This window comes from Dendrobium catenatum, unplaced genomic scaffold (genome assembly GCF_001605985.2).
Source record: "Dendrobium catenatum unplaced genomic scaffold, ASM160598v2 fragScaff_scaffold_565, whole genome shotgun sequence".
NCBI lineage: Eukaryota > Viridiplantae > Streptophyta > Magnoliopsida > Asparagales > Orchidaceae > Dendrobium > Dendrobium catenatum.
Genome location: NW_021319027.1, coordinates 90,132 through 215,132, shown reverse-complemented (window position 1 = coordinate 215,132; position 125,001 = coordinate 90,132). Strand labels below are relative to the sequence as shown.

The following is a 125,001-nucleotide window of genomic DNA, read 5'->3' as shown; positions in this document are numbered from 1 at the left end:
AAACCAGACCTACATCCACTCCCCAGAGGCACCCTCTGAGTATTGCACTAATACAAATAGTGACTCTCCTTTTGCACCCACAGCAAGGCGGAGAAGCCTTTACAAAATACTCTTTTCACCACTACCCGGTGCGGCAGAGAACCATCGTCCTTTTACATAATCCCCAGTGTTGGCAGAGAACCGTCGTCCTTTCACACTTTCTTAGTGTGGGCAGAGAACCCTTCGGCTGTTCACACTCTCCAAGTGTAGGCAGCGAACCCTTCGGCTATTCACACTCTCCAAGTGTAGGCAGCAAACCCTTCATCTGTTCACACTCTCCAATGTCGGCAGAGAACCGGATTTCCTTGACAGATCTTCTCACAAGAATCTATAAGGAAGAAAGAAAAGAGTGAAGTACTCACAATTCACAAGTAGAGATTCTTACCTTTGAACTCCAAGTGAAGCCTTCACACTCCAGTGGTAGGAATCCTCCTTTGAATGCACTCTCACACTCTCTCCTTGGCTATTCTCTCAAGAGGCACGAAGATCAAATGACAAAAAGATTGGGTGGCAGTCTAATTTGGACTATTTATACAAAAGATAAGAAAAACAGCCCAAAAATTGCAAGTTTTTAATTCTGTACGCAATGGATAGTCCCGTACGATCGTGGATCGTCCTGGATGATTTTACTTAAAAAGCTTTGAAATGAACCTATTTGTATATGTGTATGAAATATTTTCGTACAAGCTTGTTGTCCCGTACGAACTAAGTTCGTCCGGTACGAACAGTTATTACTAGGTCGGTTCCAAAAACTGCAGAATACCGTTCTAAGTCTGTTAATCGTCTGGACGAAAATCTTATTCGTCTGGACAAAATTTTTATAGAGAACCCATCGTCCTGAATGATATTTAATTTCGTCTGGACGAAAATTTTACAGAGAACAGATCGTCATGTACGATAATTTAATTTCTTCTGGACAAAAATCTTACAGAGACCAGATCCTCCTGTATGATATTTAATTTCGTCTGGACGAAAATTTTACAGAGAGCAAATCGTCATGTACGATAATTTAATTTCGTTTGAAAAAAAATTTTATAGAGAACAAATCGTCTTGGATAATATTTAATTTCGTCCTGGACGAATAGGACTTATAAATATTTTTCAAGCCAGTTCCTATTCGTTCCATGTGCTCAATAGGAGATAACTGTCTGATCGTCCCGTACGAACTAATATCGTCCCGTACGATCAATATAAATTTTATATGATCTCCTTATGTGTGTGTGTATGTTTTTATTCACTCAAATTACAATCACTCCCTTTCAATTTTATTTCAAAGAAAAGTATAAGCTTCAAAATTCACAAAGTATTTCATGTTGAATTTAATTTGAAGTCTTCGTAGTCTGGAGTTCGATTTTCCTGAAATGTTAGTACACACAAGAGCAAATACAAATCTTTTAAAATTGTTAGGAGATAACTACACATTTGAACAATAATGTTTGGAATCATCAAAACTATACAAGTTGTAAAAACGTAAAGCATGCAAATAGCAACTATCTTAACAGCAGTAATAGAAGAGCACTCCTTCACTAGAAAATCTAATGAATACCAAAAACCTACTTCAAATCCATCATAAATCTACTACAAATCCATCATAATTTATGACAAAATTTACAACATTTTGCAAAAATGAAGACGTCTTTTTTTTAATTTAATTATGGTGTAAATTCATCATAAATCCGCCCAAAATATGTGCGACTGATTACTTCCATATCAAATATATTTTTCATACAACTTTTACCATTAGAATGTAATTCGCCGCAAATCAAAATTCTTGATAGATTTGGCTTGTTTTACAGTGAAATTTTATGTTGCAAAAAGCTGAATTCCCAGTATAATATTATCACCTTGAATTTGAGAGAGTTTTCGGGGGAAGATAGGATCCATAAGTGAAAATTACTAGTTAATGATAATCACATTCATATGTTAGGTCGTTGGGAGACCAAAGTGAGCTTGGATCATGCTACGTGCCTTCTCTTAGTCAATATGATTCAAATTTTACCAAATGAGGAGGGTTATTAGAATTTTTAGTCTCACCCAATTGTGAGAGTCTAGATTAAAGGTAATTCTTCTCATCTCAAGTTTTTTTTTTCTCGGGTCATCCTCTACTTATTGTGCCCTTGTTAATTTTTCTTAACTTCATCAAATTATGTTTACTATTGCGTATGCTATTAATGGAGTGTCTAAGAGAAATGTCCTTTGGGAGGCTATAGCTAATCTTGGAAGTACTATTGTGTTTGCATGGATTATTTAGTGAATTTTAATTGTGTTACATATACTAATAAGAAAGCTAGTGGGAATACCCCTTCCTCTTTCATACAATTAATTGACTTTAATAATTACTTTTTCACTATGATCTTTAGGAAGTCGCTATTTTTATCCCTATCAAAAAATGCCCTCAAGAAGTCCCTCTTAAATAATGTTAATACATTGGTTAGATCCACCTCTTCATTTAGCAAGGAACAATATAATATTTTCACCCATCTTGTGGATAACCCACTTAATTTTTTTCTCTTTAAGTGGTTAGAATGATTCACGGTAGAAAATGACTTGGGTTTATTCCAAATATTTTAGGCATTTTTCATAATTTTTGAGATTTATGTTAATATTATTCTAATTTTCTTTCATTGAAATAATGTCAAACAAATTAAAAATTCAATATAATTCACAATCTTGATGGAATATTCTTTGAGTCATCTTAAATGTCAAAAAATCATTTCATGAATTTTAAAGTTCACGCAGACCTAAAATAATAAAAAAATTAAACAAATTCAAAGGTAAATAGAATAATAATAATAATTAACAAGTAACCTTGACACTAGAAAAATAATTTAAAATCTAAGAAAAATTATCAAACCAAATTCTATAGGTGAAAAAAATCATAAAGAATAATAAAGTGAATAATTAGGTCAATAAACATCTCAACTTTGCCTTTAGGTTAAGTAAATCTCTTAATCAACCTATAAGTTAGAAAATTCATTAAAAATTCTAAGAAGCATAAGAAATGTGTTAGACAAGTTTTTATGAACTCATAAAACTATCATGAATAATAAATTGAATTGAGTAACGTGATTTATAATCAATAATAAAATTTTCTTCTACAAACTCTTAAAAGCAAAATAGAAGCACTTAAATATTGAGATTTGAAATAAAACCTCCTATGGGTAAAAATTAAACAAATTTAAAATTAGAAATGAACAAACAAATCAATAATAGATTGACACACATACAACCTAGCACATACTAGACATCAGATAGGTCACCAATCTTAGATTTTTTTTGTTAGGATATTTACTTTATGTGCACTTTATTTCTTGTGTTTTACATGTTACTTTACTTTTCACTATTTGGCAAATATTAAATCACTAACTATAAACTTAAGGAAAACAAATAAATAATAAAAGACTTTTGATTAACTTTGACTAGAACTAAAAAACTAAAACCCTTAGTAAGGGGAAAGATGTTTGTTAACTAACTAACACCAAAAATTGATTAATACTTCAAACCCTCTGATTTCTACACACACAAATCTTTCTAATTTATAAGTTAAACCTCACTAGTGTTTCCGATATTTCAATGCTTGATTATATAATAACATGATTTTCTTTCTAAGTTCAAATACCAACTATAAAACAAAAATAATCAAATCAATTATGAATGACATTTAAGAATCAAAGAACTAACAAAAATAAAAATGCCCCCTAAGGATTAAGCCATAATAAATTGCATTATCTAGGAGCATAATGCATGTTCTCAAACCTGGGCCAACTAGCTTTTCATAGTTAGATTGTAACCTCTAACTCCTTACATAAAAAATAGCCTTCCCTACAGTGTTTTTTAGAGTGACATTGATTCCATGTGTTTATGATTAGGTGGGTTTATCTTGAAGTCCTCTCAAGGAAGATTTGTGAGTCTAGAAAATTCAAGTTTTCTCAAGCTCTTTATAACGTTGTTTTGTTAGGCCTACGTTATAGTCACAACTTTATAGTTCTCACTTTAGTTTTAAAGGTTCGGGGTATTTTTCATATCTAAAGTGATGGTGGTGGGTAGCTTTTAGGTGAGATTAAGGAATATAAATGACAATGGATCTTTAGTTTGATATTTAGAGAAGTGTTCTTTAATGTATGGTGGAATTGTGAGGGGTTCAAGGGGGTTATATTTGTAGAATTGCTAAGACTAGTTTAGTTTGGGATGATTTAAAATATCACTTTAGAGAGTAACTTTTATGTTAGATAATTGGCTGTAAATGATGGTGTGTATGGTTCGCTTAGGCTGTGAACTTATGATTTGGAGTTACTGGTAGTGTTTGGTTAAGTTTAAGAGGATATTGAAGTATATGGAATAATGTAAGGTCCAAGTGTTCCCTATTTGACCTGATGACTATATGGAAGTATTTAGAAGAACTTTATGTTTTTGATTATTAGTTTATTGGTCCTAGAGGATGATTTTCAAGTTAAATGAAAGTTGTGAATAGTTTAGAATAAGTGTTAAAGAAGATTTATAAATAACATAGAAGAAATAAATATAACTACCTAATCTAACCAAAGAAAAGGCACACACATAAAGCCACCAAGAAAATGAAGAGAACTTCTCCATAAAATTATTTCATTCAAAATCTAAAAAATTATAATTCATATCAACCCATATTTATAGGTATTAAAAGATAACTATTGAAAAAAAAAAAAACTAGGGGGGAAATAGAGGGGTTTGGTGGATATTAAAGAGGAGCTCTGCTTACCCATTACACATACAATTTCGACTAATTGCCTCATCCCTACGTAATAATTTTATGGCAGATCATGCAAGCTTCTAGATAGTAAATAAAATATAAACTACATTTAAAATATTTAAAATTTTGGGCTCAATATTAGGCTCCTATAATTGAACCTTTTATTTAATCCTTTTGTTGAGCTTTGATTATAGCTCTTATAATTGAACTTTTAGTTTGATTATTTTTATCCACATGATATGCTGTATTAGTAAACCCTCGCCCCTAAGTAATTTCTCAATCAAGATATTGATGAAATATGAGCTCCAAATTTTTAGTAAAATGCTCAACTCCAATGAAAAATTCTAATTTCAGTATTTTAAAGCCTAATATATGATAGTTTTGAGTACTTTTAAGTTTCTCATAATTTAGTACTCCCTACTTTCTTTGGCCTCTAAAAATGCAAGTGTGCTTGCTATTTTAAAAAGCTTTTTTTACATGGAGCATTAGTAAATAAAATAAAAATAAAAATAAAAATGTACAGTTTAAAATGACTCTTATGATTTATAGTTTGGACTAGAATTGATTAGACTTAATGATTTGATATCTACTTTTTCAACTCGTCCTCAAGTCTTCTTCATATTCTTGCTTGAGCATCTTAGTCCCAGCTTCACACACTACATTTTAATTTATTCATTGTGTACACCTCACTTATTAATTCTAATTTCCGCGTCATGTGTATTAGTCCAAAAAATAATACATTAATAGTTAAAATAATTTATGTTTGTGATTATCAAAATATGTGATATGAATTTAGGCTTATGTGGGGCCAACATGACATATCTATGATAAATTCAACATAGAAAATTCACAAGCATAATACATTAATTAAAATATAACCATATTGGAATGAATAATAATTAAATCAAACTAGAAGGATGAAAAATTCAATATCTAGCTATGTTTTACACTTAAAAAATGTATTTACAACACAATAGTAGAATAGTAGCCCATCAGAATTAATATGAATAGGTGGGAGATGAAAGAAGAAGAAGGTAAATATGATGATCAAACTTCTTTATTCTTGCTCCCCACTTCTTTCTCTAGTTGTATGCTCTCTTCTATTTTCCCAAGCTCTCCCAAAAATCCTAATTTCATCTTTTTTATAACTCCTCAATAATTTGCACCAATATTCTATCATCCCATAAAAATAATAATTACAAAAGATTACTTCTATGCCATAGTGCTTGTTTAAGGTAGTTACATCATAATGTCGTAACTTTTGTTCTACAACTTACCCTAGCACCACTTAGCCAATATTAACATCACATTTCCACACATTTATTAACATGTTTGGTTCATTTAGAGACTAGCATTATGGATCTAGTTATTGCATTGTAGTGCTATGCCTAGTATAAAATATTTATGGGGAGAACGAGTACTTGATGAATTGTGGCTCTAGCTTTGGGGAATGAGGGCAATTCTTGAATTCTCTTTCAAGACGTTCTTAAATCCTTTTATACTTCTAATTTAATCTAGCAATTTTTTTTAAGTTTTCATTTATATCTTGTGGTCTCTTTAGATTTTTTATGTGGACAAGATATCATATCCAAGAAAATTATTTAAGGTCCCACGGTAACAAGCAAAAAGAAAACTCTTATGTAGAATTTTAATTTTATGTGTGCACCTTAAGTAGCATTTCTATTTTATGTGTGCATGTTAATTGGTGTAAACCACTATGTACGTCTTAATTTGTAATTAGTGATTGTAATTGTGGTATGAAAGTGAAAATATCATATTTTTGAAATTTCAAAATTTTTAAAATTCAAAAGTTTGAAAATTAATTTTTTTTGAAAAATTGACATTTTGAAATTTGAAATCTTAGAGGGATAACAAGCAGTGTATGTTAAGTTGAAATTAAATAAACTTGATGGTTGAAACATATAAAAAATACAAATTTCTAAGTAGTTATATTCGACCTTCTCATTGAAAGAGGTGATACATCCCTCATTTGCATGTGAAATGTATAATTTAACTTTAGTTAAAAATCAAAATACTTAAACAAGAATTCAAATTATGGAATAAGAATCAATTTGAAATTCATTTCAAAACAATACAAATGCTAAAAAAGGTATCATCATCCATGAAGAAAGTTACATAATGACCAATTTAAACATTGCTTGACACCAAAAGTAAACTTCTCATCTTCATAAAATGTAGGAACTTTAATGTAAATATAAATTAAGATCAAAGCATATCTTTGATGGAGATGAGAATACTAAATACTTTTACTCCATGGTTAACAAAAGGAGAGGTATTTTTAACGAATTCTTTTTGAGGAAGATAATTCCTTTTTAATTAAAACACCTTTTGAAGAAGAGATATGATGTAATTATTTTAATATGGATAAGGATACTATTTCTAGGATAGGTGGATTCCTAGCTTATTTATTTCAAAAATGTTAGGACAATCAAACCTGATGTGATAAAAGCCATTCATTATTTTTTTCATGGTAGATCTATTTCTAAATTACTTAATAGCACCTTCATAGCACTTATTCATAAAATCCACAATCTAGAATCTCGGATTGATTTTAGGCCTATCAAATTTATGCAGTATATTCAATGAATTGGGAACAAAAATTCTTTCTACTTGGTTAGCTTCCTGCTTCCTAATATCATTTCTATAAATCAAACCATATTTGTCAACAGTAAAGCTATTATAGATAATATTATGTTGGCTCAAAAGCATGCCCATAATTTTAATTTTAGAACTTTTGGCCATAAAATCATATTTAAACTTTATATTTTCTAAATTTTATGATAGCCTTAATTGGAAATTTTTACATGATATTTTATGTCTTATGGGGATAAACATTTTAGAAATGATATTTTTTATTAGATTTAAATAAAAATTTAACTCTTAATAAAATATAATGGAGAAAAATGATTCATATAGCTGCCCCTACATATATAATGGGAAAAAGGCTTGTTTTCTTTGTTGGGTATGAACACAATATGCTCAAAACTTATAAGAAGAACATAAAAAATATAAGGTTTAAGGCAATGTACACTTATCTCCATAAGCCTTTTTATTATTGCCATTGAATATTTATCTAGAGGTCTAACCATTTTTTTAAAAATCACCATAGATTAAAATATCATAATTAGAGAGGCCTTTATATTTCACATTTATGTTATGCTAATATTATAGTTATATTTACAAATGAATTTTTTTTAATAGTAAATCATCTCAGAAGATTTTTAGCCCTCTATTTGAATAAGAAAGTGGCCTTTATATTAATAACAAAAAAGTTACTTTATTCATGGCAAAGCTTTACCTAACAGAAAAAATCAATACATAGAAAGATATTATGGGCTTTAAAGTTAAAAGTTTGACTTTTACTTACTTGGCACCCTTTGTTTGAAGAGTAAGGCCTTCTATCAATAATGGTGCTTGGGATGCTCTAAATCTAATTGATCAACTCTTACTGCCATTATGAATCTTATTACTACAATTCCTATAGAAAATAATGTGCTAAACTATTTAATATTTAAACTTTCTTAATCTAGGAAATTCAATTTGGAAAATGTGTAAGAGGATATCCAAATGAGATATAATCCCTGTAAAAAAAAATTGTTATGTTCTATCTTGGAAAATTCTTTAAGGCTTTATCCCTATGGATGCTTGTCTTCAAAAGAAGATTTTTCTTATTCCCTCTAAGTGTGTCAATATTGCTTTCAAGTGAAATATATCCCACATGTATTAACTAATGGTGTAGTACCTTCTAAAGTATAGTTTCAACATGATTAGCATTTTAATACTTCATAATAATGCTTCATGCATGTTTTAATATGCTTTGGTCATGATTCTTTACTGGTGGTGGTAAGGCCAAGGCTCCCATTATAATAATCATTAATGTTCTTATTCTAAGATATTTATAGTTCAAAAGAAATGAGACTGAACATAAATGTCTTAATTGAATCATTATATAATCATTATATAAGTTTTAGAGATTTTTAAAATATTGTTTCTGGTTTCTTTGATTTTGTTTGGCACAGCTTTTTTGATGCTTTCTAAAATGACTTTCTAGCACAAAATTTCTAATTCACAAAATTTTTGTACTAAAAAGCTGTTTTAGAAAGAAGCAAAAAACTATCCCAAATGAAGCCTATATCTTTTTCAATTCCAATCACTATTCTAATCAGTCTATTAATGAATTTAAATTTGGGTGTGGTGGTCCCTTGTGGGACTATAGTGGTAATGTTATTTTGGCATTTACTTTCCACCTCAATCAATGCTCAATTATTAATGCTAAATTGATTGCTCTTAACTATGCTTTAAACCTTTATACTACATTGGATATTCCTAAAATTTAGAATGAGGTTGATGCTTAACTCCTTGTTAATCTTTTTAAAAATTCTAATTTTTATTATGCAAACATATTTTATTTGTTGAGGGATATAAAGACTCCTCTTCTAACCATGTAATTTACCATCTCTCATGTTCATAGTGAAGTTAATTCATGTGCTAATTAGTTAGCTAAACATGGCTCAGGCCTAAAAAGCATTTGAGTTCAATTTTAGCTCTATACCTTTAGCTCTATGAGGACGATAAAGCTTGAATATAAAAAATAATAATTATCTATAAATTTATTAAAAAAATGTATTATGAATTTTATGTTTTTATCTCATATAATTACATCTCCACTAGTGTGGATTAATATATTTCTATATTCTTCTTTAATGAGGTCGATAATGGTACATTATTGATGCAGGAGTTTTATTAAGACTCTAAATATTTGATAGATTCTATATCTTTAAGATGTTATTTCATAATACTCCATTTCCTTATATGATTTATATGCTTATGACAAGGATCTTACGAAATTTGTTGAAACAATCATTTATCTAAAGCTTCATTTGGGACGGCTTTCTTATTGATTCTTAAAGCAGCTTTCTAGTATAAAAAATTAAAATTTTTAACTAGAAAGCTGCTTTAAGAAGCAATAAAAAAAATCATCCCAAACGAAGCCTAAAAGATCGTTATATCATCAATAGTTATGATATGGTAGCTTTCTAGATTCAGGTGAAATTTTTTTTCCAACATTTTCATTACAAAATTTTTTTTTTATGATACAATCATTGAGTGTTGGTTTGATATTATACTTGTTTAGCAAAGTTACTATAATGTTATTATAAATTATTATTTTTAATTAGGTAGTTCGTAGTCCTGATTGGATTTTTCTTTATTGTTAGTTGCCCCCTCTCTATATGTTTTTATAGGTGGAAGGCCTGACTGTAACACATCACCAACCTCAAATTGGAAGTCACAGGCTTTATCTACAGTGTTGAAGGCGTATGACGGTTATCATCACTGCAACCAACCCAACATAAATGAATTTGGATCAAAGATGATCTCCATGAACAAATGACGAGCATTCAAGAGAGAGAGAGAGAAAACTTTCTTCGAATCAAAGATTCAATGTTCATAGAAGTCTCCAAATTCCGATCAAATCAAAGATCAACAAATGCAAAGTAAATTTTTAGATCCCAATCAAATAAAAAAGGGAAAATGATCAAAATGATCCTTTAATTCTTTATGAAGGAATAAAATAATTCCCAACTATATTAAAAGATCATTTTGATCATTCAAATATCTAAAAAGAAATCAAAATAATCACCGGTGAAATTATTTTAGTCATCTTTAAAGAGTCAAGAAATCAAATGATCCTTTAATATAATTCAGAATAATTTTAATCCTCCGTAAAGAGTCAATGAAACATTTTTTATCTTTTCTCACCAATTCGTTTCCTCTTTATGAAAAGTTATTATTTCATTTGTTTATATTTAGTTCTTTTACTTATATAGTAGGTGTTAAAGTGGAGAACAATAACATTCAAAATCTATTTGATAAGCTGAGCAACTCTTAAACCAGAAAAAAACAAGAAATCTCTCCCCAAGCTTGGATTAGAATGGAAGTTCTGTTGTGCAATCAATGATAGGGAGATGGTGAGGGGCGAGCAATGAGAGAAAAGCTGAAAATTTAGGTCTACTAATTAAAAAAGAAAAAGTAGAGAAAACTTTTTGATGAAACTATGCATTTGCAATACTATAATTTAGGGGTGTCAATATCTGACACGACCCGACAACCTGACTCGGACCCGACCCGAAAAATCTGGGTTGGACCCGACCCGTTTGATAAACGGGTCGGGTCCGGGTTAACAAATTTGACCCGTTTGATAAAACGGGTCGGGTCGGGTTGACCCGGCGGGTTACCGGGTCAACCCGAAAACCCGTTTAATTTAAGAAAATAAAGAAATGTTTATGTACAAATGAGTTCCCCGATGCTCATTTGATGGATTCCCAGCCACTCCATAACAAGCTCCTTATCCTTATTCCTTACCCCGCCCAATGAGATCATTTTTAGGCAAAGGATCAGGTTTCACGTGATCCGTGCAGCTAAAGCTGCTGCTTTTGAGCTCCTGCATTGCGTGTTTTACAAGATGAAGGAAAGTATAAAACCAGCTGTTGCAACTTTATCAAGTTTTTGCACAGCCGTCTCCAGTCGCTTCTTGTCTTTGGTCTCCAGTCGCTTCTTGTCGTTTGCCAAATTTGACAAGTTTTTTCTTCATGGATTTCATGATGGAACGCACCCTTCTCAGCTTCTTGTCTTTGGTCACCTGCTTTCCAAGCTGAGCAGAACAACTGAAAAGTAAGAAAAAAAAAGATTGGAAGAACGTTGCCAGGTCGCGGGTCGGGTCGGGTCAACCCGGCAACCCGGCCGGGTCGGGTCCGGGTTGAAATGTTCGACCCGTTTGTAAAAACGGGTCGGGTTCGGGTTGACCCGTTTAGATACGGGTCGGGTCGGGTTCGACTCGAACCCGGCAGGTTGACCCGAATTGACACCCAGTATAACTATATATATATAAAAAAGAAAGAGGTACAACTATGAAGGTAAAAGCCATCACCATGTTCCTCCAAAATAGACAAAAAGGAAGAAGAAAGAATGTCACTATGACTATCTGTCCTTACAAAATTACAATTAAGAGCAACCTGCACACAAAAATCTGCAACCTTGTTGCAGGGATGCAAAGTAGAGTGAAAAAAACAACTTGGTGAAATTGGAGCAGAAACTCAATATCAGGAAAAATTATTGTGAGCGGACGCCGAATGCCGTCCGGAGACGAATCAGAATACATCATGTCACCATTTTATTGTACCACAGCTCCGTACTGTTCGGTACTGTGACTCGATACTGCAACTCGGTACTGTGACATTCAAACGTAGAGCTGCATCCGACGTCCGCACAGAATAATTTCTCCAATATTAGGAGCATCATCTAGTTTCAAAATCCAAGCTGAAGAGTGGAAGAAACTTTGAAGGTGACGAATTACATTCAAATTATCACATTCAATAATAATGCCGTTAGCTTCAAACATTGGAGTAAGAATGGATTGGAGGAGCAAAGCCGCCCGATGCTCCAACGTGGTCGCATCATGCTTACCCGCAGAGAAAACTTATTGAGTAAAAGTTTAAATCGGGAATACAGCTTTAATCATCAATCAAGCAAAACCAAATCCAATATTAACATTAGGAGCACTCTGTGAAATCTTCTGAAGAACTAGCAAAAGTTTCTTGTAAAACAAACTAGATTTGTCATATGATAACAAATTAATCAAGCATAAATAGTGAGAGTGCGCACACAGCTAAGCACAAGCTTATTTGTCAATCCAGCCATACAAAGGATAACGAGCACCATAGCTCTTTACAACAAGGATATTTTTCAGAATGAAGTTCCAAGAATCTGTAGGAAAAAAAGAAGAAAACAGCGCACACATTTCTAATAAGTGAACCTTTCTCTATCGTGGGGAGCGGAATAATCTATGTTGGGTCCAATTGGAATAACCCCAAAAGGATTAAGAGAAAGCATTCCATAGTAACCCTTCCTAATGTGTTCCATATTAACAGTGCTACTAATGCCAGAGATTTGGTAAATGTCTTTGGTGTAATTGAAGAGATTCGGATATTCACGGATGAGTTTCTTGCTGCATTTGAAATGAACAGCATAAACCTGTTTGAGAAAAGAATAAATTAGTAATATAATTATCAGCACAATGAAGAAATGATATAAACACGAATTACTTGGTTTTTCCAGTTTTGTAGACATTATAAGGAAAATTTTGTTAAAATCAATGAATTCAGCTTGAGAGTCTTGAAAAATATACAAAAAATGGCAATGAAAGATACTTCCAAAAAATGATAGAGGACATAGACCTGTAAATAACAAGCATCATTGATTGTTGATTTAATAGAAAATAGAAGGAACCTAATAGAGGTGTCCATAATTGACTCAATAAGAATGATGCATATTGGGTCAGATATGAGTTGATCTGAGAAATCTGAAAATAATCGAAAATAACCCTTTTATTTTGTTTGGCCTAGAATGCAATATTTCCTCAACTAGTCAACAACCCTCATTCACCTCAACGTGTCATATTCGGGTTGACACAAAAAAATGTTTGAACCATATACCTTAGTCATGTCCGAGATGTAGGATTTGGGTCAATCGGGTTTGTATCAAGTTGAGTTCAAGTCAGACATCTACATGTATAATAAACAAAAGGGTTAAGTTCAGGTCAATTAATTTTAGGTCATGTCAAATTCAAGTCAAGCCCCTTGGAATCTATTGCAGTTGGAGGTCATTCAGGAGTACAGAAGACTTATAGAAGGCTGACATCTGAGCTTTACTGGAAGGGGATGTATAAAGATGTTGAGGAGATGGTGACGAGATGTGAAGGGTGCCAGAGAAACAAATATATGGTCATGGATCCAGTAGGACTACTACAACCCTTGGAACTTCCAAACAGAGTATGGGAGGAAGTGTCCATGGATTTCATAGACGGCCTACCACGATCAGAGGGATTCACATTCATCATGGTGGTGGCTGACATACTTAGTAAGTATGCACAATTTTTCCTCTTACGACATCCCTACACCGCAGTATCAAGGGCAACAACATTTATTAGGGAGGTTATTAAACTACATGAGATTCCTGAATCGATTGTGTCGGATCAGGACAAAGTATTCCTTAGCCAATTTTGGAGGGAGATATTCAGGTTGCAGGGCACTGTTCTTAAGAGAAGCACTACCTACCATCCACAGACAGACGGGCAAACGGAGGTGGTGAACCAAAATTTGGAGACATATTTAAGATGTTTTGCTTCTTAAACACCATGGATGTGGGCAAAATGGTTATCATGGGCCGAGTATTGGTACAATATTTCGTACCATTCTGTGTCTAAGATGACTCCTTTTAAGGTGTTGTATGGAAGAGATCCCCCACACTTAGTGCATTTTGGGAGAGGAAGCACACCAGTCTCTTCAGTTAAGCAGTACTTAGAGGAGAGGTACAAGGTGTTCGAGGAGTTACAGAAACATCTGTTGAGGGAACAACAAATCATAAAAAAGCATGCAGATACAAATAAGAGAGACATATAATATGAAGTGGGGGAGAAAGTATTCTTGAAACTAAGACCCTACATGTAGAGATCAGTTGTAACAAGAGGAACGAGAAATTGGCCCCGAGGTACTTTAGCCTCGACGAGATTGTGGACAAGATCAGAGCAGTGATATATCGATTAAAATTATCCCCATCTGCCACCATACACCCAGTCTTCCATGTGTTGAGGTTGAGAAGAGATGTAGGGGAGCATGCAATTAGTGCAGAGTTGCCAACTACACTGATAGAGGAGTTGGAAGTGGTCTTATAACCACTAGAGTTAAGAGAGGTTAAATCGGGTAAAAGGGGAAACAAGGAAGTGCTTATCAGATGGAGAGATCTTCCCAATTTCAAGGTCACTTGGGAGCCATATGAGAGTGAGACTCCGATTTTCTTCTTTTCACCTCGAGGACAGGTGAGTCTTTAGAAGGGGAGTAATGTTAGACTGGCCCAAGAGGGGCAGGCTATTCCTATTGAACCGGTCCCTAGTGGACTGATTTTCTACAATAGCCGCCGACCTAGGGAAGGGAGACAGAAGGGGCCGACTGTTCCTATGGGGCCCACACCTTTATTAAAAATTGCTTTGGAGGGAGGGAAATATTTGATTAGAGGCTGTTTAGGTGTGGGCTCCGAAAATTCCAACAATGTGTTCTCGGCCTCTCCGCGCCAGTCTTTTTTTCTTTTAAGTGTAATGATGGCGGAGAGTTTTAACGAGCTTAGGTTTCGAGTTAATTTTCAAAAGGCATATTGGGTTTTAAATAAGACACTACACAGAGATTTCTCCCTCATTTTATGAGGATTTTATGATCTGAGTTCTGGTTTCCTATAGGTTCAAGCCCCTATAGTTAATTACCCCTCCTGATAACAAGAGAACTTTCGATTAAGACTAGTTATTGAAGAGATTTTATAGGTTGTAAACTCATCGTATAATAGCAACAATTTTAGGGTTTGAATTTGAGATATGAATTTTGGAGTTTATCACCATAAACTTAAAACTGGTGGTGGGGGGAATGAAGACGAGACCGATCAAGATCCCATGATTCTGTCATCCCGGGCTGTCATGTTACCTGGCAACTTAGTCAGAGGAGGTGGTCAACCCAACCTGACAGAATGTACCTTATCGGCAACCATGTGTTGCTTCATCCAAGAATACCTTGTAAACTTGGGTTGGTGTTTGTCTAAGAAGATATATCTGAGTCCACCTTAGCCGACAAAGAGCTTTGTGCCTATCGAATATACCATATGATTCATTACTCAAGAGTTTGAAGCCTTTAGGAAACATATGGACTTTGGCCATAATCGTAATATAATGATTCCATTTTGCAGCAAAACCACCCGATCAGAGGGCACATGCCATATCTCTACTGGCAAGATACTATTTGAGAATGAATCTTAGTGATACACCTGATATGTATTCGCTCTTTGTGAGCTAACGTTAATTTCAAATTTATCACCCCTAATAAACGGTTGCGGAAGTTGGATGATTTTTTAGTTTTAAGTTTTAAGGAGATGTATTTCATTTCAAGAATATTGGTTTTTTTTTAGATTTAAGAATTGACCCTTCTGGTTGAGATTTTCTGTCAACACGATCATCATCGGAGTGACATTAAAGATAATTATATTTTCGTAGAAATTTGGGAGGCATTTTGCAATTTGAGTCATGTCGACTCCAGTCTTTTCGAGGAGGAGGATGAGACTTGAATATTAGATCCGCGCAGCATTCTCGAATCGTTGGATTTGGGACTCAGATGTGACGACTGGAGCACATGCGGGTTATATTTATTTTGAAAATAGAATATTACATTAGTAAGAATTTGACCCTGCGCCACATTCTTGGACATTTGTATTTATAACTTAAACATGTTTGTCGGAGCACATCCAAGTTTGTAGCATTTAACCCTACGCAGCATTCTCAGAAATTAGTGTTTGTACTTTTAACACGTTTATCAGAGCATGTGCATGGTATATGCGCTTTAGTTTAAGGGATCATATTTAATATATAAGAGACATTTTAAAATATTTAAATATAATCCACTGTGTTAGCGATTTTATTTAGCAATGCCCAAGATTTCATTTAAGTGCATATGAACACCTTATGTCCTCTTGTACACATGTTACGGAACCGGTGGCGTTTGAGATATGACATTTAGGAGCTTTGGTGCACCACAACATGTTTTTAACATTAAACTTTATATTACAATGATGTCAATTAATATATTGTTTCATCTAATTTTGCATAGAGTTTATATTTTATTTAAGTTATTGTTGGACTACTAGCAAACTACACCCTTTCCTTGTCCTTGTATATTCTTGAGACAAGATATATTTATGAATTAAAATATTGATAAAGCTTCTCAATTAAAGATTATCTCACAACATCCAAAGCTACAGATATTGAAGAAGCCAAAGGAGGAGTGTTATAAGGCCAAGAAAAAAAACATGTGTCAAAAGCCGATGAGTTTTAATTAACACCCTTAATAGAGTTATACCAAGTATAGTTTTATTGCATGGGTAAGTAAATTCTCATTCCGCCATTCATTACTCTTTTCAATTGTCTAGGATTTGATGAGAAGATTATTTTATGAAGTTCTTGAATCTCTATTTTATCATTATATGACATTGATATCATTAAGGTATAATCATTGATAATAGTAACTTTCATAATTGCAATATTATAGTCCATAACCTTCCTCAAAATAGTTTCAAGTTTGCATTTTCATCTTTGCAATATGAATATACCCTTTAACTCATAGCTTCATGTTTCGTTCTAATACTATGTTGTTAAAATCAAGTTCAAATCTGAATCCAGTTCGAGTTTAAGTCCAACATCATTTGTTCAATTTTAATTTAAAATTGATTTTATGTTTGAATTATGTTCAAATCAATTTTCAATTTTCTGTCCAAGTTCCCTGTTGTTCACTGAAAATTTTGGCAAGCTCCTGGCGTCCCCTCCCCAACGCCGGGAGGTAAGGAGGGCAGTTTCCCTTTCAGTCCGCCCAGATGAGATCGTGGGTCGTTTCTGTGGGTGGTTGAGTTGTGGGTTCTTGGGGGTCTATGAGGTGGTCAGCAGTTACGGTCAACATTAGGGATTTTGTATTTCTCCTTCGACTTTGATTAGTTATTAATGTTAGAATTAGAGTTTCATCGAAAATTTGAGAACTTCCTTGTGCTTGGGCTCTAGGCGCTTGGCTAGGAATTTGGTGAGTAGTGTCTTCCTCTCGAATTGAAGAAACTTGTATCATTTCTTGTTTTTCTTTGTTTGCTAGTAAAATCAATCATTTTTCACTCAGATTTCTGAAGTTTTCTCAAGTGGTTGTTGTCCTATTGCGATTTTGCCTTCAAAAAAGGAGGTGACTATTTCTTACCATAATCAAATAATTTCCAACCAGAGAACGTCATCCCAAATATCAACATCAATTCAAAAACTTTTAAATTGGCTATAGTATTTATAAAGATGCCAAAAATATATATTCATAGTGAGGTACATCATTGTCTTCAATATTCAAATGAAAATCCTAATAAGAAATTCTCTCTAAAAGGGGAAGAAATTAAGCAATGGAAAAGCTTATAAAAGAAAAGAATAGGTCAAGAAAAGGAGTTTAAAACAATGTTTAAAATTACGTAATCGGGTATTGAGGCATTTTTTGTTTGTGAGGCGAGGCGTAAGCCTTAAGGCGTTTTGAGGCGTAAACCTCAAAATCAAAAAATTGAGTAAACATAAAATGATAAATTTTGTACATACTAATGAGCAAATAATATAGAAAACATAAAAATGCATAAGATATGAAGTGAAATCAAAATATCTCAATAATAAGACAACATGAAATATAGTTCAACTCAAACTTCATCTTTCCCAAATCATAGTATTCTTTTCATTAACATATAATTCCAAAAATAAATAGCAATGACATATCACATAAGAACTCATAAGTCATCAGCACTGTCATCACTAAGGGGGTCTTCATTTGAATCATCATTATGATGAACTGCTCTCTCCCCTTTCTCCTCTCCTATAGAGTCCAATGTCTCCCAATCAGGTTCTTCCTCAATATCAGTTATCTTACTCTTCCCTAAATATTTTTGAACAATCTAAAATAAATAATATTGTAATACATTAATAAAAATCTAATAAAAATATATTATTTATATTCCTTTTTTTATTTGTTCTTGAATTGTGGTGGATGTAAATGCTTTAAGACCATAAAATAAATCAACATTTATATCTTCATCTTGTAATTCAGAATGCATCACTTCAACTTCATCATCTGCAAACCACTCATTATCAGATGCTACATGCTCACGAAGCAAAGGATCTTCATCATCCATTAATCCTTTTTTCTTCAAATTCCTATCTCTAAGTCTCCTATTGTACATAATGTACACCAATGAATTCATCCTCAATGTGGACAAGCAATTTCTCCTCTTTGTATGTACTTGGTTGTAGGTACTCCAATTTTTTTAATAGCCAGATGAAGAGCATGTCAAGCCCAAAACTTTCACAGCAAAACGCTGCAATTCTGGAGTCCCATCACCAAATTGAATCCACCACTTAACTAATATTTATATAAGAGAGTTTAATTAGTGCAAAAAAATAATAACTTTTAAATAAATGTTTAAAACATTAAATAAAATTACCTGGAGATCGTTTGACAATTGTATGCTTTGCTTGTTGTAATCCAAAGAAGCATTTTTTGTTTCTAAAAGGTACCAATTGTATGTCAGCATTTGATCTTTCAGTTGTATCACTTATTAGCCGATCCATGCAATAATACAATCTCAACTTTATTTAAGGGTTTGTAGACTTGTTCTTTGCATATTGATATTGAGGGTTTAAGTAATAACCAGTTGCATGCAAGTGCCGGTGAAGTTGTAGCTCCCGCCTATCATCAATAATTTTCCAAATTTCCCTAAAGCTACCCTCTTCGCCTCCTAAGTTGAAGGCAATCATTTTTTTGGCTTCATCCATGGGCTTCATCCATGGCATTGTAGATGAAACCCATTGCAGGCTTCTTCTTAACATTCATCATTCTTAAAACTTGAACCAAAGATCTAGTGGTTGTAATGGCATATAAGATACTTTGTCAAAATCTATCATTTAAAACAATCTTTTTAATCTATTTTTCCTTACCCTTCTTCATCCAAGCACAACTCAATCACTGTGTAGACGTGAACATAGCCTCTAAAGGTTGTCTAGCATCTAACATGCTCTCTAAGGTCAAGTAAGCGGTGGCAAATCTTGTTGCTGCTGGCCTTAGAATTTCTTTCTTTGAAAATTTTCTAATAAGAGCTAGAACCCAAGAGAGGTTGTAAATAAACTTGGTTTTTTTTTTTGCTTTAGTAAGTGCATTCTTATATTAAGATAGTTCCCCCAGTTCCTCAAGAATCAGATCTATGCAATGTGCAACACATGGAGTCCAGTACAAATGTTTTCGCTTCTCCATAAGTTTGTTATCTGCAGCCTTGTAAGCACTTACATTATTTGTCACAACTTGTACAACCAAATATTCTCCAACCTCCACAACAATGCTATCTAATAATTCAAATATGAACTCAGCATTTTTGACCTGGTCAGATGTTTCAATTGACCTTAAAAATATAATACCATAAGGATTATTAATAAGAATGATGATCAGACTTCTATGTTTAATATCAGACCACCCATCTGACATAGTTATTACTCATGTTTGGGCCCAAGTCTTTTTAATTTCTTCGATGCTTTTATCAATGCTTTCCAACTCCTACTTCAGAATCCATGTTCTTAAATCATACATGATTGGAGGTTTGAACCCTCTCCCAAATGATCCAGTTGAACAAATCAAGTTGTAATAGGCAGGTGATGTTGCAACATTAAATGGAATTGCATTTTCGTAGAAGAATCTGCCTATATCCTTACACACTCTTCTTCGTGCCTCCCTTGCATTTTTTGGGGCCATCTTCGTGTAATAGGAGGACTATCCTTTGATGTGTCCACCATATAATGATCCCTAGGCCCTCTAGCACCCCTAAATGAAACGGGCTTCATCGAAGAAGATGAATCCCTAATGCTGCGCTTACTCCCGTAGTAAGAGCCAACATCAACTCTGTTCTCAAATTGCTTCAGTCAAAGATGTTTTGATGTGGTAGACTTATTCATGCATGACTTTATCTCCTCCCTTACAGTATCATGAACTTTGAAGCATAGAGCAACATTCTTGTGAGACCTTAAAAGGTGATTCTTCATCCTAATCACACCACCCTTCACAACTTTATCATAATAATTGCATTTTAGATTGATATATATTTTATCACTTCCCCCTACATCCATCTGAGTGCTATGTTTCCATGCCGGATCTTTTCTATGACATGATGCAGCTTTATCCTTCTGACCATCCTTTATGAGAAGAATATATTAGTGCAATATATCGAATCCCTAAACATAATACTTCACTTATTCTACATAAAGAAAATTTATACAAAGCATGCACTTATGAAGAAGCAGACTAACACTAACAACTATTACTAAAGATGATGAATACAACAATATACTGGTCTGCTGGGGGTCCAAGGGACCTGCCCGATAAGGCACGGGGTTAAGAGGCAGCGCCCCTGCGGCGGTTTCCGGGGGCTCTTACAAATTTTTATTGTAAGAGTAATTTTGATGTTTGTATGGAAAAAATTGTTTGTATGGAAAGATATTGAGCGGTACCGAGCATGTACCGCTCAGTACATGCTCGGTATCGAGCATGCGCCTAGCGGACGCCTCACAACTGTGAGGCGAGGCGCGCCTCAGTAAACTTGAAGCGTACGCCTCAAATCCTGAACTCATTACGTGGGCTTTGAGGCTTCTGGAAAACCCAATGGCACAAAATAAGATATTGATGTAGACACACAAGAAGAAATTGACACAATGGATAGAACTTAAAACAAACTTTATTAAAATACAAGCAGACAACTAAGACTTGACAAACACAACAAGAAATATTAGGAGAAATAAAGAAAATTAAAAAGACGCTATCCTCAGACAACCGTCAGAGCGGGTTCCTCACATGCATCGAATTGTAGGTTAAATAAGAAAAGTGCATAAGACTAGCAAACCGATGGTCCACCACTGCAAGATTGTCCAAATGCTCCCAAATCAACCAAAACACGACACCCGAAAGTTGCTTCACTGTTGAGAAGAAGGATACAGGTGGAGTAGCACTTGCGGAGAGACGAAGAGGTTAGAAGCCCGAGAAACAAGGTGGAAAGAGCCCGCAGGATTTCCGGAGGGGAATGAAAGAAGGTGGAAGAGCCACGACGGATTTCCAAACCCGCAGGTTAATAGCAAATATGCTCACAAATATCAACTAAACTCCTTCCACAACATCTCTCTATATATTTAGGCATGGATAGAGAATGCCAAGAGTCACATCAAATGCATTTCTCTTAAAACAAACAGCCCAAAGCCAAAATCGAGAGACATTCACGGAGCCAAGGATTCATGAAACACGGGCCACAAGTTTCGAAAAAAGGCCCAAGCACGGGAAACAATAGCCGGCAGGAATTCAATGAGGCCCAGCACGAAAAAAACAGCAATTTCCACATAATATATACTGCATTGAATTTACACTATTAAAGAGGCAGGTCACGGTTTCTCAAGAGACAAGAAGAAAGGGGGAAGGGGAAGGGACAAGGCCACTCCAAAAGTAATTCTTCTTAATGAGGTACCTTTTTGGATATTAATGAGCTACTAAACTTCAGCTCAAGCAACTTAGAGAACAAGCTCAAAACCGAATGCTCCAAAACAGCCAACCCGAGAACCAACAGCCAACCCGTGAACCATCAGTGGCCAAGGACCAATCGAGCTAGCAAACCAAAGGTCTACCAAGCCTTATGCACAATCTACCATGATCATTGGATGCTTTCCCATCATTGGATAGCTAAAAAAGAAAAGAAAATAAAATAAAAAATAAAATATACTATTGTTTAAATAAAAGAAAAGTACAGAAATTCTTGATAGCATCAATTCTCCCCTGGTGGAAAATTCTCATCTCCTGATGAGAACGTATCAGCAACTTGTTCATAAAGCTCCAAATTTTTCTTTTTTAGATCAGCAATATCAATCCAGGTACAATCTGTCAAAGGTCTATTGCTCCATTTGACCAAAAACTTTTTATGTTTTCCATGCCTTGTTCTAATTTCTTTCATATCAACAACATCTTCGACTTGATCTTCAGACTTTATCAAAGGAGCAGAGAGTGGTAAAGTTTCAACATCTACAAAATCGTCAGAATCTCCTTCATACAAAAATTGGTCAGAAACATTAAAAACAGGATAAGTGCCAATAGTATTTGGTAAATCTAGTAGATAGGCATTAGCACCTAATTTTTTAATCACAGGAAAAGGGCCAAATTTCTTTCTACTTTGCTTTTTAAAAGTGCCGACAGGAAACTTTTAGCGACAAAAGTAAGCCATCACTAAATCACCTTCATTGAAATTTACTTCTTTTCGATGTTTATCAGCAGTAGACTTATATTTAACAGTAACCTTCTTAAGTTTTTCAAAAACCTGTTGTTGGACAGTTTTTATATGGTCAAATGTTTCAAAAGCCTCAGCACTAGTTTTTTTAGGAAGAGATAAAGAATTTCTATCCAAAATATGAGGAATATGTTGCCCATAAATAATTTCAAATGGAGTTTTGCCAATAGAAAGATTAACAAAATTATTGTATGCAAACTCAGCTTGAGGCAACACTAAATCCCATTCAGATGGTTTTTCTCCAGCAAGGCATCTTAACAAATTTTCCAAGCTTCGATTTACTACCTTAGTCTGCCCATCGGTTTGAGGATGATAGACACTGCTAAATTGAAGGGTAGTTCCAAGTTTTGCCCACATAGTTCTCCAAAAATGACTTAAAAACCTAGTGTCACGATCTGAAGTAAAAGTTCGAGAAATACCATGCAAACGAACAATTTCTTTAAAAAATAAATCAGCAATATGAGAAGCATCAGAAGTTTTCTTGCAAGGAATAAAATGTGCCATTTTACTGAATCGATCTACTACCACAAAAACAGAGTCATATTTTCGAAAAGTAACTGGTAAGCCTAAAATAAAGTCCATAGAAATATCCTCCAAGGGTTTATTTGGAATAGGTAAAGGAGTATACAAACCAGAATTTTGTGCAGTTCCTTTAAAAGCCTGGCATATCTTACATTGTTTAACCAGTTTAGCAATGTCTTTTCTCATGTGAGGCCAGAAATATTTTTCTTCAACTAAAGCAATTATTTTTCCTTGTCCAAAATGTCCTCCCAAACCTCCACTATGCAATTCTTTTACAAGTTGTTCTCTCAAAGAACTTTTAGATATGCAAAGTCTAGTTCCCTTAAATAAGAAACCTTGATGTATAACAAATTGAGCAGAAGGATCAGTTCCAGAAGCACAACAAGCATCCCAAATGTTTTTAAAATCAAAATCATTTGCATAAGTGTCTTTCAAAAAATCAAAAGAAGTAACAGTTATCAACAAATGAGATCTTCGGCTTAAAGCATCAGCAACTTTATTCAAAACTCCAGTTTTATGTTTGATATAAAAAGTATACTCTTGTAAAAAAGAAACCCATTTGGCGTGTCTTTTGCTCAGATTTTTTTGTGATCCCAAAAACCGTAAAGCCTCGTGATCAGTATTCAAAATAAATTCTCGTTGAACCAAATAGCATCTCCAGAATTTCAAATCTTAAATAATAGCATAAAACTCTAAATCATAAGTAGAATACTGAGATCGAACATCATTTAGCTTTTCACTAAAATATGCAATAGGCTTTCCTTCTTGACTTAAAACAGCACCAATACCAACATGTGAAGCATCGCAATCAACTTCAAAAACTTTTTCGAAATTTGGTAAGCTAAGAATAGGAGTTTGACTCATTTTTGTTTTGATCAATTGAAAAGTAGTGTCAGCCTCAGGGGGCCATTTAAAAGTTCCTTTTTTCAAACAGTCAGTGATAAGAGAAATAACAGTACTGAAGTTCTTAACGATCCGACGATAAAAAGATGATAACCCATGAAACCCTCTTACCTCTTTGATATTCTTAGGAACATGCCAGCTTCTTATTGTTTCGATTTTTACAGGATCTACTTTGATTCCTTTAGCAGATATAATGTAACCTAAAAATGTCAAACTCGAAGTCATAAAAGAGCATTTTTTTAAATTGATGTACAACTTCTGTTCTCTCAAAGTTTTCAGAATCTCTTTAACATGAAAAAGGTGTTCAGATGGGTGAATGCTATAAATCAGAATATCATCAAAATATACAACCACAAACTTCCCAATAAAAGATCGTAAAACATGATTCATAGTTCGCATGAAAGTACTCGGAGCATTAGACAAACCAAAAGGCATAACAAGCCATTCATATAAGCCCTCTTTGGTTTTAAAAGCAGTTTTTCATTCATCTCCAGGTCTAATTCTTATCTGATGATACCCACTTTTCAAATCAATTTTTGAGAAAATTTTAGCACCACTTAACATATCCAGCATGTCATCCAGTCTAGGAATTGGAAATCGGTATTTTATGGTTATTTTGTTTATAGCTCGGCTATCTACGCACATTCCCCAAGTTCCATCTTTTTTAGGAGTAAGTAAAGCAGGCACAGCACAAGGACTCAGACTTTCCTGGATTAAACCTTTTTCCAACAGTTCCGACACTTGTTTAGAAAGTTCTTGATGTTCATTTGGAATCATTCTATAACGTGAGCGATTAGGCAATGTAGCTCCAGGAATCAAATTAATATGATGTTGAATATCTCTCATTGGAGGTAATCCAGTTGGTAATTCATCAAGTATCAAATCAGAAAATTCATCAAGCAATGGTTGTATTTCTTTAGGAATTTCAAAATCTAAACCACTCTTTTCCAAATAACAGATATATCACATCAGATTTTGTTAACTCGTTTGTATTCAAAAGCAATTCAGAAGTGGAAGACTTGACAGGTTTATTGTTCTTTGTTACTGGATCAGGAATGTTTCTTTGTGGAAAGAGTGTGAATTCTTTGTTATCTTTAATGAAAGAATATGTATTCTTTTCTCCATTGTGGATGGTTTTATGATCATACTGCCAGGGACGACCTAAAAGGATGTGACATACTTCCAAAGGCACAACATCACAAACAATTTGGTCTTTATAAGTTCCTCCAATCGTTAAGTTCACAGTGCATTGTTTATTTATAAGAACCTCACTTCCCTCTTTGAACCAAGATATTTTATACGACTTATCAAGAGGTTTTGTTTTCAGCTTTAGTTTCTTTACCATATGTTGTGATACAAAGTTCCATGAACTTCCACTATCAATCATTAAAGTGCAAAATTTTCCTTCAACAGTACAGGTAGTTCTAAAAATGTTCCTCCTAAGCCATTTATCTTCCTTTTCAGTTTGAGCAGTTAAGACTTGTCGAATTACTAACAATGGTTCTCCTTCATCACCTTCTAAATCAAATTTTTCTAATTCAGCTTCATTTTCAGATTCTGTTTCATTCTCCTCTTCTTCTATCTCATTTTCACATTTTATGAAATTAGTTCGTGGATGATTATTCTTTCTGCAAGTAGCTGACAAGTGACCATATAACCCACATTTGTAACAAGGTCCAATTTGCTTAGATTGTTCAGACGGTTTATTTCCTGCTACTCCTTTTCTTGATTTTGACTTTCAACAATTTTTACTTTTACATTCGAAGTTCCCGCAGAAGTCTGAGTTTTAGTTCCACTCGTTTACCTTCATTTATATGTTTCAGTGATTTTATTGGATCCCCGTAAATGTTGCTTTTCAATTTTCAAAGACATCCGATAAGCTTCATCTAATTTAACGACATGATGTAAGTTGAGTTGATCTTGAATTGTTCATTTTAGTCCATTGAGGTATCTCGTTACAGTTTTCTCTTCAGACTCATCCAAATCATTTCTGGCATGCAATTTGTAAAAATTTTCAGTGTATTCTTCTACAGTTTGATTACCTTGACGCAAATTATTAAACTCCTGAAAAATAGTTCTCGAGTGATCAGAAGGTAAAAATTTTCCTTTCATCTTTTCCTTCATTCTATCCCAGGTTTGAATTTTTTCTTTGCCTCTTCTTAATCTGTTGTTTTGTAAATTTTTCCACCAAGTTAATGCATGCCCCGTTAGTTTAAAACTTGCAAATTCAACTTTTCGATTATCCAGAATTTCTTTCCATTCAAAAAACTGATCCATTTTTTCTACCCATTCTATGAATTGTTCAGGTTGCAATTTTCCTTCAAAATTATGAACGTCGATTTTAATTCCGTGATCCCAATTTCTTTGTCGCCTATTTCGAATTCTAGGTTCTTCCTCTTCACTCCCAGAAGATATTATGCTAGGATTAACGTTAGCTTGATAGACATTTAGATTAACAATGACCTCAGCTACCGTATTAATTTGATGTTGCATATTATTTAATTGTTGCATCACTTGTTGCCAATCCCCTTGTTCATTAGCCATTTTTTATTTTTTGACACGAAAGAGAAAGACTCCTATAAACAAAAAAAAAAGACGAAGTTGCTCTGATACCAAGTTGATGTAGACACACAAGAAGAAATTGACGCAATGGATAGAACTTAAAACAAACTTTATTAAAATAAAAGCAGACAACTAAGACTTGACAAACACAACAAGAAATATTAGGAGAAATAAAGAAAATTAAAAAGACGCTATCCTCATACAACCATCAGAGCGGGTTCCTCACATGCATCGAATTGTAGGTTAAATAAGAAAAGTGCATAAGACTAGCAAACCGATGGTCCACCACTGCAAGATTGTCCAAATTCTCCCAAATCAACCAAAACACGACACCCTAAAGTTGCTTCACTGTTCAGAATAAGGATACAGATGGAGTGGCACTTGCGGAGAGACGAAGAGGTTAGAAGCCCGAGAAGAAGGGTGGAAAGAGCCCGCAGGATTTCCGGAGGGGATGAGAAAGAAGGGTGGAAAGAGCCCGCATGATTTCCAAACAAACCTGCAGGTTTAATAGCAAATATGCTCACAAATATCAACTAACTTCCTTCACAACATCTACTCTTATTTATAGGCATGGTAGGAGAATGCCAAGAGTCACATCATAATTGGTCTCCTAAAACAAACAGCCCAAAGCCAAAACCGAAGAGACATTCACGGGAGCCAAGGAATTCATGGAAACAAGGGGCCACAGTTTCGAAAAAAAGGACCAGGCACGGAAACAATAGCCAGCTGGAATTCAATGAGGCCCGGTACGAAAAAACAGCAATTTCCATATTAATATTCTGCATTGAATTCAACCACTATTAAAGAGCAGGTCACGGTTTTCCAAGAGACAAGAAGCAAGGGGGAAGGGGAAGAGACAAGGCCACTCCAAAAGTAATTCTTCTTAATGAGGTACCTTTTTGGATATTAATGAGCTACTAAACTTCAGATCAAACAACTCAAGAGAATGAATTCAATACCAAGTGCTCCAAAACAGCCAACCTGTGAACCATCAGCAGTCAAGGACCAGTCGAGCCAGCAAACCAAAGGTCTACCAAGCCTTATGCTATCTACCATGATCATTGGATGCTTTCCCATCATTGGATAGCTAAAAAAGAAAAGAAAATAAAATAGAAAACAAAATATACTATTGTTTAAATAAAAGAAAAGTACAGAAATTCTTGATAGCATCAGATACGAAACTTCAATTTTCAACAGCTTTCCACCCCCAGACTAATGGACAAACCGAGGTAGTTAATAGAAGCTTAGGAAACCTTTTAAGGATTTTAGTAGGCGAACACATTAGAGATTGAGATTCTAAGCTGCCTATTGCTGAATTTTCATATAAAAACTCTGTTAACAGAACCACTGGCCTTAGTCGTGCTGAGATCGTATATGAATACCTACCCAAACAACCCATTGATCTGATTCCCATGAGTCCTAGGGTTAGAATATCAGAGTCTGCATATACATTCACATCTCATCTGCAGGAGTTACACAAAGAAATTAAAAAGAAAATTGAACAAAACAACACTAATTGTAAACTTATTATTGATCATAAAAGAAGATTTAAAGAATTCAAAATTGGAGACTTTGTCATGGTGTGAATCCGTCCGGAGCATTTTTCTCGAGGATCTGCAAAGAAGTTGCATGCGAGAAGTGTCGAACCTTTCAAGATAATTTCAAAGATAAAAAGGTAATGCTTATGTGCTAGACCTCCGAAAAGATTTTAATATTAATCCTACATTTAATATAGAAGATCTAATAACCTTCGAGGGACCAGAGCTTAGCCCCAGTAATCCACTTGCAAATGAGCCTTTCGCGACCCCACCTGGTGAGATCCCGAGCCTACCTCCACTCCCCAGTTTGCCTCACTTACCCGATGTGGAGAAGATCGAAGCCATATTAGATGATGAGATCATTTCCACGAAAGAAGGGGGACGTCGAAGATACTTAGTTTACTGGAAAGGGACCCCGTTGACAGAGGATACGTGGGTTGATCGAGAGGAGCTGCAGAGTTTAGATCCATACCTCCTATAGTTGTACGAGAGCTCTAGGGACACTCACTCGATAGGGTTGAGTTTTCTCCCACCTGGGGAGAATGATGAGGACATCGCAGACATTATCAACAAGTTTATCGACAAAGGAATAGCAGATCAACAGCTATGATTTAACGCCTTACTTTTGATATATGGTGCACCGACACTCCTCAAAGAGGCGTGCAGTGTCCGACACCGTATCCGACACGACACTCGTCCGACACTCCTCCGACATTGTCGGACACGCTGAAAATGTGTCTGATTAAAAAATATTAAATACAAATTGGACACGCGTATCCGACACGCATTTCTTAAATATTTTATGAATTTTTTTAAATATAATTTCTTGTATTTTGCAGGATTTAAACTAAATATCTTATTTCCTATCTACAACACCAAATTAACATCTGCACTTAATACCAATCATCGAATATTCTCATTTTCATTTCTGTTTGACAGTGAAGGTATTTTCATCTCCTCTCTCGATGACTGATAAACGGCATCGACGTCTGACTCTCGACATCCTAATACTAATCATTTTAAGCACAAATTTTAGTTAAATGACTTATTATTTTCAAATTATTTTTAAAATTATACTTAACTTTTATACACTATTTTTAAATATAAAAACTGTAATACCGTGTTCAACCAGTATCCGTATCCTATATTTTCAATAATTGACGTGTCCCGTGTCCGTGTCATATCCATGTCGTCGTGTCCATGTCTGTGCATCATAACTTTTGATGCATTTCTTTATGTTATGTTTTATGTAGTTTTGTTGTTTTCCGAATTTACACCTATGGGGAAGTGTCTTGTTATTGTAGCTCGGAGAGTAATTGTGTACTTTTCTTTTTTCATGTTTGAGACCTATATATATTGGTCTTATGTGTTGTAAGAGTATGATGAATGATTGAATAAAATTTGAGTTTGTCTTCTTCTTCTTCTTGTGTGTGTGCTTGAGAGAAGAGAGAGTCCAGAGTGCGAGCAAGTGCAACACCCACTAGTCATTGAAAGAGTCTGTGGCTCGTGGTCTCCATCTTCCCTCCCCCCCCCCTTCTCTCCACACCCGCCTCCTCTCCACACCCGCCAGCCACTACCCACTTATCTACCGATCTCCACCCTTGTATCCATCCCGATTCAAATCCCACCTTTAAGAAGCATCAAAATCCCCCCCTCCAACCGGCGGCTCAAGCCTCCATTCCTCACACCCGACGCCATCTCCCCCTTTCCTATTGTCGTCGGCCTTCTCCTTGGCTCCACCTCAATTATGATGATTTCAATTATCGTAATTCCCTTCCTAAATTAACTCCAAGTGGAAAAGGAAATAAATTAATCTTATTTGAAATTTCAAATAATTTCCTTGTTTGGAAATCCTAATTAGGAAAGTGCATAAAATCAAGCCTATTTGAAATTCAAATTAGATTGGATTACTTATTGCCTTTCCTAATTCCCATGAGTTGTTTTGGAAACTCTTAAATCCCTCCCCACAAACCTCCTCCTCCTCTTAATGCCGCCGGCCCCCTTATTGGGCTCCTCTCTTGTTTTTTTTCCTCTTTGAACCCTCACCCTATTTGATTTTGAAATCAAATTTCAAATTTAATTCCCTCCAAATCCACTTAAATCCGAATTAATTTCCGATTTACTAATACTTTCTCTCCCACCCTCTAACCTAACCTAATTCCCTCTCAACCAAGCCGCCCTCCCCTCTCTTCCCCTTGGCCACCCCTCTTCACTTGCATCCTCTCCATTGGAAAACCTAAAACTCTCATGTTGTTTGAAGCCAAGAGAAGAAGACAAGTTCTTTCCTCCCTTCTACCATTGGTGTATGTCCGACCCTAAGGTCGACCACGGATTTCTCTTCGACGAGAAAGGACGAACGGATATTCTTGGATCCCCGTTCTTTGACATGTACTTTGGCAACGACGAGATTGTCGACAGATACATCGACCGCATCTTATACCAGCTGACACTATCGATCGAAGAGCACCTTCAACCGGGTCGTTGGATAATCGTCAATCACCCACCGCCTCCTCCACCGCCGGCTACCTCTCCATCAACGAAGGTTTTCGACGCCACCTTCCTAGTGGTAATATTCTTCCTCGTATGGTTCGTCTTTCTCCGCTAAAGCTTAAGAGTGATTGAGTGAGAAGGTACTCAAGGTGAACCTCTCGTTATTAAATGGTGGGTTATGTTATGTGCATGTAACATTTACTCTTGTCTTGAATTTTGATTTGATTGTTTGGTTAATCTCAAAAGCATTTCTTTTCCTAAGCAAGTTAAATACTTGGAATTCCTAACTTCTCTTTATTTGCAAGCAATAATTTTTATTAGCAAGTTTTAATCAATTGTCTCTTTTAATTTCTCAAGTAACACCTAGTAGTTTCACATCAGATAGGTTTATTCACCTTAACTCTATTATAATAAAATTATATGAAGCTATAATTTCTAGCTACTAATGGAAGTTAAATGTAGGAATATCTCAATAATATGTATGATAAAAAGAATATTATGGGCATTAAAGCATAAGTTCGTAAAATTGTATTAAAACAAATATGTAAAATAACAAAGTAGTGTGGAATAAATGAGAATGTTAGTATAAATTTATGTGAAATTTAGAGTGAAAAATGATTACACTAGGGACATGGGAGAAGTAGCATCTATAGAATAGGAGTTGGAAAAGATGAACTCAAGTGGATTGATTAAGTGCAATGTATGGTAGAAAATAAACTAATAAATATAAAACTAAGTAATTAAAAGGAATAAGAAGACTTGCATAACAAAAAATTAGTAAACAGCTCTTCTCGCAACTAGCAATTAAGAAATCATGCCACCTAATATGTTTTGAAGATTTTTACCTCATCAAACCTAATCAAAGTTACAAAAAGACGAATATCAGCCTCTGTCAGCTCATTCGCACAAATATAGCGCTGCTTGCTTAGTATCTCCTCACATTTGTCCAAAGCATCTAATAACTTTACTACAGCCTATGTGGAAGCAGAAAACGTCAGAAAGAACAAAATTTTGTTCAAATGGAGAAGAAAATCATTACCTCTTCATAAGGCCCTTGTTTCTGAGCAAAACCACATTTATATACACCATTGTTTATCGATTCATAAACCCATTCATTGACCTCATCAATTACTGCTTGCAGGTGAGAGGGGTACAAGTCCAAATCAGGATTTTCCGCTATTTCGTTGAACTCCCTGTTGAGCATTCGGATTATTTCTGCACTCTCATTATTTACAATTGTTTTAAGCTGGTTATCCCAAAGGACCTGTTGCATAATTTTTAAAATAATTACATGCTGTCTTAGGCTTCGTTTGGAGCTGCTTTCTTATTGCTTTTTAAAATAACTTTTTAGTTAAAAAATTAAAATTTTTATGCTAAAAAACTGATTTAAGAAACAATAAGAAAGCCGTCCCAAACAGAAGAAAGAAAATTCTTGCCGGAAATAGATTCCAAAGTGAAAAATAAAATAAAAAATAAAAATTGTCATATACGCACAGGAACAGTATATTTTCCTGAATAATTTGAATTTGCAAGCTCATAAAGTTCCCTGATACTCCTGGCTCCATTCAAAGGATCGGGATCAGCCCCAGGTTCTTCTGTGGTAGAACGAGGAAAGACCCAGCCCAAATGCTCATCAGTCTCTTTGGTCCTTTCCCATTTGGTTTTTACTGCCTAAATGGAACTACAGATCTTTAAGAACTAAATATGTAATGATATAAAATACAGTATGACAAAGTCTTTCGAAGCAAAAAAAATGTCACCGTGAAACCAATGGCCTTCTCAAGCCCCTTGAGCTTCAAATATGCCAAACATCTAGATGCCCAGGGGCATACATAAGATATGTAAAGATGGTATCTTCCAGATACTGCAGGGAACTGGGATGCTGAATCTTTTGAAATAAAATTGCGAAAGGTTGAAGGTGTGCGGATGAAAGAACCAGTCGGTGACACCTCATCAAGTGAAGAACGAGACATTGAAAGTATTTACTGAAGAATCCACAACTTGAAAAATAACACAACAATGGTTAATTGATTCTTCTAAAATGCAAACACCAATTGCTTGCCCTTCAGCCCTGTCTGCAGTATTCTGGGGATTGACAACATTAGCATTATTTGTCACAAAAGAAGAAAACTGTAACTTTATAAAGGGGCATGAAACTGAAATACTCAAATCAGTAATATCTCTTCAAATTTATGCTTTCTAACTAGATGCACTAGAACATGTCTGTATATCATAAAAGTTAAAATTTTGTGACTTTAGAAGTAAAGACAGTAACAGAAATACCTGCTGAAAACAGCTCACCTCAACCAACTGGAAGGACAGCTCAGCGACAGTTATAACAAACGAGTGCCAGCTCACTTCTTGGAATTCTAGATAGTTCTGTAAAATGTCTATAAATACTAGTCTTGTAATCTCACACGTGAATACAAGAATTATCTGAATATCTCTTCATGGTATCAGAGCTACGCTATTAATGGCACAATCCTCTGTTTCGTCTCAAATTGGCGAACCAACAGAAGCCATGACAGAAGGATCTACAATCCCTGCTTCACTCAAGTTCGTGATCTCCAATATTCGAAATATGGTACCTACTCAACTGACGAGTGAGAATTACACAATCTGGAAATCACAAATCATTAAACTACTCAAGGCAAATGGGTTTCTACAATTTCTTCTTCCAAATGCGTGTCCACCGGCGAAAGATACGCAGACAGATGAAGGCAGAATCGTAGCAAATCCACAATACGCAGAATGGATTTTGATTGATCAAAATCTTGCTGCAGCAATTTGTTCCACGATATCAGCATCAATTCTGCCATATGTGATTAATCTAGAATCCTGTTCAGCGATCTGGAGCATCATAGAAAGAAGACTGCAAACAACAAACAGATCTATGGTAATACAGCTAAAAAATGAGCTGCACAATTTAACAATGAAAACACAGACGATGACCCAGTATCTCACAGAGATCAAGACTATTGTTGATCAGATCACAGCTGCAGGATCCACCATAGAAGATGAAGACATTCTTATGTATACGATCAATGGACTTCCACCAGCATACCAGGCATTTATAACGTCAATCAGAACCACGTTACATCCCATAAGTCTTGATGACTTATATTCACTTCTTCTCAGTGAAGAAATTCACATTCAAACAGAACCATTGAAGAATCTGTCAATGGCAGAAACTGGGACTGCACTGTATTCATACAGAGGAAGAGGCCGTCGGGGCAGAGGAAGATCTATGCAATCCGGTTCAAGAACAGGATCTAACAATCTCTTCCCACATGCCAAATATGTAATAAAAGAGGACATACTGCTACAGAATGCTGGCATAGACTGAATCCTGATTACAGCCCTCAACCTTACGATCAGAAATAGCAATCAACTCAAAAAGCAATGGTAATGACAACTGATCAGAATAATCCAGATTGGTATCTGGATTCAGGAGCATCATCTCACTTGACAAACTCATCGGACAATCTAAATCAACCAAGATTGTATATGAGAACAGACATTGTAACGATTGGTGATGGCAGAAGCATTCCCATAGCTCACGCTGGATCCGGCATCCTACCTACTCCCAACAATAAGCTTCGGTTATCCTAGATACTTCATATTCCTCAAATTTCTTACAATTTACTGTCAATATCTGCCCTCACAAAAGTTAACAACATTTCAATATCATTTGATGCTCATGGTTTTGTAATCAAGGACTTGAAGATACATCAAGTTCTTCTCAAGGGACCAAGCTCTAAAGGCATGTATCCTATATCAGCCCAGAATAAAGCAGCTCTCACTGCAATGCATCAGTCCCACTCTCTGGCATAAAAGCCTTGGACATCCTCATCATCATGTTCTTAAGCTTATCTCAACTCATCACAAGCATCTTCAAATACCCACCTCTCAAGTGTTGTGTCACGACTGTGTTCTGTCTAAAACTCACAAACTGCATTTCTCTAAGTCAGAAACTAGATCTTCTAGACCTCTTGCTTTAATCCACTCTGATGTGTGGGGACCTTCCCCGGTTGTATCAAGTCATGGATTCAAATACTACATTGTTTTCATAGATGATTTTTCTCGGTTCACATGGGTATTTCCAATGACACAAAAATCTGAAGTTACACGGCTCTTTATAAAATTTAAAAATCTGATTGAAAATCAACTTCAACATAAAATACAATGCTTGAGATCTGACGGGGGAACCGAATATTTGAACTCACACATGAATGATTTTCTCATTCGACATGGCATACAACATCAGACCTCATGTCCCTACACACCAGAACAAAATGGTGTGGCCGAGAGGAAACACAGGCACTTGATTGAGACCACCAGAACTCTTGCATTACCTCTCAGTCTTTGGCCTGAAGCAGTTGTCACTGCATCTTTTCTTATTAACAAATTACCATAAAAAATTACAAATAATGTATCTTTGTTGCAATATCTACACAATATTACACCCGATTACTCAACATTAAAAACATTTGGGTGTCTCTATTTCCCATTACAGCCACCAAACAAAAGACACAAACTTGAACCAAAATCCATTTCTTGTGTTTTCATTTGCTATTCATCCATATCAAAAGGGTACAAATGTTATGATCCAATCACTTGCAAAACATATACATCTAGACATGTCATCTTTGATGAAACCAATTTTCCATTCAAAACAATCATACCAAATCAACCCTCAGATACATCACCAATCCAATCCCCACCTGGTCTTCTACTTCCACATCACACATACCCACTGAAAATAATATCATACACCCTACAGTAAAACCATATACCCCTCCTAACTCTTTGGTTCCTATGAATCATACATCAAACTCCCCTCCACAATCATCTCACAGAGCTTCAGAAGACACATCTTCAGTAAATCAACAAAACCGTGCAAGATCTATACATCTAATGATCACAAGGCAAAAGACGGGATCACTCCGCCCAAAACAAATATTTAATCTGCTTCACACTCACACTGATGAAGCAACATCCAGTGAAGTTGATCCTACAAGTTACACAGAAGCAATTAAGCATGCTCACTGGCGTAAGGCTATGGCTGAAGAATTTCTGGCATTGCAGAAACAAGGCACGTGGCATTTAGTTCCATATCCAGCAAATGCATCGGTTTTGGGCTGCAAGTGGACATATAAAACGAAATGGCATTCGGATGGATCAGTGGCAAGATTCAAAGCTAGGCTGGTAGCACAAGGGAACAATAAAGAATATGGGATCAATTATTAAGATACATTTAGCCCTGTGGCTAAATTTCCCACGATTAGAGCATTGATAACAATAGCTCTATCAAAACAATGGCCTATACATCAACTAGATGTAGTCAATGCATTCTTACATGGTGATCTTGATGAAGAAGTCTATATAAAGCAACCAAAGGGATTTGAGGATACCATTAATCCCAACTATGTATGCAAATTACACAAAGCATTATATGGGCTTAGACAAGTCCCGAGGCAATGGTTTAAAACGTTTAGCACCCATCTCAAGTCTATCGGGTTTAAGAATGGCATAGTTGACACCTCTTTATTTGTGTTTCAACAAAATCAAGTGGAGATATACATGATAATCTATGTGGATGACATTTTATTAACTGGTAATGATAGCACCATGATCGCTCAAACAATCAGACAGTTAAATTAGAAATTCGCCATGAAAGACCTGGGGACAATCACAAACTTCCTCAGTATACAGATCAACAAAAATGAAGATACTTACTTCATGTCTCAAACAACATATGCTAAGTCTATAATTCAGAATGCAGGACTAACTCAATGCAAACCAACAGCTACTCCTACCTATACTAAATACACAACAGTAACCAAAATTGACACGATCACGATGGAAGCTCACACATATCACCAAATTACTTGAGCCTTATAGTACCTAACCATCACCAGACCAGATATTACATATGCAGTTAACGTGCTATGTCAAAACATGCACAATCCAGCTCAAGAACATATGCATATGCTCAAGAAACTGCTGAGATATATAAAAGGCACAGTTAACTTTGGCATTCCAGTTTCAACTGGACCACTTGAAGTTCATTCCTACTCAGATGCTGACTGGGCAGGGGACAAACAAACGAGAAGGTCGACAACAGGATATTGTACGTTTTTAGGAAATACTATTCTCTCATGGTGTGAAAAGAAACAACACACAGTGGCCCGGTCTTCCACAGAGGCGGAATACAGGCACTGGCTGAGGCAACAACATAAGTTATTTGGATAAGAAAACTGCTCAAAGATTTTAATATAGAACTCACCACACCAACTGAAATAAGGTGTGATAATACATCAGCAATAGCATTAGCAAATAACCCTATATTCCATGCAAGGACAAAGCATATTGAAATTGACCAACATTTCATCTGGGATCATATTCAGTTTCAACATATCAGTATAGTCCCGATTACAACTCAAGACCAAATAGCAGATATACTAAACAAACCTCTGTCTACAAATCGTTTCAAGCAGCTAAGGAGCAACCTGACATTTCAAGCAGAACCGTCATCTTGAGGAAGGATAAAGACAATACAGAAATACCGGCTGAAAACAGCTCACCTCAACCAGCTGGAAGGACAGCTCAGCGACAGTTATAACAAACGAGTGCCAGCTCACTTCTTGGAATTCTAGATAGTTCTGTAAAATGTTTATAAATACTAGTCTTGTAATCTCACACATGAATACAAGAATTATCTGAATATCTCTTCAAGAAGCCGTGAATTATATAAACAGTAATGTACTTTCTATGCTACTATTTAAGGCCTCGTTTGTCGCAGCTTATTTTCTCCTTCTCCGTTTGAAACGGCATTTGACGCTGTTTAAATATGTTGCTTATGTGGAAATGTTTTTTTACAGAACTTCATTTTTTACTGTTTTAAGAAGTTTCTTGACATATGCTTCTTCGTTTGAGAACTTCATTTGCTCCACCAACATTTTTAAAACTACCTTTTTACAAAAGTTAAGAGAAAACCAAATGAAGCCTAAAAGATACTTAAAACGCCACCATTGAAGAATATCAACCCATTATATAAAAAAGAGAATCATATCCGTTCATTTTTTATTTATAATTTTACATGATATTTTCTTATTTATTGTTGACCTGCACCTAAGACAAAATAAAAAATAAAAAATAAAAAATGCATACCATACCTTCCATGCAATCCAACGATCTCGGCAAGTCGAGCTTCGCATGACCCACGTCGCACGACTCGCTCGCGTCGTTGGCCAAAGAGATGAGGCCTTCGGCCTCCTCTTTCTCGCTCTTTCACTCTCCTAAGCTCTCTAACTCTCTCATCGCCATTCGACTTCGCTCCTTCCACGATCCTCCCTTCTCCTGTCCGACCAGAAGCTACAACGGTTTGATCGGAAACAACATCAGAGCTCGCTCGCTTTGATAGGAAGCTTTCTCCCTTTCGCGCCTCCTTCGTGTCCGGACGACTTCGCTCATTCGACAACTTTCCCTTCCCGTCTATCGGAAGCTACAACAATTTGATCGGAAGAAATCGCGGCAGCTCGCTTGCAGTAAAGGTCACTTTCTCCCTATCGTGCATGTCTTCGGCTTCCTCCCTCGACGACGTTCCCTTCAGTCGGACCAGAAGTCACGACATTTTGATCGGAGCCAATCATGGGAGCCGCTCGTTGTGAAGTTAACGATCTCCCTTTCGTGTGCTATCTCGGCCAAATCCTGTAGCTCCTTCGCCTCCGTGCTGTTTGACTTCGCTCCTCCAACGACATTTCCTTCATGTCTGATCGTAATCAACACAGGAGCTCGCCGCTGTGAAGGTAGCGACCTCCCTTTTGGAGAGCTTCTGCGGCCAAATCCCGTGCCAAACAGCCTTTTTTGGGCATTTTTTATTTTATTATTATAATTATTTATTTTTAAATATAATTAATTAATTTAATTATGAGTTAGTATTAATTAGTTAAATTTAATTCCAATTAATTATATTAATTATAATTAATATTTAATTAATCATAATTAATTAAGGTTAATTATCTTTGATTAGTGTTAATTATAATTACTAATTAACTGTAAATTAGTTTTAATTAATTAAAGTAATTATAAATAATTTTTTTAAATGATAATTAATTATTATTAATCATTACTTAATCATAATTAATTAAATTTAATTATGTTTAATTATTTTAATATAATTAATCGTATATTAATTATAATTAATTAAATCTAATCATAATTCATTATAATTAATTATTATTATTATTAATTAATTGTAATTAATTAAAATAAAATAAAACCCCCTCTCTTACCTCGATGTGCATGTCGAGCCGGCAAACACGCTTTTCTCTAGTGTGGTGGGAAGGGAACCCGGTGCGACAACTACGAAGAGGTAGGTGAACGACTCGGCTCCAAAATCCTTTCCTTGGTGTGTGTGTCGAGCTGATCAACCACTTATACACGCTTTTCTTAGCGTGGGAGGGGATCCGGTGCGACGCATGCGACGAGGCAGGTAAGCCCGGTGCACTCTTTTCTTAGCGTGACTTAGACAATTCTTAAGTACCCGTACACGGCTCTATACCTGAGGGGAAACAACTATTTTTCTTGTAACAGGTACCGAAGACCCATACACGCTTTTCTTAGCGTGATGGGGACAAAGACTTTACGGCTGCGGTGTCCTCGTATGAGGGCACCTATCATACACGTTTTTCTCAACATGGCGGGAGGCCCAGTTTTCCATAGTTTTTTCCTAAACGGGGGAGACGTCGGGAGGCTGCTGAAATTTTAGGTGAATATATGACTGCACTCGGACCTGATTTTGACTCAAATGAACACGAACTAGTGGACTTGACTTGTATTTGAACATAACTCAAATTATTAATCAAGACCTGAACCAAATAAAATAAGTTCGAATTTGAAACGGAATTAAATATCAATACGAACATGTAATTGAAGTTGCAAGGACTTCAGAAGACTTTGAACAAGCACTTCAACATGTACTCTGAACTCAAACTGGAACAAGATGTGGACAACAAGAACCTGTGGACTTAGATGTGACATAGTACATATGCACTAGACTTGCAAGTGAACTTGCATATTAAACTCAAGCTGAATTCAAACTTCAAATGAACATAAAGAACTAAACCCAATTTAAACTTAATCGAACTGCAAGAAGCTTGAATTTCCAATGACATCACAAGACTTGCCTACAAACAAGTGTAGAAGACTTGTAATGAGCATATGTTGTAAACTACGGTACACATACAACTTGCTTATGATTAAAAGAGCAAGAGCAATGAGCATGTCAATAAGAATACAATCAATGAAATATGCATGAGTTGTAGCGAGAATCATGTGGTGATATGTTCACAAGAAAAGCAAGGGAGATGTAGGAGAGCGGATCCTTTGTTATCAATGAAGGCTAATGTGTAAATGAGTACACAAGAGTTTACTTTCAAATGAGAAAAATAGATATGCTACAGGGCCCTTGATTTATGTATATCCAACATGAAATATGTAGTATTCATATCAATCGACCAATGAACTTGTATATTGAAGATTAGAAGCTCTAATGAAGAGAACTATTAGTTGATGCAACGACTGATATGCAACAGATATAAGCACCTGCAAACTCTTATAGCAAGGGTATTCTAGCATCCTCGGAAGTCAACATACAATGAACCATATGACTTACCAACAGTTGTATAAAAGGACTGCAATATAATGGCAAGCAAATACCTCAAATAGAGGAGCTCCAATATATGTAATGATCTATCCATGAGCGGTGCAGTGATATGATCATGAGTCAAGTTTGGAGATCTAAACATCTCTGCAAAGCATGAAGAATGTGCAATGCTTGCAATGCAACATCCTCGTAACCAACATCGAGGTACAAGCAGGCACACTACAAGACCTCAATGCGTACAAACAAAGAATGTAGTGGACACTTACAACCATCTCTATAAGATCAAGTACATCGTATATGTAAGAACAACGAATGGTTGCAGAATGCATATGTGTGTCCTATATGCGCTATTGAAATCTCCAGCACAAGCAACATTGCCTGTAGATTGAGACGACAATACTGGCATTTGATAGTAAAAGACCCGTCCCTACAAACAAGTACGATCATGAGATAGGTGAAAGGTAGATATAATGCAGGAACAATGGCTCTTCCACGAACACTTTTAGGAGGTCGTAGTGAATACGAGTCCCTGTAAATAAATATGAACCGCTTGTGGATAACAACAGAGGGTATATTGTGAGTACAACGAACCCCTGTGGACACAAGTACATATCTCACCTACAGCAGCGGTTATTGAGATGCTGCAAAGTATGTAGGGTATGAAGACAACTCGATGTACGAAAAAGGACACCTCCTGACATAATGGAAGAGATGTTTGAGCAAATTCGAACTAAGTGTCCTGGTGTTCCAAAATTTCTTCTTGGTCCTGTATTTAGGAAGAAAACAGTTCTGACATCCACAAACACCGGAAATAACAAGTCTACTACACTGATAATCTTAAAAGGAGTTATTTTCAAAGCACTGGTCATGAAAGTCCATAAGGACCTCTCGGTGAATGAGAAAAGGAAGTCTGTATCAAAACAATGAAATATCTCATTGCAATCAGGTGACAACGTTATGATTCACCTGTATCTAAAAGCAGGGGATTTGTTAGTGCACTATGATCCGACTGCAAAAAGAGACAAGTAGTGCACGACAGTTTACCTATACAAAACAGCAAACAACTCAATTCAGAAGATGCTACATCATGCCACCGGATCCACAACATCGATGCAAGCGGACAGAAGGCGTTTACAAATATTCCCCGCACATACACCATAATTTGTATACACATAGGTACACAAAAGGGCAAGTGCAATCATACACCCGCATGGGCCCCGGCGAGCATGTTGTAAGAACACACGCGACGTCTAGGGATGCTGCGCAGGTCAATAGATTTGAACCTGATCCTCCTAAGCAGGTAAATAGGAGTCGACAAGGTTCAACAAATAATTATAAAATACCCCCAAACACCCTCATGGGCCCCGGCGAGCGTGTTATTGGTACACACGTGACGTCTAGGGATGTTGCGCGGGTCAATAAATGAACGTAGTACGAGCTCGATCCTTCTATGCTGATAGATAGGAGTTGTTACGATTCGAACTATCAAACATATATACAGTCCTGATATCGACTGGAATATCTATTTTATACGTTCATATAAGACCTTCAACAAAGAAAATTCATTAAATTTCCAAATGACCCCACACCTCGATGATGGTCGTGTTGAATGTTAATATCAACCGGAGGAGTCCATTCCAAATATTTAAAATATCACTCTAAAAACCCGACAATCCAAACTTTCAAAAATCATCAAAATCCAGAAATATTTAAAATTGAAATCCAATCATCAACCACTTAAAGAAAATCTATCCACCATCCGCAACAGTTTGCCAAGGTGGACAAATTTGAAAATAACTTCAGCTCACATAGAGCTAAATACCTGGTCGAAAATATCACTAGGATCTATTCTCAAACAATCTCCTTCCATTAAGGACGTGGTACGTGTCCTCTAACTGGCGGTTTTGCCATCAAATGGCACCGCAAGATAAACAGTTATGACCTGGGGCCCTCTGAACCGAGTGATTTTGCCGCCAAATGGCACCACGAAATACCAGTTATGGCCAGAGCCAATACGCTCTTTAGTGGCATCAAATTCTTGAGATATGAATCAATAATATATAATTGATAGAGCACAAAGCTCTTTGTTAGCTAAGGTGGATTCAAATTTGTCCCCTTAGGCAAATATTACCCCCAAGTATGCAAGGTCCCCTTGGACGAAGAAACCCATGGCTGCCGACAAGGATCATTCTGTCAAGTTGGGTCGACTATCTCCTCTGACTAAGTAAACCAGGGACCACGATGGGCCGGGACGACGGAACTATGGGATCTTGATCGGGTCTATCATCCATTCCCCACTATCAGCTTTAGGTCAAGATGGTGAAATTTCTAATTTTAAATATCAAATCTTCAAATTATCAACCATTTACAAGCTCTTCAAAGCTCAAGTCCATGCTGCAAATATACGCCTGATACTACGTATCTAATCGACGACTAGTCTTAATCGAAAGTTCTCACTCATTATTGGGAGGGGTAATTGACTATAGGGGCTTGCGCCTATAGGAAACTAGAACTCAGATCATAAAGTCCTCGCAAAATGAGGGCGAAATCTCTGGGTAGTGTCTTATCTACAAACCCATATGCCTTCCAAAATTTACCCCGAAACTTAACTCCGTTAAAACTCCCCCGAACAAAAGAAAAGCAATTAGAGGGCGGCAGAGGCCAGGGCCGAATTTTTGGAGCCCACATTTATCAATCTAATTTACATAAATTAATTAGAAAGAGACTTATAGACTTGTATCTAATTGCTAAGTAGTCAAATTTTTTTATACTTTGCATAGCATTTAGTGTCTAATTTAAAAAAAAAAACAAATTAATTCATCTAACCATTTTCTTAAATCTCCAATAAAGATAATGTATGTGTGTGTGTAATTTAGTATTGAATTATTTTCTCATCTCATGTGAAGATCTAAATAATAATTTAAAAAATGCTTAATTTAATTTTAATAAAAACAAAACAATTTTTTATTTAACTTAATGATCTTCTATAATTTTGCAAAATCAAAGCATAAATTATTAAGTATGTGAACATAATGTGCTTAGTGTGCGTACATTCTCACTAGTAAAAGAAACATCCATGAATTACCTTGACCTTTTAAGAAATAACAAAACAAAAATTTTCAAACATTGTAAAAGGAAGTTTGAATTTATAAAATTATACACAAGCAATACCTGTTATTTGAAATTGACCTAACATTTAAAAATAAACACAAAGATTCACAATACTCAATTAAAAGAATCATCAATTGTTCAAGAAAAAAAAATAGCGACTAGGTTTTGATACTGACTTCAACAAAAAAAATGAAGGCCTAAAGTTCAAAACTCAAGAGGAAAAACAGTTATTTTCTCAAAACTCTGGGAAAATGAGAATCTAAACATTTAGAACCGGTAGTGCATTTAAGTTTAAAATGTCAACTTGATCTTTCATGCCAAGCAAAATCTGTTGAGGAAATTAGGAATCATCGAGGAACAAGACTGAAAACGCGATGAGTGGAAGGCGATTACATTATCATTCTTAATTCTTTGTAGTTAATTTTTTCCTTTGGAAAAGCATGGTACTATTGGATAATATTGGCACTAGAGCACACTAAGTTTGGTAGCTAGCATCTAAAAAACATGTCTTTTAAAGTAGTATTTTTGTTTTCATTCATTGTAAGTGTGAAAATTAAATAATCATTTTAGAAGAAGTTTGAGCAAGGTTGTGAAGTTTAAGGCTTTGTTTGAGATGGCTTTCTTACTGGTTCTTAAACCAGCTTTTTAAAACAAATTTTTTAATTTTTGTATTAGAAAGCTGCTTTAAGAAATAGTAAGAACGCCGTCCCAAAGAAAGCCTAAAATCAAAGTTGGTCTCGAACTACATAAGAACAAAAGATGGATTTGCCAAACTTCATGCTTTTTAAAATATGCATTCAAACTTTAAACAACCAAAGAGCAATAAAATCATTCATCATGAAAATAAATAGCAGAGGCACATTGATCAGAGGGGGTGCAACTATTACATCATGTCCTTCATTTTTTACAAAAATAAAAATATAAAAAATTCAAACTCCTATTTATGTGACAATTTCATTCCTTTTTTATTTATAAAGTTATTAAACTTTACATAAGTCCTTGTTACTCTAACTTCGCATTAGCCTGTATAGCATTTTAGTAGTTAGAAACTTTGTTGCTAATGAAACACTAGCATAAGCAGTTAGCTGTTAGCAGTTAACAGCCACCAAAGGAATAATGTAATGGCAACGATGTTGTTCAAAACATTTTCAATTATTTCTACCACAACTGAAAACAAACACTATATCTTACGTTTGAATATTCATAGCAATGAAACTTTAAACAGAAAAGTTGAAGCTCTCTAATTCTCTCTACAAAAACAAAATCATACAGAGAGAATAAAAGCTTATTTGACACTTGCTTTGAAGCATTTCATAAGGATCTACTTTCTATCTACAAGACAGCATTAAAATTTTTGGGATTTTTTTTTTTTTGTACTGATCACTATAAACTTGACCTCAGTAAATAGGAAATAACAATTCTAGTGGAAGTCACCAATCCCAGGTAGCTCAGAACCGTTTTAATGTAAGGAAGGGAAAAGATACCAGTCTCTTATATTGTTAATTAGGTTAGCTAAATTTACATATTTCCTCTATCCATTATTACCAAAGCTAACTGAAATGGCAACTGAATCCTTCATTACAAGCGGCCCCAAACCATCAAAATAAATTTAGTTGAAGGAATCAACAAGCTCAAAAAAACCCAAAACTTGCATCCATCGAAAGCAGATTAAAAAAACCCTAATCATAAGCCAACTATTTCCATAGATTATAGCAAAGTAATCCTTATACCGTTCTCTTCGGATACGAGCAACATATAAAGTAAAATTAAAGCAAAAAAAAGGCAGTAAATTTCAACTAAGGTAGGTAGCCTCCACCTCAAGAAGCTCCGCCTCACCTTGGCAGAAGATGAGCCAACGACGAAAAAAGATATTGAGTGACTGCAGACGACTGAAGAGATCGCAGAAGACGTCGGGGTCGACCCATCGAGAGAGGCCGCTGCACGGGGTTGACATTTGAGCTGCCGCGAAATTTTAGAAGAAAACTACAAATAAAACTAAATACGAGCGACCAAATAAATAAATAGGCCTAATGGAGGTGACAAAATTTTAAAATAGATATAATAAATAATTTAATAATTCAAAATTATATATATTAAAAATAAACAATTAAGAAATATAATAAATTGAAAATATTAATTTTTTTTTTTTTGACATTTAGGCCATTCACGGCAAACTCACACACACAACGCATACACATAGACTCGAACCCTGAACCTCTTAGTTGGAATCCAAAGCTCTCAACCAATAGGCCAAGGAGAGTTGTGTAAATCGTGGCTGACCTTCTGGACATTTTGGTAAAGCAAGTTGGGATGTCAAAATAAATTTTTGATTTGCTTTATTTTACTTTTACTTAAAATAGAAACATATTTAAATGTGTATTTATTCAATATTTTAAAAGTGAAAATTGCAAACAGCCCCTTTTCAATTTTAATTATTTTTTCAAAAAACACTATAATTAATTTATTAATAGCCCAATATCTCTCTCCCTTTGAAATATATTTACCTTTAAAATTTTATTTGAAATATAATAGTAAATATTACATGTCCACAAGATTGAGTATCAATAATAATTGAACATAAGCACCAATGGGAGCCCACTGATATATTGGAATTTGTTATTTTCAAATAAAGTTAAATTGGGCCGAATTAAGTATATTAAATGGTGTTAATAAACTTGTATTTTATAATCGATTATTATTAGGATCACAAAATTTTTATTAGATTAAGGGTTTATTTAGGAAAGTTTTTTCACTATTTTGTTTTGAACATCAATAATAATTTTATTTAGCTATTATTTTTGTTGTTGCTTTCTTACTATTTTTAAAAATTTGTATTAAGAAAAACTATTTTTTGCATCCAAAATAGATATTTTTCTTTCCTCACGAATCACAATAACTTCACAACCAAAGCTATAAAACGTTACAACTGTCTCAAACATACCCTAAATATGATATTTGACGTAAATTACTGATTTCAAAGCACTTAAAAGAGTTGAATCATTATTAAATTATATTTCAACCATTATTGTATGATTAAATATACTTTAATTGGCATTATTCAAAGAAAGAAACATCTATCTTGATGAGATAGTTATAATGACATAAAATAACTTGATCATGAAATTGCAAAGTGATGATATCATTCCAGAATAAAATATACAAAATTAGCATTATAATGAGCTAAAATTTGGTTGATCTAATTAAAGTAAATTCACACACACATTACATACACAAACTTCAAATCCAAAATCTCTTCGTTGATAGCTAAAATTCACAACCAACATATCAAAATGAGTTGCTTTCTAAATCCCTGGAGTCAAATTTGCAAAAAAATTGTCTATTTTAACTTCTTAATTAATCAACTAAAGTTTCAATAAATCATCACAATAATAAATCTGTATATCCAATGAAAAGTAACTATCAATTGTATATCTCAAAATATTTTATTTTATTCATTCTCCCAAAATCAATATATAATAGCTAGGAGATTATTACAATTATTATTCTATCACAAACTCCTAACTACAAAAAAAATAAAAAAAATACAAATAAAATTAAAAGAAAATATGAGGATCTCTATCAATCTCACGCTAACTAATATTGATGCCATCCTTGAACTAAATCATAAAAATTGACAAAATAAGCATTAAAGCCCAGCAAGTAACTAGAATTCTATCACTGCTTTCAATGAAATACAAAAGAATCAATATGTATGTCTAGTTCTAGTCAATATCAATCATCATTTACTATGAGCAATAAAAATCTCAAAATCAATAATAAATCAATATGATCAGCATAGTTAAAAGAGATCTATCAACTATCAAATTACAAAAAATAAAAAAGTAAAGAAGATTATCACTCAATAAGCCATATTAATATGATATGCTATGTTGTATCAATATTAATGTCAGTTTGAATTCAGTTATATCTATCAATTAGTTTAATGTATTATACAGTAAATATCATCATGAGTATAATTATGAAGAATAAGGCAAGACATACAGCTTTAATGTAGTTTTTTTTTCATTACATCTGTTATCTGTCATAACTATCAATATGTCAATCTTTTATATTAATCATTTATTTTCACATGTGATTTTTAATAATTATTTAAGAGTCATCACCCTCTAGATACAAGCTATAACTAAGATTATACTACCAACTTTTTATTTAAAAGAAAGCCCATCAATCCACCTTCCTAACCAAATATTATGTTTTAAGAGCCAACTTGTATTCATTATAGCGTTAACAGATATTCTTCCTTTCTTGCATGAAAATGATACATTTTCTATGCCATGTAAGTCAACATCATATATGAAATGCAATAATAAAAAATATAGAAAAATTTACCAAATTTATCTACCATGTATTTACTTCAAAAAAACCATCAATTCCAATTTAACGAGTAAAAAATTTCAATATGGTATAATCAAAAAGCTCATATTAATCAACTTTCAATCAAATGAAGATGACTGTTAAGCCAAATATTCATAATCAAAACAATGAACTTTTTTAAATATTTCAATAAATTTTTTAGTCATTTGATATTTTCATAATTAACACTAAATTTATAAAAATTATGAAAAATAAGAAACAAATAAAGAAAATTCTCAAAATATGAGGTGCAATACATGTTTACAGGCCCTAATACAAGATAATCAGGCCAATAAATATTGAAATCAAAGGTGATTTTGATTTTCTAATAATCTAAATAAGGTATTTTAATAAATAATTTTGATTTTATTTTACTCATAATTGAACAAATATCTCTGTTATTTAACCTTTTTGAGAAATATAACCAAAAGTTCTTTTCAAATAAAAGCACCACTATTATAAGCATGGATTGCTTATTAAAGTATGATGCCAAAAAAAATTTAAACAAGTTTGAATTTGAGCCATATATTAAGAATTAGTTCGAACCTTTATTTGAATCTTATTCAAACCAGCTCCAAACCTTCTTCTTAAATTGTTTCCATTCTCGTGATGCCTCCCTCAACAATGTCACATATTGGCAACTGAATGAGAACTCCTCTTCTCTTCACATGCCATTGGTATGTGATGCTTTCCCCAACAATGACAAGGTCACGCATAGCTTATATTTCGATGCCTTTCCTCGCAAATGTCAACACCTAAATGCAAATTCCTTTTCTCGTTACACATCATTGGTTCATGATGCCTTATTAAGGAGAGATTATTCTGTACGGACACCAAACACAGCTATACATTCAAATACCGAGCGGTACCGCAAGCGGTACCGTGCCCCGATACTGCGGTACCGAGCCGCAGGCTTAGGTATCCTGACGAGATTCGAGTTCCGCACAGAATAATTTTTCCTTACCAAGTGATCTCAAGATCACACATTGGCAATCCTCACATATCATCAGCTTGCATTGCCTTCCCAAAGATATAACAGGTGCTCCTTTTTTCCTTACAGATCATCAATCCACGATGCTTTCTCCAATAACTTTCAAATCGCATGCAAGCAATCCCGTAATACCTTTACTCAGAAAGCTGAAAGCTCTTGCCTGAACATAAACTATTCTCACACCAAGTTAGTCCCATGAAAGATACTCTCATGATGCTTGCACCAAAACATTCAAACCAAGATTTGAAACTTTTTTGAATCCAAGTTCAAACCAAGTTTGAATTCAAACTAATTTGGATCAATTTCATTTGCAGTGGACTTCAATTTTATTTTTTTAATTTATTAACCATTAATATCCGAGCTACTAAATTATGGTTTATAGCAAGGTTAGATGTTGGCAAACTACATGGGTTTGTAAGGGGAAGGATGACTACTTTAGGTAGTGATTATTAAGCTAACATAATCCTTGTGCTTAGGGTTGCATAATCAACTGGATGGGCTTGATCACCGACTAAATATCTCTTAACCCTAGGTTAATGGATAGTTTAGGCTCTAAGCTCCTAGTTTAAGTCACTCAAGACTGAAAAAGCTAATGGATTTGACTAGCTTAGCCAATTGGGATTGAAAAGAAATTTAGCTTCATAAAATTTAATTATCAATTTGGCTAACTTAGGCCAATTAGTCCAATTAGGCTTGTTCAATGAGTTAATTGAGTTAGTTTACATCTAATTAGCTAATTGGATTGATTAATGGGGTTTTCTTAAGTCATTTGAGCTAATTTGCTTAATTGGCTCCATTGACCCAAACTTGCTAAATGTAGGTTTACCTTGGGTCAATTTGTTTAACTCATCTCAAATATTAAACCCATCCAAGCTACTCAAAAATATATATGGTGGAATCTTATCAATCATGTTCATCATCCCAGCCATAGGAAAGGATATTTTTAGCTCACCTTGTCACAATCAACCAAGCATGGAGCCTACTACCCGATAACTAATTATACTCTCCTTCCACTCTAAAGAAATCCGAGCCTCCAACAAAGGCCACTAATGACTTCATAGCACTCACCAATCACACCCTCTAATCTTAGCCCTCACTAGCTGACTTACCTACTCCTACTTGTCTCTACACCCTTAGTGTAACAAGTAACAACAACAACAACAAAAAAAGTATTTTAAAATAAAAAAATTGATTTTCGATTAGAATTGGAGCACTTCAATGATGAGCTTGATAATATAGCGGCGCTCAGCTTGAGAGCACAACGATGCATGTATATTGTAACAACCCAATATAAAAACATATTTGAAAACATTTTCTATAAAACCTTACAAAATCTAGACGGTTCTCCCGTTCAAACTACCCAAATGATAGGTTCTCTAGAGAGAGAGAGTATTACTAAGACCAGACAGACTGATGTGAAAAACTACGTTGCGCAACCGTGACAACTGGATATTACTGCGAAATATGAACTTATACCCAAAATAAATTTCCTCAAGCCCTGTGTCACTTTAATATGTATTTACTTTTTTTTTTTTTTTTTTTTTTTTTTTTTTTTTTTTACCCCCGGGTTTTTTTTTTTTTTTTTTGTTCTTTTTACACACGCAGCTACGTAAGGAAATCTTCTTAAGCTTACTTGTCAATCCGACCAGTCCATACTCGCTTGATTACAACAGAGAGCAAGACCTTGCTTCTTTACTACAATGATATTTATCACAATGAACTAAGAAATCAGAAGAAAAAAAAGTTACAAGATTAGTTGAACCTTTCTCTATCGTGAGGGGTAGAATAATCTATGCTGGGTCCAATTGGAATAATCCCATATGAATTTAGACTGGGATGGCTTCCATAGTAGCTCTTCCTAATGTGTTCCATATTAACAGTGCTACTTATGCCTGGGATTTGGTAAATATCTTTGGTGTAATTGAAGAGATTCGGATATTCACGGATGAGTTTCTTGTTGCATTTGAAATGAACAGCATAAACCTGTTTGAGCAAAGAATCAATTAGTAATCTCTTTGGTACAGAAAGAAAAGGACCAAGCTGTGCTTATTTTTAATGGACTACAGAGGGCCAATGACAACATCAGTAAGACCTGTGTTTAATATGAAATTTGGGGACTCTCCGAGGAGTTCAACGAGTAATGAGAAACTTGAGGCTAGATGACTTGAGGATGCTTGAAATTGTTCTTGCTGACTTCTTTTGGACTATACAAATGTTGTATGTTGAAAAGGCTCCTTGGATCAATCAAGTAGTCTATTGTTGCCTCAAAAATCTTGTACATAGTAAAAAACTATCAAAAACATATCGAGAGATTAACGGAGATTACTTCAGCGCTCAAGTCAACTTTTGATTTTTTTTTTATTTCTCTCTCTCTCTCTCTCTCTCTCTCAAAATCAAATAGAAGGAATGATAAGAGCGAATAGAAATGAGCAGCCCAAGCTTTACTTGTAAACAAAATTGAGGAGCTAGGGAGCATTTTGGTGATCAGACCAAGCTGGCTCCGAAGGCTCTTTAATGTTACTTTGGACAAACAAATCCCTAGGTCACTTATGATGATATAGATGTTAAGATCCCATCATAAAATGTCTTGGGGCTAGAGAATGATGAAGAGGAGATGAAGATGTTGGTTGGAGTAGAATTTTAATAGGGTATTACCATGATAGAAAACACATAGAAGAGATATTAGTGAGATGGAAAGGGAGGCAGGGAGAGAGAGAGAGGGACAAAGAAGAGATAAAGAAAGAAAGGAGCCAGCATTGCCTAGGGTAAGAAGGGACCAAACAATTGATGTTTTATTCAATATCAATGTGGAAACCCTAAATATCATAGTAACCTTTATTAGTGATCAAAACGCTTGCATAAGGAAAAATCAAATATATGAAAGAGTTATACATTGTGCACAATCTATCCTTTATTAACTAGGCCAAATATGACGAAGAGTGGATTGTACCATAAAATTAATCAACCAAATTATATGATTGATTGAATAAGTATTAAAACTATTGTCATGTGTCCGATCCTTGCATTTTGGTGCCTACGTGTTTGTGACACCGTACTTTTGGCCCTCCACTCTCGCACGAGGTGTATGCTACTCGTGCGCATAATGCGCTTGCATATGCTTTAGATTTGCTCATGCTAGCTTCCGCTTGAGGTTGCAATCCTTTCTTTGACGTAAATGCATCCTAGTGTCGGCATCTCTGGTGCTCTGGTCTCATCGTTTAACTACCGACCTTGCGTCTTCAAGAAGGTGCTTTACCTCTATCACTCGTTAATTTTGGCTCATCAACTTGTTTTCTACAAAGTGTGCTTCAAAGATGACAGGAGAAACTTCAAGATGTAGAAGAAGAACACAGAAACATAAGAGAGAACCATATGACCAGGTGTTATTTGTACAGTCAATTGATATCTTAAGTAGGATTTCTTTTGGATAGTATAAATGTTGCATGTTGAAACTGCTCCTTTTGTCAATTGAGTAGTTGAGGTAAGCCATTGTTACCTTAAAACTTTTGTACAACTACAATAACAACAACAATAACAAGAGCATCAGCCCTCATCCCACTACGTGGGGTTGGCCATATAATTCCTTTTTATCCATTGTATCTGATTCTAATAAAGAAAAATCATTTCTAATATTTTCTAACAAAGTCTTTTAGGTCTATCTCGACCTCTACTACATCTACTCTCCTAACTAGGTCATCGGAAGGCTACCATTTTACGTGACCAAACCATCTAAGATGACTCTCTCTAATCTTATCTTCCACTGGAACTACTCCAACCTATTCACATATATGCTCTTTTTGTATCCTATCTCTAAGAGTAAAGCCACTCATCCACCTGTGCAACCTCAACTGAATAATGACTTAAGGTAGAGAGATATGCGGTTGCAGTGGTTGTAACCAACCATCACAACTAGTTCTCCACGTCCTGTATAGCCAATTGTCATCTATATATGCATATTGTTGTACAAACATTATTAATGAAATGAAGAAACAAGATTTTCCTCTCTACTGCATATCCTCTCTACCTTAAGTTTGTTTCTCTGTTTTCTGCTAGCATTTAGCCAGCAGGTTTATCATGGTAGCAGAGCTATAATGGTTGATCAAGATTCGGCAGCCTCCCCTCCAACCAACTCCAATATCTCAACCTCACTAGCCGAGTTCACGGTTCCCGTCCTCCTCAAATTCCTAATCTCCAATCTCAAAAATCTTGTTATAACTCAACTGAATAATGACAACTATGTTATATGGCGCTTCAGCTCTAGCAAAAATTTTCTACCAATGGATTCGACGGACATCTTGTTGGCACTCAACCTTGTCATATAGATCCATCTACCCTCAATTATGCTCTCTGGTACCTCATTGATTGCAACCTAATTTCTGCTCTTCTCTCCACCATCTCCCCATCCATTTTACCCTATGTCCTCACCCTCTTTACGGCTCAGGATGTTTGGCTAACTCTTGAGAGGCGACTCCAACCTACCAACAGATCTCGCATAATTCAGTTAAAGAACGAGCTTCACCAAATCCAAATGAGAGACCACTCAATGGAAGAATACTTGGCTCAGATCAAATCCCTGGTGGATAATATTGTCGATGCCGGATCCAAAATTGACACTGAAGATATAATCCCATACATTCTAAATGGCCTTCCATCCACTTACAATCCCTTCAAAACTATAATTCGCACCTTTCTCAACCCAATCAGCTTAGATGTACTCTACCCTCTATTATGCAGCGAAGAGATTAATCTCCAGAATGAATATCTCAAAGATACAAACCAACATTCCCACACAACTGCACTTTTCACCAATCGATCAGTTCAATCTCACGGATGCCCACCCGCATCAACTACAAACCGATATCCTCGTGGACGAGGCACATTCTCCCGAACTCCCTCTTCCTCCACTTGTCTGCCTCAGACCACACCTACAACAACTAATCGACAAACGTGTCAAATTTGTGGCAAACTTGGACATTCGGCTTTAAATTGCTGGCATCACCGTAACTTCCAATATGCACCTACAACCTCCTGGTCACCATGAGCTCTTCTCACACAACAGCCATCAAACTCATCATCGGAGTGGGTGCTTGATTCTGATGTCTCTTCCCATCTCATCTCCGATGCAACAAATCTACAACACTCTATTACCTATCACGGTGCTGATATTGTTTCAATTGCTAATGGCACCTCTCTTCCAATACACAACACCGGTCAAGGACTCATGCCGCTACCAGACTCAGCCTGTAAGCTTCATCTTCATAACCTCTTACATGTCCCTTCCCTATCCCATAATCTTATTTCAATCTCAAAGCTAACTTTAGATAATAACGTTTTTATTTGTTTCAACACAAATGAGTTCATTATTAAGGACTTGCATGACAATTACCCTCTTCTACATGGTCATCTACATTATGGTTTCTACCATCTTCGGTTTCATTCATCTTCACCTCCTACGACTCTCTGCGCCACAACTTCATCTATACTTCTCTAGCATATGCGTCTTGGCCACCCTCATCATAGGCTTCTTACAACCTTCGCTAAATCTATTCTAGAACTATTAAATTTTTCTTCTTCTTATATTTTTACTTCTTATAATGTGGCTAAAAGTCACAAATTACCATTTAATTCAAGCAGTTCTTGGTCTAAAAAACCATTTGAACTAGTTCATTATGATGTATGGTCCCGCTCCCCTGCCTTAATTTAGTAGACACAAATATTATGTAATATTTGTCGATGATTTTACAAAATTCAGATGGCTCTATCTCATGCACTCAAAACATGAAACTTTCATTAAATTTCAAAAATTATATAATCTAATTAAAAATAAATTTAAAACCCTTCCAATCAATTTCTGCTCCGACCGTGGAGGTGAATTTACTAGCACACAATTCAAAGAAAATCTCTTACATCTCGGTATCACTCATCATATCAGTTGTCCATACACACCTGAACAAAATGGCCTCACCGAACGCAAGCACCCTCACCTACTTAATCTCACAAGGACACTACTTCATGCCTCTCATCTTCCTATAACATTCTGGGCCAAAGCACCGTCCACAGCTAACTACTTAATCAATCGTATCCCTTCCAAAAAAAATTCTCTTCAAAATCCCTACCATAAGCTTCACGACAAACCTTCCTCCTACAAACACCTTCAAACGTTTGGTTGCCTCTGCTTTCCATGGCTACAACCTCACACAAAACAAACTCTCTCCATGCTCACAATAATGCATCTTCCTAGGTTATTCCTCCACTCACAAAGGATTCAGATGCCTTAACCTCCACACAAATAAACTTTACATTTCCCATCATGTTATCTTTCACAAAACTGCTTTTCCCTATCAGTCATCATGTTCCTCAACTAGTACAACAAATGCCACACCCAATCTCTCCCCACTTCTACTAATTCCCACCTCCACAATTACTCCCACTCACCAAACTAACTCCCCATCCCCAAAATCAACTTCACTGATGCCTACAACAATACCCGATAACACCATAGCCAATCCCATATCTACCGAACCCTCCTCCATTAGTATTGATTATTCAGACCCTACACCATTGCAACCACAACACACCCACCCATCCAATGCTAACCAGGCTGAAATCAGATCTGACACGCCCCAAGAAGATCTTCGATCTCTCAACAGTTTCCTCCTCAAACTCCAACCCAACTTCATACTCTCAAGCCGTCCAACACCCACATTGGCGTACAACTATGTCATCTGAATTCCTGGCTCTTCAAAAGCAAGGTACTTGGTCACTTATCCCAAAACCATCAAATCAACCAATTCTTGGCTGCAAATGGGCATACAAGACAAAATTAAAACCAAACAGTCAAGTTGATCGTTACAAAGCACGCTTCGTAACACAAGGCTATACACAAAGAATTCAGGATCAACTACACTGACACCTTCAACCTAGTAGCCAAGATGCTAACAATACGCATACTTCTCACTTTAGCATTACAACATCGTTGGCCCATTCTTCAAATGGATGTTTCAAATGCTTTCCTTCATGGAGATCTTCAGGAAGAAGTTTACATGAAGCAACCAACCGGCTTCATTGACTATCAGCATCCAGACTACGTTTGCAAGTTGCATAAATCATTCTATAGCCTCAAGCAGGCGCCTCGACAATGGTTTCAAAAGCTCACTATATTTCTTCGACAATTCGGGTTTACCTTCAGGAAAGCAGACCCCTCTCTCCAACTATACCGTCAAGCAACTATTCAATCATACATACTCATTTATGTTAACTACATATTAGTCACTGGAAATGACACAACAACAATTCAGAACCTTCTCAAACAAGTGAGCTCAAAATTCTCATTAAAGCAATAGGGAACCATTTCTCTATTTCTCGGAATTCAGGTACTTCCAACGTCAAATGAGTACTTTCTCCACCAACATCATTATGCCAAGAACTTACTTCATACTGCTGATTTTACTTCCTGCAAACCGTCACCTACATCAATGGCTCTCAAATCAAGTCGCGGCCAAACATCTGATCCGTTATCCTCAGACCCCAAGCTCTACCGCCAATTAGCTGACTCACTTCAATATCTCTCAATCACGAGACCGAATATTGCCTTCGCCACGAACTCTATCTGCCAACATATGCATCAACAAGGGCAAAGCGACTATCAAGCTCTCAAAAGACTGCTGTGATACATCAAATGAACAATACATTTCGGTCTTCCCTTAACCACAGGTGATCTTCAACTATGATCCTATGCCGACGTGGACTGGGCGACTGATACTACAGCAGAAAATCAATTACAGGTTTTTGCACTTTCCTAGGAAGCAATCTAATTTTCTGGTCAGTGAAGAAACAAATCACCATGGCAAAATCATCAACGGAGCATAATATCGCTCCATATCCTCCGCCACCTCAGATGTTCTGTGGCTTCGTCACTTGGTTGCAGAATTTCCAATCCCTCAACTTTCATCGACTGTAATCTACTGTGACAATACCTTCGTCATTGCCCTTGCAAACAATCCGGTGGTCCACGCAAGAACGAAACACATTGAAATTGAATATCACTTTATCGGTGAACATATCAACTCTGGTGCAATCACCATATCTCACATCAATTCCACAAACCAAATAGCTGACGTCCTAACAAAATCACTTCCAACGGCACGTTTCTTAGATCTTTGTCTCAAACTAACCATTCATTCCATGAATAATTAGTTTTGCGGGGGCCTGTTAGCATAGTCATCAAATGAGTGGATCATGAATATGTCTCAGAAATGGTAGCGCCATTACCTATGCAGTTGCAGTGGTTGTACCATCACAACTAGTTCTCCACGTCCTGTATAACCAATTGTCATCTATATATACATATCGCTGTACAAACATTATTAATGAAATGAAGAAACAGGATTTTCCTCTCTACTGCATATCCTCTCTACCTTAAGTTTGTTTCTCTGTTTTCTGCTAACATTTAGCCAGCGGGTCCATCACCAAGGACTCCTTGGAGTCATTGAAAGGCCTAATCTCATTAGACTGGAAGATGAATTAAAACTGATGTAAAACACCGGAATGCATCCTATGAACCACAATTTATAGTAGTGTCCTGTGTGCTCAACCACAAATATCTCCAAAACAAATGAATAAATTATAAATATGTCCTATTTTCGAAAATAATATCAAAGTATTAAATAAATAAGAAGATATCAAAGTGAGCATGATGCATATGCATTTTTACAAATTAGATTACAAGCCTGATGGAGACATCAATATGCTAACCTAGTTATGAAATGTAGGAAAACTCTAGAAAGTATTGGATGTTCACCATCGATTGGAGGATAACGACAACATCATCAGTATGTTGGATATGCCCTCTCCCTTGGAACATTCCCAACTATTCCATTCACAATGAGAGCTTGCTGTTATAAACATGATGGGGACCAATTCATAGAAGTATACATATATCCAAATAAAATCAAAAGTACCTTAGATAATATTAAAGCCAACATTTCATAAATTCCCCACAAATTTTAAAAAATTGTGCCAATGACAACGAATCTAGACTAAAATACAAATTGAGCTTCTTCTCCTCTGGATGACTTTATTAGCTTAATCAATGCCCTAGAAGTCAAAATCAACTCTAAACTTAATTGAGCCTATTCTTTTAAAAGGAGTTGGACAATCCAGAGGTTAGATCAAGAAGTGTACCACAAGCTCCCAAGACAGCTTCATTTGCCTAATTTGATCTAGTAGGGAATTGAAATAGTCCCTCAGATTTAATATAAATTCTAGATGTTCACAAAGTTGAGAAGGATTTTCATAAAGAGAGAAAATGAGACAGAAAATTGGGCAAGAAGCAAATGAGATAGAGAGATCTATTAAAGAGATTTCCTTAAAGAAAGGATGAGGCAATTGAGATAAACAAAGAAGGTTTTGGACACTTGAATTTTCTAGAGGGAACTTCCTATAACAGGCCAAGAGTGAGGAAGGCCAAGAGTGAGGAAGATAAAAAGAGAATAATGAGAAATTGTAGTTTTAATTCTATTGCCAACGCTTAATAATTGAAAACTCCATTATATTTATAGACATTCAATGAAATGTTTAAAAATACTATTTTAATATAAAAGCTAATTTTAAAATTTGAAATAAATTATCATGCATGACGGTGGGTATTCCCTTGTTTGATGAACGATAATAATAACTTTCAACGAACAAACTAATTTTCCTAAATATGATATTCAATTTTAAATCTTCAAATAGTAATATAATAATATTATTTTAATAATTTCTTAAGACTTATTACGCCATCCTTCATAGAGTTAGATTTTTTTTTTGCATGGTCAATGACATGTTAGATGAGAGTCAAATTTAAATCATATTAGAGATTTTGTGGTAATTTATGTAGCTTGATAGGCTCAAATGTAAATAAACATTATAATTTTCTGTCACTTGATTTAGTTACATCTAGGTAGACTAAAACCACCCAAGATTGTATGCATGGTTTATAAACTTGGTTCACTCTTAGATTTTTTGCTTAAGCTTCAAATCTTCATTGTTAATTTAATCTAGGTTAGCTTATTTTGGTGCACCCTCCTGGGTCCACTCAGAGAATTTGCTAGTTGAAATAAATAAGAAGCCCGCTACTGGAGGAGAGCCTCTTAGATAATTTCTCATATAATTTTACAGAACTAGTTTACCAAAAGAAGAAAAAAAAAATCTCAAGTTATTCTAGTTTATGAAAATCAATATAAGTTGCCCAAATCAAATGAAGAAGAAAATTAAAGTGAATCAAAATAAGCAACTTAGGCCCTATTTATAGCTAAGGATGGAGCACTGAAAGAATAACAAAAGTTGGTTAATGGTGAAAGAGGTTGCATCATGCCACACCAAAATTTAGGGGTTGTTTTTTTTTGCCACTGTAATCCTAGGCCGTTTTAGAGTTCTTCGGGAAAGATCTTAAAAAGCTATATACGAGGAATGTCACGTTGACAAAGAGTTGCGTTGAAGGAAAGGAACTTCTAAGAAACCTTGAGTGAGGAAACATATGAAAGTTGTTATGATAGACTCAAGATTCAAATATATGATCAACTTTTGACATTTGTTCCAGTTGATCATCAATCAACACTTAATGAGTCATTTTACGATAATCATGCAATAATAAACTATCCTTGGCCATGGATGGTTGAAAACTTCTGCAGCTTGAACAAATTCAATTCAGGTTAAACCAAGTAAGGCAAGTTTAAACTCATTCTCTCAAATCAAGCCTTCATATAAGCTACATAAGGGTGAATCAAAGCATCCCACACCATGCTTGTGAAGTATAGAAGCAATTTGATAGGAAGTAGATGCACTTTTCACAAAAATCAGCGGATGAAACAAAAATTTGAAAAAAAGAATGCCCAAAATAATTTTTATTGGAAGAACTATAAAGAAAAATGCAAGATACAATTGGATCTTCAATTGAAGAGGAAGATCCAGCTCTCCCAAATCCCTAGCCGTCAGCTAGAGCCAAATAACCTAATAATAAACTAAATCCAGCAAACTTGCAAAACCTCCTCTGAAATCACCCCATAGTTAGCCTTAAATAGGCTCCCACAATTCCCTCGCAAATCAGCCCCCTTTTCCTAAATAAATCTCTCTCAGGTTTGAATTTAAATTTGATTCATTTATCTAATTAATTACCTAACAATTGTAATTAAAACTTTCCTAAGCAATCCTCCTTAATTCGTCCTCATTTTCCCTAAACCCTTTTAGATTTTGAATTCAAATTAGATATCTTACCCTAAATAATTCTCTCCCAATTATAATTAAATTTTTTCCTAAACAAGTCCCCTTTGATTAAGAACCTTCCTAAATAGTTCCCTCTTGATTAAGAAACTACATAATTCCCTCTCAATCAAATCAGCAAGTCCATCAATACTCCTCTCTCAAGGTGTCACCTTGTTCTCAAGGTAGAATGAAGGAAACTATTGTTGAAGCACTGGACTAATAGCAATAGACTGAAAAATGGACTGTCATTAGGTCGAATGATCCCTGCCTCCAACATCTCCCAGATCAATCTCTCCATCTCATCCTCCTGGAGTTAGGGAGAATGTTACGGACGAACACTGATATGTGAGACTCCGTCCTTTCAAATGATAGCATGATCGTGTTCTTGCGAAGGAAGCAACCCATGAATTGGTTGGAACACCTCTCGATATTCCTGTATGAGTGGTTGAACCATGTTGGGTGCTTGTATCTTCTTCCAATTTTCTTTTCCTTCTAAACTCTGCAGCTCCATAAAAAATCTTACACCTTCACCATTTTCCCTCCATGGAAGTGGCTCCAAAGATGGCATCTCCTCTTCTTCCCCCAAAATTTTCACCTCCTGATTCTCTCTCATTATCTCTATATTAGAGTTTCTCCCATTTTCTTATCCAGTCAATGATGCTCTAATCTTCGATGTTGTCGGTTTGATTTGGTCCTCAAGCAACTTCTTTATCATCTCCAAAATGATGAAAAATTTCTTATCGATCTTCTAATGGATGCTGAAAATTATTTTTTGAAACTTGAAATCTTTTCTATAAAATTAGATTTTATTTGTCTGATGTCCTTTTTCAACACTTCTACATTTCTTCCCATCATAGGTACCCAGATCTAGGCTCTGATAACAATTTGATAGGAAGTAGATGCACCTTTCACAAAAATCAGCAGATAAAACAAAAAATTGGGAAAAAGAATGCCCCAAAACAATTTTTATTGAAAGAACTATAAAGAGAAATGCAAGATACAATTGGTTCTTCAATTGGAGAGGAAGATTCAGCTCTCCCAAATCCCTAGCTGTCAGCTAGAGCCCAAATAACCTAATAATAAACTAAATTCAGAAAACTTCCAAAACATCCTCTGAAATCGCCTATAGTTAGCCTTAAATAGGCTCCCATAATTCCGTTCTAAATCAGCCCCCTTTCCCTAAATAAATCCCTCTCATATTTGAATTCAAATTAGATTTATTTCCCTAATTAATTGCTTCCCAATTGTAATTAAAACGTTCCTAAACAATCCCCCCTTAATTCCTCCTCATTTTCCCTAAATAATATCATCTTAGATTTTGAATTCAAATTAGATCTTTTGCCTAAATAATTCCCTCCCAATTATAATTAAAAATTTTCCTAATCAAGTCCCCTTTGATTAAGAACCTTCCTAAATAGTTCCCTTTTGATTAGGAAACTTACTAATTCTCTCCCAATAAAATCGGCCAGTCCATCACAATTATGATTGATATTATTGGCAATTTTAAGCTACAACCAAACCTACAAGGCAACCTTGAGCTAAAGGGAGGAGATGCGATGCCTGCTTGATTGTCTGGGGCTGAGGAAGTAATGGGGCCACCGATTTTTATAGAAAATTATGGATGAAGATCGTCACCCTCTACTTTAATGGATGATCATTGGCCGCCAAAGTGTCTAGCAGTATTGGTGTGGGCAACTAGAAGAATAAAATCCCTATCATACGGTAATTACTATTAGTACAAGAAAATGAAGGGGAAGACATAATAATTAATTGAATTAGTTGATCGAGTTTGAATCGCAACCAATCACTAGAGATTGTGGTGGTTCCGGCTTATGACACTAGCATAGAAGAGTAGATTCCTTAGTCCAAGGTAAGAACGGACCAAACCAAGTTTGCCAAGTTGAGTCAAGCAAGATGGGTCATGATAAAGTTTGATGTGGCTGAAATTGAAGGTGATTTTGCATCCACATGATATTATTGAGTTCGTTGTTACTTTACTTAATGTTCAGGGGTATTTTTTTAGATCCAACATAGCTGTTGGATTTCACATGAGTGCAAATGAAACAACAAATTTCAAAAGATATTGCTAAATTAGATCTAAGAGAGGTTAGAAATATATGAACGCTTGTAAACTGTCGTGATAAAAGCAAATTCATTAAACAAAAAAGAATTACAAATAATTTAAAATAGATATCATATAAAATTTAATAAGTAAAAGAAAGCTAGAAGATTTGGCAAATAGAACACTGAATCCAAAAAATAGATTTTAATTTTCACATAATAGGCTAAATTTAGAGAATAGAGAAAGGATTGTATACAAAATAACTTGTGCAAGAAAAAGGTAACCTAAAAACTTTGATATAACATATAGACATCAGTGGAATCTTATTCAAAGACCAAATTTAATGAAAGATATAAATGTGATTTTAAAAAGTTATTAAATATCTTTAAGAAGAATAACTTTATGAAAGCACAAAATTAACCAATAAAATACTAATTGAGATCAGGAGTAAAGGGACATGCTCCAGACACTGAGACACACGTTTAATGAGAATTTTAGATGAAATTCTAGAGATTAAAGGAATGCTACAAGATTACAGAAGTACTTCAACATGAGTTATTAAGAGTAGTATGCTAAGAACAACAATAACAATTTTAAGCCTTTATCCAGGTCAGTTACATGAATCTCTTTTCTCAATTTTGTCCTATTAGAATTGAAATAAATTTAGGGGATTCAAACTTATAAAGACATAATAAATTGAAAAAGGAGCAAGAACAATCAGAGGCCAAACCTAACCTAAAGGATCTATCTAAACGTTAAAATCATATATGACATGAAAAAAAAAAAAGCTTGTGGACCTATAATAATGGGCCCAAAACATAGATAGCTCCAGGTATTTAATCCTAAGTAGCTTTGGCACTGTTGATTTCTTCTTTATCATTTCAGAAAATCAAAATATCTAGGAGTGAATAATCCAAAGATGTTAACTTCGACATAACCAAGTATAATTAATCATGCAAGCATGATAAGAAGACAATAAGTTTGCTTGATCAATGGTTTATTCTAAACAATGCTTTTTCTCTTGGATTTTGAATGCAAATGTTCTTGTTCTTCCTCTCATCCCTCTTGTGTTGATTTTTTCTTGGATTTGGAGGAGAAATTTCATCTTGAAGGAAAATTAGGGCAAACCCTAATTTGTGAAACCTAAGGCGTATCAGTGTCATAGTGTGGCCAATTAGAAGAATAAAATCCCTATCATACGGTAATCACTATCAGTACAAGAAAATGAGGTGGAAGACACAATAGTTAATTGAATTAGTTAATCGAGTTTGAGTCGCAACCAATCACTAGAGGTTGTGCTGGTTGCAGCTCATACCACTAGCATAGAAGAGTAAATTCCTTAGTCCAAGGTAAGAACGGACCAAACCAAGTTTGCCAAGTTGAGTCAAGCGAGTTGGGTCATGATAAAGTTTGATGTGCCTGAAATTGATGTTGATTTTGCATCCACATGATAATATTGAGTTCTTTGTTACTTTACTAAATGTCCAGGGGTAGTTTTTTAGATCCAACATAGCTGTTGGATTTCACATGAGTTGCAAATGAAACAACAAATTTCAAAAGATATTGCTAAATTAGATCTAAGAGAGGTTAGAAATATATGAACACTTGTAAAGTGTCGCCATAAAAGCAAATTCATTAAACAAAAAAGAATTACAAATAATTTAAAATAGATAGCATATACAATTTAATAAGTAAAAGAAAGCTGGAAGATTTGGCAAATAGAACACTGAATCCAAACAAAAGATTTTAATTTCACATAATAGGGTAAATTTAGAGAATAGAGAAAGGATTGTATAAAAAATAACTAGTGCAAGAAAAAGGAAACCTAAAAACTTTGATATAACAAATAGACATTAGTGGATTCTTATTCAAAGACCAAAATTAATGAAAGATATAAATATGATTTTAAAAAGTTATTAAATATCTTTAAGAAAAATAACTTTATGAAAGCACAAAATTAACCAACAAAATACTAATTGAGATTAGGAGTAAAGGGACATGCTCCAGACACTGAGACACACGTTTAATGAGAATTTCAGATGAAATTCTAGAGATTAAAGGAATGCTACAAGATTACAGAAATACTTCAACATGAGTTATTAAAAGTAGTATGCTAGGAACAACAACAACAATATCAAGCCGTTATCCTACTACGCGAGGTCAGTTACATGAATTTTTTTTCTAATTTTTTTCCTATTAGAATTGAAATAAATTTAGGGGATTTAAACTTATAAAGACATAATAAATTGAAAAAGGAGCAAGAACAATCAGAGGCCAAAACTAACCTAAAGGATCGATCTAAACGTTAAAATCGTCTATGAGATGAAAGAAAAAAACTTTTGGACCTATAATAATGGGCCCAAACATAGATAGCTCCAGGTATTTAATCCTAAGTAGCTTTGGCATTGTTGATTTCTTCTTTATCATTTCAGAAAATCAAAATGTAGGACTAAATAATCCAAAGATGTTAACTTTGACGTAACCAAGTACAATTACTCATGCAAGCATGATAAGAAGACAATTAGTTTTCTTGATAAATGGTTTATTCTAAACAATGCTTAATTCCTGTACCTATTCCTCTGCAACAATCGATAATTCAATATGTCACAGATTTTGACTACATCAAAATTCTAAACATAATGATAAAATTGCTGCAAATTTTTTCAATAAGGGAGTAAATAGCAAAGTGCATCGAATTCTTGCAAATCTTTGAAAGGGTGGTAGAGAAGTTATGCTTATGACCATGTTTTGTAAGAAAAATATTATTAAAGCACATAAGGATAAGGAATGAGTCATATGAAAATTGAAAACTCCTAATTCAGAAGTACATGTAATCACACTGCAATCAGTGGGACTAAAAGTAACAAAAAATATATTAGCAAACTCCTGTTTCAAAGACTTAAGGAAAGATTTAATGTATATTTAAGGATCATACCTCATCAAACCTTATCAAAGTCACAAAAAGACGAATATCAGCATCAGTAAAGTGATTCCCACAAATATAGTGTTGATTGCTTAGTATCTCCTCACATTTGTCCAAGGCTTCATATAACTGCGCCACAGCCTAAATGAAAGGCACGGTATCAGTAAGATGAACATCTTTGATTAAAATGGATACTTTGGCTCAATGATCTGACCCACGAAAGTTATATTACCTCATCATAAGGCTCCTGTTTCCTAGCAAACCCACACTTATATACACCAAGACTTATCCTATCATAAACCCATTCATTGGTCTCATCAATAAGTGCTTGCAAGTGAGAGGGATACAAGTCTAAGTCAGCATTTTTGGCAATTTCATTGAACTCTGTGTTCAACATACGGATTATTTCTGAACTCTCATTGTTAACAATTGTTTTGAGTTTCTTATCCCAAAGAGCCTGTCAAAGATAATGTCAAAAAATTTCTTAAATGAAAGACTCGCTAAAAGGAAAATGGAATTCAACAATGAATAAAACCAAATACTCCACATACAGGTACAGTATATTTTCCGCAATAATTTGAGTTCGCAAGCTCATAAAGTTCTCTAATACTCTTAGCTCCATTCAATGTGTCAGGATCAGCCCCAGATTCTTCTGTGCTAGAAGAAGGAAAGACCCATCCAAAATAGTCATCGGTCGATTTAGTTCTCTCCCATTTTGGTTTAACTGACTAAAAGAAGAAGAAAAAATAGTTAGAACATAAAGATCAAAACAACAAGCATGATAAAGCATGTCAGAGAAACTCATCATATGATGTTATTTATTATAAAAAAATTAAAAAAAAATAAATAAAACATGTCAGAGAAAGATAAAACAGAGTTACTGAGAAACTGATGGCTTTGTCCAGTCCTTTTAGTTTTAAATATGTCAGGCATCTACAAGCAAAGGGGCATGCAAATGATATGTAAAGATGGTATCTTCCAGATTCTGCAGGAAACTGAGAGGTCGGATCTTTTGAAATAAAATTGCGAAAAGTTGAAGCCGAGGGGTTGAAAGCTCCAGGTTCTGACACTTCATCCAGAGCATGCTGAGCCATTGAAAGTGTAATCTGAAGATTCCATAAATTCAAAATCAGCGCAACAGAAGCTAGCTGAAGGTTATACGTTCATTTAACAAGAAAATGTTGCATTTAGATCACTAGGAAATTATTGCAATAAAATATCAGTGTTGTTTGAAATATTTAACAGGCATAAGTTCACTGAAGCTTCACAAAAGACAATGCAATTAGCATCACTTAAACTATTAGATTATGGAAAACATGAAATAGTATAAGATACCAAAATCTTTTTATCCGTCTTCTTTGCACATAATGCATTATCTACTAATCTACTAGAACTTGACTACAGATCATAAATAATCATTTTTAAATGATTTCTTAATTTGCATATCATGTAGAAAATGATTATTAACATAGTAATAACTAATAGCAAATTTAAACTTCCATGGCATAATAGAAAAAAAGGCAAATTTCAAAAACAATGAAAATAGCTTGAAAGTAATAATATGCATGCACCAATTAGATTTTTCCGGGACAGTTCAATAATCATAAACACTTCCTACAAAATCTTACACAAAAAACAAGTTCTCACCCTTAAGAAAAAAAAATATAGTAGTATAAGTATATAAAAAAAATTAGACAATTCCTTGTGATCGTGTAAAACACTATCATTGTCAGGTCCCAAATCCTGGATGAGAAAAAATAGAGGGTTACATTAGGTAGTCGGCAGCTAGCATAAAACTTGTCGAATAATCATGACATGAATCTTTTAATACATTGTGTTACTGTTAAGATGTTCATTGAAAGCAATGCATTATAATGAAATTATTAAATATTATGTTTTATGAAAAATAAATATTCTAAGCATTCAGGAAACTAAATGGATTGGAGAGAATGCTAAAGAGATTGATGGTTTAGGAATATTTGAAAATCATTTATGGTGGCCATGGGTTTGAAGCGACTAATGAAGACGGTTGGATCATATTAAGTTTTGCTCTAGCTTATGATTTTGTAACTTCTAATATATATTTAAGAAAAGAGATGAGCATCTCATCACTTATAAAAATAAATATAATAAAACTCAGATTATTCATTTTCTTATAAGAAATATATATCAATTAGATTGCAAAAATTTTAAAATCATTCATAGTGAAAGTTTACGTACCCAATATCGCTTATTAATTTTGGACTTTAAGATGAAGAGATGGATTATAAAAAATAAAGTAAATTATTAATCGAAGATTAGATGGGAGAACTTAAAGAGCAATAACAAAAGTATTTTTGAGAGTAAATTTTAAGATCTTGTGCTTTTAACTATGCATAAGGAAGCCAATATTATGTGAGAAAACATAATTAGTAATGATGCTACTAATAGTAAAAATAGTTGTCAGTGGAATCAAAATGTACAAGAAAATATTAAAAAAAAAAGAATCTTTGTTATAAAAATTGGTTTAAGTGTAAAAGGTTGGAGTAGCTCCAGGAAAGATAAGATTAGAGAGAGTCGCCTTAGAAGGTTTGGTCACATAAAACATCTATCTTCCAATAACCCAATTAGGAGAGTAGATGTATTAGATTTGACCTATGTTAAGAAAGTTAGAGATAGACCCAAAAAGACTTAGTTAGAAAATATTAGAAATGACATTTTTATTAGATTTAAATGAAGATTTAACTCTACACATAACACAATGCAGAAAATTATTCATGTAGCCGACTGCACATAGTGGGATAAAAGCTTGATGTTGTTGTTGTTGCTGCTTGTGCTCGTGTAAAACAAAAACTTGATATCTCTAAAAATTTTTCTAACCTATGAAAATAGTTTGTGTTCCACTTTCTTAAAATGAAAAGAAAGCAATTGTTATGCCTTGATTTTCTTACATTCTCTCTCCTTTTTTCTACTTGATTTGATCTTTTTTGTTGTGAAGCTTGGGGAATCGTCATCATCATCTTTCACAAATGTTATCCTTAGTATGCTTTGTAAAGCTAGGTGCACTTGTTCAGAAGGACACAAAAGAGATTTCATCAAAACAATGGTCCCCCAGGTGCAAGCATAAGCTGATTTCATTTTTTACCAAATAGAAAAATATATGTCAAGAATTTAAGTCTTTAAATTACCACCACAATAAGAAAATAAAAAAAGAAGTAATAAATAGGAGAACGTTGTCATTTACTTTTAACAGGCACTACAACCTATACACAATAGTTTATGGAAAAAATAGTAATACAGTGTTTGCAATGATAGCCAAGAAGTTTATTTCCACAAAACAACAGCAAACAAAGTAGCAAAATGCCCGGTACTTGCTAGCTCAGCATAGGAGGATATAACCTTCTTCTCTATTAATCATGTTTACAATCAACTAGTAATCTAACAAATTTGGATCTTCCCTTATTCATGTATCCAAGCAAGGCTGCATCGCCAAAAGGAAACAAAATTACAAACCCATTCCACAAAATATTTCACAATAGCTTTGATTACAGGTACCTAGAAGTTCAATAGAACCAAATCATGATCATAAAGAAAGCAAAACTAGCACATTACAAAACCCTAATCAAGGTCAAATAATGCAGCAGAGAAAATCAAACTCCTAGGATGAGATTAGAATACCAAAGCCCACAAACAAAGAAAGAAATATATAGACGATCTTGAATCAACCTTGAGAAATTCGCCTTCGCTTTAGCCAAAAAAAAAAAAAGTTAGCGCCACTAAAAGAGAATGAAAAAGGTTTATAGAATGGAGAAAATAAAAAGCTGATGAGTGTAGTAAGACAAAGAAGGACGGTAGAAGCGTTGACAAAATAAAAATGAAAATTAAAAAATAATAATAATAATAATTAAAAAAAAAATAAAAAAGAAAATTGAAAATGATTATTAAAAAGGAAAGGTGTTATCAGGATCAGGTCGTGGAAGTCAACAGTGGCGCGGTGAGGTAGACGGTAGACTTTTTTTTTATCTTTTTTGTAATGAGAAGCACTATAGTGTAAATTCCGGTCGATCTAACATATAACCCATATCAATTTACATGTGCCAACACTTAAAGCTTTCACTGTTTGTCAAGAAATTCGAACCAGGGACCTGGGCTTTGCCAAGCCGGCTCTTCACCACCAAGACAAACAGTGGTGGGTGCGGTGAGGTAGACCGTTGAACAAAATGTGCCACCGACCGTTGGGGTATCAGGAATTGCAGCTGCGATACACTCCCCTGATGCGCCAACTGGTCCACCACTTCGTGGGATATATGTATGGGACTTTTGAGCCGGTCAATGATAAATTCCCATATATATTATATATATAAATTTTAAACTTATAATTTTTTAATTGATAGTAAAAACTCCCAACAAACAAAATCAAAGTGAATTATCTCTCTGTTATACATACAATAAAATTTCTTTTCAGTAATTATGACATTTTGATTCGAATAATGCTCGACTAAGCCCCACTAGCTAACTAGTTAGCCCACTAGCTAATTAGTTAGCACAAGTTAATTGGACAATTCTACCAAACCTGATTCAACATAGGCTAAGCTCATCGCAATATGTGGAAATCCTAGAATTCAACTAGCTACAGAGGCACAGGAGCGGAGGCAAAATTTTTTTCATTTGGGGCACAAATTATTGAATTAAAAAAAAAAATCTCTCAACCTTTTTCATTTGAACTTGGGACCGTCATAGGCAGTTTTAGTTTTTTTTTTTTTAAATCATCAAACTCAATTTAAAAAGATAGAAAATATGATAATGGGAAAAACTTATAATTGAGAATGTTAAATCTTGAAACTCATCCTACATATTATATATAATTTCTCCCATCGTGTCTTCATTTCTTGAAATCGTTGTATAATCATGTCATGATCAATACTATTAAGTATATCTTTTTCAGTATAAGTTGATAGTTATTTATCCAGTAGTCTTTCATATGATTGCATACGATCGCGTAAATATTTCTTTATAAATACTGGCTCTGCTACTAGTGTCAACTTATTTTGAAGCTTATCAATTTTCTCATAAATTTATACGACTCCAAATTATTGAAGTAAAAAAATTGCGATTATCTGACAATAATTTCAAACATTAACAGAAAAAAGAAAATGTGTAATCTAAATCCTAAAATAGTGCAAAAATTATATTAATAAACATGGTTAGAAAAATTATTACCAATTAAATAAAGAACAACTATTTAATTTATTTTAGTATTAGTAAATCTTGATAATAATCTTAAGCTTTACTTTTCAGCATACATATATTAAGATTGGATCCCATATGAAAATTATCTAAGCCTTTTTTAAACTAATGATTCATTGTATCTAGCAAAAAATAAATATGAGTAAAATTTTACATTTATCTTCACCATCTCTCTCTCTCAATATCTCTAATTTATTCCTTTCCCTTTGGCCTTTTAACGCCATATCGCAATAATGACAACTCCAGTGGTGCCTTTGATGGCACTGCGGTATTGATTTGTCGGACGTTGTGGCGTTAGATGAGACTTAGAGGTTTTTTACTTTTTATTTATTTTTTAACACAATAACACTAAAATAATACATTTTCACTAAAAATATAATGCATAAAATAATACATTATTTACATTTATCATATTGTACGATTCAGATCGTGCAGTACGATATATGCTCTAATTCGACCTCTTGATTTCAAATTCAAAAATAAGTAAATAGTAATAAACAAAATCATGTTTTGTATTAATTGTATGAATAGCTTCATCCAGTATTAAAATTACAAATTTTGAATTTGCCTATTTTTAAAAATATCAAAATTTTAATGGCTGGAATTTGAAATAGCTAATCATACAGTATGATATAGAACGTACTATATGATTAGTTAGAAAAATATTTATTTTTAAAATTTGATTAATTAATGCCATTTGATTTTTTGAAATTATGAATATATATATATATATATATATATATATCATAAAATATGAAGTGAATCATACAATATGATTTAACAAAAAGTCAAGTGTTATATACATTATGCCATTACATGATTCTTCTTTTGCTGTACTCAATAATTCTCTCAATGTGATATGATCCATAGTTTAGATTGATATATAATGGCGATATCTCTAGTATGATATGAAACATTATATTGATACACCTGAACGTGATATACTGATATATTTGAATATGATGATACTACACTTAAATATGATAGTATGCATAGCATTGATATACCTGAACATGATATGTATTTGTAATACATATAATGACTAATTAACATACATGATGATGCAAGTGTGATACCTGTATTAATACATTAATTGATATAATGATACACATAAAATACATGCACTAACATGCTGAAAAAATTGATTATAAGAGATAAAATTAATTACATGTGTGACCTTTTATTAGGCAATAGAGAAATATTATGAGTTACAAATATGTTCAAGAAAACCCATACATTCAACCAAACAATCTTTTTCAATTCTAAAATATCAAAATAACAGTTAAACATATCAAAAAATTTACTAATCAAATTTCATCGTCAAAATGAAAAATAGTTTAAAATGCCACGGGTGAAATTGCATTTCCGTTTTCAAAGAAAAAAATCATTCCTCAACATAAATACTAATTTTGCCACTTGAAATCAAAATGCAAAGAGTTTTTCAAGGGAAATTAGAAAGATGAGATGAAAAGAAAAAATCAAGGTAGAACGGGGGCTAAAATAGCCCCAAATATGTCCCCAATGGGTAGCAACGACTACCCTACATTTTCTATAAAAATAACTCAAAATTGCTTGCCACATAGTATGCAAACTATCTGATAGAAGGTGAATATGTAACAACTAGCCTAAATCAAAATTTTTCTATAAAAATAATTCAAAATCGCTTGCCACGTGGTATGCAAACTACCTAATAGAAGATGACTATCTAACAACTAGCCTTAATCAAAATTGTTTTCTCATCACCAGGGCACATAAATAATTATAGGAGTTTGTGTCTATGAGAAACCTAAACTCTCATCTTAAAATCCTTGTAAAATAAGAAAAAAAAAAATCTCTAGATAATGTCTTGTCTTCAGTCTAATCTACCTTCAAAAAATTAAACACGGAATATATCTGTTAAAACTCTCTCAAAATGCAAAGAAGTAGAGACTCAAAATTTTAGGAGCCCATAGTACATATTTAATAGAATTTATTTAAGTTTTTCATGCCTTTAACAAGGCCAGCCTTCTTTTAAACACATGATCTTCTTAGCAAATACCACATTTAAATGGAACAATTAGGTGAAATACCTATGAAATATTTGTATTCAACAAATTCAACATAAAATCAACCCGCAAAAGACAAAAGATTATATTGATGTTCCCTCCAAATATAAGTTTTTCTATTTGACAAAGAAGTAGGATTTCTTCTTGCCTTTCCAAGATAGATTGCAATTACATATTGATTAATGCTCACATTTCAAAGGAGAGATTTATTTCAAAAAGTACTTTGGGGGATGACAATTATATCGAAACAAGGCCTTCATAGGACCAAATCAAGCTTACAAAATCCTCTTAACACTCCAATAATTTTCCTAATTTATCAACAATTTCAACCACATCAACACTAGCTATACCACAAAACCACATATTTCTACATGTACCCCATTTATTACAAATAGAACCCTCAAGAATCACACAACCTTTCTTAGAAAATAAAAAAAATATAGGAAAAAACTAATATAAGCCCAAAATATATACATCACGATACAATCAATGGCAATTTGTACTGCTCTATCGCCTTCTTGCTGAAGTATGAATAGAATAACAACTGCATCGTCCCCAGAGCTGTCCCAATGCCATTGGGGATCTGAATCCACAAAAAACAAAGTTCAAATATCAACGTAACCTTATAAAATTAATAAAATAAAAGATAAAGTCAGTTCTACTCTTGCTTTTCTCTTACATATATGAAGAAATCATGCAGAAGAACTCCATACGCAAAGAATGAGATGCTCATGAAGAAGGTTGCAAGCGAGAGGTGGAAAGGCATGAACTCCACACTCTTCGTACGAATCACCAAACGCTGGAACAAAAGCAGTAGGAGAAGCAAAGAGAATTAATCATAAATATAATGTTGAAATTGAATGGAAGGATGTTTAGGTTTATTTGAGGGATTTTGGGCTTACAATAATGGAAAGGGGTGATGCAAACATGGAGACTAGAGAAGCTATACTGAGGTATCCAACAAAGTTCTGTCGTGCTTTGCCTTGTAATAACTCAAGGCTCACAGAAGCTATCAAGGCAAAGGCACAGAGTACAGCCACAAGTAAAACAGACACGTTTACCTGCAGCAAAAGGTTAAGAAAAAATTCAGTAAAAAAATATGATTAAGAGATGAATTTGTGATGAAATGAAAATGAAGTAAAGTGACTGTATAGGTCATCAATTCAGTTATTTATTAAAATAAACTGAGGCCTCGTTTGAGACGGCTTAATTTCGTCTTTTCAGTTTCAAAATCTCAGAAATTTTTTTTGATTGTTGTTTGTATGTACCACTTTTACAGAAATACTTTTTAGAGAACTATATCTTTGTAATGTTTTCAAAAGTTTTCTATATTAACTTTTTAGAGAACCATATCTTTGTAATGTTTTCAAAAGTTACAATAGTTTTAATACAACCTTTTAGGAAAGATGCAGAATAACCAAATGAAGATAACCCATAAAAAATGAAGTTATGTGAAAAGGAATTATACAGAAGTTGTTCTTCCAAACATTTAAAATAACTGATTTTGACTTACTGAACTTCAAAACTGAGAAATTAAATCGAATCAAACGAGGCCTGAACCGGACTGTACTTAATCCTTGTTGAACTCAAAAGGCTTGTATAATATCAAATGGCCATATATAAATACACAAAAAAAGGTTCAAAATAGCCAACGATTGTTCATATATGATCAATTTATAATCAGAATATCACACATTTATCCAATTTAATTCGTTGACTATACAGATCCTACATTATCAGAGGCCAAGGCTTCATTTGAGACAGCTTTTGACCATGACTTTTTTACTGTTTTCATGAAATTTTTGTGCTAGAATCCTGTTGTAGAAAATAGTAAGAAAATTTCTCAAATGAAGCCTAAATTGATACAAATTTTGTAAAGCCAATGGATTAAATTAGATAATTATAATATATGAATAAACCAGAGACTATTTTGAATAATTATAGTAGAATAAGCAAACAGCAGAGATGACTGAGCGAAATTATAGAGATCAATGGCTTACTTTCTTTCCTTTCTCAGAATAGATGATGAAGAGAATGCAGTAGAATAGTTGGAAAAGTGCTCCAAATGAATTCACAGTAGCAACGAGTATGGCGCCATGGGTTACCCATGGAAGCCCATACCATCCGCAGATCAAACAGTTGAGGAAGGAGTAAATGTAAGGTAACCCAGAGAATTGCTCTGTCGATTTGTTTTTTATTATTCTCTTAAAAGTTGGTCTGATAAGAAAATCATCATAATATAACTGATCAGATAAAACACTTGTATTATGTGCAGGTATATTAGAAAAGAAGCTTTATATGCTCACATTGGAGAGAGGAAGAGCACAAAAGCGAAGATGTTGCCTGTAACATTTGCATAACGCATAACAGTATCAGAAAAGAAACAATGTGAGAACAGTTGCAATGCTTTCATATCTGATCATATTTTGAATTCTAATGAAAAGATTAAGGACAAACAAATGAAATATTTATTATGACTAAAAGACAAATCAGGACAAGAAAATGTATAGGCATCAAATTTGGAGAAATGTTAATCATTCCGAAGTATTCTCATGGATACATATAAACATCATGAATTGGAGATAACAAATTTTATATTTTTTATTCAACAAATTTATAATTCAGAGATATCCATAAATTATTTTCATATTACAGAAGCGACTTTATTGGCTTCCCTAGTATCATGAAAAAATAAGTAGGTCGAGTGATAGAGCTAAAAAAAATAAAAATAAAAAAACAAACAAACTTTGAGTGATAGAGCTCAATCTGACTATGCAATATGTTTACTTGTATCATATAAATGTAGGGGTGTGTCAAAAATTGACACGACCCGAAAATTCGGCTCGAACCCAATACAAATTTTCAAATTTGAAGTCGTTGCTTCCGAGCTCCCATTATTGCTTCCAAGCTCCCATTGTTGCTTCCGAGTGAACTCTCGTTGGTGCTTCCGATCAAAAGTTAACTTCACGATGGAGAAAGTTTCCTCTATGCCGGTTGGGTTAAGGTTGACCCAAACCAGAAAGTCTGAAAAATTGACCCGTTTGTAAAAATGGGTCGGGTTCAGGTCGGGTTGAATAGTGCCGGGTCAGTTCCGGATTGGACCCGAGTCTGACCCGTGACCTGGCAAAGTCCCGAGTGGTTTCGTGAAGATGTGTGGCTCGAGTTATGCATTAAGTCAGGAAATTTATATAAAGTATATGATGACGGTTAATTTGGGGGAGTTTATTTAATGTTTTTATGTTAAAAGGAAAATAGTTAATAAAAAATAATGTACATTTTGATGATAGTATTTATACTGCTATTTTAAAATTTCATCTTAAAAAATTATTTAAAAAAAAACATTTTTAAGATTATGATAGAAAAAATGAGCTTTTAAAATCATAAATGAAAAAGTATAAACTGCTCCAAATAAAAACAAAGAGAAAACAAAACAATAGAAACACACTTTTAGGTTTTGTTTGGGACAATTTTCTTAATGTTTTTAGTATGAGTTTAATTTTTTTTTCTAAAAAATTATTTTAAGAAGCAGTAAAAAAACAGTAAGTAAGATAAATTTATATATTAAGCTTCCAAAACATAGCTTATGATGCACATCATTCCTATACCCCCATCTTGTTTATGTAGGGGATGGACCGAGAGAGGGTGCATCGACAATAGTTAGTAGAACTAAGCATCTACAAGCTATATACATTCTAATATATAATCATGCATGTATGTTCTTATGTTGTTTTACATGTCACCACTTAGTTTTCTCTGCATACACTCTATTATTTGACTGATCTTGTTTACATGATTTACTTAAAGGAAAGTGCTGTAAAATAAAATCTTTCAAGTTATTAGCTAATTTTTAGCCAATAAATAGATTATTGGGCGAAAATTATTATCAGCGGATTTTTCACCAGAAGTTTCAGCGAGATATCCATCAAAAAGTACTAACAGTCGATTCATCCAACATAAGAGACTTTTCTGAAGAATTTTGGCTTCCTATACACCATTTTTAAGGGGGGTTTTACAGCCAGCGTAGTTCGCCGAGAAAATTTTTCCGGCAGAAAGTCGCCCATTTTCAGCCAAAAATCTGCAGAAAGACCAAAGGCTACTTTTTGTGGTAATATAGTACTGATATAGACAGAGCAAAAAGGAGATTTACCAGCGATTCCTGCTGCAAGGCTGCAGACTTCATAGTAATACAACGATGATCCCGAAGTACTCATCGCATGAAGCGTTGCTCTTAAGATCGATCAAGACTATCGTGACTCGCAAGCAAAACAAATCCCTCTCTCTCTCTCTCTCTCTCTCTCTCTCTCTCTCTCTCTCTCTTCTTTGTGTTTCAGTGGGACTCTGAAACTACTAGCTAGCTTTCAAGAAAGAAACAAGAGTATGAAGCGTAATTTAAAGCTGAGCGGCAGCTAGAGTTGGTTTCTCTTGTCTCTAACTCTTGCTCATAATAATTAAATTAAGTGGTATGTATGTAAATCTCCCAAAACAGAAATAGAAGAATGAATTAATTAAGGAGATGAAGATAGAGGCCACCGGAAAGACACGTTGGCAACTGAGAACTCGTCTCTTTTCCTCCACTTGTTTCTATGATTTGGAGGCTGGTATCGATTTCCCGTGTCCAAATGTCCAACTCCTGGCAAGCTCTTCTCGTTTAGCGTGGACATCCCCTCCACTTGTACTGAAACTTGTCATGAGGAGGGCAAAATGAAGGGGATTGATTACTGTTAACGGCTCTAAATATTTCATTTGTCATCATATTTTATTAATTAAGGCTTTAGGCTTTTTTTTTTAAAGTAATTTTTTAGTATAAAAATTAAAATTTTTGTACTAAAAAGCTGCATCATAAAGCAGAAAAAAAGCTGTTCCAAATGAAACCTAAATTACATTCTAAATAATTAGATGGTGTTAGCAAAAAAGAAATATTATTTGGTTGATTAATGTTAACGACAAATTGATTGGTTGGATGACTAGATGGATTCTTCGTGCGATCTGGATGATGAAGTTGGGGCCTTACAAGGCTCGTATGGTTTGGATATCTCTGGGGCTTTGGGTCCCTCTTTCTCTCTTGGTGGAAAACGACGTCATTGCAAATATATAGGAGATAGGTTTTCTCCTTATTCTTTTGATTTCGGTTGCTGGGCTGTATCTTTATTATTCCTTGCTGCTCTTGGGATTTGTGTTTTGGGCTAGTTTGGAGTTCGTTTGCTTGACTCCCTTGCCTGTTATTGTATGTTTTTGGTATTGGACGATGACGAAACAGTTCTTCTGCATGCCCCGTGGATGGTCGGGATTGGTTGCAACCTTGGTGATCTTTTGGTCTTTGATTTTGGTAATCCTCTTGGCCTTGGATTCTTTGTGTTTGGCTCTTTTTTTCTCCTTGGATGGCCCTAGCCCGACAATCAGGTGGATTTTGATCTAGTTGTTCGGCCAGTCATGAATTGTTCTTTTTTCTATATGTAACTTTCTTATATGTAGCATTTCTTCTTCTTTGGGCTATTGTTGTAATGTTTCTCTTGTTTAATGGAATTTTCTTTGGAAAAAAAAACAAATGAAAATTTTCTTCACTGCAATGGCTAAAGACAAGTCACATTGAAGTTTGAAAATTAATGAGACCAGTATGATTAAGGCTGCATGATAAAAAAAAAATTTTGAACTTTGAAAATTTACCCAAACTTCATTGCATATTAGTTAATCTCTTGCAACAATTTTAACCGTCATAAAAAGATTAGCAGTTGTTCTAAAACTAGAATCGCTGCAAGATCGCTGTGCTCGTTGTTCGTCGCGAAGGGCTTTCAAAGCCATTTACCAACCTTTGCAAAGAAATATTACAGCACTATGTCTAACAAAAATTTAAATAGTGACAAATTGCATCAATTGCAACATTTAAATTGTCGTAATTAATGCAATTTCTTTTAAAGTTAGTGACATAATACTAAAATAGTATGATACTTTCCCCCAAAAAATAAAATAAAATTGTATGATATTTGGTGTTGTAAATTAAAATAAATTTATGAAATGTTTAGATTAATATTTTGAAATTGTCATAAATTTTTTTGGTATATAATGTATTCGAAACAAGTAATTTAAGTGAGAAGTTATACCATAGAGAAAAATAATAATAATAATTACAATGAATTATATTAGAGGACAAATTTTGCACAATACTAAAAAAAAATGTTATAATGTGTTGTTAATAAATTTTAGGGATTTTTACATATATAACACTTCAAGCTAGTGTAAATACATATTCAACACTCAAAGTTCTATATTTACTTATATACCACCTAAAACTTACATTTTCATCTATTCTAACCCCCCCCTTAAAAAATCCTGCTTCTCTTTTGCTAGGTTCGCAAGCTGAGTCTGCTCGACTGCTTCCATGTGCTCTCTCAGATGCAACAATCTCTCGGCTGCGCGAAGTAAGCTTCTGCCTCCACGACCAACCCTGTTTCCTCATCCTCCTCGCCATCGTTCAGGAGATGAACGGTGATGATGAGTCTCTTGATTCACCTTAAATTGTGGGAGAAAGTGGGAATAGTGGAGCTATATGCTTGCCCATATGAGATTATTAGAGCAACGAAAGAATGCCCTAATATACCCTTTTCTCTCTCTCTTATCTGGGAGAGACTCCTCACTTCTTTTCAAGCTTCCCAAGTCTTCCAACCCTCACAACAATTGGACTTGTTATCTCTACTTCAGGATGGACATGCAGATAAACCTTCTTCACTTAGTTTTGGGCCATCTGTGGTCAGATCTTCTTGATGTCCAAGTTCTGAACAACAATGGTCATGCTGGTTTAGAAACTCTGCAAAATACGTTGGATGTTTATGATGCCAACCTCTGAACAACTCGTAGTGATCGTATATTACATTGAGCTCGTCCAGGAGAGAGATCGCACGGCGGGAGAGTCTCGCGTAGTGACCGGAGTTTCCCTCGAGCTCGTCCAGGCGAGAGATCGCAAGGCGGGAGAAGGGATTTTTGACGGGGGTTATACCAGAGTGTTAGAATAGATGAAAATGTGGGTTTTAGTTGGTATATAAGTAAATACAAAACTTTGAGTGTTGAATATGTATTTACACTAGTTTGAAGTGTTATATATGTAAAAATTCCTAAATTTTAATGCTTTATCTATCATGTGATCGATTATATGTATTATTTCTACTCCATAAAATTTTATTTTTTTTCTATCTATTATTTTTCCTCTACAAATTTTAAAAATATACATACTCGAGGAGTGGTGGAACCGGTAGCGCAGGGAATATACTTCCTTCCTAGTCCTTGTTAGCTGCTAATTTTTTTTTTTTTTTTGGGAAAATCTTAGCTGCTAATCTATAATTGCCATTTTTTTAATGATGTGCGGTGGTATTTTTTGCTTGTGGTCTGCCAGAAATTTTGACCCATCTTGTCGTGCTGGTGTGGACGATGATGATTGTTTTTTTTCCAGCGAATTATTAAATTATAAAATGTCACCTTCCAACTAACAGGCTAAAATAAATGAAGTATGAGAGAGTTTTTTTTTTAGTGAGGAAATAAAATGAGGATTCTTCATTTATTAAAATCATATATAATTTCTCTAGCTGATTCTTCATTTTTTAAAATCATTGTATAATATATTCATTGCTAATACTATTAAATATATCATTTTTAACACAATTAAGTAAACAATCATTCATTCAGGAGTCTTTCATAAGATTGCATAAACGATTCTTTATAATGTTCATAGAAGAAAATAATCATTCAACTCTTGTCATAGCTATTGACAATATTAGAACAAGTTTTATAAGTAAGAACATCAAAGAATAAATATATTTCTTCTTAGTATCAACTTTTTATGAGCAAGTTCTTCAATTCCTTTTAAATTCATAATGCATCATTCGATCTCATATCAACAATAAAATTTTAAATTCAATTATTTAGTATAATGAGATACATTTTTGAACAATTTGACGGATAAAATTTTGCTAGGCATAACAATTGTTCTTTATCAAAAAAAAAAAAAAAAATGATTGACATTGATTCAAACATGTCACACACATAAGCAATTCTATATTAATTTTATCAAACCAGTTATTGAGCTCTTGAAGTTGCATATATATATAACAGTATAAAATAATTTGATTTGATAATGATGTCTACTTGATATATACTTTTAGTATGACGCCTTGATCTTCCTCGCTTCACAAATGTATTAGTCATTTTTTGAAATATTTATGCTATTCTTCTTAGAAAGTAATCCAAATTCTTTAAACAAAATGTTTCATCCATCATTTCTCATATTTTAATGTCTTTGTTTAGAAACTTTACCAAAGTCATGATATTTATAATATCTTAATCTTTTCTTTTTAGTATATCTGATAACTCATTATAACTCATAATATGGTATTTCTCATATGCAAATTGAAAAGAAATTCAAATAGGGAATATGCTTCATATTTTTGCTCACTGTTAAATCGCTTATTTATCACTATCTCAAGAACATCTGTTATAAACCTAAATAGAAGAATCAAACTGATGAATGAATTGTAGTGGAATCCCAATGAGTGCCTTCTGGTCTTTGAAGAGCAATTTCTTACTTTAAACCTCAACCTTTTGTAACTCAACTTTTCAATTGCTCAACAATTTTCTCATAATGCTTTCCTCTTAATATATCTCTTCTTATGTATGAACTACCAATAATATTTAACAAATTAGTCACAATATTAAAGAAGGAAGTGACATTGACATAATTTTTTGGGACTGTAGCTAATACTAGTTTGAGTTCTTGTACAAAATAATGTACATAATAAGCTGAATGATTTTCTTTCATGATCAATATTTTTAGTTTATTAAACTCACCCCACATATTGCTTGCTCCATTGTAATCTTGTCCATGTAGCTGTGCCATACTCAATCCATACTTCATAAAATGTGCATCAATAACCATCTTTAATGTTGGAGTTTTTGTGTCTTTTATATAAATAATTCTAAGAAAATGCTCAATAACACATCCTCATGTATCAACATAATGTAAGATAACAATCTATTCTTTAACTAATATATCCCGAGATTCATCAAGTAAAATTGTGAATACATCATTTTTAATTCATTGATTATAATATTGAAATCGCAATTGTAGCAGCTTATGTGATTTCTTTTTGAATTTTTGGAGCTATTAGTTTATTATTTCGAGAAGCATTATAAAAACAACTTTACTTATGCCTTAATTGTGGCTAGCAAGAAAGCGTAGTAGTTTAAATTTTTTTCTTAATTATTAGAATCCTCTAATTCATCATGCTAGTGGAATATTAACCCCTGCTGTAAAAAGAAAACGTACATAATTAACCCTTGCATTTAATCGTGTATGATAATATTTTTTATTTTGATCAGAAGGTTTTTTAAAATCAAATATGATATTTCTTTTTTGATTCATTTAATCTTCATATTTTCATCTAGTAATGTTATGTGCACTATTCATGTTACAAATATAAATATGAAATTTATCTTTTTTTTTTTTAAATTTCTAAAACCCTTTATGTCGAAACTATCACCATTAGCTTATTCTCCAATCTATGATCTGTAAAGATAATAAAATAAACAATGAACTACATCATTCATTATACTATATTCTAATCAAGCTTTATGATAATCAAAACATACATGATTAAATATACAAAATTTATCTGTAACTTATGCACACGTGAATTCATGATCATGTGATTGACACGGTTCTTTCAATAAATAATATATCAGCACACTATCCCTCTCATTTGGATGATACTCCAATTTTTTTTCCTCAATCTGGAATCAACAGAAAGATCAATCAACCCATTTTAAGATGTACATTGTTTTACTATATAAAAAATTTCTTTTAAAATACCTCTCCATATCTAAGTTGAATAAAAATATTTAACAAATTTATACATTAAAAGATATAATAAAGTATAAAAAATAACATGATGTCTTAAGTTACTTGTTTCAAAACTTTTCAATCTTCTAAGAAATTTATATGACTCCAAACAATTAAAAAAAAAAACTGTGATAATCTAACAATATAATTTTTAAATATTAATAGAAAGTAAAAATTGTTTAATCAAAATCTTAAGATATTACAAAAAATATATTATTGTCTCAAAATCTAGTACAAATTAAATAAAGAACCACTATTTAATTTCTTTTAAATATTTACTTTTCATCATAAATATATCAAGATTAGATCTCAGATATGAAAATTATTTAAACTTTTTTAACTAATGATATCACTACAAGAAAAGCAGCTTTTACCGGTGGTCTTAATTTGCCGATAAAGATCAAAATGCACCGGAAAATATAGGTTTCCGGCGGAATTCCGACGAAAATTCATGCGATGGTAAATTACATGTGAGAAACTTTTTTCCATCGTATTTTTTTCGCCGGAATAATTTTCCTACGGAATACAAGCGGAATATTTGCATGGTTCGGTGTCAGTTTCATCCTTATCTTCCGTCGGATTTTGTGGTGGCAAGAATGCGCCGGAAATGCCGGCAGACAATACGACGGAAACAAACTGATGGATCACTACCGTTAGAAGGTACCAGCGAAAGACCCGTCACAAATGTCCTGCGAAATATCCACTGGAAACCTCTTGTATCGTCTTACCTACAGGTTTCCGACGGAATATCCGTCGGAAACTTGTAGCAAAAAGAAAAAAAACCTTCCTCTCTTTGAAAAGTGATTTATACAATTAAACCTACATAAAAGAAAATACAACACAATATGCATTTATACATCAACTTCTGATCAAGAATATCACCAAATATATAATTAAACATGTCCAAATAACAAATAACTAAACAAGTACATAATAAACATAAATAAGATTTTCAAACAACAAATATATAAACATGACAAAAAATAAATAAAAACAGATGTCCACATCAGTAAAATAGATAAAAACATCTACTCTGATTTAGTTTCATCCTCAACGGATGCTCTACTCCTCTCACTACTCATCTGCTCCCTCATCTTTTACATTTCTTCTAAAATTTGAGCTTGCTGCTACTACATATGCATCTGTTGCTGCTGCATTTGCATCTACCAATCAGCTTGTGCTTTCCATACCTGTTCTACTCATCCACACAGAAAACCAAAGTGCATAAATTAAATATGAAAATAATAAAGGAAAGAATACACCAGATTTATAGTGGTTCGGTCAAACCTTGACCTACGTCCACTCCTCGAAGTCACCCTCCGAGTATTGCACTAAGCTCAGTGTCTCTCTTTAGCCCCCATAGCTAGGTAGAGAAGCCCTAATAAAATCACTTCCACTTTCCCCGATGCGGCACAGTTGCTGGGTCCTTTGACACTAAAGAGATCTTCTTCTTCCCAAAACTTCCCTCAAGACGAGCCTTGAATCTGATGGTACTAAGGCGCAAGCTTGCCAGAGCAATCGTGTGAAACCCCCTCTATACTCCCTTGAAACCCCCTCCAAGGATCTTCTCCCTCTCTCAAACTCCACCCTTTCCTCTCTCCCTTCCAAGCTCTCTCTTCAAGTTTTATCTAGAAGAAACGAAGCCTCAATGGCTATCAAAGACACATATCAAGTGCCTTGACAAAACTTAAATAGAGGGCTATAAAAAACTCTAAAAATTAAGTATGTCGACAAAAATCATCTAGAATGATGCAAGATCGTCCTGTAAGATGTGCCTAAAAAGAGCGTTTCTAAAAACCCTAAGAACTCAATTTCGACGCCAAATATCATCCAGGATGATCGAATGATCGTCCTGTACAATGCACTTAAAAAGAGGGCTTCAGAAAACCCTAAAAATTCAATTCAAGTGCCAAAAAGTATCCTGGACGATCGTAGGATAGTCTAGAATGATGTGCAAAATTTGACCTGATAATCCCGGAAGATATTAGGATAGACCAAGACGATCAGTACAAATTTATACATATCGTCCAGGATGATATTGTGGATCGCCAGGGATGATTAGAAGAGAAATTATGGTATTTTGTCCTGAACGATTTAGGAAAATCAAATATGTCGGCAAACATCGTCCTGTACGATATACAGATTGTCCAGGACAATCGGATTGAAAAATTTTACCATAATTAATCCTCTAATCACATGATCAATTTTGGCATGATTTGTATTGATCGTTCAAGAGGATCCAGATCATCCAAGATGATCCAGATCATTCGGGATGATTCAAACAAAAATTGAATCTTAAAATCTTGCCTAAATTATCATTGACGGCTATTTTCCAAGATCATAAAGGATCGTCCTAGATGATTCAAAATCATCCAGTACGATTAGTTCAAAACTTGATCTTCTGGATTTGACTAGATCTCACTCCCTTGAGTGTGTATGTGCATGGTCACCAAGCAAGCATACTTCGTTATAGGACTTGACTCAAGAAATTAAAAATTACATCAATGAATATTATAGACTCTTTATAACATAATTTTATTCAACCAAATCTTGAGCTCTAATTCTTTATTTGATATTGCATAGTATTCCTGAAATGTTATTATTCACACAAATACATATAGAATAAAAATAATATATGATATAAAGATGTTTGTTATCATAAAAAATATAGAACTTGTGAGCTCGAGTCGTAACAATCTCCCCTTTTTTGATGATTGCAAATATTACTGGTGAAGTTGCAGACTAAAAGCATTTTCTCTAAAACTCTCCCTCATTAGAATAAAAATTTAACATTAGGGGAAAAAATTTAATTTTTTGTTTTTATTTTTTTTAAAAAAATAAAAACAAAAATTGCAGTTTTTAGAGGTTGACATTATTCCGGACGCAACGGTGAAGTCCGTTTGTCGATCCGACATTGTTTGATCAACCTCGCGCTTTAATCTCGAGTGTCGTCCATCCTTTTGATCGATCTCATCTGATTCAATTGCGAGGGACCTCGACCCGGCAGAGTTTGATGTCCTGATCGCAACGATGTCGTCCGTTTAGCATTCGGAGGCCATTTGACCCTTTAAGTGACATGTAGCGCTAAGGCGCGTAATATTTTATTCACCAATTGGCGTCCTTTATCGCATGATTTGAGGTATAGGGGTCAACAAAATGCAACAGTATGTTCTCTTCCTTTGACATTATCAAAAAGAGGAGGGCATAAACAATCAGAACAATAAAAAAAATGAACAAAACGTTCCCTGATGTGGTGAAGAAAACAAATCAAATATTCTTGAAATAAGAAAATTACCTCTTAATTTTTTTTTTCCATCACTTAGTAAGGAATATATTGACAACGCATAACCCCAAAAAGTTAGAAATTCAAAAATTATTAATCCAAGCTCAAGTTCTTTTAAATGCTAAAAAACTTTTTTATTCAATATTTAAATCAAGGAACAAATTAGAAAAAAAAATAGTAATATTTTCAAAACTCTTTTCATGAAACAGATCTAATAGAAGATTAATGCAAAAATTGGTGAATCAGGAATCATGATTTTCAAGCTCAAGTATAAAAAATATCAAGGGTTTTCTTAAATTTTAAGAAGTACAAGAAAGGTAAGCTTATTTTTGTGGGCTCATTTTATGCCTCTTGTTAGTTGTTTGACGCACTTTGCGCATCTTTTAATTTTTGATACACTTTGTGTATCTTTTTTAATTTGGCATCATTATGCATTTTTTGATTTGACTTCATTGGCCACTTTTTTTCAATCAAATATGCCGCCTTTCTGAAATTTTAAAATCTAAAGCAAACCCATTCTATTGATAAAATGAATACTTGATTAGGAAAATTATGAGGTGGATTCAACAACTTGCAAGAAATTTCTATGCGATAGATAAAATGCAGGAAGATGAAAAAATTTAATTTCAGAATTTAATTTGTAATATGATGAAGATTTTGAATCAAAAGTAAGATAACCTCTTTAAAAAAAGAGAAAGAGAGACAAAATCATGAGTTTCATTCTTTTGATTATTTTTGGAGAAGTCAACCATAACTTACGTAAAATTTTAAGAAAAATAGAAGGTAAAATTTTTATTTTAAAATAAAATGATCTTTAAAAAAGATTTAATTTTCTAAAGTATATTGGAAATAAAAAAGTGATATGTGTGTGTTGATTAGAAAAAAAACTTTACAAAAAAAGTAAAGATAAATTTAAAATTTTAACATAACAAAAAGGAAAGAAAAAAAATAAACCTAAGGAAAACATAGAAAAAAAAAACAACGAATAAAAATATGCATACACAAATAAATAAGCACATAAATAAGAGTTTAAACATCATCTTGCTCCTGGTCTGATGATTCAGAAGCTAGGTTTTCCTAGGAGATTTTTTGCTTTTTATAATTTGCCCTTTTTGCAATTTGCTTAGATTTACCCTTTTCTTTTGCAGGAAGAGTTCTCAAATTAGGGCATTGATTTTTTAAATGTCCAGCTTTCCTACAACCAAAGCAAATAACGTCACTACAAATCTTAATATTCTTACAATTTTTACCTATGTTCCACTTTTGTTGATATTTTTTCTTGTGCTTTAGTGGGCTTTCTAATTTTCTTGTTAAGTCATCACTTTCCTCACCAACTAAGTCACTTTTCTTTGTGTCATCATCTTTTAGCACTGTCATTTCAGCTCCATCCATAAGTCTTTGATTCAAATTTTGCTCGTAGGCAATGAGTGAGCCAATCAAATTATCAATATAATATTCATTCAAATTTTTTTATTCACAAATAGAAACAACTTTAGCATCAAACTTATCAAGTAGACAATGTAGAATTTTATTAACTTTTTAAAGTTTGAAAACTCTTTACCTAATGCATGTAATGATGTCATAATTTGAATAAACCTAATATACATGTTTAAGATCATCTCATAAGGTTTCATACAAATAGTTCATAATTATGCATTAAAATATTCAATCTGAATTGCTTGATTTCACTAGTACCTTCGTATATACTGTGTAATTTATCCCAATTTTTTTACTAGTAGTGTACGTGGACACTAACATACAATCTTCAGAATTTAAAGCACAGAAAAAATAATTTAATGATTTAGCGTTCAATTAAGCATTTATTTGTTATTCCCTACTCCATCGATTAAAAGGAATATTAGTTTTAATTCCATCTATAACACCTGACAGTACTGAATAACTAGTTAAAATCATATGTCACATTCGATAATCAATTGATTGCAAGAAAGTAGACATGCAAATTTTCCAAAAATCAAATGAAATATTTTCAAATAAAGGTGGTTTGGTGATTGAAAAATCTTTCACAATATTACGATTACAAAAATTAGCCATTGATGGAAATTCAAAAAATTTTTAAACTTAATTTTATGAATCCCGTTCTGATACCACTTAAAAGTTCATTAGATATGTTAAGCCCTTATGAACTAGCCTAAGGCTAACCAAGAGGGGGAGTGATTTGGTATTTTAAAAAATTTCTTAATAAAAAACACGAACTCAAACCAAACCAATATTCACCATAAAGAAATTCAAAGTGCAGAAATTAAATGCAGAAATAATAAAGGAAAGAACACACCAGATTTATAATAGTTCGGTCAAACATTTACTTACGTCTACTCCTTGGAGGAACCCTCCGAGTATTTCACTAAACTCTGTGTCTCTCCTTTAACCCCCACAACTAGGTGGAGAAGCCCTTACAAAGTCACTTCCACCTTCCCTAGTGCGGCAGAATAGCCGGGTCCTTTGACATCAAAGAGATCTTCTTCTTCCCATAACTTTCCTCAAGACGAACCTTAAATCTGATGATACTAAGGCACAAGATTTATGGAGAAACCATGTGAAAACCCCTCCAAACTCCCTTGAAACCCCCTCCAAGGATCTTCTCCCTCTCTCAAACTTCACCCTTTCCTCTCTCACTTTCAAGCTCTCTCTTCAAGTTTTCTTTAGAAGAAACAAGCCTCAATAGCTGTCAAATACACATATCAAGTGCCTTGATAAAGCTTAAATAGATGGCTTTGAAAAACCATAAAAATTAAGTATGTCGACAAAAAATCGTCCAGGATGATCGTAGGATCATCCCGTATGATGTGCCTAAAAGGGCGCTTATAAAAACCCTAAAAAATCAATTTCGGTGCCAAATGTCATCCAGGACGATCGAAGGATCATTCCATACGATGTGCTTAAAAAGAGGGCTTCAGAAAACCCTTAAAACTCAATTCTGGCGCCAAAAATTATCCTAGACGATTGCAGGATCGTCTAGTACGATGTGCAGAATTTGACCCGATAGTCCCGGACGATATTAGGATAGTCTAGGACGATCAGTACAAATTTGTACAGATCATCTAGGATGATATTATGGATCGTCCTGGGTGATTAGAAAAGAAATTATGGTATTTCGTCCTGAATGATTTAGGAAAATCAAGTATGTCGGCAAACATCATCATGTACGATATACAGATCGTCCAGGATGATCATGTTGAAATTTTTTATCATAATTAATCCCCTAATCACATAATCAATTTAGACATGATTTGTATTGATAGTCCAGGACGATCCAGATCATCCGGGACGATTATAACAAAATTTTGAATCTTAAAATCTTGCCTAAATTATCATTGGTGGCTATTTTTTAATATCATAAAGGATCATCTTGGACAATCCAAAATCGTATAGTACGATTACTTCAAAACATGATCTTCTCGATTTGACGAGATCTCACCCCCTTGAGTGTGTGTGTTCATGGTCACCAACCAAGCATACTCCCTTACAGGACTCGACTCAAGAAATAAAAAATTACATCAATAAATATTATAAACTCTTTACAATATAATATTATTCAACCAAATATTGGTCTCTAATTCTTTGTTTGATGTTGCATGGTATTCCTGAAATGTTAGTATTCACACAAACAAATATAGAATAAAAAATACCATGCGATATAAATATTTTTGTTATCATCAAAAATATAAAATTCGTGAGCTTGAGTCGTAACATAGATGTCTGTCCTTTATATGCATAGGCTTGCGAGCCTAACCCGTATACTCTGCAGTGCTGCATTCCTCCTACCGCTTGCGACCAAGTGAGGTAGTTAGAATATTATGCTAATCCACCAGAAGAACCTTCACCTGCTGCTACCTGACTCTCTCAAAGCCGTGTGTACTCATCCTATAAAAGTTAATAAAAATTTAAACATTTTATACATAACATCACAAAAATGAAACTTATATACTTACATAAGCTTTCCTCGCTCGCTAGTCAACCCATTGCTGGTCATCCTGCCGCTTGTGGGTATGACTATGAAATTCAACATGAGTTGGTTCTCTAATGCATTCATCCGTTAATGTCTTTTGTACTTGTGCCAATAGATTATACATCCAACTTCATTGAGTTCTGATATCCATATATTGACCTAAATATAATTTGGATATATTAGATAAATTTGTAATATTTATTAGAACTAATGTTGCTATGAAGCTTCAATAGTTTTAAGTTGTGCATTTAATTGAAAATGCCAAATTTCGTTAATGTAAAGGGTTACAACCATCTGAGAACTCGCCTCATGATGGACATCTATCTAATCAAGTAGCATAATTTTGATCAAATTATATACTACTCCAACCTTTTCACGTATATGCTCATTTCGTATCTTATCTCTAAGGGTCAAGCCACTCATCCACCTAAGCATCCTCATCTCTGCAACACTTAACTTAGAATTATACTTCGCTTTTACTGGCCAACATTCGACACCATAAAGCAATGTAGGTCTCACCACCATCTTATAGAATTTCCCCTTAAGTTTGAGGGGGACTTTTCTATCGCACAATAAGCCCGATGCATTCCTCCACTTCAACCATCAAACTTAAATTTTGTTGATAATATCCCCATCAATTTCACCATCACTTTGAACAATAGATCCAAGATATAGACTTAAGGCTGATCCTTGATGTAATCCAACCAAAATAGGAAAAATACTTGGTCAAACCACCTTGTGTTTGAATACAAGTAATATCTTATGCATACATAACTTTAATGTTTTGAATATAAGCTTTATTAACCCCTTTCCTTTCAAGAACTCTCCATAACACTTCTCTTGGAACTTTATCATATGCTTTCTCTAAATCAATAAATATCATATGTAGATCCTCCTTATTCTCTCTATATTTCTCCATCAAAATTCTCAATAAATGTATGTCTTCCATAGTAGACCTACTCGGCATGAATCCAAATTGATTTTGAGAAACATTATTATCACGTCACAACCTACGCTCCGTAACTCGCTCCAATAGTTTTAAAGTATGACACATTAACTTAATTCATCTATAATTCGTACACTCCTGAGCATCCCCATTATTCTTAAAAATAGGAATTAACACACTCATTCTCCACTGATCAGATGATGATTAATTCCTACATATTATACATATACCTAGCTAATTCCAACACATGATGATGATTAATGCACAACGTTACATGATAAATAAAGAAAATTACCTACACAGCAAGTGAGCTCCCATTAAAATGTCGTAACTTTCGATCCAGTATGAAGGGAAGGTCGTCGAAGGAGCGAAGTCGAACAAGTTACCAACACAACAAACAAGTAAGCATTAATGTGGAAGCTAGGTAGTCGAAGTAGCGAAGTCAAAGTAGAGAAAGTTACCTAGTACTTATCTAGTATAAACGGAACATCATCAAAAGTCGAACAGCGCCGAAGGAGCGAAGTTGAACAGCGACGAAGGAGCAAGTCGAACTGCTTCGAAGGAGCGAAGTCGAACGGCTTAGAAGGAGTGAATTCGAACGACTTTGAAGGAGTGAAGTCGACAAAGGAGCAAGTCGAACTGTAATGAAGGAGCGAAGTCGAACCGCGACGAAGGAGCAAAGTCGAACAACATCAAAGGAGCGAAGTAGAACAGCGTCGAAGGAGCAAAATCGAACAGTCTAAGGTCAAAGGAGCGATGTCGAACAGCGTCAAAGGAGGGACAGCGTCCGATGAGAAAAGTCGAACAGCGTCGAAGCAGCAAAGTCGAACAAAGGAAATGAGAAGGAAGCCATAGGGTTCACTCGATATAAGTTTATCAATGGCATTTTTCTGGCGGACTGTCCGACGGTAATTTTACCGGTAGAAATTTCACCTCTATCATCTCATCGTGTTTTAGTTACACCGATGAAAAATACACCGGAACATCTGCCAATTTATACTGGCGGAGTATGTGCCGCCTTATTTATTTCACCGGTGCAAAACTGGCGTATTTGCTGCGGGTAACGTAGCGACGGCAAAGCCGTCGTAAAATCACCATCGAATAGGTCTGTCGGTTATGTCGTCACAAGTTCCGACGTATATTTATCTGCCAAAAAATTCTGATGATAATAAGGCATTTTCCTATAGTGTATAAACTTATCTAAGATTTTTTAAACTAATGATTCATTGTATACAACAAAAAATAAATATGAGTGCTATTTTACATCCATCCTCACTATCTCTATTTTTTTTGGGACATTTAGGCTATTTAAGGCAAACTCACATACACCACGCATATACACAGACTCAAACCCAAGACCTCATAGTTGAAAGCCTAAGCTCTTAACCAATAGGCCAATGTGAGCTGTGTTAACCATCTATCTTTATATCTCTAATTTATTTTGTTACCTTTTGCTTTTCTTACACCATATCTCAATAATGATAAAAGATTCTTTGTGGCCACTTTATTTTTTTAGGCACCAGGTACTCAGATAAAGCAAAAGGACAAAATAAATAAATGAATCACATATTTCATAGAACATAAAGGAAGCTTTTAATTGATTCAGACATTTAAATATATATAAAACAATGTATGAAACTAGGAATATGATACCTGACTAAAAGTATGAAAGAGCCTAGGGACTCCACCTCAGGAGTCTCCCCGAGCACGATGGTGAGGAAGTAGGTTTAAGGAGAAGCGGAACAGACGAACGGCGAAAAAAGTGTGGAACGGGAGAAAGAAATAATGTTTTTCCCCCTTAATTAATGATTACCATAATTAGTTTTTTAAACTATAAATAGCTTAATTAGACATTAATTAAGAGGTCAGTGGGGGGCTATGCCAATACGGCCCTCATGTTAAATCTGCTCATGTGTGCATTTGATTCCACGGTAGCTCTGCTCATAAAATTTTTAAGGGTTTTTTGAACTAAACATCATTTATGATTTAATTAAGAGATTAACCAATGTGAAAAAAAAAAATCAAAACTCTCCAGAGTAGCCCGTATAACGGGCGACTTTCTATTTTAGGTAAGTCGTCCGTAATTTTATTTTTAAAAAATGTAATCTATATTTATAATTATGTTTACACTTTGTTGTATTTGTAAAATATTTAATTAATTAAATAGGATTTGAATGTGTAATTCTTGTGGACATTGGATTCCTCTATAACAAGCAAATAATGTACAGTTGTTGTGGCCATTGGATTCCTCAGATGTCCTGTGACATTTAGAGCATAGGAACCTTATAATATCTCATTTAATGTGAAATAACATTTCATGTAGCTTGCAATAGCCTATCCCATCAAATGACCAGTAAAGTTGTAAGGTCCATTCAAGTCCTAATGTGTTATATGACTGTAAGTTATGGTTCAATATCATTAATCTCTGTTATTTAAAGGGTGCATAGAAGAGACATGAAGTATATTTATTGAGTTATTACTTGAGTTATCCATAAAATTTTAGCCATGTATGAAGAAGCTGAAAGAAGTCTCCATTAAAGAAATGTTTGATGATGCAAATTGAATAATACAAGCTTGTATAACACAAACTGATGACACTCTGCTGGAGCAGAAGGTGTAAGAATGAGATATTTAGGTGTTGGATACATGAATGGCTAGAAGACGAGTATGAATTCCTTCAAAATTTTCATGATGAGTTAATAAGGGTAAAATTATACAAGATAAGAGATTTCTTAAACACCGCAGCATGAAAATATATTGAATTTAGCTCTCGGAAAGAAAATTGTCACATTGTCAGCACTCATTTCTTATAGATGTTGTACCATGAGATGAAATGCTATAGAGATGGTGGTCATTCCCCATCATATATTGACTGCAACCATCTTGACATTAAGCATGTCATTTTATATCATGGTTGGTGTTCGAGGTTTAGCCAATTCATTCTTGATTTTTATAAAGATTGGATGAGGGAGTTATTATCTAACGGTAACCTTAAACAATTCTTCAATATTGAGGACTAGCAAGACCTACAATATGAGTTTGAGGTCCATCTGAAATATTGTCTGACTTAAACACAGCTCCAATCACATTTACATATGATGCTTAGGAATTAACAATCTATTTCTTTGTCTAATTTTAATATGAAGCGTGTATACATATTTTACATTATTATGGTTGTGTATGTTAAAAATTATTAAGTGTGTTATTTTGCCAAAATACATGTTGTTGCGGACATTTATTAACATTTGGCTTAGAAACCACATTTATGAATCAACACATTATGACTCCACAATCACGAAGGCGATGGGGTACAATATATTATTTGCATCAATTCCCACAATGATAAGTAATGTTCCTTGGTATTTACCTAACAGGAATGTCCCGTCAAGGCAAATAATAGGATGATAGTTGGTCCTTCCATTTATCGAATGGTCAAACGAGAATAATAATCTTTCAAAGCTATGATTCTCAAATGTTTGTATCATATAAACGGTTTCAGGTATCAAAGGCACAATGACATCCATAAAAAAATGTATGGTTTAGTAAGACTCCTCCAAACTGCCAAACACTATCTTCATAGTTTTCCATCTTGCATCCCATGCTTTCATATATGAAACTTTTATGTTGAACTTCACTTCAATTTGACCTATAGTCTCCTACGCCTTGAGATCCATATGCCTTCTAATATTGGGCAATATGAAGTAGCTTATAAATTGAGAATTGCATTATCGGTGTCTTATCGCTAGAATGAGAGTTATGCATGCATGTTAGTTCTTCATGGAAGATATTTTCCATATGCCTCCGAGATGTTTACTCAGCCCTGTATACAAATGCCATATTCATGGATGACTGAACTACCATTTTGAGCAGAAACTACTCTTATTTTCTATCTATTCAAAGCTACGATGCAATATTCCACCTTATTAATAATTGACCAACCCTATAATGTTAATTAAAGATCATCTTTCTTACTGAAACACATACCCTCCACCAGCATTATTGGAATTGAAAATTCTTCCTCGACTTAGTTACCGACATATTCACTGTCTCCCATTCACGAGTGGTGGAATATGTCTTCACAAACTCATTTGTTTAAAATTGTGCCTTATGTGGTGTCGATATTCATGGAACAATAACATTGGACCATATTATGTATCTCATGGTTCATATCAACATTCACTTCATCTAAACGACATTATATATCATCATCACCATCATTAGGAGCTAGTTCACTTAATTTATACTCATCAATTCGTAACCATCATCGACATTAATTGATCGATGGTTTCTTAGAAGTTCCTGATACGTCCTAGAAAAAACTTCTTTATCATTCACTTCATCACATAAATGATATTCTTTTAACAAAGGTAAATTTTCCAAACAATTATACTTAATTTAATATACATTTAGATAAAAAAACTTACTCAGCATATTACGGCACGAAACTTGGATTCGTCCAACCACCTTCAGTCACCCAATGAAATGTAAATGTCTTATGCACTTGAGATGTTAATTGCTCAGCAACTAAATTTTGTGTACTAATTTCTTCAATCTCTACATAAAGTAGAAGTATCTGTCCAATTACATGTGATAACACCGTCTAACATATATCATTATCCTCCACAGGTGAAGTAATGAACTCATTCCCTTAAGGCAGACGACAAACCAAGTTCACTATGTACTTTGACATATCATATTTAAGGGCTTTCAGGATCCTAATATTCACTTAGTCTACGGTCGTCTTAACATTCACTTGTAAGGGCCAGTAAATCCCCTAACATATATTGATGAATATTTATCATCTAAAGACAACTGTCCACCATACATAAGAACAAACGATTCCTTGTATCTAGGCATTATTGCGCTACTACGTATTGCTTATGATAACCTACAATTAAACTAACAACCTTAGCTCAAAGAAATGAAACAATCAAAGCATTTATCTAAATAAGCTTATATATAATACCTTTTCTTAAAAAACTATTTAAGTAAATCTAACCAAATAAATTTTTATAAAAAAAAATTCCACAAAAATAGCTCATTCACCAAATTAATTATTTATCATATTCACTAATACTATATGCCTTAGCTCTCGTAGTTCACCTCTATTTCACTAATACTATATGCTCAAAAATAACTTTTCACCAAAAATATCAAAACCTTAGCTCACACAAATGAAACAAACATAGCATATTTTCATCTCATACTTACACATTACAAATAAAAAATACCACAATATTCCTTTCTTCATATTTCGCTACACAAAAATCTCACTTTTTAACATACACAAACCTTACACAAAACAACTAAATCAAACTTAAACTTCAAAAAATACCCACACAAACTAAGCATGATACAAAATGAAAATCATTTCAACATAAAAAAAAAAAAATCTTACCTTGAACTCGAGGATCGCCGGATTTTGCAAGAAGCCGAACACATGCAAATTTTTGCGACTAGGGCAGAGGAAAAGGGGAGTTGTCAGGTTGTTAAAGTAGCAAATGGGGGACTTACCTTAAATAGTTTGGTGATTTTTAATTTTTTCCAAGTGGTTATAATCCCTTAATTATAACTTAAATGATGCTTAGTTTAAAAAAAATCCCCTTTTTTTGCAATTTTTGAGTAAATTAAGGCAAGCTCACATATACATTGCATACGCAAATTTTGAACTCAAGACCTCTTAATGAATATCTATAGAGCTATGTCCGCTCATGTCTTTCATATTGTTCTTCTCTAGAGCTAATATTTATTGCGTTGGAATTAGTGGAGGAGAAAATTTAAGCTTATTATTATAATTCAATATCCCAAATTATTTTGATTGAACAAACAAAGTTTTGCACCAATTGATTATATTTGACCTTCTTAGTTTGGTCGCCATAATTTGGCTTATAATTACTATTGGTAATTTTTTAAATAAAACACTTCAATAACTTTGTCGAAAATACTAAAAAAAAAAGGGTCAAAATCAGACCCAATGGATCTTTGGAGAAGGATTCAAATTTAAAAAATTGTATTTTGAATAACCTATGTTATGAAGTATAAATTTTTTTAATGATTATTTGTAAAGTTTTATTATAAAAATATTTATAAATATAATACCCTTCACAATTGTATTACAGTTTTATTGATAAATCATATCTTATTATAATAGAAGTGTATACTGAGAGAAATGTTTTGTCATTATTTTGAAAATTGGAGGAAAATTAATTGATAGGCTTTTGAAAATTTAAAAGTGAACATGTTTTTTGTAAATGTTCATGCATGATGAATATTTGAGAATTTCAATCAACGAGTTGATCACCGCTTGCTCGTCGTTGATCAACATTTGACAGCCTTTAACTGAATTATTAGGGGTGTCAATTCGGGTCAACCCGTCGGGTTCGGGTCGAACCCAACCCGACCCGGATATAAACGGGTCAATGAGTCAATTATCTCCCATTTTGCTATGTAATCAATAACTTTACAAGGCTAATGCATGGAGTTAGGAAAATTTTACCGGCAAAAATGTGCCGCCGGAAAAATTAAAAAAGAACTTCAAAAATAAGAAGAAAATTCTGGCGAACCATCAACTACTAGCCCTGCCCGCACCACAGATCCACCCTACACCCGTTGCCCCGCCCGAAGCCCACCCACGTTTATCGGCCCGCGCCCCAGCCTGCCGTGACTGCCTACGCCCATTGCCTGAGCCCGCGGGCAAGCCTGCTCGCTAATCCACGCCTGCTCCAACCTGCTGGCCACTCGCGCACGTAAGTGCTTGAGGATTCGTCTATTCTGAGGAAATCTCAAGCCCATCCACTAAGCCATGAGGCATAGTTCGCTCAAGTTGTTATTATTATTTATTTAAATTATATCTAATAGAATATTAAAATTAATAATAGTTAAGTAATTAATTAATTGATTAATCTAATTAATTATTTATTTTAAATTAGTTAATATTATTAGTTTATTTAAATTAGTTAATTATTTTACATAAGTAGTTAATTATTTAATTTAAATTAGTTAATTCTTCTTTTTAAATTATAAGCTAACTCTTAAACATCGAGGCATCTTTTGGTGTAATGGTTGGAATTTCTATAAAAAACTCCGCAGTTAAGCATGCTCATCCCAGAGTAATTCTGGAATGGGTGACATACCGGAAAGTTACACAAACATGACAAAATTATGAGGCTCTTAGGACAACGTGTATATTATCTCGATAGTTAAGAGTTTGGGCTGTTACACCCTAGTCCAAACCCCAACTTGTGCTGTTGGTCCACCCTATTCTGGCTACACAGGAGGTGGGTAATAATAGGGGTGATGGTAAGAAGGGTAGGAGTAGTTTGATGGAGCTATTTGTGATGTTAGTTTGGATAATATGGATAGAATGGAGCAGAGTGTGTCTGATTAGGAGAGGAAATTGAGGATTAGTAGACATAGGAGGATGGAAGTACCCAACATGAGGTGATACTCCAACCACAGCTTGATCAGCTATCTTTTACCCTACTTAGTGGTGGATTTGATGCTGACTCCTAAGTGGTGGTGATGACACTCCTCTCACTGGTGGAAGTCTCTGGCCTTAACCTTCATCACCCTATCTAGACCTAGTTGTTCTAGTGCTCAACTTTTTCCTACGACCAAACATTGACGTAAAGAATCTATGAGGAAGTTCGTCACTTAAAGCCATCTGTAGTAAAAGCAACAATTAGTTTATATTTTATGAAATTGCAATAACACTTAAAAATGAAGTTAGAAAAAAAATAAAAAAACAGTAACATTCAGAGAAAAAAAAAGTCAATTTTCATTTCATATAAATCAGCTTCCAAATATCAATTATGACAATTACAAAAATACAGTTACAGTATATATAAATGATTTGCATACAAAAATGATTTACAAAATATATAAATGATTTATTTATAGATTATTTATTCATAATCAATAATCTATGTAAAATTATATCCATAACACTTATTTATGATTCTTTAATAAGACATGTTTAATAACTTATCGACTCACAATATTATATCCGCAACAGTTATTTAGGTTCTCTTGGGTATTATTGGCCTCTAACATGTTTAAAAAAGTTCAAGAATGGGTGAATATCATACAAACTCCTTGTGATTGAATAGGCTCTTGTTGTATGTCACTTGAAGCACACTAAACTAGACTAACCTAAGCAAATTTAGTTTAAATCATATAAACACCATGCAGGCCTACATGGGTTGACCAAGCTTACATGGAAAATGATGGGAGAGTTGACCAAACTTACCAGGATGTGATTGGACCAAATTTATGAAAACCTTATGGATTATCGCATGAGATACATAGGATCACAATCTAGACTAGAAGATAATCTGTGGGGATTCTCATGCATATTGGGATAATTTCTAGTTTTCATGTAAATATTTAGGAGATTTAATTAATTCATTTATAAAAATTAGAATTACAATTATATTTCTAGACTAATTTTGAAGTCTCTATTATAATTATTAATTATTTTGCATTATTTTCATAATTTATAGTACTTTCCTCACAATTCCTTCTCTCTCTCTCTATCTATACGCCAACTCCCAAAGCATCCTTGGTCGGCCACATACCATTATTCCTACAGAACAAAGTATAAAGGAACAAATTTGATATAGGTGTAAACATTTACGTAAGAAAAATAAAAAACAACTTAGGGCTTAGCTAATTCAACATAAGACTGCTAAGGAGATGGAAGGAGAAGAAATCATCTTCGGCCAAGGAGATGGAGATGAAGGCTGACATCGGCTAGGCTAGGTTGGAAGGTTTGTTGGAGCTGCAGCGGGTGCTCTCTAGATGGAATGAAATGAGGCATGCATTGAAGTGAGGAAGGATTGGGCCAGATGACTATTAGGGTGAATATCGGCAGAATTTTTGATGGCTAATTTACTTAAAATCAGCAGTAAGGCAACTGACAAATGCATCGTAGATAAAACATTTCAGCTATTTTTTTTAGTGGTCATTTGGGCGCCGAAAGTTCTAACAGTTAGCCCAATTTGATAGATGACCTGCGCTGATAGAGAAGAAAAGCACAGAGTGGAGAGGAAAGAGTATCAGGGAAAATGCATTGTATTTTTCACACTAAGCATTGTAATACATCCTGTGTATTATATAGAGCGTTCAGGGAGAAGATGACAGAGGCCGTTGGGCCGTTGGTTGCTGGAGCAGAGATGTCGCCGCCTGCTCAGGTGTCAGGCATTTGCGGTAATGATCGCTGCGGTGAGGTGAACCCGCGCGTCAAGTGGAGTACGTTAACATCCCCCCTCAAATTGATCGGCGAGCTTCGCGACGGTCAATTTGGATCGAAGGTCAGAGAATCTGTGGCCGGTAAGCGGCTTTGTGAGAATGTCAGCCGGTTGATCGATCGAGGCGATGTGAGAGACGGTGATGGCCTTACGATCGATGTGATCACTGATAAAATGGTGATCAATCTCTATGTGTTTGGTCCGGGCATGAAAAACTGGGTTGTTAGCGAGGGCAATGGCAGATACATTGTCGCAGAAGATATTGGTTGGTTGATCTTGTGTGAGCTGAAAATCATGAAGAAGACGGCGAAGCCATATAACATCCGAAGTTGCAGCCGCCAGCGCCCGGTACTCTGCCTCAGTTGAGGACTTGGCAACAGTGGATTGTTTCTTAGCACTCCAGGAGATAAGATTGGGTCCTAAGAAGGAGCAGAACCCATTAATTGATTTGCGATCTAGCGGACTGGCCGCCCAGTCAGCATCGGAAAAGGTAGTAAGTACCGGTGGTCCTGAAGTGAGTGGTATGCCGTAATTTTGGGTGCCTTTGACATAGCGCAGAAGCCGTTTCAGACGTTTGAAGTCTGTGATAGTCGGAGAGTGCATATGTTGGCAGATGACATTTGTAGCATAGGCTATGTCAGGTCGGGTCACAGTTAGATATTGGAGAGATCCAGCTAGCTGCCTGTAGAGAGTGGCATTGTCGAACAGTTGATTGTCTGCAGAAGCTTTGGAGTCTCTAGGAGAGATGGGGGTGTTCACTGGTTTGGAAGAGTCCATGCCGGCTGAATGAATGATGTCTCTTGCATAATGGGTCTGATGGAGGAACAGGCCGGTTTCTATGTGTCGAATTTAAATGCCTAGAAAGAGATCAACTTTTGACATTTGTTTTAGGGAGAATGTGTGTTTAAGCTGAGACAGGAGGCGCTGTATGATGGCTGGTTGATTGCCGGAGAGGAGAATATCATCTACATAAGCCAGTAGATATAGTTGAGCCCCGTTGTTGTTATAGTGCAGCATGGACGGATCCGCTTTGCTAAATTGAAAGCCAAAATCAATGAGAAAGGAAGTCAGCTTGTGAAACCATTGACGTGGAGCCTGCTTAAGTCCATAGATTGCTTTTTTTAGTTTGCAGAAATGATGGGGAAATTTCAGATCAATGAACCCTTGGGGTTGGTACATGTAAACGTCCTCTTGAAGGTCTTCATGGAGAAAGGCATTGTTGATGTCTAATTGGTAGAGAGGCCATCCACGTTGAAGTGACATGATGAGCAGAACTCGGATCGTCAGCATCTTGGCGACTGGACTGAAGGTCTGGTGATAGTTGATGCCATGCTGCTGTTTGAAGCCTTGAGCAACTAACCGGGCTTTGTATCGGGCAATAGATCCATCAGGATGAAACTTGGTTTTGTAGGTCCAGCGACAGCCTAGCACGGGTGTGTCTTTGGGTGGCTGAGTGAGGTACCAAGTGCCTTGTTTCTGAAGAGCCATGAATTCTGAGGACATGGCTTGACGCCAGTGAGGCAATGCAGCTGCTGCAGTATAGGAGGATGGAGTAGAACAGCTATCTGTTACAGCAAGTAAGTCGAAGACTTTTCGTGGTTTGAGGTGACCGGATTGAAGACGTGTGATCATTGGATGAGAGTGCTCGGGAGGTGGAGGATTTGGAATTGGAACAGATATAGGGTGAGGTGATTGATTGTCGTTGGAAGTGGGGAGTGAGGTTGAGATTGAGTTGTCTGGAGGGAGCAGCGAGTTGTTGGTGGGAGTGATGGTGAGAGTTTGTTGAGAAGCAGAGGTGGGAATAAGAAGAAGAGGAGGAATATCTGGTGATGGAGGTGGTGTTGAAGTGGAGGCCGTGGTTGTACAGGGAAATTGAGATTCATTGAAGGAGACGTGCCGAGAGATGTATAGTTTCTGAGTATGGAGATCGTAGCATCGAAACCCTTTGTGAGAACTGGAGTATCCGAGAAAGAGGCAGGAACGAGATTGTGGTTCAAACTTGTTAGAGGTGTGAGGCTTTAACCAGGGAAAGCAAAGACAGCCGAAAACTCTAAGATGATTGTAGGGAGGAAGTTTGTGGTGTATAAGTTGATAGGGAATTTTGCCATTGAGTGATGAGGTGGGAAGCCGGTTGATGAGATAGTTGGAAGTTTGTAATGCTTCAGCCCAGAACATCGACGACATGGAAGAAGCGTGAAGTAGAGTTCGGGTAGTCTCTAGAAGGTGTCGATGTTTCCTTTCCGAGACCCCATTTTGTTCGGGTGTGTATGGGCAACAGAGTTCATGATGAATACCATTGTTGAGGAGAAACGATCGAAGATCGTGACCGGTGTATTCTCCGCCACCGTCTGAGCGGAGAGTTTTAATTGAGGTGTTGAACTGATTGCGGATTAAATTATAGAACTGTTGGAATTTAATGTTGGCTTCGTTTTTTGTATGCATGAGATACAACCAGCAGAAATGTGAGTAGTCATCAATAAAAATTATAAAATAGCGAAAACTAGAGAGAGAGGGAATAGGCGAGGGTCTCCAAACATCTGTATGTATTAGATTGAAAGGTGTAGTTACATTCGGTACATGTTTAGAGAAAGGTAACTTATGGCTTTTAGCCACTTTACAAGAGGTGCACAAGAAATCTAAACTCTTAGAACTGAAATTAGGTAAAAGACTAGATAGATGAGCCATCGAACGCAAATGTGGATGACCCAGACGAGCATGCCATAGTGCTGTGGAGTTACGGGTGGCTGAGAGTGCTTGAGCTGAGGCGGATGAAGGAAGCTGGATGGGGTAGATCCCTTCACGATTACGGCCATGAAGAAGAGTTTTGTTGTCCTGAAGATCCTTAAGTGTAAAACCAGTGGAATCAAATAAGATGGAGCAGTTATTGTCTTGTGTTAGTTTGGAGATGGATAGTAAATTGTGAGCTAAAGAAGGAACATGAAGTAGATTGTGAAGTTTGAGCTTACGAGTTGAATCTGGAAGAGGTAAAAGACCGGCACCTGTATGATGGATGGGGAGGGAAGAACCACTTGCTGTAGAGATAGTGTCTTGTCCATTGTAGGGAGTTGAATATTGCAGATTGGCAAGGTCCGGCGTCAAGTGCGTTGATGCACCTGAGTCGAGCACCCAGTCAGAGGTGGTACCCGTCGGCGTCTGAGTGAGAAGGGCTCGATTGTTTGCTGGAGGAGTGGTGTAATTCGAATTGAATCTGTGCCAGCAGATGGAGGCGAGATGGCCACTTTTCCCACAGATTTGGCAAGTAGGCCGCTCTGAGGATCTGAGCGTGTTAACTGCAGGTTTAGATGATGGATTGCTGGGACTGAAGGGTGCTCCTCTGCCTCTGTTTCCTCTGTAACTGGTGCTGCGGCCTCTTCCTCGGGAGACATACAGAGCCTGAGGTTCCGAAGGAGGAGTGAGGTCCTGTTGAAGTTCATTTTGAAGATTTATTTCTTCACTGCTTAATAACGAATACAGAGATTCGAGAGTTATGGGCAGCGGTGAATTTCTAATGGCTGCTTTGAATGGGTTGTAGGAGGCAGGTAACCCTTTGAGCGTATAAAGTATGATGTCTTCGGTTTCAATCTTACTTCCAGCAGCTGCAATGTTATCCACTAGGGATTTGATCTTGGCCAAGTACTGAGAGATCGACTGATCTTTCATCTGAACATTGTGAAGTTCGTTTTTGAGCTGCAGCACTCTTGATCGGTTCACTGGCTGTAGACGCAGTTCCAATGCAGTCCAGATTTCATTAGAGGTTTTCAGATGCAGAATATATGGCAAAACCGAAGCTGAAATGGTGGAAAACAAGGCAGAGACTAGGTTCTGATCTACTAGTCTCCAAAGTTTGTAATCAGCATCAGTGGTGTCTGCTGGGCAAGGTAGAGAGCCAGTAATGTAGTCATCGAAGCCGTTAGCTGCAAAAGCTTGATAAATCTGGAGTCTCCAGATTGGGTAGTTGTCAATGGTGAGATGAGTGTGAACTATGGATTTGAGATTGGTCATCAGAAATTTCAAGGCAGGCGGAATGACCGTCGCTGCCATTGTTGACGACAGAGTGGAAGTGGATCTGGATTGAGTAGAAGAATCCTGTTCCGCAATTGTTGACGAAGAAAAGCAGAAATCCCAGGTTTACTGCTCTGATACCATGATAGATGACCTGCGCTGATAGAGAAGAAAAGCACAGAGTGGAGAGGAAAGAGTATCAGGGAAAATGCATTGTATTTTTCACACTAAGCATTGTAATACATCCTATGTATTATATAGAGCGTTCAAGGATAATATGACAGAGGCCGTTGGGCCGTTGGTTGCTGGAGCAGAGATGTCGCCGCCTGCTCAGGTGTTAGGCATTTGCGGTAATGATCGCTGCGGTGAGGTGAACCCGCGCGTCAAGTGGAGTACGTTAACACAATTTATACCAGGGGTTTAATCACCGCTTCGTAGCGGCGGTCAAATGACAGATGGAGAAACTATCGGTATTCAATGAATTTCTTATAGTGGTGGCAAAAGGACATCTATCATCTTGAAAAATCTTATTTTAGAAATCATGAGTTCGAGTCGGATTTTCGTGTCGTGTCAAATATTGACCCCACTAACTATAAGTAATCTTTTTTTCTCTAAGATTTCAAACTACTGTGCAAGCCCTTTATATATTTATTTATTTATTTATTTATGCTGTTATAATTGTATATAAACTATCTTCTTTTTATAGAAATGTACATTAGGTAAATGTTTTGTCATTATTTTCAATAAATGAACACCATATAGCAGGCTCTGTAGTTTCTAAGTAAACACAATTTGTGTATATGTAATATATGGAATATTCAATTTCAACCGCTTAAGCTAGGGGTGTAAAAAAGTCGAGCTGAGCTCGAGTCATCCTCAGTTCGAGCTTAATTTTATGGGTTAAAGCCATCACTCATTTATCATAAAAGAGAGAAAATAATTCTTATTCAATTAACTATCATAAAATACGATGAAAATATGACGAATTCTCTTGAAATACTTAAAAAATGTACAACTTTTAAATACTTTTAGATGCTTTGTATAGAACTTCTTAAATTTTAATATATTTTAATTGTATTTAATATTAACATTTCTTGAGCGAGATACTTCACAAGTTGATGAGTTAAGTTAGGGCTAGCTCAAATTTGACTTATTAGAACATCAAGCTGTTTTTAATTAATAATAATAATAATATGTTATTTTGGTGAAGTATTCAAATTTAAACAATTGCATTTTGAATAACCTGGTATTTAGAAGTGTGATTTAAATGTTTAAAAAGTTTCATTATCATTAATTTTATTGTCAAATATATTTTTTAATATAATATCATTCACAATATTGTTGTTGTTAAAATTAGATTTTTAACGTCAAAAGTAATTATTTTGTTTAAAAAAAATTGGTTTTTTTTTAATAATTTAAAGTTAGGGCCTATTTGCGATAGCTTTATTGTTATTATAATTTCAAGACAATAATTATAATTTCATTTGACTATTATTTTCTAGCTGCTTTTCAGATATTTTTATAATAGGAAGTTAATTTTTTACAATCAAATTAGTTAAGTTGCTTTAGCCTAATTATTTCATAATCAACTTTATAAAAAACTGCAAGCATTCCAAACAATCCTTTAATTAATTTCTCTAACACTTTTTTTAAGTTAAAGTTAGCGAGAGTTGTAAGTATATAAAAATTATCATATTTTTTATAGAACTGAAAACTAAGCAAAATATTTATGGTCATCATTATTAACGAATGAGCAGCATTTAGTAGGGTTTTAATTTTGAAAAGTAAACATATATTTTTGTGGATGTCCAGACTTGATGAATATTTAAAATTTTCAATCTGTGATTTGAAATTTTGAACGTTCCATCGTTTTCCTTCCCATTTTTTGTCCTGAGTTATCATTAAATGTTTGCCAAACCTTAACTGAATTAATGTAAGCATTTATTGGTTCAATTAAATATTGATAAAGCTCTCTGAATGAATTAACCTTATTATTTTTTATGAAATGTTATTGACTTATTGTTGCGTGGTGGAATAGCCGTGGTACTACCGTGGTACTAGAGTGATAGAGAGTTTAACTTACTAGTATTGTTGCGAACCGGAACATTTGCGGTTGTAGAGAGAGGATGATGTGAGAGTCATAATAGATGCTAAAATTTTTACGTGGAAAAATCTGAAAATAAAAAAAATCGGCCTGGCCTAATTAAATTGATTTCATTAGTGTTTGTAGTGGATTACAAATGAATCACTTCCGGGGGGTAAGCATTGACTCATTGTATAATATAGAGCACATTACATAGTTGAGGTTGGAAGAATTCAACGATAAGGGAGTCATTCTCAAGATCATGTTGGCCTGTTCATTTGGTTGGAAGGGTTGTTTTTGGGCAACGGAGATCAGAGGGATTGTAGTTGGCGGGTGATGGAGGTCGGAGGGACAGTAGTCGACAGGTGATGAAGATCGAAAGGATCATAGTAGGCGGGCAACGGAGGTCAGAGGGATCGTAGTCCGGTGGGCGACAAGGGTCGGAGGGATAATAGTCGGAGGGCAACAGAGTTCAGAGGGGCTATAGTCGGGGGGCAACACTGGTTGGAGGGACCGCAGTCGATGGGCGATGGATGTCGGAGGGACCATAATTGGCGGGCGAGGGAGGTTAGAGGGACCGTAGTCGGCTGAAATGGTCTCGTCGAGCCACTCAATTGGACGGACCATAGTCGGAGGGAATATGGTTGCAAAATTTTATCAAAGGGCTACATATTCTTGGTGGAATTGAGGGAACCTTAAAGATAAATTGTGATAATAAAACAGTTGAGTTGTATTCCAAGAACAACAGGAGCTCATCAAAATGAAAGCACATTGGCATTACATTTCTTGTTGTGAAAGAAAGGGTTTAGAGTTCTTAAATTTCTATTGAACGTATTAATATATTTTTTATGATTGCAGTATATATATATATATTTGTTGATAGATTTCTATATATGGGCTCGTATATCTATACATATAAATTAAGTTATACATTAGTTTATATCTAAAATTGAGCCGAACAAATTGTGATATACTTAAGAATTAAATTATTATTTGGCTTATATAATATTGTGTAGAGAATAGAGATCAAGTTTTTTATTTAATTTTAATGATGAGCTAAAATAAAATAAATACATATAAAGTATAAAAGAGTCGTGGTCCCTAGTTTAAATAGTTGAGTTCTTATTTTCCTCAATTCTCATATTGAGTTAAAAGAAGGGCTCTGTTGGAGAACACCACAAATGTGGAAGAGCGGAAATCTAAAAGTCTCAATTCTATCTTTTAAACTGATTCAAGTACATTACCAATAATTTTCTTGATGATTTAACATGTAATTTGGGGGCGTTGAAAATAGTTTTTGTCTCCAATGTATCCTAACACTCATATCAAGCATGTGAAAAATTCTTGAAAACTTTTGAACATTAATTAAAGCACCAAATTTTCTCTAATTTTGACATGCTTATAATCATATCGAATGAATCGAAGATATGAATCTTGATACATCATAAAAAAATTATCTTGATCGGACACGAATCTCGAGGCTAAATCAAGTTGGAAACTTCTGAAATTAAAATTAGGAGCATCCAAACTTCGATTTCAGCAAACATATAGTCGAACTGAGCTTCTCGAGAATACGAACCCAATGAAACCAAATCCGAGCCCAAATGGGTCCAAATCCAGGGTTAGAAGCACTGTTGGAATATTCAAACAACAATTTGGATTACAAAACTGTTTCCAAACATAACATGATTATAATCAAATCGAGGGGCTCAACGAGACGAATCCAACGAGCCCAAGATCATTGAATTCCGACATCACTAAGACATTCAAATTTTCATCAAACGGTTCATGGTCAAGGGATTCAACATCGATCGTCCATCAAACCACTCCCCATTTACCCTTGATCTCTCACCTATTTACAGGCCATGCCACTCCAAAAATATATAAAAAGACCTCTCATTTCTCTTGAAAGAGGATCCAAGCAAGAAGAGAAGAAGAGAAGAGAAAGAAGAGAAGGAAGAAGCTTCTCCTCGACCACCGCCTGAGTTCACCGGACCACCGCCTGTGTCAGCCGGACCACCGCCTGAGGCCCTCGCCTTCGTCGGACCACCGCCTGAGGCACTCGTCATCGCCTGACCACCATCTGAGGCCCTCGCCTTCGTCGGACCACTGCCTGAGGCCCTTGCCTTCGCCGGACTACCGCTTGAGGCCCTTACCTTCACCGGACCATTGTCTGAGGCCCTCACCTTAACCGGACCATCACCTGAGGTCCTCGCCTCTACCGGACCACCACCTGATGCTCTCGCCCTTGCCAGATCCTCGCCTAAGGGCCTAAACTCCGCCAGACCAACACTTGAGGCCCAATATTCCGCCAAACCATTAACTGATGCCAGAATTCTGTCAAGTCACTGTCCGACTACTAATTAACGCCCCAACTTCCAAGTGACGCCATATTTTAGACTAGATTTCAACCATACGGTTGACATTTGTAATCTGATCGTCCTCTGGGACGAGTCAACCCACTGTAATCAACTCAAATTCTAGTAAAATCTTTTCAACTGGGCTAGACCCCGTGGTTTTTTCCCCTTCCAAAGTTTTCCACGTAAAAAAATCTTGTGTTCTCTGTATGTGAGCTAGATATCCGTGCAACAATAAGATGCAAAATTACAACTCTATCGCCGCATATATTCTAGCCTGCAACAAATCTAATGAAATCAAGATCATTCAATACTGACACCATTTGTGATACCCCATAATCTAATTTGAAAGAATTATTATTTTTTTTACTTTTAATTTACAAAATCAGAGTTATCTAATTTCTTTTATCGATCTAAATAGCAGTAAAAATAAAACTATACGTACATCTATATTTATTTTCTAAAAATCAATTACACTACTTAGGATATATACAATCATTTCACAACTAATTTGTCTTTAGTACAAAAGAATGACTTAAATTAAAAAAAAAAAAAAAACAAAACATGTAGAATCCTTATTAGATCAATCTCACACTTGATCCTCTGCCCCGATCTAAAAATATTTAATCACATATAATGAGTTAAATAGTCCAACAAGTCACCAAAATTTATGATTGAACTTAACACATAGTAAATGAGTAATATGCATAGTCAAACCATAACAATTACATTCATATGATTATTGAATCAATATAGAAATTATAAAATTGTACAATACATAAGACAATAAATTAGTATGAGTGACACATCTATAATTTAATCGTTGTATCGATACTATTAATTAGTAGAGAAATCATATAAAGCAGTAAAACCAGATCATCGATAAAGACAGACAAAATTAAATCAATAAAGTAAAATCATATAGGAGTATTCCCAAGTTATCAAGTTATTTTATATCAGTATTAAATCAGTATCTTAATCACATGCATAATATACATGTATATATATCATATTTTTATATCAATAAATAAATAACAATAATAATAATAAATTAGTACAGTAACATAAATAATATCTCAATAATATTTATTTTAGTAGTCACAATAAACAAGTAAGAATTCTGGCTATCATAGTGATTTTAAGTATCATATCAATGTCAATAAATTATTTGCTTAGTAAACAGAGTCATTACTTTTTTTCCATTTGTATAGTACTCATCTCCTTATAACTCCCAACTAGTATCACGTGAATAAGTAAATATAACACCAAATCATATCATTTAAAGGAAAGCTCATTAGCCTACAATCATGTAAAGATCAATCAGTCACCAACCAACATGTCAATAATTATTTACTTCTTGTTTACACACACACACATTACTATCATAACATTATAACAATAATCTCAATCGCATAACCACATTAATTTCTTATGCATTGTAGTAAATAAATTAAAATTGAGCTTACTATATACTCACTTTAAAAAACTATCATCCCTTATATTCCATGGATTCGAGAACAAAATCGATATAAACTAAATTTGTCATGGTGCAACATTCTCCCTCTCACTACCACTGAAAGCTCTATTATTCGCCCTCTTAGTTGATCTTTTAATATATGCTCTTGACCACTTATACCTCCGCCCTACAGTATTTTTGGAATTTCTTGCACCATAATTAATTCTTCCTCTAAATCTCCTCTAAGGACAGTATGTAACCTTATGCCCCTGTTGTCCACAGCAAAAACATCACCCAGTCAAAATAATAACACTAATAAAACATTGTCAGCCACAATGAATGCACTCATTATAACTACCTGTTGATGCTACAGATCCAGATCTCCTCAAATCACTAAATCTATTTTTCTTGTCACTTTCTCTCTCTAATCCTCATGCTAACTTTATATTTAAAGCCCATCTCATATATGGATGCTAGTGATGCCAAATCAATCTCTATTAGTCTGGCCCGCTCCACCAACTCAAAAAACTCCTGAAAATGCAAAAGTATTAACGAATGTCTCTTCTCTCTATTTAACCCTTGCAGAAACTTATAGTGCTTTTCCTCTATAGTAGGAACAAGTGAGGAGTATATTTAGTTAGTGCAATAAACTCAATCTCGTACTATATAAAAATCTTGTATCTTTGCTCCAACTTGATAAAAGCTTCATGCATCTAACATCAGGTTGAAGGAGGTATAAACCACATCCTGAATACTATAGTGAACTCATCCCAAGTGATCTTAGTATTTATATTCCCATGTAATTTCTCTCTTTATTGTCCAACCCATCATCTCTCAACCTCTCATTCAAAGAGGAACACAACCAATGGTGCCTTTCAGCTCTCTAAAAATTGTATGCTATCCAAGATATTTTCTATCCATAATAACCATTCTTCTATAACATGTGGTCATATAGTTTCTTTGAATAATAGAGACTTCAACTTATGAATTGTTTACAAATGCTCATCTCCCCTTTTTTTTCTAGTTGACTTACTCTACGCATCCCCCATTACCTGTGCAATGACATTAGCTAACTACATCACACTATCTGATGATGCTGGACCTGCACTATGTTGCTCATTAGGTATATTGGACTACGTAAATTCATTTTTATTATTTATATGTATTTCTCAATATGATCTATATAATGCACTCATGTAATCAATTATATATGCAAAATAATACACCCTAATCTACTAATTCTTTCCAACTCTCAATCAATTCCTATAACTCTGGCAAAAATCAATTCTTCTAAAAAATATGCTATGATGCCAACTGTGATGCCCCTAATCTAATTTAAAAGAATTTTTTTATCTTTTGATTTACACAACTATAGCTATCTAATTTTTTTATCAATATGAATAATATCAAAAATACAACTATTGATCAAAATGTGTATATGTAAATTTGTATTCCTTTAAAAAAAATATATATTTACTACTCATAATCTATATAACCATATAATAACTATTTTATCTTGAGTACAAAAGAATAACTAAAATAAAAAGAAACAAAACTTGAGGAATCCTTATTTGATCATATAATGAGCTTAAAAGCGTAATGGTCAGTAAAATTTATGACTAAACTCAACACACTGTAAAGAAGTAATATACATGTTAATAATTAAATCATAGCAGTTACATTCATATGATCATTAAATTAGTGCAAAAATAACAAAAATGTATAGTGTAGAATGTAGTAAATTAGTACGAGTGCTAAATCTATAAAGTAAAATTTATATCAATACTATTAGAAGAAAATTTGAATAAAGGGGTAAAACCAAATTATCGATAAAGACTCTCAAAATCAAATCAATTATGTAAAATCATATAAGAATATACAAATACTATTCAATTATTTTATATTACTATTAAATCAGTATCTTAATCTCATGTATAACATATAAGTATATCACGTGCTCAATGTATATATCATATTTTTATATCAATAAATAAATAACAAAATTAATAATAAATTCATACACTATTATGAATAATGCCTCAATAAAATTTATTTTAGTAGTCATACTAAAAAAGAAAGAATTCTTGCTATCATGGTATTTTTCAGTATTATATCAGTGTTTGTAAATTGTTTGCTCAATAAATAGATTCGTCATTCTTTGCCCATCGACACAATAATAATCTCCTTTTAACTCCCAATCAGTATCACATGAATCAGTAGAGGATAACACCAAATCACATTATTTAAAAGAAAACTCGTTGGCCCACCATCATGCACAGATTAATTAGTCTCCAACCAACTAGTCAATCAGTCTTTATTTGTCTTGTATACAAATATTATCACAGTACTATAAAGTAATCTAAATCATATATCCACATTAATTTCTATTACATTGAAACAAATAAAGTATAATTTAGGTTAAGTTAGAAAGTGTCAAAATGTCATGAAAGTAGGCAATAAAAAATCCATCCAAGCAAAAATTTATATTTTCAAAAATAAACCAAATTAGTAGGGATTATATATAAAAATATTCAAAATTTTTTATTGAACTAAATTACTATTTTTAGATATCAAAATAAATTTTTGAATAGACAGAAGTCACTATTTTTTAAAAATCATCATGCAAATTTTTTTTAGAATATACTCAAAATATTTATAATCTCAATCATACAGATTTTTTAGACATACAAATTTTTCAAAAAAATCAAATAAAATATTTTCATAAAGTGGAAAACAAATTATTGAATAACTCTCTACGGTATTCCTATTTTTGAAATTTGTCATTGATGATTTTTCTCTAAGTTTTCTAAAAAAGTATTTTGAGTACCGTCATGAATTTGTATTTTCAAATTATTGCTTGCATTCAACAAAAAAAAAATAAAACTTATATATATTTTAATTTTTTCATAGCTAAGAGAAGCAATTAATGTTTATTATCTATTGCAGAAGCAAATAAACTTATCTAACGTTTCAATGATGATGATAGAATTCTAATCAACACAAAACAAAATAGTTATCATAGATGTCAACCAAGCAGTTATGATGAAAAATAAAATGCGGAAAAGTAAAGTATGAAAAATAGAAAATTAGTATTAATTAGAATTTTATAAAGATTCAGTCAAACCATGACCTACATTGACTTCCTGGAGTCCTCCTCTATGGATATTACATTATCATTATAATGATTCTCCTTTAGCTCCCACTACTAGGCTGAGAATCCCTTATAAAATCTCTTCCACCAACCCGTTATGATAGAGGACTGTAATCCTTTTCACCCCCCTAATTAGGCAGAGAACTTGGAATCCATTTCACACTCCTTGTGAGTTAGAGAACCTACATCCTTTTTCACCCTCTTAGTGAAGGTAGAGAACCTCAATCACTATCACCTTTCCTGATGCAGCAGAGTAGACAAGTTCTTTAACACCAAAGAGGTCTTCTTCCTAAAGCTTTTCTCACAATAAATCTTGACACATGAAGGAACTCAGGTGCAAGTTTGCTGGAGAAACTATGTGGAGCTTCCTCTCACATCCCTTGGAACTCACAAGGATCGTCTCCCTCTCTCACAAACTCCACCATTTCACTTCGAAGTTTTTGACTCTCTTCAAACTTTCTTCAAAGGAAAACATTAAATGAATACTTGAAAAGTCTATTACATAGTATTATGAGAAAGCTTAAATAGAGGGATTAAAAAAACCCTAAAAATTTAATTTAGTTGTAAAGATTGTACAATATGATAGCAATATCGTACAATACGATGTGCATAATTTGACTTGTTAGTACTATATGATCATCAGAATGAATGAATGGACTTATAGTTCTATCAATTTAATTGTACTTGTTGGTGTTGTACTATCACCAATATGAATAAACAGTCGTACAATACGATTAGTTCAACCAAATTGTAATTTATCAAGGATGAATCCTGGGATGACCAAATATCATCTCTATTGATCGTAAAGTATGATCCATTTCATTAGTACAATTAAAATATCAAAATTAGGTTGATTTGATTGATTAATCACAATATTAATTTTAATAATTTTTTAAACTTTAAAAAGTACGATAAGGTTCGTATCGTATGAACAGTACAACATTGCAAATACAATTTTTTTCCTTAATTTAATAAATGGTGGGGTTTCTGATTATAAAAATTCATCCAATATGATGTCGTATTCATACTGTACGATTAGTTATATTTCAAAACTATTTTTTCAGATAAACAAAAAATTTTAATTAATTTATGTAATAACAAATCATCCAATATGATACTTATCATATATTACAATTTATAAAAAAAATTAAAATATTTAAAATTATTTTTACTTACTTTGTGTGTGTGCACGGTCATCACACTAGCATACTCCCTTACAAGACTTGACTCAAGAAATTAAAAATAAATAAATAAAAATTATACTCTTTCAACATAATTTACTCTACGCAATCTTGAACCCTGAATCTTTAAGGAATGGTACATGTTGTACTTGAAAATGTTAGTCAACACATAAACAAATATGCTCTATAAATACTAAGAGAAATAAATAGGTAATTAATAATATTTGTAATCATCAAAAGTATAAACTCGGATGAAAAAAAAAAAAACTAAAACATATAAAAAAAACATATAAAAAGAAACTAAAATATACAAGCATGTATAAAACATAAATATTAAAAAATAAAATAGATAAAAAAATGCACAAAGAAACCTTAAAATATTTATACTTAATCGGAGTTAGCAATTAAATCCTTGGCCATTAAGCATAAGTTTGTTACCTACTCTTTTTGCTCCTGTTTTGATGAGTCAGAGGCTAAGTCTACCCAAGAGATTTTATGAATCTTTTCATTTCCCCTTTTTGTATTTGGCTTATCGTCACCCTTTTTTTTACAGTGTGGCTCTTAAAATTAGGGCATTCATTATTCAGATGTCCAAGTTTTTTATATCCAAAGGAAATAATATTAGAATAAAATATATTATTTTTACCATTTTTATATTTGCTCCAATTTAGTTGACACTTATGATTGCGCTTTAGGAAACTTTTTAATTTGCTTATTACTAGCACTATCTTCTTTCTCTCATCATCTCCAAAGCCATTTTATCTATGTCTTTAGCTTTTAGCAATATAGTCTCATCAGCATCCAAAAGTATTTGACTCACATATTGTTCATAGTTAATGAGTGATCTAATCAGATTATTAATATAATAAGCATATAAATCATTCGATTCACATATAATAGTGACTTTGGAATCAAAATTATCAGCTAGACAACATAGAATTTTATTGATCTTCTCAGAGTTTGAAAGTTCTTTACCTAAAGTATGCAATCATATTACTATCTGAGTGAACTTAATATAAATATCAGAGATGATCTCATAAGATTTCATATAAAAATGTTCATAATCATGCAATAATGAGTTCAACCAAGATTGTTTGACTTTACTAGTACCTTCATATGTCATGCATAATCAATCCCAAATATCCTTGTTAGTGGTACAATTAAAAACTCTCACATAATCTTTAAACTTAAGTGCACAGAAAAAAATAGTTTAAGCATTTAGCATTCAGTTGTGCAAATACTTATTCTTCTATACTCCATTCAGTAAAAAGAATATTATTTTTAACTCCATCGATAATGCATAATGATACAAAATAACTAGTTTGAATCATACGTCACATTCAAAAAATAAATTGATTCTAGAAAAATAAACATGTAGATTTTCTAAAAATTAAATAAAATATTATAAAAAAAGTGGTGGACAAATTATTGAATAACCTTTACGGTGTTCTTATTTTTGAAATGTATCATTAATTATTTTCCTCTAGGTTTTTTAAAACACTATTTTGAGTATCGCAATAATAATACTTGGAAAGTTTAAGGAGGTTGTGAAACCTCATTGAACTGAACTTTTATTTGGTCCAGTGAACGTACGTAGAGCTACGTTCGGCCGGCACTAAGATCGCATGCACAAAATGAGAAATACCGAGCAAATTCCGAGCAATACCAATAATAGCGAGAAATATCATTATGTGAAGACAAAATACCGAGTAATACCAAAAAATACGGAGTTTTCTAGGAAAAACTTGGTATTTTTTGGTAATAATCGGTATTGCTCGGTATTACTCGGTATTGGTCTTCCAAGAGTGGTATTCCTCGTTATTATCAAACAATACCAACCAAATACCGAGCAAAAATCGAGTAACAATCCTTTAATCGAACATAGATCTACGTCCAGTCAGAGGACGTAATAAAAGTTCCATTGAACTAGCCTGAGGCACAACAAGAGGGGGATGAATTGGTATTTTCAAAATATTGCTTGTGTTCAATAAAAAAAAACTTTTTATTTTTTATTTTTTTTGTAGTTAAGAGAAGCAATCAATACTTATCACTTATTGCGTAAGAAAATAAACTTATCCAACATTTTAATGATGAAGATAGAATTCTAATCTACACAAAAAAAAAAATAGCTATCACAAATGTCATCCAAGCAAATATAATGAAAAGTAAAATACAAAAAGGTAAAATAAAAAAAAATAGAAAATTAAAACAAACACACTAGAATTTTATAGTTCGGTCAAACCATGGCCTACGTCCACTCCTTGGAGTCCTCCTCTCCAAGCATTGCACTTTCACTATAATGTTTCTTATTTAGCCCGCATAGCTAGGCGGAGAAGTTCTTACAAAATACCTTCCATCAACCCTATACGGTAGAGGACTATAATCCTTTTCACCCTCCTGGTGAGGCAGAAAACTTGGAATACTTTTTACACTCGTGGTGAGTCAGAGAACATGTAATCCTTTCTGACCCTCCTGATGAAGTCAAAGCACCTAGAATCACTTTTATATTCTATGGCGTGTCGGAGTAGCTGGGTCCTTTAAAACTAAAGAGGTCTTCTTACCAAAGCTTCCCTTAAAACAAACCTTGACACATGGAGTTCAAGTTTGCTAGAGCAATTGTGTTGAACTCCCTCTCACAATCCCTTGCAATCCACAAGGATCTTCTCCCTCTCTCAAAAACTCCACCCTTTCTCTCCTAAGTTCTAGGCTATCTCTTCAAACTTTTTTCAGACAAAAATACTAAATGAATGCCAAAAAAGACTATTACGCAGTCTTATGAGAAAGCTTAAATAAAGGCCTTAAAAAAACTCTAAAATTAAATTCAGTCGTCAAATATCATGCAGTACAATCGCATGATCGTTCATTATGATGTGTAGAATTTGACTGTTAGTACTATATGATAATCAGTTTAAATGAGCAGACGTACATTACGATCAGTTTAATTTCTCATGTTGAATTTGTAGAATCACCAATACGAATGAATAGTTGTACAATATGATTAGTTCAACTGAATTGTAATTCATCTAGGGCAAATCCCGGGACAATCAAATATCATCTTTATCAATCGCACAGTACGATCCAGTTCATACAATACGATCAAAATATTAAAATTAAGAAGATTCAATTGATTAATCAAAAGATTAAATTAAATAATATTTTAAACATCACACAATATGATCATGTTAGTAAAGTATAAATAGATCAAAATTTCAAATGCAATTTTTTGTCTGATTTAATGAATGGCAATATTTCTGATTTTAATAGATCGTCAATATGATTTAGTGTTCATATTATATAATTATTATATTTCAAAAAAAAAATATTTTTTTAGGTTTCTGTAATAATAAATCGTCTAGTATGATAGCTATCGTATAGTACGATTTATAAAAAAAAATTAAAATATTTACAATTATTTTTGCTCCCTTTGAGTGTGTGTGTGTGTGTGCATAGTCATGAGGCTAGCATACACCCTTACAAGACTTGACTCAAAAAATAAAAATTATAGACTCTTTCAACATAACCTATTATCCCCAATCATAAGCCATGAATTTTCAAAGAACGGTACATGTTGTACTGGAAATATTACACTATAGAAAATGCTCCATTACTGTCGGACTTTCCAGCAAACTGTTTTACATCGATAACATCGGCATGCATACTGGCGGATTATACGTCAATAATTTAAATGCGCATTATCCGGCGCAATATCCGCCACAGAAATACCGGCGCAAATTATACTGGTTTACTTAAACTCGATGAATCATTACAGGCGTAATATCCGCCGATTGTGTAGCCGGCAAATAATACGCCAAAAAATACAACGGTTAAGGCCCTATTTTTGTGACTTCGTTGAACAACTTTTCATTTCTTTCTCTCCCGCGTCGTCCAAGATTTGCGCGTCTGAAAGCTGAGTCGACGTAGAGAGATTATCCTCTCCTCACTCAAGTCCCAGACGCCCCGAGATCGCCCTATCTTCGCTCAAGTCCACGAGATGCCCCGACGACCAACCAACAAGCTCTTCTTCATCACATCCGAGAGCTGCTCCGACCTAACCATCACTGACTTTCGCCAAAAGCAGGCCCGAACCCTACCGGTAAGAGAAGGTATTATCTCATCACCTTGAGTTTGAATGTTCTTACTATACATATGCAAGAGAAGGTATATTGGTGTATGCATTATGGGTAGATTTAAAACTAAATATTTTGAGTGTAATTTTTGTAAAAAAATAGTTTTAGTGAGGGGATTTGATTGTTACCGGCGGATTCCATTAGCCGGTAATAGCGCATTTTCCTGTAGTGTTAGTTAACACAAATAAATATGCATTGCTATCACTAGCAAAAACAAAGAGGCAATCGGTAATATTATTATTAATAAAATCATTAACTTGGAAGCCCGAGTTGCAACAATAAAAAGTTATGCAATGAAAGTCTTACCAATACTAAATTATCATTATTTTTTGTTAAAGAAAATATAAATTTGATAAAAAATAAAAATCAAAAATATAAAAATTTTGAAATAAAAAAAAAAGTAGGCTAGATTCTTAGTAGGTAGAGATTAAACTAAATTTTTCTTAGCAGTAGCATCGACTGTGAATGGAATCCAACTCCATGATCTTCCAAATCTTAATCTTGTCTTGTTTCTCTCTCTCACATTTTCTCTCAAAATTCATTTTATTTCCTTCCTGTTAAAGCGCAAAGAACGAAAAATGAGTTTAAAGGATAATATATTATTAAATGGAGTAGATATTTATAATAAATATATTAATATAATATAGATATATATTATTTAATTTAATCAATTTTCAGTATAAAATTGATAAGAAATTATAGAAAAATATTCCAAATAAATTATTTATTTTACAAAATATTGGTAAACTTGGTTGTGCAAAGGCGGACACCTCGCGGTCTCAAAATCCCTATTTGTACTGAAATGTGCAAATTTCTTATGGATTTTCACGTGGTGGCTCAAAATTATGAAGAAGAAAATCATGTAATTAAAATACTATAAGTATTCTATCTTATGATAAAGATAATTTTTAAAATTTGTCTTATAATGACTCATAAAAAATTATATTGTCCGGGTCAAAATATGTGCGTAATTACATCAATGTATGTCATTTAATATTTATCATAGGTGAATCCTACGATCGAAGAGATCAAGTGTATCATACAATGGAAATGTTTCAAATTTTTGACAAACTTTACAAAATGTCTCAGTCTATACATAAAGAGATGTTCAAGAGCTAAATACATAAGGAGCATACCAATTTTTTGGAGAGGAGAGTGTCAAGACAAGGTTTTCAAAAATTTGAATGCAAAACGGGAGGATTTCACATATTTGGATCAGATAAGGTGCAAAGGAAAAGTAAGAGTTGAAGATTTGTAGCAGAAAAGGGTGAAGATAATGTCATAATGGTTGTAGAAAGTTTTTGAGCCTTGTTGTCTTTAGGCTTATATAGTTTGTTATTAGTTTCATATCTTTAATAAAAATAATAAAAATTATATATTTAAATTGAATTGAAAATAGTCAAGGTAGTTATAGATCGACAACGAATCCGAGAGAAGGAGAATAGATGCACAGTTAGAGTGATACAGTAGAACCAGATGACGTAGATAAATATCAATAATAGTTTAATTAAAAATAATAAAATTAGCATAAAATGCAAATATAATAACAATATAATTTATATAAATTATTGTATAATTTATATATACATATTTAAGATATATGATAGAATATAAATAGTAAAACTACAATAAAATTAATTATTTATATTATGAGTAATTAAATATAATAAAGAAATTTAAAGTAGATAAAATAAAATATAATTAACTAAAAAAGTAAAATTTCAACAAAAAATAAATATTATTTCAATTATTAAATTAATAAAAAACGTTAAAAATTAATATATATTGATGTAAGATCAAAGATATCTTTTTGGTTTGTAAGAATTTAGTCTCACAATAGTGATTGTTTTGATACAGTATACCGTTTTTAACATTTTTGCTTCTTCACTCAATAAATGGAGCAAGATACGGAGGGTAATGTTGATGTAATGTTGAGAATGTTACAATTGAATATCTAATCATAGTCCTTAATATTTATTTAAGAGTTTAAATAGTATACAACAAGCAGACATACAAGCCTTTATCCACTACGTGGGGTTCGGCTTACATGAATCTTTTTCTCCATTGTGTCCTATTAAAGTCAAATTCCTCGGTTAATATCAAGAATTGATTAATTTAATATTTATTTAATATTAAATTATTTGTTTAATTATGTAAACAAAAAAATTGAATCGGCAGGTTTTAGAAAACTCTATAGACCACTCAAATTAATGAGGAAATAAATAAGAAAGAAAAGTGTCCTCTCGAGCACACCAATCCCTCATACATTTCAAACTTCAACGTGTGAGATCTAGCGAAGGATCCACCATGGATGACAATGAGTATACAGCATTGCTTAGTTGCTTTACCAATAATCAATTTTTATAAAAAGTTATAGTATCTCAAATAGATCCTAAATGAGAAATCCATTGACATAGAAAAACCGTATTCACATAGATTAAATTGAACTGGTGATCCACCGATCAACCCATTTCAGTCTAAAATTCCGAGCTAGTCTAATCTAATTTTTTTGAATATGAACGTCAAGATAAAAAAAATACTAGGTTAGCTTACCCCATTGCATTGCAGTAAGAGTAAGAAGCCACAGAAGCGAAGATTGCCGACGAGCCACGGGGGCGCATGTTCTGGTGGTTCCAGAAGGCGGAGGTGGGTGAGTCCGGCAAATGGCCGAAGGAGGGCACCGACGCAGACAGCCGCCACCAGAGCAAACAGGACGAAGAAGCCTGTGGCCGCATTGCGCCAATTGGAAAGAGATTGAAGGAAAGTCAGCTGGGACGAAACTCGTTCTGGCATGCAAACGCAGGGAATTTTATTATAACAATTGTGTGAGGATGAATAGATTAATTCTTTTAGAAAATAATAAATCTCTTATATATATATATAGGAATGAAATTGAATGAATATTTAATTAGAATACGCAATATATTGCCACAAGACAAGTTTAATCTTACTTTTGTACTGTAAAAAATATTTTAGTATTTTTATTTTTCATAAGAAAAATAAAATATATCTACTTAATTTTATTGAACTCCTTATCAAAAATTCTCAAAGATTTCAAATGGTTTTTTGCACATTGAAACTCGGGGTGTAAACTAAGTTGACGAGCTTGAGCCACTATACCTTTGAGCTAGAATTATTTAATCGATTTCGAGCTTAAATTTCACGGACTTCGAGTTGCTCATTTTTTATGAGAGATAAGAGCAATTCATTTTGCTTGTCATTGTTGTAATAATATGTATTGAAAAGGAATTAAAAAAAAGATAAATAATAAAAATATCTTAAAATAAAAAAAAATAGATTAAATTTTTTAATTTTTTAACAATATAATACTAAAATTCTTAAATTCTAATATATTTTAAATAGAGAATTTTCACATTTTATAAATAAACGAGCTTGTAAGTTGACATGTCAAGTTGGGGTTAACTCAAACTTAGGCTTTGTTTGGGACGGTTTTTTTATTGCATCTTAAAACAGCTTTCTAATTTAAAAATTAAGAAAACCGTCTCAAACGAAATCTTAGTTTGTTAGCTCATCAAATTTATCAGACGAGCCATTGATCGAGTTGACCCGAACCAACTGACGAGTCAGCATGAGTCAATCATACTCCCAATTCTACCATGTGATGCATGAAAACTTACCAATTATGAAGCCCCAATCAATGGCATAATTGAGCGCCCAACCACCACAAGCTGCAACAATGGCGTACATTGAGAAGTTGAGGACCAGAAGGAGAGAAGCTACAGGCTTTATTGCCTCCATTTTCTGGTTTCAGAATTTTAACCACTTGACCTTCCTCTCTTTTTTCTGCTTGTCTCTTATTTTGTTTGGAAGATGGGAATTCTTTTGCTTAAATATGTGGAGGAGCATTGCAGCTTTGGTACTTTGCTTGCTGAGAGGCTTAATCGTATGGGCTTCGTGAGGGTGTAAAGGGGAGAGAGACATTAAAGTAAAGGAAGGGAGGCAGAAACCTAAGGCTAAGTTATGCTTCTTTAAGGCAATAGCTACATTGCATGTAGTTTTTTTCTTGATAGATAAAAAGAAGGCAGATTTTTTTGTTATTCAAGGCATACATCTGCCTTTATAAAAAGAAGGCAGATTGTTCTTTGGTTTTCACTATTATTGTCTTGTATTAGTACGAAGGAAACAGAAATGTTCTTTGCACCTTAATCCTTATCCACAATAGGGAACAGAAACTTTTCTTAGATATTTTATTTGTATGAACATCTCTTGAAATTTATTTGGTTCTAAGAGATCAATATTTTCCAAAGGCAAAAGTCAATATACTTAATTTATCTTAGGTTTCATATACAAGAACTCTAAATTAAGGAAATATACTCATATTATCTCTATTCAAGGAAGGCATATATAGTTTGTTTGATAATGAAATAGGGTTTCTAGATGGACATCCTCTATTGAGGAGATAATGAATGCTAAGGAATTAAAATGGTATCCAAAGAGGATTAATGAGTTTATAAGGCCCAAGGAGGTATATGGCTTCCAAGTCAATAGTGCTCATAAAAGGCATCAATATTTTTTGCATGAGGGATGCACAATCATGATATTGTGGCTAGAGGATAGAGGCACCCTTGTTCTTAGAGCCATCTCATAGGTAAAAAAAGAAAGGAAAGCATTGTAAATGTGAGGCTATTAGATGTATATGATCTTGATCTTGATTTTGATCTTGATCTTGATCTTGATCTTGATGTAAATGCTACATAAATTGGCTGGTAGATAAAGAAAATTGGACTATGATCTCACTTTATAAAAGGATTGCTATATATGAATATGGGATCATTATCTAATAAAATTACTAATTTCATTAAGTTACCACAATAAGTTCATGTAACCATACACAGCCTAACATATGTTCCAAAGATACACAAATTATGCCAATGTATCGTCGTACATTGGGCTTTGATAGCTTAAACTATAATGGTGGAAATTATCATGGTTTCATTTTAGTTTTGTAAATAATTGATTGTGCAATTTTGATTAAAAGCTAAATGAATGTAGAATACAAAATTATCAATATTTCATATTATTTTCATCCTTACATGTAGTTATATAAAAAATAATAAGCCTCTAGTTAATTCTAATAAATGAGTAAATGAAGGCATGGAATAAGGAGAAAGTAATAATTCCATAAATATATGGAATCCTTACCCAGTTAGGTTCATACCCTATCGATCATTACAACATAAGCAATGTAAATTACATCATATGCCTTGAATAATCATCATAACAAAATGCTAGATTCCTATGAATCAAATAAACATATGTATTTCAAAGCATAGAATGTCTAAAAAGTGTAGATTGGAGGGTGTTTGTATGTTTGCATTGGTATGTTAGTGTGCAAGAAATAAACTACAACAATGCATGCTATAGGTATTTGTTAATTTACAAAAAATTGTTAATTAAAAAAAAAAAAAAAAAGTCTAAAAATATATATTTAAGAAAACCAAGACACTAGTAGGCCAGAAGAGCATATATAGTTTAAAGATCACAATTCTTGCATGACTAAAGAACTATTTACAACATGATAATGATCGATAAGAAAATTCCTGAATGCATGAAAATCTATTTGGGAAGCATTTTAGCATTATTCTTGTGAGTGCAGTGATGCTGACCTCTCTATTATTTGATTTTTGGATGTGAGAGCACAACAATGTTGGAGTTAAGCTCTATCGTGACAACCTCTCAGGTTGAGGTGATCAATGTCAGTGCTGCGACGCTAAGGTTTAAAGCATCGCAAGATTAGTATAATTAAAATATTTTTTAAAATAAAATATCTCAATCCATTTTAATAAAACCTCACCACCACCAATATCCCTCCCTATTCACATGCATGGGTGGGTGAGGAGAAGATAAGATAAAGGAGAAAGAGAGAGAGAAGGAAGATATAGGAGAGAGAAAGTAGACACTACTAATTTGATTGTAATCTAGAAGAATACTTTCTCATAGGATCAACACTCTCTCAATCATTTGATTAATTGATGGACACTGGTACTTGTATATCTAGTGGACAATCTACATAAAAAAAAGCTTAAGTATTAATTGACACCAAGACATATATTATTTCATACACGCATTCAACACACACATTCAGTTATTCATGTGGATGCCCGTGCATTAGTCACCATGATGACAGGTAATTTTTTTTAATAAAATATCCATTTCCACAATTTCAAAATCCATTTTCATTCATTTAGGCGGTTGTTTAGAGAGAGAAGGATTTCTAGTCAGAGAAAGCTAAGATTTAGGTGACTTTGGTCCATTTTCTGGTGTTGGCCCAATTCTGAAAGTTGCTCAGATCGATTATATTCTGCCTATCTTACTTTTGGATAAATAATATAATATAAGATTTTCTTGATTAAATTATAATTTTATTGTGGAAAAAATTAGGATAATTTTGTACCCGCAAACTTTCACCATTTAACTTTTCCTTTATTATAGATATGATAATTCTAGACATTTAGATTTTTTTTTGAAATGTTCTATCAGGTAGTTAAAAAGTATATTATTTTATTTAATTAGGAAATAATTTTGATTCCAAAAATAATTAAAAGTATATCAAAATAATGTCTAAATGAATGAAAATGAATTTTCAAAATTATTGAAAATTTTGATTCCAAAAATTATTCCAACAATTTTCAATATCCAAAATAAGCAAATTATGATAAATAAGCACTTTTTATATAGAACAAAAATAATGAATTTTCCTCAGGCCTGTATACCTCTCATTAGAAGTAGGCCTTATGACTCTAGTGCTAGCATATTAGAAAATGGGTCCTTATAAATTTCAATACCTAACACCTATCAGATATTCAAAATTTTAGGTTCTTATGACTACATGTGCATTTTACATCATGATATATATTATTTGCTTGAATTGTGTGAATCCGAAGAATTTTTGTT

At 34.1% G+C, this 125,001-nt stretch overlaps 3 protein-coding genes across 12 annotated transcripts; all 3 read right to left on the bottom strand.

Annotated features, from left to right (window-relative positions):
- Nucleotides 1–12,357: 12,357 nt before the first annotated feature.
- On the bottom strand, nucleotides 12,358–45,527 carry LOC110112396 (glutathionyl-hydroquinone reductase YqjG). 7 transcript variants are annotated; one of them, XM_020844623.2, is made up of 7 exons: nucleotides 45,374–45,525; nucleotides 33,040–33,628; nucleotides 32,517–32,841; nucleotides 32,251–32,427; nucleotides 31,796–32,020; nucleotides 31,602–31,730; nucleotides 12,358–12,817 (listed from the first exon to the last, which is right to left on the bottom strand). In XM_020844623.2, exons 3-7 carry the CDS (start codon nucleotides 32,727–32,729, stop codon nucleotides 12,587–12,589), a joined length of 975 nt encoding a protein of 324 aa, XP_020700282.1. In that variant the 5' UTR covers nucleotides 32,730–32,841; nucleotides 33,040–33,628; nucleotides 45,374–45,525; the 3' UTR covers nucleotides 12,358–12,586. The 7 variants fall into 7 exon arrangements, with proteins under 7 accessions (XP_020700282.1, XP_020700278.1, XP_028550635.1 ...); XM_020844619.2 differs by having other exon boundaries at nucleotides 33,058–33,628; XM_028694802.1 differs by lacking the exon at nucleotides 45,374–45,525 and adding an exon at nucleotides 37,935–38,623 and having other exon boundaries at nucleotides 33,058–33,628.
- A 4,985-nt stretch (nucleotides 45,528–50,512) lies between these two features.
- LOC110112372 (glutathionyl-hydroquinone reductase YqjG-like) lies at nucleotides 50,513–68,957 on the bottom strand. 3 transcript variants are annotated; one of them, XM_020844572.2, is made up of 6 exons: nucleotides 68,837–68,957; nucleotides 66,013–66,237; nucleotides 65,683–65,859; nucleotides 65,364–65,588; nucleotides 65,144–65,272; nucleotides 50,513–50,885 (listed from the first exon to the last, which is right to left on the bottom strand). In XM_020844572.2, exons 2-6 carry the CDS (start codon nucleotides 66,223–66,225, stop codon nucleotides 50,655–50,657), a joined length of 975 nt encoding a protein of 324 aa, XP_020700231.1. In that variant the 5' UTR covers nucleotides 66,226–66,237; nucleotides 68,837–68,957; the 3' UTR covers nucleotides 50,513–50,654. The 3 variants fall into 3 exon arrangements, with proteins under 3 accessions (XP_020700231.1, XP_028550633.1, XP_028550634.1); XM_028694800.1 differs by lacking the exon at nucleotides 68,837–68,957 and having other exon boundaries at nucleotides 66,028–66,237; XM_028694801.1 differs by lacking the exons at nucleotides 50,513–50,885; nucleotides 68,837–68,957 and adding an exon at nucleotides 50,892–57,796.
- Nucleotides 68,958–72,562: 3,605 nt separating this feature from the next.
- Nucleotides 72,563–76,844, bottom strand: LOC110112344 (bidirectional sugar transporter SWEET2a-like). Of its 2 annotated transcripts, XM_028694799.1 has the most exons (7): nucleotides 76,550–76,685; nucleotides 76,322–76,477; nucleotides 74,709–74,745; nucleotides 74,403–74,619; nucleotides 73,305–73,463; nucleotides 73,082–73,201; nucleotides 72,563–72,985 (listed from the first exon to the last, which is right to left on the bottom strand). In XM_028694799.1, exons 2-7 carry the CDS (start codon nucleotides 76,323–76,325, stop codon nucleotides 72,878–72,880), a joined length of 645 nt encoding a protein of 214 aa, XP_028550632.1. In that variant the 5' UTR covers nucleotides 76,326–76,477; nucleotides 76,550–76,685; the 3' UTR covers nucleotides 72,563–72,877. The 2 variants fall into 2 exon arrangements, with proteins under 2 accessions (XP_028550632.1, XP_020700202.1); XM_020844543.2 differs by lacking the exon at nucleotides 76,322–76,477 and having other exon boundaries at nucleotides 76,550–76,844.
- Nucleotides 76,845–125,001: the final 48,157 nt, after the last annotated feature.

What these genes read in the sequence shown, in the direction of transcription:
- LOC110112372 (XM_020844572.2), bottom strand. Translation starts at nt 66,225, where the DNA reads ATGGCTCAGCATGCTCTGGATGAAGTGTCAGAACCTGGAGCTTTCAAC. An exon ending in ACAAAGCCATCAGTTTCTCA is followed by an intron (nt 65,860 to 66,012) that starts GTAACTCTGTTT and finishes TTCTTCTTTTAG; the next exon opens with TCAGTTAAACCAAAATGGGA. An exon ending in AACAGGAGCCTTATGATGAG is followed by an intron (nt 65,273 to 65,363) that starts GTAATATAACTT and finishes CCTTTCATTTAG; the next exon opens with GCTGTGGCGCAGTTATATGA.
- LOC110112396 (XM_020844612.2), bottom strand. Translation starts at nt 32,729, where the DNA reads ATGTCTCGTTCTTCACTTGATGAGGTGTCACCGACTGGTTCTTTCATC. An exon ending in AGAAGGCCATTGGTTTCACG is followed by an intron (nt 32,428 to 32,516) that starts GTGACATTTTTT and finishes AGTTCCATTTAG; the next exon opens with GCAGTAAAAACCAAATGGGA. An exon ending in AACAAGGGCCTTATGAAGAG is followed by an intron (nt 31,731 to 31,795) that starts GTAATGATTTTC and finishes GCTTCCACATAG; the next exon opens with GCTGTAGTAAAGTTATTAGA.
- LOC110112344 (XM_020844543.2), bottom strand. Translation starts at nt 76,613, where the DNA reads ATGAGTACTTCGGGATCATCGTTGTATTACTATGAAGTCTGCAGCCTT. An exon ending in ATTCTGAGAAAGGAAAGAAA is followed by an intron (nt 73,464 to 74,402) that starts GTAAGCCATTGA and finishes CTTTTGCTGCAG; the next exon opens with GTAAACGTGTCTGTTTTACT. An exon ending in TGCATGATTTCTTCATATAT is followed by an intron (nt 72,986 to 73,081) that starts GTAAGAGAAAAG and finishes TTGTGGATTCAG; the next exon opens with ATCCCCAATGGCATTGGGAC.